Consider the following 118,582-nt stretch of genomic DNA (forward strand, 5'->3'; position numbering starts at 1 on the left):
CTTGTGCTTGTGTCACTGGAATGTGATGAGGCACCAAATGTACATATGGATAATAAAAACATCTTTTTCTGCTCACAGCATAGTCGGGTTGTAGCACCATAAAAGGCATCTGAATCAGCTAAATGACCGGTTAATGGAGAAGGAGGAAGAAGGAATATAAAGCCAATGTGAAACAGAGTATATTTGAAGACAACATGTAAGCTGGGCTTAGCAGTGCTCAAGGCAGAAGTGGGCAGAATCCGTCCCCAGGTGACTGGGGGAGGCAGTCATGAACACCCTTGTAGTGCACGTGGGAAAAGCAGTGCCTCTCACAGCACAAGCGGAAGGAGTATAGCTTCCTTTCTATATGTATATTTTCCTAACACTGTACAGTCTTGCCTTCCCGGGCATTATTTTGCCAGCCTGAACTCCCTCTTTTGCCTGGGCCTTCTGGGGTGCTTGGTGCCTCATCAGAAGATGGCAAAGCCTGACCCTCAGACCACGTGGAGTGGCTAGTGGAACGTGCAATGGTTTCCAGTTATTCCAGTTCCCAAGCCACAGGCATCCAGGCTGAGACACCAGCAGGGTCTATGGGAGGCAGCCCCACACCTGCCCTGGGGCAGCCATCCTGGCAGGACACTTGCTCGGCCACCTGCAGCGAGCAGCCCCTGGACCGCACTGGCCCCTTCTCTAGCAACCTGCTCCCTCTCCCACTTCGCCTCCGCAAGCTCCTCTCCCTCATTGGACACCTCTCGCAGCTGGAGAGGACTCAAGCCGGTTGGACCCGCAGTCATTCATCCTTATTGTGCCCTGCCTTGCTGCTTGCCTCACGTGGTTTCAGCAGTCCAGCGTCGGGCTTGCAGGGTGGGGGGAGTTGAGGTTTATAACACTTTTGTCTGGTGGTACCCTAATGTTGAAAATATTCTACCCTCCCCATCCACACTGGGGGTCAGTAGCTCCAGTTGTTTTGTTAGTCTTTTTTGCACAAGAAGTGTGCCCTGTCTTCTGTAAAAACATAGAAGAAATAGAGACTTCCTCTAGATGTGCAATCCAATATGACCTTGGTAGGTGATATCAGGCTCCTAAGTTATCCTTGACAGGAAGCTTGAATTCTTAAATAGAGCAGATACCATGGGCTGTCTGGACTTCAGTAAAGCATTTGGTGCTGATACACACAAGGAACATGGGATAGGTCCAACACGTAAAACATGAGCAAGCAGAGAGCTACGGATGAGTCATGTCAGAAAAGCCATTCCTGAACTGAAGGCTCCTGCCCAGTCTCTCAAAACCAGTATTTTTAAAGTGTCCTGGGCTGCAAGTTGCAACCAGAATTGGATGAGCACACAACGCTGGAAGGATATATCCCTGCTGAAACGGCCAGGGTGCAGTCACAAGATTGCTACTTCGTGGGAAGGAGGTCAAGTGGTTACTCACACGAGCTTACTTCTTGCGTGGCACTGCTGGTGGTGGTGTCTCAAAGTTCTCATGATGTGTGCGATGGTGGTGGTGGTGGTGGGAGGATACGCATGGAGAGAGAAGTGATGTCTTTTATTAGACCAGCTAACAGACCCAGAAAAAAAAAAAAAAAATCTCTCAGGCCATGCCCCTTCAGCAGGCCCAAAAACCAGCAGTAAAATCCATGCTAACTGCAAGGTAGAAGGAATCACTCTTGGATCAATTTTGCTATGCTAATCAATCCCACCACATGAGAGAAAAAGGTGGTTAACACTTGTGGAGTGTGGGGGGTGTTAACTGGGAGTGAAGTGACAGGCTGTAAGCTCCTGCAGAGGCGGAAAAAGACGGGGGGGGGGGGGGGGGGGGGGTGTGAAGGAAAAAAAAAAGGGTCATTAGCACCTGTGTTATATTTTTAAATACATTATTACATTTCTGGTATTTTGTAATTAACCCAAGTTAATTGCAAGCTCTTGGCTTGCACATTTCCAGCCCAGAGGATAACCAGCTTTTAAAACTAGCTTGCTCCTTTGAAAGGCTCAGCTTGGCACAGCCTGGTAACAGGTTTATCAGATAAGGTACCGCTAGGCTTAATGCGCTCCTTAATTAGGAATGTAAACACCTTCATTTAAAAAAAAAATGAAGGCCTTAGAGAAATTATGGAGAGATTTTATGATTATCGACTCGAAAGAGAAAGTATTCCAACAGAGAAAGACATTTCTTCCTCCTTCCCTAGGAGCGGAGGCAACCTACTTTCTAATCATACCCCTATGCGGCACGTTAAGCACAGAGATCTCCCTCCACCGGGACATATCTGAGATTTGGGAGATCCAGGCTGAACAGAGACATGAGGGACAGTCAGCCTCTGAGGGCACGTGGGCATAAATAGATGTGGTTGTGTACACATGCATGCCTGTAAACACGCTATTTCTATCGGCACGTCTGCGTCGTGGGCTGTGACTTCGGCTGCTCTCAGCCAAGGTGGTGGTTGTTCCTCCTCTCGCCTGTACGCGTGGTGGTTGGCATAAATAGCAGCCCCAGCAGGTCATAACTCGCAGCTACCCACAGATATGGAGGATTTGTTTGCTTGGGCATGTTCCTCCTCCTGGCATTGCACTGGGAGCTGCGTTTTGGCCTCTGCGCCCCAACCCCTTGCTGTCCCTCTGGGGGGACCCATGCCCACGAGGTGGGTGGGTGGTCAGGGCAGACAAGGGGGCTGTTCCTGTGGACCACCCCGCATGCCCCTGCTCGGGGCGCAGGGGTCTGCAAGCCCTGGCTGGTGCCCCCCAGCCGCATCTCCCCTCGGGCACCCCTGGCACAGTGTCCACTCGCTGTGTGTTCCCTGTTCCTGGTGGAGAGCTTCCCCTCCCCACGCTCCTGCTCCCTCCCTGCTCTTCCCAACAATGGTGGCCTGGGCAGCTTGAATGTAGTTTTGAATTTAAATGCAGCCAGCCTTTTTTTTACAAAAATAATAAATCTCCTTCAAACAGAGTTACGTAAAAAGTAGAAGAATAAAAAAACTGGTGTTTGTTGGCAGCATATGTATCCCTTTGTCTGCAACACAGAGGCCTGTTGACAAACAAGAGGCTTTTCTGGGACTCTAGAATCAAGTACCAAAGTATAAATGACCACCACCTAAAACTGACTTCATTACATCTGCCCAACACCGTGAAACTGCTGCGCTGTTGCTTAATGCACTTGGAAAGAAAGTTTGTGGCCGGGAGCCTCCCGATGACCTCCTCCCCCCGCAGCGACCTGCTCTGGGGAGGTTGTCCTCCCCAGAGGTGCCACCGTGCTCTCCTGCGGCCCCCTCCCGCGCACCCCAGCTGCTGGTCGCTCTGCCAGCCAGATGCAGCGGTTCAGATGTTTTCATGTAAACCGTGGAAAAACCAGGACTGTGTGTTGACCTCTCTAACGATTTTCTGGCTTTTAGCTAAGAAATGCAAATGTGCTGCAGAGCTAAGAGCAGACATTATTTATTGATGATCACCATGGGATTTCTATTCCATTTACAATTTCAGTAAGTTCTGTCTATGGTCACTGTAGGATTTCACCTCAGTTTCTTCCTGTAAAGTATTTCTAAATTTTTCCACCTCTGTCCATCAAACATTATCGTATAAAAGAGATGCCAATCTCTGCACAATGCTAAAAATCCTGCGCTTCCCAAGTACTGTGAGATGTGAAGGTACTCGGCAGCTCACAGGATCGGACCCTGAGAAAGGGAAGCAAAGTGTGAGCTCAAATCCTTATCAATCTCGATAATGCAAGCCAAGACTTAGACTGTTCTTATGAGGTTATCTGTCAGCTAGAAAACGTAAAGGAGTAGTTTTTCCCAGTAGAAAGGAAAACATGTTAGAAGAACATCATCATTGCTTCAGTGGTTTGTATTTTCCTAATAAGCTTTTAATTTTCTGCTCCGAAAGGAAAGCAATACGTGTCTTAGGAACTGAGGAGAGCTTCTGAATCTAAAATGAGTTTGTGTTCATACCAGCAACTTTACCTCGCCCCTGGAAGCAAAATGTCAAAACCAAGTTTCCTCTCCCTCAGGTAGGGGCAGGTGGGGAAACTTCTTCGGAAGTGGTGATGCAGAAAGCACAGAGCCGGTGTGGCACTGGGACGACCCAGTAGGCAGCGAATGGCTCTACTGTTGCTCATTCGTTCTCACCTTGGAATTGTTAGGCCGGGGAGCCTAACAAGCTCATTTGCAATTTTTCGTGGTGATGTAAGATCCGTCTTGCAACTATTTCCATGGAAAACTCAGGTGCCCTCCAGCAGCTGGGAGCTGGCAGCGAGGCGAGCTCACCTGGGCAGCGGAGCAGGAGCTCTCTGGGGGCGAAGGGGGTGCAGCGTTGAAGTGCCTCCAGCTCGCTGCTCCCACCGCCGCCACGGCCAAAAACCCAAGCCCTCCTAAAACAAACAAGTAAGCAAAGAAAACCAGAAGGGATAATATGTCAGTTGTAGCGCTCCCCAGCAGACATTAGGAGTGGCTGAAAATAACAGAGGAGTCTTCATGTAAATCACCTCAGAAAAATTTTCAGAGAGGTGGAAAGCAAGCCTCTCCCACTGAGGAAGATCCTTATGGGGACCGGCCAAAAGAGTCAAGATTTTTTCCCCCATTACAAAAATGAGGTTTCTGATTTTTTTTTAATTGTGCGTCAGAACAAATCCCAGATTTTATTTTACTTATTTTTTTTAATTATAGAAAACAAAAGAGATCATGTGACTTAGCCTAAGGGTCAGGGCAGCCTTTTGACTGGGCGAGGTACAAGTCCCTGCTCACATTTTTGCCCTAATGAGTGTTTTCTTGTTTGTATAAAGCAGCACCAACCACAGCAGCCTCCATAGTAGGAGGTCATGAGTGCCTTTTCCCTACAGCATCGCTTCCCTGGCAAAATATCAGCCTTTCTAGCGGGAGCATCACTGAAATGGATGCGTTGAAATGGCAGGTTGCAGGATCAACAAATTACCATATTCCTGCCAAAAAAGCTGTCCCATACTCACTCCCCGCTCACCTCCCTGAGGGGCTTGGGTTGCTGGGGCCACAGGGAGGGAGTTTTGCCTGCGAGCCCCATGCCCTGGGAGGACTTTGGGAGGGGGATGGAGACTGCTGTGCTCCTCCAGCAGCGCTGGTCCAGTGGGGTTGGGTTTTGGAGGCGTCCTGCCGGCAGGTAAGATCAACATCAGCCTGGAGGGAAGCTAGATCGGGGCCCTGCCGGTAGCAAGGGGGCTGGGGGTGCAGCTGGCTCGGCACCAGCCGGCTGTGGGTGCCCCGGGGCTGGGCAGGGAGACCCTGGTGTCCCCTTGGCCCCCACACCTCGTTAGTGCCCCCGTTTCCGCAGGAACGCATGCCAGTAAAGTCTGTTGAAATGAGCCATTCCTTCTTTCTTGCTTTTTCCCTGCATTGTAGCCTCTTTTTTCTTTTCCACAAACCTTTTCAGAAAGCTGATGGTCCGACTACACGAAAGCCAACGTATGTCTTTCTGTGAAGTGAGAAGGCGGGTTCGAGTACGGACTTCCAGGTGTACTCTCCAGATAAACGAGTCTGTAAGAGACAGACAGCTCTTCATTGGGCTTGATTGCCGCCACGTCCTCAGTATGCAGTGCCCCCATTAACAAATGAAATAATCTTTTATGTACCCTCTTGTCAATGCAGCTCCCACTGGAAAAAATTTTGTTTCTGTGCCCAAGCAATGAATTATTTTTTCTGTCGGCATTGCCAGATCACAGAGGCAATTAAAGTTTTATGTGTAGCTTGAGCTGTTCTTGCTTCCTTTTGATGTTTCAGGTAAAAGGAAGAAGAGAGTTATATCATTTTAACACTTTTTACTTCTCTTTCTGAGGTAATTTTTAAGGTGTATTTGCAAGGTCAAAGCAATAAAAAACAGATATGGGAAACAGTGTAGTTCACGTTGTCCTACAAATGTAATATTGTTCTGTGCAACATTTTTTCACAACAATACAAACTGTAACCAAGGCTACAAAATAGTTTTCTTCATCATCTCTCTGTTTCCATTTGCTTATACTTCTCTAAGCTTATTCTCTCCCCGAGCTTGCGCTGCCATCATTGTCGTTCAGTGATGGGCTCAGGGAATCCTCTTTCCGCCTGGAAGAAAAACTCAGACCGCATCTTTTTTCACGAGGCTGGAGCCAGACTGAACTTGGCTGCTGAACTCTGAAACCTGTGAGGCCCTGCAGTGAGGATTATATATGCTTATCGCAGCTAAGAAGGATTTAGCAACATCAGGAGCACACAGAGATTATCTGCTGAGCCCATGCAAAAAACTTCGATAATCTGTGGAAAAGGCGGTTCGCAGGGTTCGTCTCATAAACCCCAGGAACTTGGGGCAAGCGCTGGGTCAGTTGGTAGCACCTGTGGGGTACATGCGACCTGCCCCTGTTGCTAGCAGGGGAGATCCGGGGTGTGGATTCGTGATTGATACCGATTTGCCAGCTGCTGAGGAATTACTTTTGTAACCGCAGACCTGCTAACCAAACTGCTGCTTAGAAAACCCCAGAAGAGAAATACGTACAGAAATATCAAAATGGTAAAGGTGTCCAAAATAGCAGTCGTGCCTTTCGCTCTTGCAAAGTCAAGCTTTGTGTCCTTGAAGTACATCTGCATCAGTGATGAAATTAAAGAAGTACAGAGACACCAAAAAACTGCTTTCCTCTACAACATTAAGAAACGTGTATTTCTGTACTTCATTCCATGTATTTGTTTTCCTCCTTTTTTCAGATTTTTTTTTAAACACAGAAGTCTATGATATGAAATTATCTTTTGGACTGTGTTAATAATGAAGACACAGAATTAAAATAACAGCTAAAATCATCTGTTGCAAACCGTGAACTTTAGCTTAGACCACCAGCTAGGGTAACCCCGCTGTTTGCACATTCCCTGTGTTTACTCCATTTACTCATGGATACTGTATCATGGCAGTGCTACCTTATCATCTAAGTAAATGATCAAATTCAAAGACTAACTACCGGGAATGATGCTTTTTCTCCTTAGGACAGCATGAACTAAGCATTTTCTGCCTGGGGATTAATTAATTAATTAATTAATTAATTTATATCTGCCAGTTCTTGATAAGAAGCCGCAAAGACTAGATGGAAGGACCTTTCGTCTGGGAGGAGAAATATTTGAGTAATAGGGTCCCAGGCGTCTCTTTTCCTATTCCCCCAGGCCAAATTTGTGCCTCGCAGTCTACAGGAGAGAAGGTGAGACAACAAGTCTCTAGTATTTCTTGCTGTGGTTGCCACGGGGAAAATAGTCTTCCTTTTCCTGTCAGCTTATGTGTGTATTCTGAAGAGCTATTAACGAATATGCCCTGAAAGGCAAATATGGCTGTAATTAGGAACCCCCTCTAGTCCTGACGAGGCTTGCTGTGCGTTGCACACCTGATCCACAAAGACACAGGTCTGTGTTTTACACCTCCTCTCCAGAGACACCCACGCGGCCCAAACAAAAACACGAGTCTGGATCTGTGGAGGACTCGGCAGACGAGCTGCCGGAGATCCCAAATTGCTTAGGAATGATTGCCTGGTCCCAGCAAAAACACACCTCCAACTCTTTCCCGCTTGCCATTGCCCGCCATCCCACAGGAACGAGTCATTTCCTTTAGTCACAGCGTGGCGGAATACGAAGGAAAGGTACAGCATCTGTTAATTCATTAAGAACTAATTGCTTTTAATGATTAGGGGCCATAATAACTGGTCACTCTTTTTCCTGCTTCTTGGCAGGCGCAGGCTCACTGTCCAAGCTTTGCACGTCTTTGCAGATGTCGGTGAGAGACAAAAGCGATCTGAGCACTAGAAGATCCCTTGTTGTGTGGATGAGATTAATGTGTGACAGATAATATGGCGTGGGTGTAAATTAACATGCCTCAAAACTGACAGCAGCCCAAGAGCAGCCTGGCATGCCTTGGTAGATACCATCAGGTGGCACCCTGGCTAAGGAGTTACCTGTGGCCCTACTGCCAGAAACCTCCTGCATCTGCCCTACCCCACTGCATTATAAAAATTAAACATTTTGGTTTTCAACTCCAAAGGAGGAAAATAAAATCCAACAGAAAATAACACTGCTAGTGTATGGCAGTGTGCTTGAATAGAGGGGTGAATAATTAAATTTAACCTTTTGGTACTCCAGTTTGGGGCAAAAGTCTCCCCTAGAGTTCTAGCCTGGCTGCATTCAGCACTTCGAAGTGGCTTCTCCCCGTTAAACCAGTATTTCCCATATGCTTGACATATTGCTGTGTATCATGATGGAATGCAGCGGGGAAAAATCTATGTTTACATACAAAACATACCCCCACATGCATATTTATATTGAGAGACAGAAAAATATTTTATGTGTGTGTGTATAACTTGACATTTTCAACATTTTATGTAAATAAATGGCAAATGGATGGAGAAGATTGTATTGTACATTAATCGGCTGCAGTTCTTCATTTCCATTTTTCAAATCTGTCTGTGACTGCATACAAGTACCTCAAACAGCAAACATCTGGGTGGCTTGAAAGCAACCAAAGCATGTTTTTACTGTAAGACATATTCTTACTGTACAGTTATAGACTGAAGTTTTACCAAGTGAAAGTTTTGGTCCTGAGTAACCTCGGAGCAAATTTATAATAAATAAAATGGTTTTGCAGTATCAGTGGTGACACAGCCTTAATAATATTCATATTTAAAGTCTAACAAGCTCTTTTATAATTAGCATTCATTTTAACAGGCATATGCATTAAGTGTATATATCCTTGGAACGTTTCCAAGCAACTGCACTGTCATAGGCAAAGTAGTCATCCAAATCAAATGCTTGACAGTTGATACAATTGCATGGCTATTTCCCATCTCTTGCCTCCAGATTTAGGACAATTTATCTCTGATTCTCTTTTGTTTCTAGGTTTCAAAGTGCAATTTCCTGCAAAAACGAATATACTCATAATTCAGGTTGTCCACCCACCCACCCAGTTACTTGTCCCAGCTAGCCCAGTTGCTGGAAGGAACGTATAAAGCAAGTTCATAGCTTGATGCTGGAGTGATATAATCCTTGCTTAATCTACTTAGTCTTTAAAAATGTTAATGTTAGTGGCTGTCTCAAATACTAGAGCATTGCTTTCATGTAGGTTTTGTGCTCAAATGTGGCACAAACCAGTAATTGTACTCTTTTTGGAGACTAAATGTCTTGCAGTGTCTGAGACCTGGAAAATTTAAAGAGTAGTTTACGTCTGCTAGGACCAAAGTATTGCAACTGTATATCTCAAACGTTTGCAGTTTGAAGCTGTAAAATCCCTAGGGCATATTATGTGCGGTAACAATACCATCAAATATGTTGTATCATGCTAACAAAGCAATTTATGCCTCCTTTTCCTGTCTCATTTTCCCTCTTAGAAAGAAATCCAGTACATGAATTCTTATTCAAAATTATTCATCTGAAGAAACAAAATAAATTAGCACGTATGTTTATAACACAGCTTGCAGCCTCTCTTTTCCCCAGCCATTGTAACAGCATTTCAAATTTCAGTTTGGCTCCTTTCTTGAGTTTAGCTTCTTAAATCTGCAGTTTGCTTGTTGAGAACAAAAAACATCTGATTCCTACAGAAGGCAGCTCTGCACTTTCTCAGTGGACCCACAAGAGCCAGCTAGGAAGGCGCAACCCCGGAGTGCCAACTGCTCACGCTGCTTGCTGTGGGTTTGCTCCCTGGCTCTGCTTTTGGCTGCTCCATCTAGGTCTTTCCTAGACTAATCTGACCTCGCGGAGTCGAGCACTAAGCGGTGTGGACACAAGCCAGGCTACGGATCCCCGTCACTCTTTCGTTCAGCTGTTGAGCCCTCAGTTCCTCCGTGGGGGGATTCCTCAGCGAGCCAAGAAGTGCCGGGGCTCAGAAGGGGTTCCTCATTTTTGACAGATTCTTATGAAAGTTGCAAGACCAGGCTCCCTCCTGCCATCGGTTGCTTCAAAGAGAGGAAGGAGATGTGCAGTAAGGGTGTGTAGTGCGTGTGTGTGTGTGAGTGCACGTGCACATCTCCCCATCTCCTTGTTTAGACCTCCAGGCATCGCTCCCATGCAACCTTTGTTCCACTTACGAGCCCTTCTGTTCTTATTTTGGCAACACATACAAAGATTTGCTCGTGTTCATAAACAATCATCGATTCTGTCTTTTCAGGTAAGATATCAAGAGAGCATGGCTCACCTGGGTGAACGTAAATGGACTCACGTGTTCCCTTTTCTGGTGGTAGGTATTTATGTGCATACAGGTCTCTCCAGCCTGCAAAGATAACTGCATTCTGCTTGGGTCTTTGCAAACATCTCTGAAGTGTCACAGCACAGCTACACACGACTTGGGGACTGAACCTTGATGCAATGATCAGTTTCCATTGGGTAAAGCACCTGGGCATGTGCTGCTTAAACTGATGGTGCTGGGGAGGAGGGGGAAGAAGAAGGACCCAGGGTGGCCCAGAGACAGAAGGCACTGGAAGAGCCAATTAGTCTGGGTATCACATGAAGCACAGCCCTGTCACAGTCAAGGCCCAAGGCAGCGTGTTGTCTCAGGTTGTTATAATTGTCCCTTGCAGTCACATTTATGAAGGCTTGTTAGAGCTGGGAGGGCTGAGGGCGCAAACTCAGGCATTTGCTGTGCAGGGGAGTGTAAGAATTACAGGAATCATGTCCTTCAGTATTTTGAGGAGAAGCTGTGCCAACAAGCACGAACATCAGTGCTCTGAGAAACTCTTAGAAGGACCAGGTTGCTGAAAACTGTATCAGCTTCCATCCCACACAGAGGCACCACCTCTGTTTCTGAGTGTCAGGGGTGTTTCAGGCTCCACTGCTGGCCCTGCCGCCTTCTGAGCCACAGCAGCTGGGCAAGGGGAGGGGGCGAGGTGCAGGGGACGGAAGGCGTTGGAATGACGGTACTTTGGGATGCTCTCTGGTGACAGGTCTCCCTGGTGTACTCCGCCAGCGCCGAATACTCCAACTGCGGCGAGAACGAATACTACAACCAGACCACCGGCATGTGCCACGACTGCCCCAAGTGCGAGCCGGGCGAAGAGCCTTACATGGTAATTCAGCTTCTTCTGCTGGTAGGGGGACACATATCGAGCACCAAGCACGAAAACCAAATGCTTTGTTATGTGGTGGTACTATGTGGATAGGAGAGAAAATGGGGAAGGAGAGAGATGCTCGAGCAGGAGCGCTCACGCATGTGAGTACGTGGTGGGAGCGACGCACCGCAGGTGTGCACGCCGGTAAACCACGTCCCAGGAGCGGCCTGTTAAAGGCAGTATTGTAAACCTTGTAAGGTAGAAGCTTCATACACAGTCTCTGCCGATCCATTCCCATCTCAACAGTTATTTAAAAATCTGACGCTGCCGTTACGGCGTGGTGTGATAAATCGGTTAGTCTGGCGTGCTCGCTGGCCCCCCACACCGAGAATTTAATTTTGTTCTCCCGCTAAGATATTTTGGCACTAGAAGAACTTGGATGCTTATGCAACATTTTAAATTACAGTTCCTAAGTAACCATTTGATTTACAGCAGATAATTGTTGCTTATTAAAAAATAGATTACTGAAATCCTGTTTGGTTTTAATGGGATAAACATCCTTTTGCAAGAATTTCACACAGTTGGTAGTCCTGAACAAGTATGTTTGAATAATAACCAGTTGGTTTTAGTTTTATTTAATCTAAACATAATGTTCAACTGGGACATGTGGGTTCAGGGGTTACAAAACCTTGTCCAAACATTGCCTTTTGTGATGTTCCCTCTGGCCTCTCCCAGCATGAAAGCAAGATTGCTGATATCCCTGCTGTAGCCATCTTTTCCCTGTAATCTTCTTCCCTACTCTTCAATTTTCAGGTCACTTTCTATCTGAATAGCAGCTGAAGTTCACTTCCACGACTTGCTGGAATGTGATATAAACAGCTATGGGGGTCCACTTTCAAGGAGTGCGATGCTCTGGTTCCCCTTTTCCCTCTCCAGGAAACAGGGTGCTGGGTCTTTATATCCCTCCATGGCCTTTTTAGAACAGACACTAAGAGACCAAACAACAAATGTTTTTCTCTTGGTAGGACATCGTGCTTCAAGGCCAGGGGGCTAGGCTATGAACCTTCCGTTTTGCGAGAAGCCGGTGTGCAGCGCAAGCTTTCTTTTCAGTGACTTTGTGTTGTTGCAGACATGTGGATACGGCACCAAAGATGAGGACTACGGCTGCATCCCCTGCCCTTCGGAGAAGTTTTCCAGAGGAGGTTACCAGATATGCAGGCGGCACAAGGACTGCGAGGGTTTTTTTCGAGCCACAGTCATGACACCTGGTGATCAGGAGAATGATGCGGAGTGTGGTCCTTGCCTCCCGGGGTAAGGATTTAACCGCGGACCTTTGCTCTATCCAAGGCACTGCAGAATATTTTTCTAACATGAAAATCTCTGACAGCCTCTCTTCATATCCTAGCTGACTGTGGGTACAATATTGGTGAATTACGCTTTCCATTCTCTGCTAAAACAATACATTTAAATTCTTCAGAAACATCGATGAATTTACTGTATCAGAAGATGTCACTAATCTTACTGAAATGTCACTGAAGAAACAACTAGAAAAACTGAAATTTCTCCTCTTACTAGAAGGGGAAAGGGAACAGCTCAGGGACCCAAGCACAGGTGTGCAGTGCCATTTTAGATGTTCTAAGAAATCCAGCTTGGCCTCCAGCTGCAGCTTCAGAGGGCTACCTTGTAAGCCCTGCATCCTACCAGCAAGCTCCATGAAGATGCCTTGAATACCTTGCAGGGTCCATGCTGACACTATGGCATGTTTAGGGACATAAAATACCTCCTCTTCAGATGTGACCAGCTGGCAAATTTGTCAGTAGTTGACAGCATTAGCTAACATAGCTGTTAGGTGAGATTTACCAAGGCATTTTAGTCTCTCAGGGTCCTTTCTAGGCAACAGAAAGGGGTCTAAGGAGCTACTAACATGATGTGTGTGCTGTTGTTTAGAGTCAAAAGAAGTTACAGGGCTGGCTGAAGGGGCTGAAAATAGATGCTATTTGTTCAGTCCATCTTTTTAATGGTCTCTTATGCTCAGTATAATTCTGATAGTAATGGTGAGAAAGCAGTTGCTACGTTGAATATGTTAGCAATGTTGTCTTGACCATATTACCTTTTAAAGTCTGAAACCCAGGCATACATTTGCTTTCTCAACATTGTTTTTGTAGGGTAAATAAATACTATAAAACACAATCTCACCTTAACAGACCTTTTCAGTTTCTGCCAGCGTGCCCCTTTGGTTTAGAAACGTAATTCCTACTGACATTTGGCTTTTGTGCAGTTTGCAGACGCTGTATAACCCACACTACTTATAGCTCATGAAACCCTGTTAAAGAGGCCCCGCAAGGTTCCAGGTTTATTATATCAGTGAGTCTGTGTGAAATTTTCACAGTTTACAAATAAAAAGAACGACTTGTCTAGCTGCCAGCCAAGCAAACTGATGATGTGATTTGAAAAGAGCTCCCTCTTGACTTCCCTTCATACATCATAGAGTGCAAGAAAGTTAAATAGTGGCCACAATTGCTGTTTTGCAATTTTTGTCAGGACTAATGAGGTCACCCAGGTGGGAGCGGGGTGCTAGCTGAAAATAATCCGCTTGCACAGCTGGTGCTTGGGGTGTAATCTCAAAGCTCCATGTTTGCACAGGTGTAACCTGCAGCAGAAACTGGCCTGCCGGAATCTGGCTGCGTGCCACTCTGTGTGTGCCGCTCGGGTCCTGGGATAGTTTGGCAAGGCCAGCAGCTAAGGAGAAACAGCCTCTGACTCTGAGCCTGAAGAAATTATATTCTCGACATAAATTAAATATAGGCTAAAATAATCTCTGAAGCCGCCTTGACTGCCTGTGCTACTTAGAGGCCCCACAGGTTGCTCCTATGTGATGGCGGGGGAAATGCAGAACCCCTCCATCAGAGCAGAGAGCTGGCGAGCAGCGCTGGCCAACCAGCCACCCTTTCTCATTGCCCCCGGTGGCAGGGGGACCTGGGTGAGTGGCAGCTGGCAAAGCGCTCCCTTGCCCGGGCAGTAAACCTCAAAGAGCCCCTGAGTCAGTGGGAGGGAAGAAGGAAGGTTTCAATTTTCAGAGTACTGTGCTTTCGTAACTCGCCACAGACCTTCCCGAGGTAAATGCCCGTGTGCAACCATCTATATTTAGGGGCATCTCGTCCCTTCGCTATTTTTCACCAGCTAAGTCATGAGGAAAAGAGGAGTGTGTGGCACGCTCTGACCAAAAGGTTTTAGACAAAACACCACTGAACTGGCAGCCTTTTCCCAGGGGCTACAACTGCCTTCCTCTAAAATTTGCCTTAAAATGGGTGCTGGATAGTTATATATTTTTCCTTCTATTTTTTCACTATTATTGATGATCAGTTTTAGAGAAGGAGACCTTTGGTACAATATTGTGGGTCATCCACTGCTTCTTTGTGTCCAGGTTCCCTTCCATGCACAACAGGAATAACACAGTTTGTCGTGCTCACAAGAAGGATGGAAGACTGTGACCAGGGAAGAATTTAAAAGCTTAGCTCTGAAGCTGTGGTCCTCAAAACCAAAGTTCAGCTGCCAGTGAACTCTGGAGGTAACTAGACCTAACCTCCTGGGACACTGCAGGCTTCATCCTTTGCTCCCACCCAGAAGCTTTTCCGACATGGTAAACAGGACAGGTCAAGAATGTGGAAATCAGGTGCAACTCAGACTATTTCCCTCAATGGGATGATCCATTAGGTATTCCTGGAGTGTGACCGAGATCACAACCACCTAGGAGCAGCCACAGCAGATCAGAGCAAGGGCGCCTCTCTCCTGGTTGTCTGTCTTCAGTAGCAGCCGTAAGTGGAAACCCACAGAGCAGTAAGAACAGGCCAAGCGTATATGATGTCTCCGTCATGCTGTCCCAGCACCTATTTTCAGCTCAGAACAACGCCCTGGTCTCCTCACAAGACAGAATTGCAAATGAATCATTTTCTTTTTAAAGGTGGTCAGAGATGCCTCTGCTACTGATACTTCTCCTTCTTATATGTTTGTCCGTGGTGACAGCAAATCCAAGTTCAATTCTCTTCTCTGACATGTTCTACAAGGAGGAATGAGCTCTTTCCCCTGTTTTTGGAATGAAAAGGTTTATCCAGTGAATTTCCAATGAAATAAAATCTCTCTCTACAGCTCTGGATAAAGCAGGGGGTGCCTCCACCTATGCACTCATCACCTCCTGCTGTCCCTGGTCCCAGGTGCTCTGGTCCCTGCGGGAGTGTAGACCTAAACCTGGGGCCAAGTCCCCGAGTGTGACACAACACCACCAAGGTTAGCCTGAGATAAACCGCCGTGGTGTTAAGCAGGAAGACACTTAAGCCTGTTTCTCTAACCTTTACTCTTGGATTTTTCCTGTAACACTTCAAAACCTGAGCCTGGCAGGTGCTAAGGAAAGAGAAAGAAGGAGTCTCATAGCAGAAGAGTAACGCTGTGAAAATTCGTTGTTTCATTACTGGGCCACTTCTCCGTAGTTAGTGACATAAAGGGATCAGATATTTCTAACACTGCCTTTAATATTTGGTGCATTGCAAAGTAGCCAGAAACACACATTTGTTGCCAGTACTTCACAGGGGTGAATCATTAATATTTGCAGCTGCAGAGCTTGCTGCTCACGTGGGTGAACAGTTGCTTGCCATGAGCATCCTCTGCAGTTTTATTTACGCGTCTTCCACCACTCTGCGTTGTGGCAAAAACCAAGAAATATTCCGCCAGCTTGATTTAATTAACTGTCGGAAGGGCTGTTTGTCTTTCCTAAACCACTGTGGCTATTAGATTGTGGATCCTAAATATCCTGTATTTTTCTTTATAGATTTATATGTATCTTTGCCCTGCCACTCTTTTTTTGTGGCTTGGCAGTCATTTCCTGCTTGTTTATTAACTGCTTCAAAATCTAACATTGCACAGGCCCCCATAAGGGAGAAAAGATGAAATTTCACTCATGAGAGAAATTTCATCGTGGCAGAGTGGCAGATGGGGCACAGGAGATATTCAAAGGGAAGAGTGAGGGCAAATCTTTTAAAACGAGTAAGAAAGAGAGGAGGAACCATGTTCAGTTTACCTCCTCTCTGAGGCCCCTCCAGCCCTTGTCCCCGCCTGGCATCTCTGCGTGTTCCATTTCCTGGACCTACATCCCTTATGTGTAGGCTGCACCGTTCATTTATGACCAACTGATTTTGATGGACAGTTTCAGCAGTAATTTCCTAACAATGCATACATTTCCCAGAGAAAAACATACTGCACATGCGTAAACAAGGAGATGAGGGCAGAAAACAGATTCCTCATTGCGTAAAGTGCTTATGATGTTGAGTACCTGTCTACATATAATGGATTATGAATTTATTTATTTCTTCATTAAAATTTGTAGTGATTTGCAAGTGATTTGTAAAGACATATCCGTAACATCAACTGTGCATGATTTGGATATAATTTACTCATTAGGTTGCCTGTGGATCCATTCTTGCATAAACAATTACCTTATTTCAACACTGACTTTATTGGCAGCCCAAAAGTTCAAATCATGAAAATCTTTCCTTCATGCTGTGATTCCACTATCAAGGACTAACTTACCAACTATACAGCAAGGAAGAAAAAAACCACACACCACAAAAAAAACCCCAACCTGTAAAACCAAATCTGGCTTTCCCTGTGAGGGTGGTGTTTTCCTGTATTTTCTGTATTTTGTATTCTCATTTGGCTCAGATTTGAGTCTAACATTAAGGAGATTATTCTTGTAAAAATTAGCCCAACATATCCAACTGATGGTCTTGTCTGAAAGATTATTTCTTAGAAAAATAGCGTTCCCTTATTTTGAAAAATCTTATTTCAGGGCACGCTGTAAACTGCAGCTTGAACTCAGCAGGGGCAATAATGTTGATTTAGGCAATGATACTACTTCTTGTCATGTAGGCTTGATGGTTGATTAATTGCCTTTTAGGAGGAAAGGAAGAAGAGAAACACTGTCTCTATTCAGGCAGTTAAAAAAAAAATAATCTTTGCATCAAATTGCTTATAAAAGTTTTTTTAAATGATTTTATCTCAGTATAATTGGTTGCTCTTGAGCCATGCTCAGTTGTAGCATATTAATTTACACTGCTTTGCCTCATCTTGCCCTTCGTTTCAGTTACTACATGCTGGAAAACAGACCTCGCAACATATATGGGATGGTTTGCTACTCGTGCTTGTTGGCGCCTCCTAACACCAAGGAATGTAAGTGTTTGGCAATTTCTGTGCATTTCATCTGGTTTTGACTTGGAGTCATCTGGAAGCTCAATATGAAGTCTTTCAGTGGTGATTATTACGTTCAAACAATAAGTCTGTCTCCAGCAAGGCAATTTCTGTTTCCAACTAGCCTTGCCAACAAATGGAGCAAATGCTGAACATTTGGGGAGAGAACGGAACCTTTGATTTTACGACCTGCTTTTGTTGTTCAGTTGTGCTCCAGTTTTCATCTGTTAAGATGTCCCATACAGGACTTATTATTGGTTACTTAACCAGTAGGTACAGGAAGTCACAGATCTGTGTATTCTTTTAGTTCCATTTCAGTTCAGCTATGAAGAAAACATGGGACACTGTAGATCCTAGTAAAGGTGCATCCCATCTTTTTATATCATAGAATCACAGAATCATTGAGGTTGGAAAAGAACTTGGAGATCATCAAGTCCAACCGTAAACCTAACACTGCCAGGGTGTGTGTGACACCCCAGCAGTACCTGTTCGTCTGCATGCCGTGTGCGTGCAATGGCTCACCCATCCTCATGCCATGGGGAGAAGGCACAGCCACGCACTAGCACTCTAATGCAGAGGCAGCCCCCCAGAAGGCTGCTTTCTCCTTTAAGGGGTAAAGAAAATGAGAAAAAGGAAAAATGAGGTTGTCTCTGAATGAACAAATTAGTTTGACACCCCCTCAGAGAATCTGGTACAGATCAGGAGAAAAAGCTTAAAAACAACCCAACAAACAAAACAGAAAAAAAGTGGGCAGTCCCCCAGAGAAACCTGGTACATCTAAAACCAACATCCTCCCCATGTTCTATTCTTTTAGAAGTCTTCATCATGAAAAAGACTTGCAATATTTTGCCTGCTTGATTTGAAAGCAGAGGTTGAGACAAAAGTACCCGAGCATTTGTAAGTGTACAGAAATAGCAATTACTGAGTTCAGATGCTGCTGAACTGCGTATCCCTGGTGCTCTGTGTTCCACTTCAAAGGAGGATGGGTCATTAAAAAGCTACCACCTTTGCTGGTCCATTGAAAAGCCGCTCACCCTGCTTGGCTGCAAAAACCCACCCGGTCCTGAGATGTGCACTGCTGCCTGAGACAGCAGGAGTGGGCAAGGGCAGGGTGAGCGTGGTTTTGGTGAGGTCAGGTCTGTATTAGGAGGTGAGGTGAGGGCGCTAGGGAGGACACAAGTGTAAGGTGTGGGAAGAAGGTGGAGAGGTAAGTGAAAACATGAGATTAGGAGTCTCAGTGGGAGATGAGGTTATCATCTGGTAAAAGGATGCGGACACATCTTCTCCCGCATGCATGTGCAGGCTGGCTGCCCCGTTGGTGGGAATGCAGCCATGCCTGCTGCTAGCCGGTAGCCAGAAATGAATCACTGCCTCAGCTCTGGCGGTCTGTCTCAAACACGTGCCGAAATGGGGTTTTTGGTTGTATCAGACATGTTGTAGCTTACTGATTACATCTTACAGCTATTGCTCAATTCGACAAACAAATCTTTGACTCTTATAGGATATCTGGCAGATACTATATATAATGTGCTTAGTTCTGAGAGGAACATATGAATTGCACAACTGATTAACCACATGCAATTTTTAACTTGACAAGCACAAGAATAAATATATATTATCTTTGGGAGGAACTTAGGGAGGTGTATGAACTGATAATTGAGTGGCTACTTAGGTAGGAGAAAACTTTAGTCCTAGAAAGAGTAAACATTGCCATTTTAATCAAGTCTATGAAACCAACCGTATGATTAGAAGTGTTCAAAAAGTGGGAAAACTGCTTAAAATCCAAATCCCTCAAATAACTAAGCTCAGGTAATTTGGTTTATGATGTCTATACCTCTGGACGCTGTTTGGAATGGGAGCTCCCTAATTCAGAGGCAATAATTTATACTCCAGATGGAAAATCAGCCTTGCTGCAGGAACCCCTTGAAAGGCTCGCTGTTGCTGTGGCAGGCAGCATAAAAACCAGTATGAGCAAATAATAAAAAATGAAGTCTCTTTGTCACTCACTTCCCTGTCATCAGATTCTACCAGTCAGAGCAAAGAAAAAGGGACGTGTCAGTGCTGCACAACTACATCGTTTTGTGAGGTTTGCAGATTCCAGACTCATCGAAGTGCTGCACTCTGAGCGCGTAACCTTAATGCAAGCATGCGGTTTCTGTCATACGAAGGTCGATGTCACCTCTTTAGTAGGAATGGTTCCTCTGTGCAGAACAGCTTCAGTTTATTGACTGGCTGTCGTGGTGGAGGACCCAGAATGAGAATTCCAGATAGTCCCAGGAATCTAATAGTATTGAACAGCATCCAGGAGCCTAAAGCGCACACTAAAGGGGTGCCTCTCCCCTAGAGATCCTTTTCTTCAAGCACTCCTGCATACAGCACACTGCTGGAGAAAGGTAACCCAACGGGTTGCAAGGAAACCAGGATGGCAAGTTACTTAAAAATAGCAAGCTGGGGGTGACACGCTCTGGCTTTACACTTCTAGACAGAAAAATGAGGGCAGATAAATCCTATTTCAGGCCTTTGTTAGGTCTGAGGCAGGGTTGGAGGATGGTGGTGCTCTTGTTACCTGGCAAAATACCACGCTGGGGAAATGCCTGGCCTGCATGTTAGAAGGAGAACGAAGCAGTGGGGGGGTGTGCTGCTGCATGGAAACCTGCTCAAAGAATTTGCCTGATGATACATTTTATCTGGCAGAAAAGTATTCGGGTTTGATCAAAGGGTAAACAAATAGCTTTCAACTCCAAGAGCCTGCTGTGCAACTTTCATCTCCTCCACAGTCAATGAACCTTGAAATGGCTGAGGAAACAAGATGAACACCTCGTGTCCCAGCATCTGGAAATAGTAGCATAAAAAGGACTGGAATTAAGAAAGAAATTCCCTGATGGGCCTGTGTGACCTTTTTTTTTATTCTCTCTCAAGGGACTTGAGACATAAATAGCACAAAATAGCATTGAAAAGAGGGGGAGTGGGTGACATTTCACAGAGGTCAGAGATTTAATTGAGGCAAACATATCACCAGGTTACAGTGTTGAAACTCTCTCTCTGGACTGAAGGATGGGAGCAATAGTGTTCTGCAGTCTTGGAGGAATGCTTCAGCAGCAGCTTGTGGGCAGTGGGCACATATGGAGAAGGGGCTGTGCATGTGTGAGCGTAAGGATGAGCGCTGTGTAGCAGGAAAGCTTTTTCTTACTGGAAAAAGGGTAAACATCACCATAAAGGCTGCAATTTTTCGTATCTTGTGCATAGTGAAACACCTATGTAAGGCTTCTGGGCTCTCAGCATGCAGCTCCCCCAAGTCAGCTGTGTAGGAGCCTCGGGACTGGTCTGCTAAGCACACAGGGGCACAATGGGAAAACATCAAAGATGTGAGACCTTCAGCTGTGCGTGAAGCAGAGCATGAGCCATCAGTGACCCTTGCTGACACTAAATAGGGCTATGATACCTCTCTGATAAATAGCAGCACTGCAAAAAGTGGGGGTGGCGGGTTTTCTACGTAAATCGAAGAATGAAGGTAATGAGCACCAAACCACTGTAAGATGTGGCTTCCCACAGTTAATGGTGCTGGATTTTCAGTCGATGCCTCTGGAATTGAAGTCACTTGAGTCCTCTGACTATGTAGGGTGTTTTTGTTGTGTTTTTTTCCTTTTATCCAATGTAAAAGTATATGCAAAAGACTGAAGATTTTGACCCGCATGGGGTTTCTCTGGCAGAGGTACAGTTACTGCTGGGAGACATTTGGTCTTTTACCAGCTGTAGTTCTCTATCAGTTTACGTGTATTAACTCCACTCTTCTCTTCAAACTTTGATACTTACCACTCCAGTTCAAAAATGGTGGAGGAAAACAAAATCAAACCCCACTACAAAAGCTTGGAGAACATTTACTTTGAAGCTGTATTTATACAATTACATTAAATATGCAAATCCTTGTCCACTCACAAATTATTGATCTACATAACTTCAGCGAATGATTGAGGTTTTCTTTTTAATCTACTGTATATATTCATAATTGTGTGTGGGCACAAAATACTGTTATTTCTTCTCATCTTTTTTGCTGGTTGTATGTACGAGAACAGATGCAATAATCAACCTGATGTAAGCTTTTAAGCCTAACACCTACAAATTATGGTTTAGCAAATTTAAAAAAAAAAAAGGGGGGGAAAAAAGAAAGAAAAACAGCAAAGGAAAACAAATGTAGTAATTTTTTAATTACCAGAGAGTGAATGGCATCTAGAAACAGAAAAGATCATTTTTATTGTTGTATCATTAAAACTTGAAAAACAATTAGACAGATGACATGGAACAGTTGACTCATAGGCTGATGGCTTTGCGTGATGAGCTGTAATTGGGGGATCACTCCCATACCCATGTACTGAAGGATGAGAACTCAGCTGCCTTGATTGAAATGCTTAACACAGACAAGCCTAGTGCCCAAAACACTTGTATTAGTGAAAAATTATTCTTTGAGAGGTTTTTATTTTAACTCTCCATTCTTTGTAATATCACTAATTTTCTTTCCTTGCCAGTTTTGTCCTTTTGTAATAGGATCAAGATCAGGACTTTTTCCCCTTCTGTTTCAAATTATGCTTACAAATGAATAGGCTTGTTAGCTGGAGCTAACAAACTTTTCTTTTTATTTTGAGTTTTTTGATCTCTGAACACCCCATTCCTCTTCACATGTGGAATGGGAGAAATATTGATGGCAGTGCTTTATTGTTCATAGGTGGTAGGGCCTAATTCTTATCCCCTTAGAACTTGTCTATATTATGAAAGGAACCTAATCTTAGGACGCAATTGGCCAGCCTCAGCCATTAACCTTCAAGGGGAGGGATCTGAGAAGCAAATGTGGGGTTTGCTGTCTTCGGCTGCTGGGAAAGCTGGGCCCAGGTATCAGTCAGGAGGGCACCTGGTCCCAGTGCAGCTCTCCTGAAAGAAAACTCTGATGACTTTGATGTTTTCACCTGTGCCAGAGCTGCAGCTCCCACGGCAAGCACCAACCGCCCGTGCGAAACACTGCAGATTTCTACAGCGTCGCTCTGCTCAGGAGCTGCAAAACCTGCAGGGCTGCAGCTTTCCACCACCAAGGAGGGGGTGGGATGGGAAAGCGGCTCCTCGCGGGTCTGTTCTCTTCCTTCTGGCGCTTCTGAAGTCCCTGTAATAGGGCTTAAATGACAAGTACCCCCTCCATGTTGCACATAGAAAGAGATGACGACACTGAATTCCTGGAGGTAGGCTGAATTCATGAAGCGTGTGCCTACGACCTTCCAGTACTGTGCAATAATTACAGCTCCCACTGCATCCTACACAAAACTACCACAGATGCAAATAAATTGTCAGCCTCAGGCCACGAGGTCTATTATCAGCCATACTTCCCTGGCCTGACAAAATAAAAGGAGAGAGAAATATAATAATTAAAGACATTACAGAGAGCGCAACAGCATAAAAGATTTCCTTTTATGTGTCTGAAGAGTAGTGGTTACTTACAGTGAGAATGACCAGATTGAAAATAAAAGTCTGGGGGAACTTTGCTATCGCCATTTTTAGAAGGTTCAGTCTCAGGAATGAATTTACTTCATGCTCTTCCTGGTTGTAATAAATACCTACACTAACTGAAGTGTCTACCTGTGGCTCCAGGCAACACTGGAGTAACTTACCTTATAGTATTCTGTATGTCCCCTGGCGCTAAAAGACAGTAAAATAAAGAGCAGTCAGGCAATCATCCGTCATCTAGGATATGGTCTGTTGTTAGTGAATTGCAGTATTTTCAGAGTTGGTTGATGTTTTTTTGCTGAAGTCATATGTAGGTGCCTTAGAGAGTGGCTTGGTTTTAACTGGTGCTTCAGCTTCCGTGACTTTCCAGTTGCACAGGGTTTCCATATGAAGTTTTGTTGCCATAACTGAGTACAGATTTACATTAATTTCAAAATTCTGACCTCTGCTTCCTAAATACCTAGGTCTTTACTTATGACTAGGTTTAGTTATAATCCAGTTTTTGATTACTTTGTCAGCCATAAACTGTCTACTTTTATTGAATTTCAACTCAATATAATTTATTTTTCATCTCATATTCCAGGCTGCTAGTTATACATTTGTGCACGTGCTTTGTCTTACTTCTGTCCTGCAGAACACTCTCAGTGATGGCCCTCGCAGCTCGGCTGGCAGTAACAAGTATGCATTGCGTGTGAGAAGGGGGATGCGTCGGGAGAAAGCAAGCTGAAATCAATGGCGAGAAATAGATACATATATACACAAAGCCATTTTTAGAACAATTCTTATTTCAGGATCACTCTGATAGTCTGTTGTATACACACTTTGGGTATTTTTGTAATATGTCATTAAGCATTAAATAAACGTCAAAAAAAGCTGTTGCTAGCTATGATCAGCAGTCCTTTGCAAGGACCAGTAAGCTGACCCCCACAGCGATATGTCAGGAGTGCACACGGTCTCCTGCTGCACCCGATTTTATTCACTCACAAACACTTGCAGTGGGGCATGTTGGTAAACCCCCTCCCCCCTGTGCCTTCCTCCTCTTGCAAATCTGGTAGTTTTATTCGTCACTTCTTATTGTAAACCTGTCATGAGACACATGAACAACTGTAATAGTCCTGTTAAGTAAAGCAGGAAATTATTTTATTGCCCAGCATTTGTTCACTATGAGGACGAAAGGCTGACTGCATGGCAATTTAAGTTAAAGCTATCTTTTGAGCTAAAAACCCCCAAACATTCAAATGTCAACACAAGTTCAATTGTTCTTTTAAACAATAAGTATGTTTTTTAAAAGAAACTGCCTTTAGACTCCAAGAAAGTTATAACTAAATTACAGTTTTTGAATAAAAACATTTATAAAGCAAAAGCTGACCAAACTTCAATGATCAACTTCTTTCCTGAGATCTTTATCACATTCCTATGATATTACTTACAGGTGTCTAGGAATATAAACCACTCTTTTGCACAGCTATATTACAGTCATCAGTCTTTTTTTGTGCTTAAAATAGAGTTGTTTCCATATGTTGTGCTGTAGCACCTTAGGATGTCTCTGCCTGCACTATATCTATGTCTTTATAGATTGTGTAAGTGTCATCTATACTGGAACCAGAATTAATAATGTGGTTGGGATGCAAAACTGGATGTGCACAGGAACAGTTGGCACTGCAGTCATGGTGTACTGCTGGATGTGGGAAGAGCAGCAGCCATGAGTTCTGGGTTTTTTTACTCACAAAAAACTTGTATGAAGTGAACTTCTGTGGAAGCTGGCATTTTTGGTTCCTCCTGTAGCGCAGGTGCGCGAATTGGCACTTTCTTCTAAGCCACATCTAAAGAAAAATCTTGGCTCATAATGAATATGCCAAATTATTAAATTTGATAATAGGCTTAAAATATGCATAGCAACTAACTCCCACCTAGGCCATCACGTTCTAGCACCAGCCTTGATTTTGCCACGAACAGGCACCACAGAACAAAGAAAGGGGCCCCGTTCCCATGCAACTCAAAGACAATTCCGCACGTAGGCTCCGGAGCTGAAGGTGCTCGCTCTTGTGCACAGGTGATACTCGTGTGTGTGTATGTGTTGTGTGTGTGTCTGGGTGAAGCGTGACGATGATGGTGCGTGAAGAACGGATGTCTCTCCTCCTTACCGCTCCTGTGCTACGTGCCGCTGCGGGATTTCCCGCCTTGGAAGGCTCTCCTTCCTTTCACAGACAGGTGAAAAACATGAGGTTAACAATACCAGACGACTGAAAGATTGATTAGGCAGAAGTACTTCCACGACTACGTATTTCAGATGAAGGAAAAGAGAGAGAAGAGAGATTGATAGAACTTGCTTGTGGAGGAGACGAGCTGAAGCTTGTTCGATAAAATCCACGCAGACAAAGCAGCACGGCTTGCCTGTGTTAACTGAAAGGCAGCATAGGAAAAGCTATTGTTGACTTGTTGCAGCTTGCAAGAACTGCACAGAGTTGCAATTGTCTGAAAATGGATTTGCCAGAGGGAGCGCAAGAATAGGCGTGACCTGGGTAGCTATGGACATGAAAGAAAGTATTGGGCGACGGCACTGGCCAGCTAGTAAATTTCCTCCATCACCCAGCCATGATAAGTAAGTACATAGGTTGAGACCAAGGGCGATTGACTTCAGTTTTGTGCAGAACTGCTGAAAATTTAACAAATTACGTGTCTTTAATGTCTATTACACGAAGGTGACATCTTCATCTACTGATATCTAGATGCTTTACTGCTATATTGCAGTTTCTGGGGCTCATAACTAATTCTTCTTAGAAAGAAGTCTGGCACAGAGAAGCAACGAGAGGCAAGATTTATGTAATCTGCCTGTCATTTACATAATATGAAAAGCATCTGAATTAACAAATTAGTGTATTTGAAACTTTATGAAAACACTTCTTCAGCTGGAAAAAAAAGTGCAATTGTAATAAATGAATCCATTTCCTTCCAACAAATGAGGTATGAAAGAAGTTTTACCATTGTTAAAGAAAATTTCTTTTGAAGACATCTGCAACTCATACTTTGTGGCCACTTGAAGAGTGAACATTTCTCATCCACTACATGCAGCCACTTTTTATGTTAGGTAATACCTTTTTTCCTTTTTAGAAAACATTCCTCTTAATTTGAAGAACATGTGTATTGCTTTGTTCTTAACCATGGAACATTTCTCAGACCGTTCCAGACCGCTTAATTTCCTGTCAAGTTTACCTGGTGGGTTTAACTTCTGGTAATATTTACTAGGTTGAAAGAATGGCACGATTAGTTCTCAGCTACTCTAGTTGCCAAACCAGCTTTTGGAGTCATGTGCTGTGTGCACCTTATGAGGTGACTGGAACAGTCTTTTGCCTTTAGGTCTGCTGAAAATAATTATCACTGGACTTTCTCCACAGACAGCTAATACAAAGCAGGAGCTATTTCATACCCCCTCCAAGCCAGAAGATGTTTTTTGGTGTCTGATGATAGTAGATGTTTGCATAACCTGCTTACCAATGATAAAGATTAAAGATTATTTGAGAATGAAGAGAATGTTTCCTCCAAACCCTAATATTTTTATTCTGTTTTGGAATGCTATGCCAACACCATTCTGCATGAAAGCAGTCCAATCAACAACCTTATTCCCAATAATATTGAGTATTGTTTGGCATTGGCAAAATATGTTAACTTATGAGTTGGTTTACTGCTTTGAAAACTTGGTGTAGGATACCACCTGAAAAACTAATATTAACTTTTAAACTTAACTGTAGAATTTAGACATAGAAACCACTATTGGACAATCTCAAGCCTCTGCCATTATGAAGCGTTCCTTTAAGTTCTTCATTTCATTGTTTTTGTGGATTTACCCTCCTCAGAATGCAGATTTGGGCTGACAGGGGGAATCATAAGAAACGTACTGCCCAGCTACATCTCAGGAAATTCTAATATTCCCTTTTATGATAGTACAGCTCCACAGAACAGAAAGGCATTCAACACTATTCATTGTGACCTTTCCTACGTTTTGCTGTGGGGTCATGAGGGTTTGCATACCGTCAGTGTTTCACAATGATCCTGCTAGCAAAGGATGCTTGTAAGAAGCACTAATTTGATGAATCTGACAGCTGGGACTTGGGGTCTGCAGTTGCAAATAATGGGGCAGGGGTTGTAAACAATTTGAGTCATCATCTGGATCCCGGAAAACTTTGCGCTACCCAGGCCAGATCTGTAATACAGGAATCTACATATAACAGTTGGCCCTGTGTGTGTGTCTGAAGATGCTTGAGTTTCTTCTAAGTTCATAAATGTTCAGGAACTTTGACTTCTTCCCCTTCCTCTAGATGCTATGCAAAAATGGGTTCTGTAACACATCCCTGGGGGTATTCAAAAAACATGTAGATGTGGCACTTCAGGACGTGGTTTAGCAGGCATGGTGGTGTTGGGTTGACGGTTGGACTTGTTGGTCTTAGAGGTTTTTCCAACCTTAATGATTCTATGAGTTTTCAACATGATAGAAATGCAATCAAGCTAAGCAAAGGCTCTGTTTACTTGGGCGAAGCTATTGCTTTGACTGGACAAAGCAATCTGTGGAAGTTTATGGCATTTCTGTTCATATTGCAGGTGCGGGGGCTACCTCTGGCATTTCAGCCATTTTCCCAAGTACCTCTGGCACAAGCACTTTCTCGCCTTACCAGCATGCTCACAAAGGTAAGAATGCATTCACAGATTTCATTTAGCAGCTGTCTGTCTTGCAAATAGCATCAACAAAATGCAACCAAACTGAAAATATCTATTGTGAATTTCATTGCCACTATTTCCAGATTTCTAAAACTGCTATTAAAGATAATTCAGAATTATATTTTATTTCTTGGTTAATCAGCAGTGCTGTTTTAGTCAGATCAGCTTAAAATGGATTTGAACCGTACTCAGTAATGCCAGCAGTGAATTAACTCGTTGCTTGTAGCCATACAGAAATGGCATTATGCCTCAGCAAAGCTCAGCTTAAACTGGTGAAAATAATTTAACACACAAATATGTCCAGGCTTTTATTGAGCTAACATAAACAATTCTCCATTGTGATTATTAGGTTTTAAAAATGTGTGAACCTGAGAAGACACAACAGGATAGATGCAGTTAATGAGATATTGGCAGTGGTGATCTTCCTGGTATTGTCTGGAAACATGATCGTGAGCATCATGTTTCCAGAAAAATTAAAGTTTTCATGCATTCTAGCATATCTGTCATTTTCTGCATCCTTTTGTGGCTTTTCAGTTCTCGTCTTTTGCATCCAAATTCTGCTTCTGAATACCTTTTCACAGAAGTTATTTTAAATTCACCTTCTAGCCATGCTGTGGTTTAAGTCTTGGTTAGAAAAACATCGGTCCTTCCACATATGCATTGTGTTCTCCTTTATACTGGAAAGCTTTTGAGGCAGCTGTAGCCATCAACAGTCATTTTAGCTCTCATCCCTGTTGTTTTTATTTTTTTTAACCTTCAACGCTGTTTCACAGAATACAGTGCTAGGAAAGCTGCTACTCTTGTTTACATATACTTCCTGTATTATTAACAGAGAATACATCTTCCTACACCTTTGCATCTGATGGGTCATGTCATCAAATATTTTTGTGAATACTGTTAACTGGTTATTGCAGCATAAATGTCACAATTTTGAAAAACTTTTTATTAGTTTGTCTTTGAGATAGAACACTAAATTTTTCAGTGCTTAACAAGTAAGCAACTCAGATCAACTAATGCGAAATATAAGCGTAGAGCAGACCACAAACTATTAACTGTTCTCTGATCCTGAGTTGCTCCTTTATGAAAAATTTTTTTTGTTTATTCCAGCAGATCTTTCAGGGCAAGGACATCTGGCTACAGCTCTTATAATTGCAATGTCAACCATCTTCATAATGGCTATTGCCATTGTCCTCATCATCATGTTTTACATTGTGAAAACAAAACCTTCTGCTCAAGGTAATTGTTCAGCACATGAAATTATAACTGCAAATGCTATTTTTAGATAGCTTCTGGGAATAATTAGTGTTATATTTTTATATTCTAGCTTGTTGCAAGAGCCACTCAGTAAAAAATGTCGAAGCTCAGGCTAACACACAAGAAGAGAAGAAAGAAGTGCAAGGTATAAGTTGCTTTAGTTTTGCTTTTTGTGTTCAATACAACATTTGGCTTAAATACGCTTAATGCATTTCTCTTAATTACAATTTCTCCTCTGAATTGTATAAAATCCATGTCAGTTTACTGAAGGATTGTGTATAATAGCTTTAGTACTTCCAGAATGTCACTTAGTCCTCCAATAGCAATTAAAAAGGTAGCAGAGAGATTTATGTTTGCAGTAAGGTTGCCAGCAGAACCAGCTCCTGAGACAAAACACTGGTTTGGATACTCATTGCCAATTCAAATTTCTCTAATTGTTGATCTGCAGATAATGTTGTGATATTCTCTGAGAAAGAAGAGTTTGAAAAACTTACAGCAACTCCAGCCAAGGCTGTTAAAAGGTGGGTAAAAGATAAACATACTTCCAGTTTGTCTGTAGTGGGGGAGGCACATAGTCACCATTCATCCCGGTACAGAGGAATGCATGAAGAACAAAATAGAAGTAATTAGCACCAAGATTTTCAAGTCTGTCAGAGCAAGGAATAACCTGCCAATGGGAAAGTTGCAGCTGTTAGAGTTTCTGGTAGAGCTAAGATGACCACGGCTAGCTTTTCTTAAAAACTTCTCTTGAGCACTATGTGCTCCAGGTCACAGCCCCCTCAGACCCCTGCACTGCTCCTGTGCTTTCAACCTTTTACAGTGAGAACTGGGAATTAGACGGATATGTGGGTAGTTTGCTGCAGCAGGGACAAGACTAGATGCCTCAGTAGGCTTTTCCTCCTCCAGTTTCTAAGAGATGATGACAGATATTTCCAAAGAGAAATCTTCCCATTCCTTCTGTGACCAGCTCATCATTTCCTCTTTTGAGGTCCACTTTTGGGACCTGAGTGATGCTTGTGCATACATGCCTTTAGTTACGTTCCCCTTCACTTTCAGGCAGGAGGAGCAAAAAGTGATGCTCTGGGTCTTAAGGAACCTCAAGTGGTACGGTGTGACAGTTTCCCCACCTCGTGTCTGCCTGGCAGCCAAACCTGCCTGGGTAACACAATTAAGGTGCGCTAAATGCTGTCCTCGATGCAAAACCCCTCTATAAAAGGATTCTTGCAAGATACGCGTGTCACTTGGTGGGCATTGTACATATACCCTGGGCAGGTGAATGCAGTTACATTCACAGGATTGCGGAGGAAAGGCATTTTAAAAAACAAAAAACACTTCTGTTCCATTACTCTAAGATAGCAAAATGGAGATGATTTGAGTCAACCCATGAGAGACTTCATTGAGATAACTGTATCCTTCATTTTACAGTGAAAATGATGCATCTTCTGAGAATGAACGACTTTTAAGTCGTAGTATGGATAGCGATGAAGAAGCTGCAGTTGACAAACAAGGGACCCCAGAGAGATGCTTGTTATCTTTAGTGCATTTGGCCAGAGATAAATCTTCTACAAGCAATAAATCAACTGGGGTAAGGCTATTTTGAGATTTAAAAATTGAGAGGATTTTTCTGTGTGTTTGTTTTTGTTTGGTTTTTTTTAAGTAAACAATATATAAACTATCACCCCTGAAAATGCATTATAGTTCAGATCAGACTAATTTACAAGAGCTTCCCCAGAGAAATTTATTGCAGAATCTCCTTTGCGTAGTGGCATATATATACATCATAGAATTGTAGAATAGTTTGGGTTGTACAGAGGTGAAAAGCAAATTTCCCACAGGACTAGAAACTTTGCTTTTTTGAGTATTGTATTTTATAGTCCAAGGAAAGAAAAAAGAAATAAGAGCAAAACCTCAATATAGCTAATGCTAATATAACTAACCCTGATGTTACATTAACCACAGAAAATCCAAGACAGAAAAATAATGCAACAGCATGACTGGCTTCCTACGGCAGCGTAGCGTCTGAGTGCCTTGACCCAGTAGCATTAGTATTTCCATGCCAGAGACTTTTCAGTAATATCCAGTGTTGTGCTTGGTTTGTGTGTAGAATTTTGAAAAACAGACATGTGGCTTGAAGGTCACTGCTGTGCTCTGAAGGACACTGTAAATCCAGTTTGTTTTGCTGTGGAAGGCCTTCGCTTCTTCCTGCTGAGCCTGTGCTTCTCAGGGCGCTTCATCTCGGTTGGAGTATTTCAAGGCATAGTTAAGGCCACACCTCACCCATACAGATTTTTAGTTTGTATTAACATGAAACTATCCTTAAAAAGAAAGCGACTGCTCAGCTATTTTATATGGTTTTAGTACTTCAAAAATAATTTAAAAATGGCAATACCTAGGACAAAATCACATCATTAATATCAAACATCATATAGCTTTTAAGAATAAAAAGGTTTGAAAATGCATCTTTTCATGTTTTAAATTGTTGTGATGGTTCAGATCAAACTTTCTAAAGTAGCTCGTTTTTCAGCTGAGACCAGACACACAAAGTCTCAACACAAGAGAAATGTTTTTCTAGTTGCAGACAGGTATGACCATCCGAAAAGAACTTACTACTCCAGTGCTCACATTTTAAAATTCATTTTTTTGAGGTCAACTTTATCATACTTCTGTATGCACTGGCTTGAAACTGGATAATACAAGTTGGGTATGCATGAACACAGAACATATAATAACAAGTGGCTTACATTCTAAAGACCGCATATAATAGATATATTCTTCAGGTCGATAGCTCATAAGCACATCTGAAGCATGAACTATTTCTTCCAGACCTTCTGTTCTAACATACTGCTCAGGGACTGAAGTCTGCTGGCAAGGCTCAGGACAAACTTTTCAGTGAAGGCGCAGGCTGCACCAAGATCCTCTGCTCCATACTTAAGATTTCACAATTAAGCCATTTGCCAGAAGTTAGAAAAGAAATAATTTGCTTCAGGCTGGAGATTAAGTAGCATTCATAGTATGGGATAGAGTATCAAGTAGCTGTTGGATGAAGGTAAAGTAAGTTGAACGCTTGCTCTTACCCAAGTCTGCTCCCTCCTCGTTAAAACAAAAACCATTATACAGTGAGCTACAGCATGGAGGATCGTCAGACTCAACCTCACCTGTTTGCTTTCAGCATAAGCTTTACAAGTCCCTCATCTTCTGGCACTGGTAAAAAGAGCATCCTTCATAATTCTTCATGGGTATGGAATTATTTAGCCTCCCTCCTTGCCCTAAGAATGAGAGGAGAATGAAAATAAGCATCCAATTGTTTGCTTAAGAGGAGTCTTAATAAATCCCATTAAAAGAAAATTTCCTGTTTACAAGGTTCTGAAACAGCTAACCCAAGCCTACAATAGCAACACAATGGACTCAGGACATGTAAATTATACCCAGAATAAGCGAACGACAACTGGTGTCTGCATTGCATTGCCCTGCGACAGCACACGCTTGCCGGGTGCCCGCGGGACAGCCTTCGCCCGGATGGAGCAGCTGCTTCATGGTCCCCACAAGTCCTGCAAGCCTATTAATCCAGGGCATTGATGTGTCTTGCCCTTTAGAGCCCAAATAAAATGAGGAAAATCTTTCCCCAAAACAAAAGAGTGAAAGCAGAGCTTTTTTTCTGGCCTGGTTTGTAGTGGAAAGTGGGGAATTTGTGGAGGTAACGCTAGAGTCCTGTCAAAAAGACAGCTTTTCAGAAAGCGCCGTCCTAATGAGAGCTGGCAGAGAGATGGCAATTCCAGTCCCTGAGAACTCATGACATTTTGACATTTGTTTTCACTCCACATTGCATCCGAAACCAAACCTCGAGAATATTTTCACTAAATGAAACTGTATCAAAATGTCCATTTTCAGCTTGGAAAATGTCAGGTTTTCAGTCTGAGTTTCTTTGTCGTAAAAAATGACTGGAGCACCCTGGACCTCAGAATTTCCCTGTCCAAAGCTTCACTGATTTATTTCTTTTATCTATCTGTAAAATGTTTCAGATTCAACCAGGCAAAATCTCATGGAAGAAAATACATTTAATTAGTTATGCACTAAGCAGTTCTACGTCACATGACAGAAAGGAAGATCCCCTCCTCTACAGTCCTCTTAGATTACTGGAAGCAGGCAATTTCAGTCTGAATTTAATTATCTGTGGCCAGTCCTGTCCTGGTTTACCTGGACGTCCCTGCATTAATTGCTTGCGTGTGAGGTATTGAATTCAGTTTCATTGTCAGGAGTTTGCTTCAGCCTGAAAGAGAAATAAAATGCACAAACGCTTGGAGCAGGAAAGTAATTGATCTAAGAAAAGACTGTAAGATGGGAAGAAAGATCTCTAGCAGTGGAAAGGGAAATCAGAAATAGGTTTATGCATCAATTATGAATAATTGCTGTGTCCTTTTCTTCGAGTGTTCAGAAGGGACCCTTGAGGACATTAGGTGATAACCCCTAGCGCCATGAAATGAGGATCTCCCACAGGTTTGCCACTGCTGTTTGCTGATTGTTTACTCCCATGACTGAAAAATTAATGAAGTAAAAATCTTCCCATTTAGATTCAAAGTCGACGGAAAAAGATACTTGACGTGTATGCTAACGTATGCGATGTTGCAGAAGGTGAGTGTACAAAACTTGCTCCTATACTAACAGCACAAAATCAGATCACAAGCGTTTGCTATAAAATAAGAAAGGCTGTGCCTTCCTACAGAAAGGAGAAAGTCCCAATCCGGAGAAGACTGTCTGTGGGCAGGTTTATACTCACGTGCTGGGAAGCCCGGTGGTGCCCGGAGCCCAGAGCTGTGCGGGCAGGGCTGGGGCCGGAGCACGGCACGGCTGTTTTCCAGGCGTGGGCATGGCCGTTCCTTCCTACCGAGGGCTGGGAGGGCACTGCTGGGGCTGGCTGGACACGCACAAGGACCAAGCTGCGTTCCCCATCTAGAGGGAACCTCTTTGATTTGTTTAGTCCCTTGGAAAACAGGTAGAAATTAATACCAAATACGAAAGTGTGATATGGGGAGAGTCAGTATTGTGATTCTCACTATAAAAAGTGGAGTTTCCAAGTAAGTCGGTGTTTTAGGTGTTTTAACCCTCTTTAACACTTGACTACCTGGACTGTTTTGGCAGAAGAGACGGGAATTCATTTCCCTGCAGAACAGAAGACGTGACTGCATTTACGCCCCTCCCCCCCCACCACATGCACTTTGTGTGCATGTGTGCGCGTGTGCTGTGGAGTTTTCTGTGGTTCAGGGACCTCTGACTCCCGCCAAAGCACTGCTGTCAAGTATGGAGCAGGAAAACTACAGAAGCAGAACACTGGTTTCGGAAAAATGCTGTACCTGATTCTTTTCCTCTGTTCTGTGACCATGAATAACATAGAAAGACAGTCCAGGAAAAAATAGCTTTCTCCCTACAGGATGAATGTTAAATCCTCTCTAGAGATTCAGTGATAGTAATGACAATCGAGCACTTACAGGGACTTTAATGCTTGCAAGCATCTGGCATCATTGCTTCACCTCACCCCTCACATTCCTACCAGGGCAACTTTCAATTACAGAGATGTTGCAGCAGCTGCTGGTGACAGACTCGGGGAAGGGTCAGAGCTGTCTCTGGAGCTCAAACACTGTGCCTGACGTGCAGAGGTATATTAATGGGGCTGCTCACTGGGATATGGCTGCAGTGTACTTTTTCTAACACCTAGTAAATTGTTGAAGAAAGGGGTAGCGCCATGGGAATTCATACAATCCATCTAATACTTCTTTCCCAGACAACTTTTTACCCTAATGATTGTACCCTACTGTCACTAGGAAGAATTAATTTAGTAATATACAGTAATAACTTTGGAGCTAGACATGGACTATCACTTAAAGATTTTAGCTGTACTTACTGCTAACGTTATACACTGTAGTATTTTAATAAATGTCTTGAATAGTCAAGACTCGTGCACAGAGCCATCTGACAACAAACACCTCACTTTGCAGGTCTGAGCCCGACAGAGCTGCCATTTGATTGCCTGGAGAAGACCAGCCGAATGCTCAGCTCGACCTACAACACAGAGAAAGCCATCGTGAAAACGTGGCGCCACCTCGCCGAGAGCTTTGGACTGAAGAGAGACGAGATCGGTGGCATGACGGATGGCATGCAGCTATTTGATCGCATCAGCACAGCAGGTTACAGCATCCCAGAACTGCTAACCAAACTGGTACAAATCGAGCGGTTGGATGCTGTCGAATCCTTGTGTGCGGATATTCTGGAGTGGGCGCAAGCAACGCCTGCTCCTGAACCCGCAGGGACATCCTGACATGCCTGCCTGGGATCACATCACCTGCAAGAACCACGATTCCAGCAAGCACCACGTCAAAGACTTTGGACAAAAGACCATTGATGTTTCTTCTACATAACCGCTCCCAGTGACCAACGGGAAGTTCTTCTCTTCCACTTCTAAAAAAAGGGAAGCTACACATCTACGAAAACAAGAGCAGAGATCTCCAAAGAAGCTTGGTGTGAAACATGTCATTGAACAAAACGATCATGTTAAACAGTTCCAGACAGTAAGTGGACACACAAACATCCATTCTGCAGTCTGAGTACGAGCGTATGTGCAGATAACCCTGCTGGTACCCTTCCTGCCTGGCCATCAAGAAAGCCATTGCATTGCCCTCTGAAAATATTCCTGCCTCTCAGGGCTTTGTTCAATGGTGTAATAGTCACAGTCAAAAGCAGTAGCACAGCTACAGTATCAGTTAATATATGAGGCACGTACGCTTCTGTCGGCTCTAATACATTTAATATATAACCAGTTTCATTTTCTGTACTTGCTATGGGTTTGTTGATTCTAGAGGTATGTGCATAAGTGTATATACACAGCCCTCAGATTAACTAACTGTACTATGTGAAAAGAGAGTCATCGTAATTTACAGATTGAAGTGCTTCAAAACGCTGTACATAATGCAGGTAAATGCACTCTTGCTCCAAACTGACATTTCAGAAACTGTAAATTCAAACTGCTGGCTGGCTGAGGACAAGCTGGTTCGCAAGCGGGCACTAAAAGTTGGCAGTCGCTCCTTGTAAGTGGAGAACAATAAGTTCTTCCCTTCTTTGCCATTACAAAATAAGAAGCAATGAGAACAGCTTGTCCACTACCATGACAAATGTATTTTTCCAGTAGTGACATCTATATACCAAATTATATTCCAAGCAGAGGAATTCCAGACAACAGTGGTACACATTTGACACTAAAAGCAAAAAGAGTAGATTTTTTTTTAGAGACTCATGAAATGCAGAGGAAAAAGTGGTTTTTAAATGCTATACTCTTGTAAAAGTAGACCATGAGTACAGAATCCACAGGTGAAAGCCAGCTCCTCTGGAAGGTAAAGCATTATTGCGAGTTTGGGTACAACAGAAATTGACCTTATTTTCTTCCTTTTAACTAATCTCTGGTTTTCACAGTTAAAAGTTCTCTAAAACTTGTTCAGACCACAAATCAGTAGCTGTTACCAAACCTATTTGCTTAATTTATAGCTGAAATGAGTGATGGCAGATTTCAACAAGTGCAACCACTAAATTAAGAGACATGTCAGTTACAAAGCAATACTTTTTAAATTCCAAAATGCATGACTGAACAAAATGCTATAAAAATATTAACTATTACCCTGAAGTTAACAACCAGTGTTCCATCACTTAGTAACCAGATCTTATCTATGATAGTATCATAATTGTGCGGAACATTTAGTATCACCCTTTAATATCTATATTTAGCATCTTTTCAGCACTTGCTTTGTATAGCAGAGGAAGTACATACTGCAGCATAAGACCTGTCCCTCTTGTTATTCTTCTTCCACCATTTCTTTTGTATCACAACACACTCTTCATTGATTTGCATATGCAAATTTGATGAGAATTTTGACTTTTAACGAAGCAGGAAGCTGCATTTATTTGAACATTTAACTATTTATTTAATTCATGTTTAATTTAGGGGTGAAATTCTTGCTGTCTTGAAATCAATGACAAATTCATACAGATCTCAGCAGGCTTCAGTAAGATTTTTAGATCTGCTGGCAACTCAACAATCTTCAGCAAGTTTTTCAAGACCCTCAATTTGCAGTTTACTATAATAAAAAAGGGAAAGGAAAAGAAAAAAGAAAACAGGGAAATTCTACATTTCTTGTGCCAGTGTGTAAATACAGTGTTATTCAGTGGACTGCCTCCTATATTTCATGTGTCATTTAATAGTACACACCATTTATTTGTTTAAAAGAAGATACAGGAATCCTCTTTTTTATTTTATAGGGCCATGAAAAGTTAGGGTCTTGAAATCGATGGTGCCAATGTGAACACAGACTATTTAACATTATTTTATTTAGTATACAGTATTTTTATTGTTACACAAAAGATGTACAGGAATGAAAAAATTTCCTGTAGATCTTGCCAAAGCTTACTTTCTAATAATTTTGTTTAATGCTGTATATATAACTTATTATATTGTAAAGTATGAACATAAAATATGCTAATAAAAGAAAGAGGTCGAACACAGTTGTATTAGCCATTTCTTTGATTCAATCATATATTGCCTTATAAATCTGTAATTAAATGAGTTAGCCAAGGGCTAGCATTCCTGTGGCATGGGAGTGTCTAGGTAACGTAAATGAAGGAGTCTTCGCATTCCCCTAGGATACTGCTTCTCTGCATCACACTTTGGAAACTTTCGAAGCAGAAACCATTCTTCCTTTGTCAATATAGTTTTGGTTCAGCATTTCACCTTGCAGGTACAATGAAAATGCCAAACTCCTAGCAAATCCTTGGAGAAACTGTTTATAAGTTATCATATATGTACTGAGAGCTGGTACAGACTGGGAGACTGGTGAGGAATCTCACAGTAGCAATACTCTTTCATTAACACGTTTGCATTTTTTGTTCCTAAATTAGCAGTACTACACCACGTTACTGGAGATCTTAACTGGAAGCTTTTGCTGCGTGACAGGGTAATTATGTTCATTCAGTCTTAGACTCCACTGGTGAGACAGAGACCACCATCAGAACCGCCAGCTTCTACACAAAACAGAGCACCACATCGCATTTCACCGGGACCTGGGTGACTAAGCTAAGACTTTCAGAGTGCTTCATACAGATCAAACATTTTCTAAATGGAAGAAACACTTCCCTGCTTCCAGAACAGTTTAGGATTTTGTTTATTCAGATTCATTTCTTGGTTTCAGCACGATGAATACGTTCTGGTTCCATCAACAATTAAAGCAGAGAAAGGCTCCAGAAACTGCAATAAAAGCTTTGAGTTTCCCAGATGGCTGGGATGAACTGATGTTCTGAGTTTGACTTTACTGTCTTTTTACTCCCTGCACTAGGTGTGCAGGAGTTCACACAGCATGAAGCACACTCCAGCAGTCGTTGCTGCATCTAAACACGTCGCTGTCTGAAAGGCTTGAGCGTTCTCTGCTTGAACGTGCTTATGGGACAGCCACCCAAAGGAGGACCTTCGGCCTCCTGGGTTTAATGTGACAAAGCACAAACTCAGACCAGAATAAAATACCCATGTCCTTCCATTGTGCACAATAATGAAGCAAAACACAGAAACATTAAAAACAAACCACCCGAGAGCTTCCATGGGATGTCATCTTTGTTTCAGTTTTTCCTTCTTTTCTTTTTCAACTTTTCCTTCTTTTTTTTTTTCAAATTTCGTTCATGTGCAGTGCTTCCAGCACCCGTGCAAATACAGGTGTCTGCAGTGAGATTCATCTTGCGCTAAAGCAGACATCTAAAATAATCAAGATGGGTTACACAGGCTATGTTGTCTCTAGAATAAAGAGAACCTGAAGAGACAAGCTTTGATGTAAACATTTATTCTACAGTTGTCAAAGTTTAGATGAGTTGAATCTTACCAAGTAACCCATGAATTTCAGATGTGTGACTGTATTTCAGCTCAGTAACATCCCTGAAATAGCTGCAGGCAGCAAGTGTAGAATGAAGATGAATGTGAAATTATTACACGTTATGTTAATTGTGCTTTGTTTTGGGGAGTTACTGGATCAGATGAATGCTCAAGGTGTACTTAAGGTTAATTTCTCTGGCATTGTGTAATAATGTTCTTAGTATTTATAGCAAATTTGGCTCATAGAAGGTCCAAGTTATGATTGACTCTGATAAGGAATTTGCAGTAAGTTAAACAGAAGTTTCCAAATTTTCATCTAAGAACATTTAAGACTTTAACCTGTTGCAGTGACTTTACCTCAAATGTAAGCACATTTCTTACCACACAGTCTTCAACCAAACTCACTTGAAAGACCCAGACCCTGAAGAAAACATGACCACCCTCGCCTAGAAGCGGCTCTTTACCTCTGTGGCAAGCAGTTCGTCAGCTACAGACTGCCTACTTCCGAGCAAAATATCAGTCCTGCTTATGGTGTGGAGAAGTCAATTTATACTTTTGCTTTTAGAAAAGATTTTTTTTTTCAACTCCTGACAGAACTTCTTTAGAAAATACTCATTGTCTTGGTCTGAGCTTTTTAACCTAATGCTGGAAGACCAGATTGAACAGGGGAAAAAATAATAGTTGTTTACATTAGCGTATGTGCTCAGGTACAGTGATTTTTTTTTAGCTTGACTAACCCATAAAATGTCTTTCCACAGCTACAGATCTACTTTGATCATCCCTGGAAGTTTGTTGTCTTACTCATCACAACAAATGCCACACAATCTAGGTGTGTCCTAGTGATAAAAAAAAAAAAAATCACAGTTACAGTAGAATATTATATTCTTTTCAAAGGTTGCCTTTTCACAGGAGACTGGAAAGGCTACTGTTCTATCTTGTCCTGATTGCCACAAACAGTCTCAAGATTTTCCTCTGGACAGAGGAAGAATCGTGCCTTCCTTCAGAGCAAAGGAGCATGCCAGCAGCAAGAGGGGCTTCAAGAAGGCAAGGTGGGAAAAGCTGGGAGGGAAAGTGAGAAAGCAGAGACTTGCAGCCCAGCAGGGAATGGGAGACCACTGCTAGGGGCAGGGGCAGGTACAGGACAAGGCTTCAAAAGATGTGATGTAAAGATGAGTGTTTCTGGGAGTTAGAGGAGATGCACAGAATTCACTGCAAGCAGAAAGTTCTTAGAGTTGGAATAAAAATTAAGACCCACCCCCTAAGGAAATGAACAGGTCAAGGAGAAAATTATTGACAAAATCTTTTATTTCCTTTTTGATGTGCATTTTTTTCTTCCTTAAAAGCTAATTGTTCTTCTTTATAGTCTTATAAAACCCAGCTTTCAAGCTGAAAAGACACTTTAAGCCCTTGGAAATACTTGCTGAAAATAAAAGACTTGAGAGCTTCATACAAAGGTCTGGTCAGCTCAAGGTTTTGCCGCAAGGACTTCTACAGCCCATGTCATGGACACTGTAAAAATAGTATTAAGGCTTTTTTCTTTTGTTTTATATCAGCAGGCCCTACTAGAGAGAGCACTCAGCTGTGCGTCTACAGACAAACCTATTCCCAAGTCCGTCTCTGGCCTTTTGGATGACTCTGGAAAGTTCCGCCCAGGAAAGATTCACCCCACCTTAACCTTTCCCACCTAATCCCAGCTTCCTAGCCTGACCAGTATCGTCCCAGTTTTTCCTTAGAGAAGCTTGCCAGACTTTGAAGAATCTCTGTAGTCTTAGGCTGCAGCCAGGGACTGCCCTCTGCATAGTATTTGGGATCTGATGGTCCTGCTCTGATGGCATTTATAAAAAGAAACAACAGAGGTAAGGTGGGCCGAAAAGGATGGGTCTCTGCAGCATGAAGCAACAAGAGCTGACGGCCTCCATATTCTGTAATTTGGGATCATTAATACATTATCCATGAACAAAAAGATAACGTGTGTAAATGCCCAGCAGCATGGGTAGGAGGATGAGCTGAAAAGGCACACTAGTTTAATTTCTCCTCATCGAACTCCAAGCCTCATACAGGTTAGAAGTCCTGCTTTGTTATAAGGAGGGTGTATTTAAGGGAAAAAACCTTACTGTGGCAGGTGAAAATCATGACCCAGAGGTAAAATGATGACTCCTGTACGCAGCAGTCATTCTTCTGCACGCAACCTCTATACTTCTCTGTGATAACAAAAAGCAAAGAGAGCTCATGCCCTTATTATGTATTGGGTAGGCTTCCTAGTGCATATTCCAGTAAATATATTCATGTAAACAGGGTAAGAATGCACTGTCTCAGTCTACATCTAGTTCTAGACACATAATATTGCATATATATTATATTTCCCCCACATCCAAACAAGCTCTTTTGATTATTTATTGTGATATGATTTATACTGCACCTGTTACCTCAGGCATAAATTTATCACTATCAACCACTCTTCAAGAATAGAAAAATGCTGGTTCCTTTTTGCCAGTGTTCTGTGAAACTAGACCGTCTGAATACTTCTATTATGGAAGAATGATAAGAAGCCTTTGCATGCTCTGCTGCAGAAGATGTCAGTGCTAAGCTGTTATACAGGTCACACACAGGCATCTCATTTGTCCATTACCTTTTTTTTTAAAAAAAAAATAACAAAAATTCCTTTTTTTTTGTAGTTGGGGCTGCTTTAAAAACAAGCCTGTAACAAAATTCAAGTTAGTATTGCAAGACAGTTCAGGAATACACAACGATTTCCAATTTATTTTACTACATAGGAGTAAATGAAGAATCAGGAGGTGGTAACGCTGAAGACTGATTAGTAGACAGACAAGTGAAATAGGAAGAAAGCAGAGTTAGGCGTCTGTTTCTGGAATTTGGCCTTGGCGTGCAAGGCTGCTGGAAAAAAAACATCGCAGTCACACTTCAGTGTGGAGGAGGACAAACCGGGAGGTCATCAAACTGCTACATTTTGGGAAGGACCACGGAAGAGAAATTCTGTTTATATGCTTTTCTAATATAAATAGCTCTTGAGTCCACATACTAGAATTCCATTTCTTCTGAAGGACAGAAACCAGTCCGGCAACACCGGTTATCTCCGACCTTCTTCACAGGCATACTGCTTTTCCAAAAGGCTGATGTCTGGGTGGAATATTATGCTCCTGTTTGAAACTCTGCCACATAGTACCTTTTTTTCTTGTAAATTGGATAGATTCTTTTTATTTCTTTTCTCCACAACTAACTGCACCGTGGATGCCATTTTATGGAGCTGAAGAGCACCTTAAAGTAAACTTGTCTACAGGAATGTTATCCTATGCTGAGCTTTCACAGCTACTGCTGTTAGCAGTGTTCTGGCCTCAGAGTTTACAGCATACATCTGCCAGAGCAGCTATTTACCATGAAGTTGCAGTGATCAGAGAGATGTGGTATATTCAGGGAAATACTCCTTGGGATCAGTCTAAATTTCACTAATAGTAATGGGCCCAGAGAGAATTGTTTTTGAAAAAAAACCTACATGTGGCTTCTTGGATCTCTTTTTCTCAGGAAATGGTCTCAGTGGGACTTTCGAGATCAGAATGTCTTGTGAGTTAGGTCTTGTCACATTGTTGTCAAATTTTGACTTGGGACCATTCATTCAGAAAAAAACATGTACAAGCAAGTAACAGTAAGTAGTTTTGTTCAAAGTTCTCTCTTTTAGTGGTGATCAGGTAGTCACCGATATACAAGACACTTGATTTCAAAACTATGTGAAAACCCAAAGTCTAGTAAATAGGAATGATCCTAACCACGGTTGGGAGATGGCATTAAAGGCTTTCATCAGCCCAAAACGCATCTGGTTTTAACAATGGGTAGTGGTGACATTGACACAGGACACTGTAAGAATCAGCATAACACCTAAAAGATGCCTTTGTCCATCACAGCATTTCTCAGGGGGATGTCAGAGGTAGGGTGTCACACCACTGCATAGCACCATTATTTTCATAATAATTTTTGTGAGTTTTAAAAATGTGTGAGAATTATACCATTAAAAGGAGCACAAAGGGTCACTGCTTTGCCACTGCAGTTCCTCTAACCATTTGGAAAGTGGAAGATTACCAATTATTTCATAGCTTAAATTTTCAGACTTTCTGGATTAAATTTAAATATTTTTCCAAAGACAAATGCTTTCTATCAGACCATCAGTCCCTGAAACTTACACAAGTTTTAGGTGAAAAATTCAGTGTATAATTAAAGGATCCAGTGTCATAGCTCCGAATTATGAGCTCTACTTACAGTGCCTTCTAAATCTGGTCTGGTAAGTTAAATCATGTATTTTAGACATTGATGCTGATCGTGAATAAAAGATCTTAAAAAATATGTTGCCTTCAGCATACTTTCACCTTTCAGGCTAATTTATCTATCTGCTACAAGAATTTTTTCCCCATATTATATTAAATTCTGTTATATAACATTAAAAAAAGATGCACGCCAGCCATGTTGAGGAGAACTGGAAGATAACTGTGAAATCCCACTTTAAGAGACAGCCCTTTCATCAGCTGGTGAAAGTCACAAATATGAAGAAACAGAGCACAACTGCGCAGGCTGGGCAATGTTAGCCTACTTTATTTAGATCTGCCACGCTTCTGCAAATCCAACTGTCCCCTGTCCAGGGAATGAGCTTTCTTAGAGAGCTGTCAAATATAGACGTTGCCAGTCAGGTCTGAAATGCTGCCTGGCCCATTTATCAGTAGGAAGCCTTTGATAAATAGCAAGGGTAATTACAAGTCTACAATAGAGGATTTTGTAAAAAAAAAAAAAAAGATTTCTCTTCAAGTTTGGTAGCCTTTTCTGGGATGAAAACTATCCTAACACAAGCAGATGCAATATTCTTGTTGACTTTCCCAACGAGGACTCTCACAGCTGTTCAAAAACCCAGCAACATAAAATGGTGAGTCAATTCCTTATCTTCCTTTAACGTGACAGGTTGTGGCTACCAGCAATGCTCTTCGTTCCATGCCAGGGAGGGTAGCTGGTCGCTTCTAGAGACCAACACACAAGCAAGAGGTGGCAAATTGTAGCTAGTCTGTTGCTACACGTTCTGGCTGATGAGCTGGTTGCTGCCAGAAAGTGTGAGAGTCCCTGACTTTAAGTGCAAGTATTCCTAAGGTCTCTCTCTCTCAAAAAAATGGTTGAAAATTAATATTCTCTTGCCTGTGGCCAAATCTGGCCAGAGGCGGCTGGCATGTTCCAAACAGCGTATCCCTTTTCAGGAATGCAGACAGACGGTGATCACATAACCCATGCTTCCTTGGAGAATCTGGAACTGCGGGAAATAGCTGGAGTTCCCATTTTCAAATCTCTCTTGTTGTAGATGGTCTTCCGAGTGAAGGATAAAGGAGGAGAAATTCATACTCCTGTTACAGTACCCAAATGCTGCAAAGGCAGAAACCCCCAGGAAATTCTAGATTCCATCTGAGCAGGCAAGGCCATATAAAGAGATGCCCAAAGTGTGGCCAACCTGACAGAAACCTATCCTTTGCAAACCAAATCCGAAACCAGACCCAACCCACCAGAGACAGCAGGGTGTGCAACCGACTCCCGCTGTTCCCCTTCCACACAGAGGCTGCCAGGGTCACCCTGGGGAACAGTAACAGGATGGGGACGCTGGAGCAAGGCCATAAATTGTAGTGGTGGGGACAACCGGGGTGGGCTGGCCCGTAAGACTGATGTGCAAGACAGTCCAACAAGCAGGTGCGGGCAAAATTTGATATACCAAACATTTAGAAATAACTGCGATTTTGGTACAATATCTATCCTGGTACCTACTTCTGCCTGTTAATAACAAAGACAAGCCAGGTTATCTGTGCTTCTAACATAGACACCATTATTAGTTAGCTTAGTTACGCTAGATAATCCATTACAAATTGGAACATATCTAAGATCTCCATTTCAGTTTATTATTACCTATCATTTTAGTTCCATTTTTGGTGGACTGACATTTTACTTCTCTTGAAATCTCTGATCCTGAAATTATATTGTTGCAAGACAACCTCTTCACCTGTAGTTATAGCCTGCATGTCCCATAAAACCACGCACGTTTCAAGATGTAATCCAATGCAAACTGAAAATCTGATGGCAAAAAAAACCAATTCCAAATTCATCATTGTTTCACCCTCCTAGATATAAGGAGGCTTTGTAAATATTTCTGCATTGACAAGATTGATTAGTAATAACTTTGGGGAAACACACGGCATGGTTTATATTCGTTAAAGATCTTTGCTGAAAAGTTATATGACAATGTACGAAGGAACTACTGTAAGCTGTCTGTCAACAACTGGCTTCAGAAAAATCACTTCTACCATCATCAGTCTAGCCTCCATATGACTCTACTGGAAGCTAGTTGTGACTTCCATTTTTTACCCAAGAATTATTACCCTAAGTCAAAAATCACATACATATTTTGGAACTTTACTATAGCTTTTTTATTTATAGAAATATCTGTTCTTCACAACACACTTTATATTTGTTTGTGTAATTCATTTATTTCTTTATTTCTGGTACTTTTTATGCTTACTGTAATATGAATGTGAAATCAAGAACACATATTTTCACTTTTTAAATGTCACTTCCTCCATGCTCAGGAGCGGTGCATCCCCCTGAGAAAGAAATCGAGCAAAGGAAGCAGGAGACCTGCATGGTTGAACAAGGAGCTTCTAGTGGAGATCAGGTGGAAGAGAAAGGTCCATGGAATGTGGAAGGAGGGACAGGCCGCTTGGGAAGAATACAGGAATGTGGTCAGAGCATGCAGGGATGCGACGAGGAACGCCAAGGCTCACCTGGAATTGAAGCTGGCAAGGGATGTCAAAAACAACAAGAAGGGCGTCTTCAACTACATCAGCCGCAAAAGGAAGACTAGGGACAATGTGGGGCCGCTGCTGAATGAGGCGGGTGTCCTGGTGACGGAGGATGCGGAGAAGGCAGAGCTACTGAATGCCTTCTTTGCTTTAGTCTTCAGTGCTAAGACTGGCCCTCAGGAATCCCAGGCCCCGGAGGTAAGAGAAGAAGCCTACAGAGAGGACGACTTTCCCTTGGTCAAGGAGGACCACGTGAGGGATCGCTTAAGCGATCTTGACGTCCACAAATCCATGGGCCCCGATGGAATGCACCCACGAGTGCTGAGAGAGCTCGCGGATGTCATTGCTGAGCCACTCTCCATAATCTTTGAGAGGTCCTGGAGGACAGGAGAGGTGCCTGAGGACTGGAGAAAGGCCAATGCCATGCCAATCTTCAAAAAGGGCAAGAAGGAGGACCCAGGGAACTACAGGCCTGTCAGCCTCACCTCCATCCCGGGAAAGGTGATGGAGCAGCTTATCCTGGAGGCCATCATCAAACAAGTGGAAGAAAAGAAGGTTATCAGGAGTAGTCAGCATGGATTCACCAAGGGGAAATCATGCCTGACCAATCTGATAGCTTTCTACGATGACATGACTGGCTGGGTACATGAAGGGAGAACCGTAGATGTTGTCTACCTCGACTTCAGCAAGGCTTTCGACACAGTCTCCCATAACATCCTCCTAGGGAAGCTCAGGAAGTGTGGGCTGGATGAGTGGTCGGTGAGGTGGATAGAGAACTGGCTGAATGGCAGAACTCAGAGGGTTGTCATCAGCGGCGCTGAGTCTAGTTGGAGGCTGGTAACTAGTGGTGTCCCCCAGGGGTCAGTACTGGGCTCAGCCTTGTTCAACTTCTTCATCAACGACCTGGATGAAGAGTTAGAATGTACCCTCAGCAAGTTTGCTGATGACACCAAACCGGGAGGTGTGGTGGATACACCAGCAGGTTGTGCTGCCATTCAGCGTGACCTGGACAGGCTGGAAAGTTGGGCAGAGAGGAACCTGATGAGGTTCAACAAAGGCAAATGCAGGGTCCTGCACCTGGGGAGGAACAACCCCATGCATCAGTACAGGCTTGGGGCGGACCTGCTGGAGAGCAGCTCTGCGGAGAGGGACCTGGGTGTCCTGGTGGACGACAGGTTAACCATGAGCCAGCAGTGTGCCCTGGCTGCCAAGAAGGCCAATGGGATCCTGGGGTGCATTAAGAAGAGTGTGGCCAGCAGGTCGAGGGAGGTTCTCCTTCCCCTCTACTCTGTGCTAGTGAGGCCCCATCTGGAGTACTCTGTCCATTTCTGGGCTCCCCACTTCAAGAAAGATGAGGAGCTACTGGAGAGAGTCCAGTGGAGGGCTATGAGGATGATGAGGGGACTGGAACATCTCTCCTATGAGGAGAGGCTGAGGGAGCTGGGCTTGTTCAGCCTGAAGAAGAGAAGGCTGAGAGGGGACCTTATAAATGCTTACAAATATCTGAAGGGTGGGTGTCAGGAGGATGGGGCCAAGCTCTTTTCAGTGGTGTCCAGTGACAGGACAAGGGGCAATGGGCACAAACTGAGGCACAGGAAGTTCCGTCTGAACATGAGGAAGAACTTCTTCCCTCTGAGGGTGACGGAGCCCTGGAACAGGCTGCCCAGGGAGGTTGTGGAGTCTCCTTCTCTGGAGATATTCAAGACCCCCCTGGACAGGGTCCTGTGCAGCCTGCTGTAGGTGACCCTGCTTCGGCAGGAGGGTTGGACTAGATGACCCACAGAGGTCCCTTCCAACCCCTACTATTCTGTGATTCTGCGATTCTTCCTCACAGCTCAGTTAAAATTTACTTAAGATCAAAACCATTAGTCTTATCCTTCGTACGTCAATCAATTTAATTACATTAATGTTTAACAGGTTAAAATTGTTTTTTTTCATTTTAACGTTTTAGTTACAGTACTAATCATAAATTGAAGATTAAGTTGAATTTTTAAAAAGTATCCTATTTCTTACATGTAAGAACTCTGAACACTGAACTGTGGCAGACAAAAAATATATTCATCACACTCAGAAACGTGGCTACTAAGAGACCAAATGAGGACTGTATTGCCAATTAATACAAAATATAACAGAAACAATAAAATATAATAATTTTACATTAGGGTTGCCAGGCATTTTAAGAAATGTTTTTATTTACATTTTCAGAGACATTACAACCAAGTTACACTAGATGTTCATACAATGCAGGATAAAATACTGAATGTTACATAAATACAGGAAAAGATCAAATAAGCACTAAGATATTCTGAAATCAAAACAACATTTCTCATTCAACCCACCTAGTTATGTTAAACCAAAATCTGATTTTAATCATTAAAACTGTAATTATTTCAAAAGATAATTTGATAAGAGACCTCCCTGTCACTTATCAACCATAAAACAAATAAATGAATCTATAGAACTCTCTGAAGAGTCAAAGGTAACCAAGATTCATATCTGTAAGGTAAGGCTGGTATTTCTGATCTGCTTACTCCAGGGATCCAATTCCTTAGACTGCATGAGTCATGCAGCACTGCAGCATTATTTCACTTCTTTAAAAAGTATTGAAGAAAGCCATTTAGCATATAACGCAAGTTTTCATTTTCCTTTCTATGAATGAGGGAAATATCAACAACATTCCACATGATACAGGGTAACTTCTATAGTATGAGATTCTGTTTAATTTATTTATATGAAACAGTAAAAAAAAAAATCCAAATTTCAAGTAACACAGGTAGTTGGTACAAATGATACAGAACAACAATTAGACTGAAGGATAGTGCTAGTGACTTGTGCTTAGACTGGAGGCAAGAGAATTACTCCTCAACAATCCCAAATTCAACAGAATTGAGTTGAGGTTTATACGGAGGAAAGCATGATCTGGATTTGTAGTCCTATGCAGTTCTTGGATCATTTGGTGAAGAGAAAACAATTCAAACATCTTCTTATTGCTTCTGCAAAAGATTTTATATAATTGTCAACTGAAAATTGAGAGGTTTCATCTAAACATTAAAGAGTCTACAGAAAACTATTTTTTTTAATGAAGAAAAATGGGCATTATAGTGGGAGTTTCATACAATTCTTCTACGTTGCATATAATGTCTCTAAGCAGAAGGTTATCAACGCTTGGTGAGAAAAGTCTTGGCAAAAATCACCAAAAAATATCATTTCACTTGAGTAAGTGGTATTTACATATAGTATAATGAAAGCTCAAGGAAAAGCTATAATAGGGTTTCACTCATGTGAAATAAGATTCCAGAGACAATAAATAAAAACTTTTAAATAATTAGGGTTTCTGAGCAAATTTTACTTCTAGTATATTTCCAATGTAAGTTATGATTTTTATTATTTTACAGGAAAACATTTTTTTCCTCTAGAGTTCAATTTTGTTCCTAATAAAGTCAAATGAAAACCTCAGTTTTGTCAACAACTAAGTCAAATGTAAAAAATGGCTCAGTTTAGATACCTGCTTTTATAAATGAAACAATCCCATTAAGTAATGCACCAGAGGAACTCCACAGCACATTACTACTGATATGATGAAGACCTTTGTTACAACTCATAACCAGTCAGCAACAGGAACATATTTTATAAAGATTAACATTCCCAAAAGGGTTTAAATTGCCAAACACTTTAAATGTTGTTTTTGAAGGAAATGAAAAGTGATGAAACTTGAATGCAGGTCACAGATAAGGCTAAATTTTCAAAGCAGATTACGGCCAAGTACCTGAAAAACTGAAGGGGGGGGGGGGGGAGGGGGAGAAAGAAGTGTTCTCTTCTAAGCATTCTTATGATCTGCATACATAAGGAATATCTCCTCTTTAGGCTACTTTGTCTGGGTTTTTTTTTAGTTTGTACTCTGCAAATTGAACTAGATTTATATGCAAATTGTGAGTCTTGTCTTACACATCTGTGACACAAACAGTTTAAATTTAACTGGTAACAGAGAAAGTGCAGCATTTTCTATGATGGAGCAAACAAACAGCAAAACAGAGATGAGTTATTGAAAAAAGAGAAAGATAAAGGTCTCAAAGTTTGCCAATCTAACAGAATAATGGCAATAAAGGATTACTTTATTCTGGAGAGTTTTTGCAGTATAACACAGAGCTTTTCCAAAATCAGAATATCTAACTTTGAACTTCGAAGCAATACAGAGCAAGTACGGAAGAAGGATTCATTACTGCAGGCTTCCAGGAAAGGCTGTAAGGAACCTGTAAAAGAAAATAATTTTAACACTGTATCACAGAGCTGTTCAGGGAAAAGTAAAACAGCTATTGACACATTCAGAAGGCTATAAATGCCTCACGTTGTGCAACTATTAGAACAGTGAAATAATTCCATTTATGCTGAGCACATGATGCAAAACTAAGGTAAAACTAGGAACGGAAAAAATGCCAGTTCCTAACAGTTCTGACACTAATGACTGTTGTATTAAAACAAGGCCTGTTCCCTTGAGAACAAAGGAAAACAGGAAACAGGACAATTTTAAACTCAAATGAAAGTTCTTATCTTGAACACATTTATTCAATGCTCATTTATCATGGTTCTCTCCTTTTGGTTGTGTGAGAGGAACACTCAGCCGCGCAGAGAGACTCACATGGAAATATTTTAAGCTGCTGCAAATCACACGGACAGGGAGAGTACATGTAGATGCTCATGTGGTACCTGACAGCCTTTCATTATCAAAATACTGTCACTGTACTCTGTTTCAAGAATGGGAAAATACTAATCGAGAGGTAAAAGTAAGAGCTGGACAAAAACATTTAAACATCAACAAAACTCCTTTAAAATAGAGGATGAGTTTTTAAGTCCCACTGTATACCATTTCCCTCTGTCCTCTGTTCCCTTGTTATCTCATTCTTGGTTCTAATATTACAGATTAATTTATAGCAAAACCATACAGAAAATAAGTAACAATTGATTTTTTTGATAAAATCATATAGCATATATCTTTCATATACCATAGGGCACTTACATTAGAAAAACACAGATGTGAGGAAAATATTTTAATGTTTAGAAAATGCTAAAAAGATTTTTATGTGTTAATAAGAAACTGCAATATGCAAATTACAGCATGAACCAATAAACACAGACATTAAAAAATTCTTCACACATACACTGAACACTGTAATTTATAAATAGAATGTCAAGATGCTTTTATGAGTACAAAGAGGACTGGATGTATCTTTTGGTCAGAATTTTCCCTTTCCTTGTCCAAGGACATACAATTTATTAAATATAACAAGTAGCCTTGGAGTGAATTGAAGGTTTTAATTTATTTCAGGAGGCTTACTGATACAAAATCAGAACAAATGCTGCAGAAAACTGTTAGGAATAGGGTTTAAAAAAAAAAAAAATCAACTAGACCTTCCTGTTAGGAAGATCTTTCAAAACCCGTATTTTTTGCAAAACAATGGCATGTCATTTAGGACACCAACAAATTATCCTTGCCACCCCCCAGATGCTGAGCACATCTTATCATGCACTATACTAAACAGAGAAGCCAACGCGATTTGCGGGCCTTTGCTGGTTTACACCACCAGATGAAGAGACTGGGAAACCCAAATGCCTTCAGGACAGATCAGAGAAGCTATGGCTACATGTAACCTTCCCTCTCCTTTCAGTGGAAGTGCTTTTGGCGAATTAACTTAAAATAATGGATCCAACAGGCAGAATCCACAAAATATGTAATGGAATGTGTGGATAGAAACTATACAGATGCAGGATTATAGACTTTGGTAGCAAGGAGCCAACCCTGAAGCAATAAAAAGCAAGATGACAACTGATGTACTATGAAGTTTGGAAAAGGCAGGCAGACGTTTTGCGGTTTGCACAGCTGAAGTGTCCTCTATTCTCTACCCAAAGCAACACAGAACAATAATTATTCCAAAAGACATACATTATCAAGGAAATAAATGGTTATAAATTAATTTATTTATCTGTTCTACTTCCATGCTTCTTGCATTCTTTCTAGCATGTTCAATCCACCTGTGGTTTTATGGCTACTGTCCTCTCCCTTGTAGGACTATTTCCAGTTACAATGTCCTGTCTCAAAACTGTAACAGTAATAAATACAAAACAAGAATGAAAGTGAAGTAGAAATGTAAGCAGTAATCAGTAAAAAATATACTGAAAAAATGATAAGTACATATATATATGTCATTGTCAACTAGCAACTGCAGGTTACACCCACAAAAAAAAAAGTTGTAATAGAAAAGGTAAAAAAATTAGCAGGAATGCTTATGTAACAAGAGGTGCTTGGAATGAAAAGAAGCCTACAAGGAAAACAAAAAAGATCAGAAAAGAAAGCTATGCGTTGGAGGTCAGAAACTCTCTTAATAAAAAGGATAGCATGAAAAGTCAAGATAAGTCAGACCTCATTGAAAAAAAGTTCTCCCAGCCATTTAAGTAAAAATAGAACAAAAAAGAGGTAGTGAGGTCATCTGTGGTCAGCACAAGAAAGATGGGATAGAAGCTAATGGTATTTTAGTCTTCTGGGTGCAAGCTTTGGCTAATATGCTGGTTTTCAGGAGAGAGCTCTATCTTGATAAAAGGGACAAAAAAAAGTCACCCAAACTTGTAATTCCAAAAGAGTCCTTTAGTCAGGGACACCAGAACAGACTTCAGGATTCTGAAATAAACGTTGCCTCAATTTTATGACAAGCAGAGTCGAACAATTGCTGCTACTAAGACAGGAAGGAGCACTTTGTGAAATGAGAACAGCCAATGCAATATATATATGCTGAATTTGGACAAAAAAAAAAGGCAATCTGAACACATCTGCCCTTCAGTAAAACTCTAAAGATATTTTCAGGAACTAAAGGAGACAAAAAACAAAATAAAGTGTACTATAGGTTTATCCATAAGTATATATAGGTCTATAGGAACTGTAGCTATGTTGTGTCAGAGTAGTCAGTTTTGTTTGGTAAATAAATGCTACAGCAGCTGTAATTCAACTAGACTTCAATAGCGCATGATAAAGCAACACATGGGATATTATACTGGAGAAGACGCAAGTTAGTAGAAGGACTGGAAGGTGTGTAGTGTAAGGAATTGTCCAAAAGCAAAGCATAACATTTTGCCTTGAAAAGTGAACCTTATTTTTAAATACTGATTTTTGCAACTGGGCTTATTTAGTGTATTAATTAATGACTGTGGCATGAAAACAGGAGTAGTCTAAATAAATGCTATGCTGGAACTACCCATTTAGAAGGCAACAGGTATAAAATACATGAAAACCAGAAATATCTTACTTGCTAGAATAGCAAAAGCGTAAAGACAACACACTAAGAAACAACAAACATTTTTCTGGGAAAATCACCAATTAGAAACACCAGAGGATGAAAACTTCTGGTGTGCTAGTTGAACTAATTGCTAATCAAAGTAAGTCTATGAGCAATCAACATGGTCTAACCATTAGACGGATTCTAACGAGGCTTGAGAGAGAAAAACACCATTTTACAAATAATCTACATAGCTTTATAAACTGAAGCTATGCACTGTTATGGGTTACTCTGTTAAAGAAACCAGAAAAAGCCTAGTGAACTACCGGAATCACTAAAGGAATTGCAGCTCTTACAGAGGACACCTAAAGGAGCTTTGTCCCAACACTTTTTCTGTCAGAGCTCGCCTGCCTTGTTTTCCCTGCTCCCATATCTCCACTCCTGTAATTACCAGCTGAGAACTAAGCATAGTAATTCAAACACAATGACAAACTCAAATAAAGAAGTCTTTACATAAATAAACCTCACCTGGCATGACCTCTAATTCTGTAATCTCAGATTGCATGTAAGCAGAGAAATAAAGTTGGAAGCCTGACAACGCATAGATATTACTCAAACTGCACAAATTGTACTATCTACTTCAAAAAAAAAGCCTTTCTTTATGAAATTATTTTAATTATGTTACTGCTCTATATTCACCTTGAAAGTTACAGAAAAAATTTGGCTAATAAGTACAGGAGTCTGCTAGTCAAATACAAAATAAAAAATGTGTATTAAAGAATATTTTTTCTAATTAAATCATACTCTTTTAAATTAAACCATTTTACAGAAAGTGATAAAACTGTAAACTGCAAATGCAAGTTTAGTAAACTAAAGCAAATAAGATCCTATTTGAATAAATTTTACTGTTCTAAAGATTTCATAAATCAAATTGACTTGAAAAGGGGTATGTATATCCAAGTACTGATACAAACAATTCCTTTTTCCATGAAATACTTCTAAAAGGTTAGCACTCACATCTCCCTTCAAAACAGTATGCTGCTTATGAAGTACAGTATTACCCTGAATGAACAGTGAAGCTTTACTTACAAAGCAGCTACTTGGCTCTACTTAAGTTTATATTTAAGGGTCTGTTTTATTTCTTACTTTGGAGTGGATGAGACAGGGGTCCAAAATTCAGAATGGCTAAGCATTACACAACTGTTACTAGAAGGAGAAAATAATGACATGGACATTTTTTCTTATTAGAGAGAAGGTCACTGCTACCTCAATAGAAATCAAACGACATTATTCCATTTACGGCATTAATTTTTAAAACCTGTAAACATGTATTCAATCAAAGTATTCCAACTTAGCTTGCAATTAATTAACAAAAATGTGTGCAGACTTTTGGTGTACTTGCTTGCGTTCATCAAGTACACAGGTTAGTCCTAGCATTATCATAGGCTACATTTAACAGAATTAGAGATATTTATCTGTGGTTAAAATATTAAACTAAAACATCTATTAATCAAGTATCATTATTCACTGTTTTCAGAAGAATGAATAAAAAAATTACAAAGGTAAGACAGGATAATAGCGGAAGGATTTCCTTTTAAATAGTTTGTATTTCAATGTTTATCCCGCATAAGCTGTCAATCATTCATTTTGCTACAGTTTCAAACACAGTTCCTCAGGATAATTTCACATCTGCCCTTCACACAGGTGAGAGGGAATCCTACCCTAGTATGCTATTCACAGACTTGACATTTTTACCCTTTCGGTACAGCAGAATAAGCTCATTTGAGAAATTTCAATCCTGCAAACAGTTACAAGTAAAGATACTATGCTGAAAAGTACAGTTAAATTTTAATCTGTTTAAGCATACCGGCATTTTTTCCTCCATACCTTCACTGCTTGTAGTCTTTAAAGCCTTATAATGCAAAGACTCCAGAAAAAAATAAAGGAGTGGGTTTGGGTTTCCTTGACAGATTCTGACCACTGACTTTTTGGAAGTACCTGTAGCACAGTGTGAATTGTGGAATACCTAGGATTAGTTATGGAAACATTCCAACTTAAAAGAAGAGAGGGAGCGTGCATATAGGCAGTCCACACAAAAAGACTGTCTCCATAGTAAGAAGTTGTAATTATTTGCAAACTGAATTTTTTTATCTCCACTGGCTTGATTAACTTCCCTATGAGACGAGTAAATCTGGACACCTTGCTTATCCATGAGCATACTGCTTTCTTACAAAAAAAATTTGAAGTAAGGTTCAGTGAATCTGTAAATAAGCTCATTTTTGCAGTTACTAAAAATCTTAAGTGATGTTAATATGGCTAAGTAATCATATTCAAGCCCTACCAGAATGTGCTTTAACTTACAACAAGCACAAGAGAGTCATTTAGAGATTTTTTTTTTTGTTCAGTTTGCAATCATCTCAGTTTGAGAACAAGGACACACTAATGCAAAATATTTTCTCTGTAGAACAGAAGTAAGCTTGAAGACATAGTAAACACAAGCTCTATTCAAAGCAAAGGCCAGTGCTTTGTAATGTCTAACGAGCAAGTAAACTCTGATTTCCTCGAATGAACATAAGGTTGGGAAAGGGGAACCTACTAATCCACATGACAGAAGTCAGCTATCACTGCAGGAAGAATTTAAGATGTACACTGTCTTTGTGTAAAAGTGCAAAGGGTGAAACTGAGACAGGCAGCTCTCTGCTAATAGCAGATCCCAAATCAAGCATGAATCAGACTACAGTTCAACAATGGTGTTTTTAATAAGTGACTATAAATTCACTACATCCTTTGGAACCCTTTTAACTGATTCACAGGTAAAAAATCCACAGTAAGCTGTGTGAGAAGCAAGAAGACAGGAACAACAGTATTCATCAAGATTGTATACGACAAGTATTCAACTACAGGGTGATTTAATACTAATGATCTGATGTTCTTCAACACCCACAGAACAAATTTTCTTGCTGAAGTCATGCTACTTATTACTAGATTGTTTCCAGAAAACACTTCATGTCTGGCATCCAGGAACTCTCTTGAACAGTGCGTTGCAATTACTGTCCTAGAAACAAGATCTGCTGAGAAAAGAAATTTGTAGTCATAGGGAGAGAACTTTAGGGTATGAAGTTACACCCTGGAAGCCACTGGTGTCATACTGTAACAATCTGGATGATTAAAAGTAACTACTACTTTAATTATTAAACAACAATTTTAATGGCAATTTAAATGGGAAATGGTAAAAGGTTTGATAAGTAATAAATGCATTATAAGCCATTTGACTAAACTGAAACACATCAGTATTTAGCAGTTAACACATTTTGCTCCCAAAATTTCAAAGGTGGTCAGAGCACTGCATTTGTGCAAATCTGTCACCAAGCGCATTCAGAGTTTATCAAGTAGATTTAGTATCTACCTCCAGTAACAATACTATCAGAGAAGGTTTTGTTCTTACTTCTGTTATCAGACAGGCTCATAGCTTAGAAATGGGACTGAAAACCAAACATCGTGGCTTGGTAGCCCGCTTTCCTTACCTAAGGTATGGAAACCTTCAAAAGCCTTGGTACTGAAATCTTTCTTCGCTATCAAATCAGCAGGAACGTATCTCTTCCCATTTTACTCAATGGGAAGCAAGAAAGATGTCTTTATAGACCACTCCTTAGTTTTAAAGACCAAAAGAAGGAATTTTATGGCACTCATCTGAAGCCCCAGATATGAGCAAAACACCACCACCATCAAAAAAAGACTGCAGGACTTGCTCCCTCGAATTGGCTTTTATAAGTTAATCTTCACAGTAAAGGAAACATGGGCATCTTCCAGAAAACAAACACGGATTGAAACCCTGGTAATGGGCATGGAGAGCCAAATAAGAGCTTGAAAAGGATAAACCTGAATTGGTACTCATCCCATCTGACCATGAAACTAAACCAGCACTGATGAGACAGCGACAGTGAAAATACAGCTAAACCGCTGCTTTGGTGCTGTGCTCACCTCTATCAGCTATTGGAAAGTACATTTAAAATAGAAGACTGAACAGGCTGAAATGTATCAATTTATGCGCCATTATGGACATTTTTAGACAAAAATATTAGCAGAATGTAGTAAGAGAAAAGAGAGAAAATATCTCTGTTGAGTTGGCTTTCTACTGTCAGGTTCGTAACAAGCTGCTAACCCTCCCAACTGTGGATTTTAGGAGCAAACTATTACTTCCACTGAAGACAGCAGACTAAACCAACTAGACTTCAACTTAGGCCACTGAGCTCATCCAAAGGAAAAGAATCATTCCAGCATGCAAACAACATTAAATAAAATGTAAATTATTTAAAATTCTATTGTTTACCCTAAAATTACTTACATCTTAATTTCAGCTACTTATCAAGTTTCTAGCATAGGTTAAATGAAGCAAGTATTTGCTAGCAGAAAGAAAATGGTTAGGTAAGGACTCACTCCGTTGCAAAGTTTCTTTCCTGAAATGTAGTTACAGTAAAAGTAGTGGACAGAATCCACAGAAGTACTGGAAGATGACAAAAAGAAAAAAAAAAAAAGACTATTACAGCATGAAAGTAAGCTGAAACTGAAGTTATTTTGACACAAAGCAAACTTGCTTAAATTACTGCATAACATCTCTAGCAGCTCCTGTCACTCGTACGCCCTGAGGAGCTGGCCGAAACTAACCTCAACTTTTTTCACCTCTGACATTTAAAAGTCAGCCTTTTCTCCAACTATAAATGTTTTGGTATATTACAAGAACAGGAACCAGTATAACATTTTACCCTCCTCCTTAGGCCTTAATATTTTTGTAAAAGAGGTGAGGCAAACAAGATTGGCATATACAGATATATTTTCTGTATCCATGATGTACTGTTACAGTTCCAAAAACATTAATGATAGGGTCACAATGGTGAGACTATTTTTGGCTGGCACTATACTTCAGAATTGTAAAACAGCATGAAAACTCACTGATGGCTGGGAAATGCCTGTGCAGTTGGAATACTATCCAAGTCCTGATACCTAAACCATAACATAGTCTGGTGATATATATGCAATTTGAGATACCAATTTGATGAATACACATAACCTGAATCCTTCCAAGAAATAATGTGACTGTATTGTATACTATAACGTGGGCTCTGGAGATTTGCATGCTATGATGATGCATCTAAGTTTCAAGAAACATACACAAATAAGCTTCCCAAGGGTACCAAAAGTCTTCATTATTTCTTCACAGAATTCCTGCGGTGTTAAGATCACTGTGTTTTCTGTGGCCTAGCTGGACAGGTACGTTGGTGTTATCCACTCTCGTACAGAAGACACGTCAACTCAGACAAACTTTTCATGAAGCTGTGGACCTCAGGCATATTTTTTATTTATAGTTTTAAATGAGCTTGAAGCTAGTTTACAAAATCTACTAGATTGGCATCATTCCTGTGGAACATGGTAAGTTTTCACTAACCTGGAATCAAAAAGATTATAAAGAGTAAACCCTGATCCTAGTAGTGATCAAAAATGTTGCAACCTGGAATCTGAAGTAATACTAACAGAAGAACCAAAAAGAGCACCTTGAAGGTTGAAAGCCTGTCTTGTGGTTCTAATGAGGATATTATGACAAACGGTTTTATGACCAAGAACGCAAATGGAGAGACCTCTTGAGACAAAGGGGCTCAAAATAAGCTGATACTCCCCTTTTGTCTTTGGAGTAGGAATGAAATGCCTAAACCCTGATTACTAAGGTTATATTTTCCACTCTTCTGTCATCTCAGTGAACGTTCAGATGTTGCTTCAACAATATCTTGTCATGAAGGCATGGATGGAAAAGTAATGCAAGAGTACAAATTCACTGAAACTGTCTTTAATATTTACAGCTCATACCTTCTTGCTCTCGTTAGACCTGGGGATTCCAAGTCATTTTTCCTGAAATAAAGACTGTCACTAGAAGTTGCGTAGGGGTCATCTGGTGTCGTAACCTATGGTTCTTCCTTTGTACTTCACACAACCGATTTGTGTAGTGCAAAAAATCATCACCTGCTTCTTCCTTCAGACTGGAATACATAAGCTCACTGAAAATACAGAGGAGCTCCAAAATTCTTCATGAGCACAGAGTTTCATTAGCCTTTCAGCTGAAGGGGTACTGATCTTTAAAAGAAGTATCTTCTCTGATTTGAACTCCAACCCTGAAAATTCTCTTCATCAGCCACAGTCTTAAGGGATGTGCCCAAACATCCAAAAGCGTGTGCAGGCACATGGCATACAAGGTGGCATGATACATAGAGATTTTGGCTGTCAGCTGCCTCTCACCATATAGATTTTACTTCTTCCCACTGCTCTGTTAGGAGTCTTTTTATAAATAGGCTATCTGTTTAATATTATTAAAGTTAGCCTTACCTTGACAGAAGCACATGGTAAGTGTCAACACACATTTAGAGAATGTCAGAGAAGTAGATCTTGCCAAACAAATTCTGGTTTACTGTCCTTTTATTATTTTTTTTTAATTTTTAAGTGATCCTTTTTGCTTTAATCTTTGCCAAATAGTAGCCATAAGATGCTGACACAGTGCAAAGAAAGCCCTAGAAAGAACGATGGTGTCTCTAAAGGGCCAAAAAATGATGCTGCAGTTCTATTACAAAAAAATTCCTTGTTAAATGGTATTCTGAGCCTACCAGGCAAAAAAAAAATAGTACAGAACATTTAACACACCATTTGGCTTTCTGGCCACAGTTTCCAGGAGGAAATGATGAATCTCAACTTCATGCATTTTTTTCAGGTTTTGAAATGCCCTGAAGCCATCCTCTGGACTATCTTATGATCTAGCAAGCCTTCTCAGACAAATAAATCACTCTAGAATTAATTATTCCTCCATCTCTGCCTGCTGATCCTTCTCTTCCTTGTGAAAAAAAGATCTAACAGAAGGAGGCAACAATCAGAACAGCAGAAGATATTGCGTATGAATGCATATCCTGAGCTGGCCAGGACTGACAAGCATATAATAATGAAGTCATAGGTAGACAGAGAAAAAAAAGTACTGAAATATGTTACCTTTCAGTCCTCCACCATTTCCCACTGAAATGGTAGTGTCAGGACTCTCCCAGATTCTTGATGTGAAACTCCTTAACAGAAATGGAGATGGAGTGCATGAAAGACTGTGCGCCAGTAAAGATGCACAGCAATAAGACCATGAATTTTAATTTGCCATTAAGGTCTTGTATATAGATAGAAAACAGATGACACCAATGCACTGCATTTGACATCATGTTGTCAGTAACTGAATGTCTTATCAGCACAGTCAACATTGTAAGAACTTGGATCCTGGACCCATTGTACTGGCTATACTATGAAGCCAAAAGGAATGACACTGATCTAAAAGATGAAAACGTGCATACCAAAACCAAATCAGTTAACAGGCTTAAGCAGTATTGCAGACTCTTCTTATAATTTCTATCAAAGCACCGAAATAGCTGTCTTAGACTAGCAGGTACATTCTTCTTATGCAGCTTAAGTAACTTTCCTTAACATATGAGGGAAATCTAGGTTTCACTTCTGAAACAGGAGGAAGAGAATTTCTTACAGGGAACAGAATCTACATGAGGACCTCAAACAAGCCTGGACTGTATGGAACCATTAACATTCATTGCTTACTATAGCAAAAGGTACATGCAGTTACAGGGAAGTGTAGTGCAACATAGTTTTTTCATATCTGATTCACATCTTTCAGCATGGACAACTAAAATTTGAATCACTAAAATACTTCATAAAAAAATTAAAACATAAAAAATTAAGTTATAGAAAAGAATATCCAGAAAAAAAAAAGCACTGTCTTTTTTTCCAACTTGATTTCTAATCACTTCAGCTCTAACGGTAATATTTTTTGAACAAAAATATTAGAATACTCCTACATAGCCAGAAAATTATTGCAGACAGTTGAAAGAATGCCAGAGTTCCATATCTTACAGGAAAAAAAAAAAGTCTAGACTTTGTCCCCTGTTGGTCGGATTCTGTCTTTGTGGGTAACAAGACTATATTTTAGTATATTGGTCAGCTACCTACGACTTCATATATAAGGCTGCACACCAATACAACTTTGAAGTTGAGCATAAATTCCTGTTTTAATCTAACAGGAGCTCTCTGAATACTCCCTGCCTTCTTCTAGTTTGTCTTTTAATGACTTTTTAATAGGAAACTTACAAAGGAATGAAAATATGATTTTCCATCAACAATACTTCTTCTCATTGCTAACAATTTCTTGCAAAACACTAACTATGTACTGGAAAAGAGCAGAACATGCCTATAACTTGAGTATTGGCAATTTATTCTACCAAAGAGAAAAGTCTGCATAAAGCTTCATATCCAGCTGCCAACAAATAAATTCTCAACCAGACGTGAGTTCAATTAAACACTACTCCTCCTTCCCTGATTTCACATATCTATGTATCTTCTCTGAGAAGCAACAAGGTAAAATGTGAGTCTCTCACAATATATCCGTTATTCTTCAAACTGCAGGCATCTAGCGTATCAGAACAACTACTGCTAGGGAATAGAAGATGTACTGTTACTGGCATTACTCAAAGTAATACCAGACACCATCCACCTTGCTTAGGTTACTTTTGCGCATACAACTCTCTCTTTCCCAATCACTTTACTAATCATTGTTATGAGTATTAGGAAGAATACTGTAGTGTGAGACTACACTACCTACATGGTCAGAAAAAGAATCTGCAAGGAAGAACAAAACCTTAGTTCAATATTTCTGCCACTTATCTCGCTACAAAATGTCTCTTCCTCAATGCTGTCCCATCCTAAGTAAAACGCACTTTCTGTTTTTACCACTGCAACACATCATAACAAAATACTTCCAAAACAACAATATACATTTCAAACATAGCAGCAGCCCCTTTCCCTTTTCTGTTCTAAAAGGCAGTGAGTGATTTTTATGTCTAAAAAAAAACAGCCACAGGTTTATTCAACACGGCACTGGAATGCCTCACTCTCTACCTTCACGTTCATCCAGTTGATTACCACCTGATTCTTAGCCTGTATCACTTGAAAAAATGTTGTGACAAATAAGATTAACCCTTTTATAGGCCCACAGCACAGTTCCAGCAAAACATAACCATATCAGCACAGTAAAACTCAGCAAATCATAACCATCTCTTCTAGAAATGCCATTTCCAATTATTAGAAACTGAAAAATGACTGGGGATAAGCTGTTCATTCAAACTAGAAAAAGAATTTAAATAAAGCGTATTTTTCATGTCCACCTGCTGGCAGGTTTTCAGGATACGGCTTCCCCGGCACAGCCTGACTTCAAAGAAAAACACCAGTAAGGTAAAACAGCGGAATAAACTGAAATGTCAAATCAAAAATAGCAACAAAAATTTCACAACATTAAATAAGAAAGCAACCAGGACAAAATATAAAGCATAGGTGCTGAGAGGGAGAAGAAAAGACAACGCAGAAAGACAGACAATTCAGAAACGTATTTTGTCTCTAATGAATTTACACAATACAAATGAATGCTAATACTAGATTAGATTATTTATACAAAAGAATCATGCTATTTTTATGTTGTATTTATGCTTACCTCACCTGTTTTAATAATGATTTTTTTTTTAAATTACCCAAATTTACCAGATTCCATGGTCATCTGAAGTAATCCATCAAGAGCACTGGAAAGCAGACCTCTACTGGATACTTTTAAGTGACTCAATATGACAGGCACACATTGGTATTCCAAAAATAAGGCCTTCCCTTCATCTGTCTTCAAGTCTGTGTGAAGGGAATCAAACGCCTGAGCCAGGTAATCCACTGAAAGATATGACAATACAGGCAACAAAACTTCTATAATCATAGTTCCATTAAGCAACATGTAAACAACTATCCTGAGAGTTACTGTTGCAGATATATACTTCAAAGTTAAATGCCTGAAAACATTAAATTTTATCTTTATTTAAAGGCATCCTCTGACTGTTTTTATTCCTTAACAATTTGTTGTGAGTGGAGAAAAAGACTAACTACAACTCATATGTTGAAGAAAAATATACTTACAAATATAAAGCCTTTCTAATATTTTGCTTAAGCGGACAGAAATTACAAGCTTGCACAGTTTGAGACAATGTTGGTTTCAACATCTGGGAAACCCCTGTTAAAGGAGTCAAGGGCTGATTTGTCTAAATGAGAGCAATCACTTTCATGAGAGCAACGACTCCTATTTATTTCTACAAAAAGCTTAGTTTATGTTTCAGTGCATACATTTTATGTACTCATCCATTGTGGAGTACACTAAATTATATGAAGAATGTAGATTAAGTGAACCAACCAAATTTTCTTATTTTCCTGATGTCAAATCTTTCTCTGTATCTTGGAATAGCACTGATCATCAGGAACGCAGAAAATTAAGTACATGGCAATAATTTATCCGGTAGCAAACGTTTAACTAGAGTGCCATCTGCTGGGTACTGACATTTTGAAGGAAATGGGATATATGTTCAAATCAAACGTGCTACTTAAATCACTAGATCATTAGTGCCATGTGGTCAGAGTGATCAAAATTCATATACAGTGATATTCAACATATGTTTAACAACAGATCATATGTTCCATGTTATAGAAGCCAGCAGTAAAAAGCAACCATGAGAAGCTAAACTGATTTATTCTAATCAACAGTGATCATCTGCTTAGGGTAAGCCTCTGCAATAACTATTTTTTGTATTGCAATTCTTTTTGCATTGTTTTTATCAAACACTTCTAGAAATGTAAGTCTCAATTTAAGAGTAATTATCATGCTTCACTAAAATATCTTGACTGAAATAGTTCCGTTCAACAGCTGAAATACTGTATTTGTTCATTAATGATGTCAGAGTGGTCTTCCAACACATTTAAACCCTGTGTTTACTGTAAATACTCACAATATAAATACCACACAGGTCAGTTAAGCATAAAGACATACTAATCTGCTTAACCATCTAATCCAGAAGACTGACTTCCATGAACGAGAACACTGTTCCTTATCTATGGATTTAAAATCTTTGACATCCCTGATTGGTGTCAATCAGGGTGCCAGAGATAGCAGCAATTTTGTGATGTGGATCTCCACTGTCTAAGAAATAGCCCCAAATTCATAACATATTTCATGGAGGAGACTGAAAAACAAAAAAAATCCAGATGCTAAAGTAGGCATCTGATTCTGACATTCTGGCATGGTTTTGCAGGATTACCTGGAAAATTAACATCTCTGTAACCTGTCTCCATCTCTCTGTGTTACTAGCAGAGTGGATGTGTTACTAGTAAAGACATTTTAAAATACAAACCATACTGAGAAGAAAAGAGAGCAAAAAAAGAATCATGGAATAATTTAGGTTGGAATGTATTCCAATCCTCCTGCACAAAGCAGGATCATCTCTAAAATTAGGTTCGATTGCTCATAATCATAACCCCACTGAACAATTATTTGCTATCAAAATGATCTGTGCTTTTAAAATGTCTTTGAACAAGAAAAAATAAGTGGTTAGCACAACAACAAGCTGGAAAAGCATTATAGATACATTCATTCTTATGCTATCCTTGCAAACCCTATTCTTGCAAAAAATCCTAGTTATGCGGCACCACAGCACTCCTAAGTTGCTGCAGGTAGGCAGTAATCACCTCTTACACCAGCTCTTAATGGTATACAATTAGTGTTTTCTGCCAGACTTCCATAAAACATGATTTGCAACACCTCCTGTTCCCTATTTCCCTTGAAGAGAGAAAAGGCTTCATAACTGAAGGCAGCAGTTAACAAAGCAGCTGAGAGAACAGTTACTCTTTCAGATATATTTTCCACATTTTTTTTCACCCTGTCCAGACACAATCTGATTCTTATTAACTCATAGCGTCTACTTTGAAACTTTTACCTTCTCCCTCTCCCATGAGGCAGGGAAGACCCAGCTTCCTCTATTTCTTTACAACACAAAATTATAAAGGTTTTAAGTAGAGAATTCCATTTCACACTACTGTTATACATCTCTGCTAGTGTGAAAGGTGGGAGGATCCTGGCAACAAAGTGGAAACAGAAAAAACCTCACAATGAAAGGAAAGAGTCACTCACCCTGTGATGCCCCCCTATGCAACCCGCTGATTCTTTTAGGTTAACAAAAGGCAGAAGCATGAGCTGAAAATCATACAGCTGTTTCAGATACAATACTCCCCTAACAGGCACTGAAAGCTGTCTGGGATATATTGTTCATATATCAAGAGGATATTTGAATTTTTTTTTTTCCCCAAGATAAATACAAGCAAGTCTTTATACAGGCAGAAGCTCAACTTGCTAATATCTGGAAATTACACTGCATTCAAGATTCAGAAGTGACCTATCAACTCTGCTGCTTTTGGGCTGATGGACTCTTTGCACAGGTGAACAAAATCACTTCACAGCAATTATTGAAGCCATTCTTGAATTAAAACAATAAAGACAAAAGAGAGAGTCAATAATAGAAGTAAAAAAGAGACATTCTTTTGGATTACTCATCAAATCTGCACATTTATCAATTAAGTACCTTTAAGCATAATTCAGATTACATACTACTGCTGAAGTTCTCAAAGACGACATATAAAATAGAAATACGCAAGAATTTGTTTAAATTACCAAAGTTAATCTGTAAGTTAATTTAAAAATATCTCTATAAATCAGATCGATTGAAGGTTTTTCTTCTTTATGTTCTGACAGAAAAGTGTACACCAATCTCTATGTCAAAAGGATAAGGAAGGAACGCATTAAAAATCTGAGTTTGTGCCTCTTCTCATAGTGTGCTCAACACTCAGAACTCACAAGAAACTGTCCATTTTTGTCATCACTTTAAAGAAAATGTTTTAGTCTTCTTAGATTATATCTGTTTTCAAAGAATGCCTCACTGCGAAGATTTACCACAACATTTTGAAAACCGCGCAAGTGGAGTAACCTGTCATGATTTGAAGCAGTATTTTCAGAGCTGTGTTATCTCCTGATAAACCTTGTTTGCTTTTGCCTTGTTAACAAAGTACATTACTGCACTACATCAACATAAGAATTCTGGAAGATTTTGGATAAAAAGGCCACTTTTCATGCTACACAGGTAGCTTTGAAGTCTAAAACATAAATAGAACATTGTGCCTTTGTAAATTAGCCTGTGAAACAGTGAAATCTGAATGGACAATCATATTAAGAACTGACAGTTTCAATAAGTAGCGTTTTTCAGTGTTGATAATGTTTTACGGATAGCCATTTGCAGTGCCAGATTTGGTAGTAGAAGAGGGGAGCAGTAGACAGGTAAAGGCTGGAGTATGAACTGTATACTAAACTCAGACCAAGGGACAAAGCAATTTCAGGACATACATTGTATCACAATTCAATCTAACAATTAGAATCCACTACACGAGTGGCTTTCTCTATGTGACTACAGATACATCAGAAATATCTATGAACATCAGATTTATCTACGAAGGTAAACGCAGCAAAGTTGTAACTATGTCAGAAAAGAAACACTTGACAGTGCAGATGATCAGCCTTTCAGAGGCCAGGTAAACAACCTACTCGCTTAAAGAGGACAGTGAAAGTCTAGAACTGTGCAAAATCTGCTACTTATTTCAGCTTATAAAGGAGCAATTAGCTGTGCCTTTCTGAGCAGTAAAGATGTTGGCAATCCAACCACTGCTGTAGTGACAGTTTGACAGAACTACCAACGTCTCTCTTCCCCTTCTTCAGAAATGTTGATTTGTCTGGCAAGAAGTTGTCATACTAAAAGGAGCACATACATTCCAACACGAAATGAGTAACAGCAAGATTCATACTTGTTTCCAGTATATTTTGCTTCATAAGGTAGCAAAAATCAAGTAAAAGCGCTTTTCACTAATAAAGCACAGAAGACGCTACAGTATCACTGAAATATTTTTTTGTCCAAGCACATGACTGCAATAAATACACCCATTTTAAAAAATTAGAACTTACCTTGTGTCACTGTTTTAAGCACAATTAAAGTTGACAGAAACCTCAAAGGCATACAGGAACTCTTAAAGAAAGCTGCAGACTTTGATTTACTCTCTGTAGAATGTTCAGAAGAACTATGTGGGTTTCCCTTGCTTACTATGCCTTTGAAAATATCTTCGCCAAGTCTCCTCATTGTTGATGTCATTGTTGCATGCTGTTTCAAAGAATGCATACAGTTAGTGTAAACATTAAAACACATTCAAATCCTGTGTACTATGTAGAGATACATACGTTCACCTAGGAATTAAATATTAAATAGCAAATGGTTTGACTATGTATTGGAATATAATCTGCATAGGAGATACTACTTTGTGTTCCAAAAGCAGCTGAACAACATCATCATGGCACCTTATCAACACATACTTCACAAAGAGACTAGTTAGCGAGGGTCCCTGCTACGCTGACATTATTTAAGTTGCCTCTCGTTCCAGAACAAGCTCAGCTTCAGTCAACTCTACTTCGTAAGGTTGCCTGAAGTTATATCCTGTAAAAGCATTTACAGAATCAAGATCTAAACATGAACCTTAAGAACACAATAGGTTTAAGACCTATTAGACTTTTTATCATAAAGTACACAGAAATATTACTTCAGAATCAAACTTCACATTATGCTTATTTAAGATATAGATTCTTATTAGCGCTAAACCCAACAGCCTACTATCTACTGAATTTAAACTCTAGCTATTTACAAAGTTTCCTACCTTTTGCTTTATCAAAAGCACTATTGACAGCATTAGGTACTATATTGAGCCTTCATAGTATGGCTACTGTCTTTTCCTCTATTTTACTGCTAAATATTTTCTTACAGCATACTAGTCAAAAGGAGTAAGTAATGTCTTGTGGTAAGACACTGAGCAGCAAACAGAAAAAACAAAATTCCTTTGCTGCTTTACCACACACTTTCATCAATTTCTCATGCATAAAGTGAACCTAAAAATACTGACTCTTTTAGTGCAAAAGTTTTGTAAATACACATGTAAAAATGTAATTTCTGAGATGCCTATACATCACAACAGTTATCACATACTTACGCAAACTATGTTTAGATACACAATACAAATTTAAAATTAACTTGAAAAAGAATTTGCCATGTATCCTTGGTAAACACTATGAATTTATGTTTTGCAAAGACAGCAGAGTTTCTTTCATATATACTACCTGAAAACATTCACTTTTCCTATGTATTGAAAACACAAAATCCATTAATATCTTCTGGGAATCTAGTTTCAAAAAAATCATACTGCAAGAGGACTACTTGTATTACCTGAATACCACTGTCTAGATGTCTTATAGACCAGTAAATAAATTTAATCACAGGCATGTGAAGTTTAGGATTCACCAATGGCATACACCGGAGTTGCTCAGCAACTATAGGCAAAAGCTGTAAAAATATACAAAAGTAAAATTACACGCAGTATTTGAACCTACTGTACATGCTAATCTTAAGTGAAAAAAAAACCAAAAAAACCTCCCAACTCTCTCCTGGAGTTTAACAGATTACGTATGCAAATACTCACTGGGCAGATCCAGTATAGGTAACAGAATTATACGCATACACAAATTTTAAATTTTACAGAGGTTTACATGCAAAAGTGGAGATACATCATGTGAGCTCGATCTCAGTAAATCAAATCCCAATGGCTGTAAATCTTTACTATAACGAATAAAAGCAGTAAAAGAAGATTTTCTGAACACCTCACTGATTTCCAGACCTTGGTATCCCCAGAGATAAAATAATAAAACTGTTAAAAGTGCAGCACAGTATCACCTTTTATCAGTCATAAATTGAAACTTTCGTATCTAACGTAGGCATCTAAGTATTTTGTATTAGACATGTTTATCTCCTTAGAAAATAAGGAATTATGTGCAGTATTACACATAAAACAAGACAAATTATCAACCGACAGAAGTGACCTGAAATAAAATGCTAAAACTCTCACAAGTTGAGACTGAACACCACACTTTTCCTTAAAAATGATCTGTATGCTTTATGAATGACAAGTCATCTATTATATCTCACTGCCAGAATTAATACTGACTTATTAACAGTGATTTTGTTTTTACTATTGTATCTAAAGCCTGTATAAAACAGGCTGATCTGTTATATTCTCAAAGTCATTAAAAAAACCCCCATAAATCCAAAAACATATCAACACAAGCAAACAATCTGAACCCCTTTACCTTCATACACCTTTCCTGGGTGCAGGTTTTTTTGGAGGTCTGGGTAACCAGAAGTTTGTGACTGTCTTCCCTTTCTTCTTGTAGCTTTATTTCGCTAAGATGCTGGTCTGAGACCCAATCCATAAGAGAAGTTACGAGCTCATAAACTTGTGAATTCAGTGGTAGCTGTAATACATCCACAAGAGCAGATATTTCAGCTTTCAAGTTAATGATTTTTCTAAGCCACAATAGTAACACACTGAAACATATGAGAGTACATTAGTTCTGAAATTTTATGCAGAATTTAAAGGATGATGAGCATATGCCTGATAAAATCTAGGAGGTAAGTTACCGTATTGGGAGCTTGTGGAAAATGTTATGTTTGAGGAAACGGTGATCTTGAACAGGCCACATGTGCTCTGTTTGGCCTTGTACCTTGGGTTTGAGAAGCCTGTATGTTATTAATATAATCTGTAACTTACAATATCACTGGGAAGGGAAAACTGTGTGTGGATCAAGGAGTGGATGATGGTGATCCTGACCCGGAGACCACCATACATCAAGCAGTCAGAGATCCACACCACAGTTAACCCGAGCAGGTGCAGCCTGTGCTGTGCTGCACTGATCAGTCAGCTGCAGAGTCTGTCCTGTGCTTGGCTGCATGATGAACTCGGCCACCTCTCCGTAACAGGAGCCTGCAGGCAGCTCCCACTTGGTACCAGTGATTATGCCTCCTGCCTGGCCTTGCCTTTGTCTAAAAAGGCAACAAGAACTTTTCCTGTGAACGTCCTTCATGGACAGAGTGGTTTTCTTGCAAGAAAATGATATCAGAGCTTGAATGGCTGAAAAGAAGGAGGTTCTCGCCATGGACAGGACATGGGCTCCATCTAATGCTGCATAAATGCAAGGTTCCCAGCATTTGAAGGGATGTAATATTTACTCACTACCTATATTTCTCCTTTCACTCTGCTTTATTAAAACAGTTATTTCATTAAACCATTTGTTGTCAGGCCTCTTACAGAGATCCAGAAAGAATCCTGCATCATTTCTCTCTCTCTCTCACACCTCGCTCCCCTCCCCACTGCAGAACAGGTACTACTTATGATGGTTTCTGAGAGTGAAAAAAAATGCACATAATTTCTGTTGTACTTAGACAAATGGTTACAAAAGGCCTGGGAAAAGACTTCCACATACAGAATCACTCCACTTTGTAATTCTGGCCAAATGAATTACAGGAGAAAGCAAATCTTTAATGTCCTTTGCATGTGGAAATTCTCATTTCAATGCACAAAATCTCCTTTGCTTTATTTCATACAATCCACTGTTATTAAAATATAACTGGACAGCCAGCATTGTTAAAAAAAGAACAAAGACTTCATGAAATTGTCATTCTGTCCCTGTACTACACTGCAATGAAATACTCTACGAAAGACACCCAGAGGTACCTGAAGACAGGTGGCACAAACAGTTCTCTAATGACTTCAAAAGTTTTCTTGTATCTACCTTCAGATAACTGCTTTCCTCTTCGCTCAGAACTATCACTACCGACACTGTTTATATTTCACTTGCAACCAAAGTACACTAAAACCTATGTAAACAGAGAAATACGTTGGCTATATATAGACAGCACAGTTCTCAGGCATCTGATGTACACCTATTAAGTAGGATGGTGCGAATATCTCTTTCCCATTTCACAGTTTAGGCTCTAGCTGGAGAAAATCATTAACAGTTGGGAGAAGTTGGTAGAGTACAACCAGAGGATTGCTACTAAACGAAACAACATGGAGACAGAAAGCATTTCATTAAGTGATGTACGAAGATATTTTAAGGAAAACAAGGTGATCATTTTGGAACTGCGTATAAACACTGCATTTATTTCTTTGCCTCATTTAAAGACTATTTCTCAGAAAAAAACCAGTAGTACAATCAACTCCTGACAAGATAAAAAAATCTTTATCTGATATCTCTGACTGCTTTATATCTTGTGTTATTCATAAGAACAGTGCCGTACTCTAGCAGTAACCAGAATGAGCTTAAGATTTGCTCTGAAACAGTGTAAGCAGGTTATCATTCTAATTGACAGATGAAAGATGACGTGACAGAAAGAGGAAAACACACCACATAAAAATACATGCATACACTATATACATACACAGTACGAAATCCAACTGACTTATTTTTAGCAACAAGCTTAATTCTTTGCTAACTGACTTTTCTCCCGGTATAATCTGTATCTTTTCTTAGTGCAACTAATTGACTCATAGCACAAATAAAATTGGAAGTTACATTTTCTAATTTCTAGTAGACACACAGAGAATGTTCCACTGTTTAATGTCTTTACAATGAATCTTTCATTTTGCCCAATTCTTACCTTAACATTTTTTGATGTTACCATCACTTTTTCCTGCTTGACAGGTTTACTTTGTTGCACCACTTGACATATATTCTTAGACTTCTGCACCATTAAAAATTCATGCTTCCTCTACAACAAAATGTAACAATGAATTATATTTCATTTGTTACCTATAAAGGAAGCAGGTACACGTAAGAACAAACCTTACTTGTAGATTCTCTAAACGAGCTTGTACTTTTCTTGCTTGGCCTTCTAACTTCTTGTTCAGCTCAGTTACATCACTTAACTGAAAGAATCAGAAAATGTTAAAGTATATCTGGATGAAAGCTTTCTTCTCTGCAGAATGAAACAGTTCCTGACCATGCTACAAAACCAGTTCACTCTGTTAGAAAAGATGAGGGAAACTGTAACCTTCATTTAGATATAAGAAACATGCTCTACACATACAACAATCAACAGCGTGATTTTCACTGAAGCCCTCAGTTTGCACAGAAAGGCAAAGGTTTTATATAGAAGAGAAATAAAGAGACAGATGGGTTGCACCAGAACCATCAACATTCTAGGATTTAGGTCTGATCTTCTCTAAAAGAAAGAATAACACTTTGATGTAGATTTTTATTGTACTCAGACTGTAAGAACTGTAATTGATTAACTGAAAAAACAATGGCGAAACAGTTTAGATAGCAATTTGTGTGTCAGCAGTTTAGGTCAGACTTAACAGTCAAGTGAGATGAAATTCTTATTCTCTGAATTACTATGAATCACTGTCTCAGGTTAAGAACTGAGAAAATACTGCCTTAATTAACATTTGTAAAAATAACTGAAAATACTGAGCAAGCACAAAGTTAGAAATACAGGTTCTTTCTATTTAACAGAATCAGCACAGCAATTCAGCACAGGGTGGATTCTATCATGTTGAAGAATGCTTTCTCTCCATCCACTCTCAGTTTGCTTCAGAGGACACGGATTTGCCCTTCCGAGCAATTAGCTGTTGCTAGTGAGTCAGTGGAGTAAGGCCAACTTTTTTTATGCTGTAAAACATCAGAGAGGCTAAATTTCAAGTACTAGAAAAAAGTGTGGAAAGTACTTTCAGTCGTTCATACAATTCTTATCTTACAGAAATAAAAAAATCAGCAGTTTTGTAAACTTCAGCTGTTCAAATATTTTAAACTGTTAATTGTAGCTTGTAAAATTATTGATAACAGGAAAGAAACTAATTTTACCTGTTTTCTTAAAGAGTCATTCATTTCCTTCAAGGTGTCAAATGACGACTTCAGCCTTCTATTTTCTTTAGTTATTTCCCTCAAAGCTTCCGTCAGCTGTTTAACTTCTGCCTCATGTTGCTATAGAAACATCAAATTTTAAAACATGATTTACAAGAGACTATTTGAGAAACAATTCTAAGCTAAGTTCCATTTTAGTGTTAAAATAATAGAAGAAACTTTCAAAGATCAAGTTTGTAATCCTGCATGGCCAAATTTGCATGTTCAACCAGTAGTGAGAAAAACAACATCCACACTGCATATTAAGAAGAATCTATAAAGAAACTGAGAGCAACGGCCACGGCCAATGGCTCTTATTCTTTCCAGATTCTACACAAAAGAGATTATATCAATACGTACATTTCTCAGACAAGGCAAATGTGGGAAAGGTTTGTGAACTAAAACCAATGACAAAGCTTTTATTTACATCTTATTTTTCCATATAATTGCAAAAAAATACGATTCTGTTTTGCAGCAACTTTTGAGGTTTCGACTGGTTTTTCTGGCTTTCCTCACTCTGAATGATGCAGAGCAAGAAATGAATCCTTTATCTCCTAGGCTAGTGCTCTGGTTTTCACCGCAAGTATATGAACTGCTAACTACAACCTGCATATCCACTGCTATTCTTATTCTTCTGAATCTTATTTTAGATTTAATCTTCTCTGGACACCAATGCATCTGGTAGTAGAAGTTTAAAGGAAGCAAGCCCTAAAGAGATCCTTCTCCATTATGAGTCCCCTCCAACTTCACATATTCTATGATTCTAAGATTTTATATTTCTGCTGAGAAGCACAGTAACTTCCATTCCAGCCACACAGAGAAAAAAAACATCTGTAACATCTTTATTCTCAGCTATTGCTCTTTTTCAGTCAACAGGATGAAAACAGCTGTGGGCAAGACATTCTTGTCTAAAGCACCTATCCACACTTGGCTAAGCCGACATGAAATGACAGATCCTCTTTTCATACCAATAATTATATGTTGACAGTGTCTGCATGTTTAAATGCACCTTATCACATCACTTGGAATGTTTCATTTCCACTTTCTATACACACAGTTAAGAGCTTTATTTGAAGTTCAATAGCTGCTCTAGGAAGAATCAGTAGAGAATTATTAACCTGAAAGGTAAGTAGAACCAATCCAGTTGTTAAGTCGTGGGGTTGTAGGTGGTGCCAGGATGTCTAAGCCAGCCACTTCCATAAGCAAATCAGGCAATGTCATCCATATCATAACCAGCTATGTCATTTCACTCCTGCTGGAGTGAAGGCAAACTCCTGTTTGCCTAGTCTATTCTGAAGTGCTCCAATACTGCAAACACTGCAGTCTTACCAATCTACCTGTCCCTATGCTCAACTACCTCTGTTTAGATCTAGTTTTTCCTAATACTTAATCTAATTTTCCCTTATTCCTACTACTTCTTCTCCTATCGCAGACATGAAAAAAAACCTAATTTCTTCCTCTTTTCTGCAGCCTTTTCTGTAGCTGAAGCTTGACACTTTCACCCTCAATTCATCCTGTATGTTGAACCCATGCATCCGCTCACCATTCCCTATTACTGCAGCTGATATTTCTATTCAAGTGCAATACTGTACACTCACACCTTAGGAATAGTATAATGGCTTTTTTCAAATCTACCATATCTTCAATTTGTCAAGATCAATTTTAATCTTAATGTTCTTTTTCAGTATGCTTGAAATTCCCCCTCACCTGCTATTTTCTTCAAATTTAATAAATGTGCTCTTTCTCACCATCCAGCTTCTTACTGAAAATACTGAATAATACTGGGCTGAAAAGACATTCCAGAATCCACTATATACATACCTTTAACTTCACTGCGAACTACTGTCTCACCAGAGCTTTACACCAACTGCATTACATCTGTTATGCTTTCCCAATACAATTATGAAAATGCCACACAAACCTGTCTAAAAAATTTCCAATTAAGTCCAGACATATATATAACTACCACTCCTCTATCAGCAATGACCATTACCTTGCTGTAGTGGAAACAAGACTGATTTGACAACTGATAATTAACACACGCTAGTAGCTCTTTATTGCACTGTTTCCTGCATTCTGCTTCCTCTGGTTTCTTCATAGCTTGTTTCAGGATTTATTTATTTATTTATTTATTGTGAGAACTAACATTAAGTTGATGGCTGTACAACTCTCCTTTTTGAAAACAAAGGCACCACCACAAATTTTCACAGATATCCACTGATTTTTCTCTAACTGGTGTAACGCTACTAAAGCCGAGAAGATTTGAAACATCTAAATTAACGCCTTAACCTATTCCTTCTCTGTTCAAAAGTTGAGGTCCTGCTCCTCTGACACCCTTTACCTTTTTAATGTCGTCTATCCTCCCTCAACAGCTTATGGGAAAGATTTATCTGCGTAATTGAAAGAAATTTAATTTCTCAGCTTATGTTTTTGACAGTAAGTACACATATTTAAGGACTTCTCTTGGTGATCTTCTGGAATATAACCAAAACTTTTCACCAGACCTAAATTCAACAGCAAATACTCACAAGCACAGCACTGTTGAACACACTTTTCCGTTGCTGAAATCATATCATTTCATTTCCACCCACACCTCCAAAGTTAGGTTGATCATTTCTTTCTCTGAACTTTTTGAGTGTTTTTCTGCTAATTCTCTGTACAGTAGTTATTATGTCATAAGACCTCATTGTGTCTTAAAGCCTTCCCAAGGAAATCTGCTTCAACTACAGCTAATGCAAAGATACTCATTTAGGTTACACACAATTACAGATAGACCACAATTTTTCTCTAATACCGGTCATATCGTTTTTGCTGTTTTAGAAATAAGTTACCTTTCTTTTCTAAACTGTAACAATAAAATGTACCTACACATCAGACAACAAAATACAGCATTCTGAAACAGAAGCCATACAAAAACCCTATTGATATTGTTCCGTACTTTTTCTGTAAGCCTTTCATTTGGGGATTTCAAGCACTTTAAAGAAATAAGCATCATATCCAGCAAATACACAATGACTTAAGATAACTACAAACAAGTTAAATGGCATGTAGAGCAATAAACATCATTAAATACATTACTGTACCTCTTTTATAATTCCAAATTTTGTGTGAACTTCTTCCTCCACACCTCTTATTTTAGCCAAAGCTGCTTCATGTCTAAAAAGCAACGCTTCTCGCTCTGTTAGAAAGTGCTCTCGTTTCCGGAGTTGCAGAGCATACTCCTGCTGTGCTGAACTTTCTCTCTGTATCAAGAAACAAATGTTGAAACAGTTTTAAAATCTATGAAATTATCACAATTTATACCCCATTTGAATTTTCTCTCCCAGAGATATGCTTAGCTTTCTGTAAAATATACAGTGTTGGACAACAGCCTAGTAATTAAAAGTATCCTGATGGACATCTATGTTCAGTTTGCCCATACAGTAACCCAAATGACTTCAACGTGTGGCAGGATGGCTCAGCCTCCCAAAATTCAAAATTCAACTCTATACGGTTGCTCAAGTATAAACCTAGACAGTTAAACTCAGGCTTTTGCTTCCAAAAGTTTTGTATCATGATATTAACTGTAAGACAAAACAGAGCCTGATGCAACTGTCTATCCTGAACACTAGGTTACCATATTGTTTCTTCAATTAGTGGGAAGCATCCCTGAAAAAGTGGCGAGGAAAAGAAGAGATACAAACCTATTTTTGCAAAAGACAGAACCTAGGACGTCCTCCTGTTAGTGGCCTAGGCCTCCTAGGGGATGAACTTTTGGGATTCCCCAGCAGCAGAAAAGTCAATATAAGGCAGAACAGAGGTTTTTCGCAGCAGGCCATGAAGGCAAGCACTCTTGAATGCCTAGAGCCAGGAGAATAGTTTCAGATGCTCTCAGGAGAAGCAACGGTTGCAGGCGTTTCCCTCCAGGCCCACAGTGGGTCACAGGACACTCCTCTCAGATGTAGCAGCACTGTGTTCAAACTCACTCAAACCGAATTTTATCTGATCTATCCACTATGCAAGTCAAAGCACCATTACCAAATCAGTGAATTAATTTTGGGGAATGACGACAGAGTTTTAGTATGTAAGTAATTGTGATCAGTGTAAATAATAGTAACAGGTAATATTTTTAGTATATAAGTAATTAAGTTTTAGTATATAGGTAATAGTGATTCAGTACATAAGTAATTTCTGAATTCTCTGTCAAAAGTGAGAATCTTCACAACCTTACTCAACAAAATTTTTAAGGCAATTCCAGTTCCTACCTGGAGCTTCTGATGTATGACAAATAATTCATCATAAATTTGACTGATGTGAGCCGGTATTATGCCTCGAATATTGCACGCTTGAGCATCAGTTCCACTCACAATCTTCCTTACCAAACCATTAGTAATATTTTGGTCACTATTTTCTCGTGTATTTGCAGCCAAATGGGATAGTAAGGTGCTGCCTATGGAAAGGAAAAACCCATTCTACATTAAAAAATCAGTCCCAGGTAAATAATGACATGACTGTTGTTCCAAAAGAGCAAAAACTTATTTTAGGCATTTAGAGTGACAAGCATAGAGCAAGACGTATCAAAATGAGAAAGTAATCTCCTAAAGAATTATGGAGAATTGTGCAAAGCCGTGTTGCATGACTTGTTCGAATCGATCAGCGATCTTTGAAGATTTATTCGTAAAACTATGTCCTCCACTTCAATATAGGAATCCCATAGATACCTGTATTAAATCTATGCTCAGACTGAATCATAGTGTAATCAAAATCTCCTATTATTTTTATAAGGGCTTCAGGCAAGTGGTTCACTGCTGACTAGACCCTGGCCTGACATGTACATTAACAGAACAAGACCTAAGAAACTACTGGACATGACATGAGAAAGTGCTAGACATGACAGATTATAGCATAGGAAGCTGATGAAAGTTGCAGACAGCACAGTGAGGAATGGCTGGATTTCACAGTCAAATGGCCGAAATTCACAGATAATTGAAGTATTGGGATCTTCTAGGGAAAGACATATTGCATGGCCAGCTGCACCTAGCTACCACATCAGGCCAAGATTACCTAGGTGACAGTATCAGAAATACAAGTTTGGGCACAAGTTCAAGGCCAGGCTGGATGGGGCTTTGAACACCCTGGTCTAGTGGAAGGTGTCCCTGCCCATGGCAGGGTGTTTGGAACTAACTGATCTTTAAGGTCGCTTTCAATAATTCTATATTGTGCTGGTTTTGGCTGGGGTAGACTTAATTTTCTTCACAGCAGCTTGTATGATGCTATGTTTTGGATTTGTGACCAAAACAGTGTTAACACAGGGATGTTTTTGCTGTTCCTGAGCAGTGCTTACACAGCATCAAGGCCTTTTCTGTTTCTCATGCTGCCCCGCCAGCGAGCAGGCTGGGGTCCACAAGAAGTTGGGAGGGGACACAGCCAGCACAGGTGACCCTAGCCAACCAGGGGGATATTCCGCACCGTATGATGTTGTGCTCAGCAATAAAAGCTGGGGAAGAAAGAGGAAGGGGGGACTTTCAGAGTTGTGGCATTTGTTTTCTCAAGTAACCATGACACTTGATGGAACCCTGCTTTGCTGGAGACGGCTGAACACCAGCCTGCCAATAAGCAGCAGTGAATGAATTCCTTATTTTGCCTCACTTGCACACGCAGCTTTTGCTACACCTCTTCAAGTGCATTTATCTCAATTCACGACTTTTCTCACTTTTACGCTTTTGATTCTCTCCCTTTGTACTGCAGGTGGGAGAGTGAGCAAGCAGCTGCATGGGGCTAAGCTGCCTGTTGGGGTTAAAACCACAATGGGACAGACGTGGCAACATTCAGACCAATGAGGAAAAAGTCGTTAGAGATAAGCTGTTTATTTGTCAGGCAACTGGGGAAAAGAAAAGAAGGAGCAGGACAAGAAACCAAACTTGCTGTTCTGCCACGGTGTGTCTGCTTCGGGGTGAGGAATGAGAGCATTACTAGTACAGTGCCACATAAATCGTAACAGAAAAGAAAGGGAGAAAAAAAAAAAACAGAAAAAAGTAGCCATATCTGAAACAAACAGGTGTGATATTTACCAGAGTTCTGTATTTATTTTGCCTTTGACCCCAAAATACTCTACACTACGCATTTTTCCTGGTGCAATTAAATTCTTTTTTGTCTTTTCTGAAAGAATGTATTTTCAGAAAGCTGTTCTTATACTCTCCCCACTCGTTTAACACAACTCTTGGTGAGAGTCTATTACAGCTCTATTGATCTGTTCTGCCTCGAATTTGAGATTTGTTTTAGCCACTTTGAAGTTGGTTGGCTGGCTGGCTGTCTCCACGCTTCCAGATACACTTTCAGAAGAATACATCAATGTTTTCCTACACCCAAAACTCTCCACAAGAGACAGAGCTACACTGATTTGCAAACTTGTCCAATTGTGGCAGCATTTTCAAACATTTGCAGTGAATTAACCCCAGCTGGTCCCTGCTACAATCTTCCAGTCAGAATTTCCTGAGTTAACTGAACAACAGATAACACCCTCTCTCCACCCATTGCCAGATTTCAATGCTTCAACTGACAAAAGACATCTGATTTAACAGAGTTGTAGTACTTCTTTATGCAGCTGGCTATCTAAAATAAAACAAAACAAACAAACCAAAACACACCCTGTTTCTTCATTCATATTATAAAATCACCTGGCAACCATGTTCTTAAAAGGTTGATTTTTCTTTTTAAAAATGTATGTTAGTATTACATCAAGTATGTCTGGACCTCCAAAACTAATTCTAAAGGAGTTACTCATATTTACACAAAAGGTTAAATCCTCAAATTAAAATATATTTTAGCTGATTATTGTATTTCAGCACTGAATAGAAACACTTACTAGAAAGTTTTTTAAATTACATGTTATACTTCACACAGAGTTGCAAATATATTTAAAATTCAGTATTTACTACCTGTTTCCACATATATATCTGTATTTTGAACCGCATCAGTTTCAGAGCAATTAATGGTCTTTTCTTCTATTTCTAGACCACTCGAATCACAAAAAGAATCTTGCGCATCATCAAAACTAAATAAATACAAAAAAGCAATAATTTGAAATTACTCAGTCCCTTTCTAACATACTACATATAAAGCATTGAGAAAAGTTTGTATAAAAATGTAAACAGTGCTCAATCTAAGATTTTTATATCTCACTGATAATAAACAGCAGAGTTAAATCATTTGGATGGAAGGCATTATTACTCACAAGATTTTAACCACAACAATTATTAACGTTGCTGATTTAAAAGTAGTAACAGTAATGAGAATTCTCATGCTGTAAGCACATGTATGCAGCAGGTAAAACCAACACTCTCCTCTCACAATCAATCACCAAATTCCAGGAAAGCTAAAAATACAAACCACCTTTTTTCATTATTCATGTTTGGTGTAAAGTAGCCCTGAAAAGAGATTTCTTGTCTTTTGGAATCAAGTTATCTCTCAATAAACTTAAATCTCTTCATTAGTCTGAGCTATTTGCTTTCCTCTTAGTTTAGTTTACATCACCAGTTCAGTTTATATCATCCCTGTGTCCCATTAGCAATTCCAACATATACAGATTAGAAAGTGAGCGAGACAATATTCCTCATCAAAATCAGCATTCACATTATTTCATACATCAACCACAAACAGTTCTTAATGAGAAAACAAGAATCTTAAAACGACTTCTGGATCTGTGCAATCTGAACATATTGTTTACTTACGGCTCATCTGGATTATGAGAGAGAATAAATGATAAAGAAGAGCTGAAAAGAAAACACCTCCTACCGATCCCAGTCTTTAAAACTTCGTAGGAAATCACTAGAAGATCTTCCGCTTTCAGTAAATTCTGACTCTAAAGAACATTTGGATAAAGAAATAGTTGTATTTTCCAGTGAACTGTCCATGTCACCTGGAATACATAAAATAATTTTATTATGCATTTGAGAAACTGACATTAAGAAATCAACAAAGGCATATTAGAAATGCTTGCTATCGTGCATGTTTAAGAACTAAAAAAAACAGACACAGTCTGACAAATGAAGAATTGTAATGGCTTAAACTATAGCAAGAATTACTGTTTTCAGACTAGATTTGTTTTTCTGAAGTTTTACAGCTTACCTCCTTATATTATTTTTTCTGTAATTGAAGTTTGGTAAATACATTGTTCTACCTTGCTGTCCACATGCACCAGCAACATGTTTCTCAAGAAGCCCAAAGACATTCTAAATATTAAATGTACACATATCTTTAATTTAAAGCCAAATGTACACATTATGAGGTGGACTGCTACCAACTACTGCAAGCAGGACTTAAACACAAACAGGTTGGGAATCATTGTTCTAAAGCATCCTTTGTGCTCTTCATGTGAATGTTAACATTCCCAGGCTGGCTGCCAGATACCACAAACCCCTGATCAAGATGTCTACCTATTTAAAATGAGAAAATACAAACCTATTGAAAACAAATTTAGGAATGATACAATTTGAGTATAGATTTTCCCTGAAAAAGACATGAAAGCACCATTATTTGGTATTACCTTTGTATACTATGGAGCTTCCATTCTTATATTTGGTGTGTAATAGTCCTGAAAGGCAAACCTACAAGAAAGCACGCCACCACTGTCATATAGTCAGAATTTTCAGAGAAAGTGTATGCTGCAGCTTACTTGTTTAACAGTTACAAGGCCTTGTGACAGAACTTACTACAAACTTTGAAAAGGGAAGCGGTTTCTTTTAATTTATAAATGTCAATGGCCCTCATATTAACATAAAGAGGCAAACATATTCCCCACAGTCTAATAATTCATGGTGTTATATGTTAAAATATTTTAAAGACTACAAGACACTAAGAAGACAGGGATGTAAAATAAGGGCATAAAAGTAGGATGAGGTAATCACAGAAACAGCCCCATCTGTCTTTACCTCTAGGCTTTTTATGCCAGTTTCCTGCTCTGCTGTTTCCTACTAACTTCTAACTACATGCTAAGAAAAACAAATGTTAGATGTATTAGGCTACAAGCTAAATCAATTAAAGAAAAGACCAGACTCAAAGCAGCTCTCACAGATCTTAGCTGTGTTTCACTGCGTCTCTATGCTCTAAACGGAGTGATCGACTGCTGTATTTTCTTGTACTTAAATACTGATTTTTAATGAAATAAGAAGCACAAACAAATCTAGCATTTCCTTCCTTGCAAGCATTACACTTTAAAGTCTCAGTAACAGTTTTTTAAAGATAGTTTTTGAAAATTATTTTTCTTTAAAGAACAGTTCTGTAATTCAAAGCAGAATATCCCTCAAGAAAAACCGCACATAGAGCACCACAAAATGCCACCTGAGTTGAAAATCCTTCTGCAGGAACTAAGGGCAGACACCTCCAGATTTTAGCTGCTACAGAACTCAAATCTGTACCTCATATTTGGGACGGTTCCTGATCCTAAAATGGCAGGTCACATCTCCTTGGAAAAAAAGGCTGGTTTCTGCACTCATTTGATGATTCCCAGGACCGACTAGATCTTCCAATCCCACTATGTGTCTAGCCCAAATCCAGCTTTCAATCTCTCCCAATCTTTGGCTGCACACAGGTATTTTTACAACACATTACTTCCCTTGCAGCGTAAGTTTGAACATTTAAGGTTTGTTATCCCCTGGGCACACTGGAAGCATTTAACCCATGAAATACAGATGCTAGAAAGCAACTGCAAAAACTTGTCTCAGTGAAAGACAAACAGGCTTGAGATAAAATAAAGTCTAGCTACCCAGTGAGTACTCCTTCTACAAAGCGTCAAAGACTTTTGAAACACCAGCATGTGAGTGTCTGTGGAGGGTTCTTTGCTCCTGGATTTTTAGGCAGATCAGTTTCCTAACCAACTGTGCAGACCCATAAATGCTTACGGTCAGTGCAAGTAACGGAAACAGAGGAAGCACAATCCAGTTCCTTTGTTCATATCGGTGCAAAGAACTTGGCATTCTCTGGTGTAAAATAGCACTGCTTTACCTCGGCAAGGGAATGACACCCATCATAATTTACTGTCTGGTCACTGTGGCAGTCTCTTACGAACTACGGGTTTGATTCTCTGGTTTAGATCTGAAACAATTTCCTGCTCCCTAAAAACAGAGCTAATCACTAGGCTCTACAAAAAATCACAAACACTCCCAACGCACTGTAAATAAGGCTAGCAACTGCTGCAGCAAAGAAGGTACGAAAGAAATGAGTTCTCCTATTGTAGGTATTTCATACATGGCGAGTATGCTACTCCTAAGAGGATTCACATATTCTCTTGCCCAGCTGTCCGGCACCAGCAGGGTTTAGGCAAAGACTAAGCGCCAAGCCACTCGGACTGTACGCTGGGAAGGCGTGCGACTCGGAACCGCAAATTCCCGGGAAATTCCAAGTTCAGACTCTTGGCACTTGCACCGTAACGCAGAGCAGGGGGGCAGGGGCAGGACTGGGAAGAGCGCACTTCACACATCAGGCTCCCAAAGCCTGTTTAACCCCCGGCTTTGGCTCCCACACCGCACGCGAACGTAACGCCGCAGAGCCTACAACAAGCCCCAAGGGACCCCGGCACAGGACCCCCCCCCCCCCCGGCTCCCCCAGCACCGCAGGGACTGCGCGAGGAGGAACGGCTTTCCTTCTCCTCCCCGCCCGCCTCCCCCCCGGCCCTGCCGTCTCACCCCCGCCGGCCCCCGCCGCTGCAGGCGCTCGACGGAGCGGCCGCGGCCCGGCCTGGGACCCGCCATGGCGCACCGCCCCGCCGCTCGCGCTCGAACCAACCGCCACGGCCCGCAGGCGGCGGGGCGCAGGCGCGGGAGGCGGCGCGCACGCGCCCAGGCTCCCACCGCCCCTGGCGCAGGCGCGTTGGTTCCCCCGCGCCGGCGGGGAACGGCCCCGGCCGGGCCTGGAGGTAGGAGGGGGCGGCCTCCAGCTCACGGTGGCGCCGGGCTCCCTCTCCTCCGGCCGCAGCCTCTGAGGGCCTGCCGGAGCCGTTCCGGGACACTGTTCCACAGCCTGATGCGCTCCTAGGAGTTTTAGGGAAGAAGTACTCCCGCCGTCCTTAAACAAACTTACGAACAAAAAAAAACCAAGCCAAAAACTCCACGCTGGATGTACAGCTTCCATGTCTCTAACTTACAGATCATGACGGCAGGGGGGTTGGAACTAGATGATCTTTAAGGTCCCTTCCAACCCAACCCACTCTGATTCGATGTCGAACTGGTTACCTTGAAAAAACAACTGTGACAGTGCCAGTACTGAGCTGCAGACTAGAAGTTTAGAAAAACCCCACATTTGGTCATGCCTACGCTCTACTGAGACGTAACATTTTGAAAGCTAAAGCGACCCCGCCACACGCAAGCTCCAGTAACGCGGCTGGGCGGCGCGGTCAGAGCAGCCTGCCGTTGCTGTAAGACACAGCCACCACGTGCCCTGAGAAGACGGCAGCAGCAGCGGGTCACACCGCAGCATTTCAGGTAACATCCCGCTGTCACACAGATGGTTTTCACTACACTGAGTACTGTAGACACATTCTACATAAAAAAAAAATTGGTACGCTAGCCAAACACGGAAGAACTATTCTCTAGCTTTCAAGGACTGACGTGCAAGCCAGCGACTTCAGCCAGCGGAGACCGGGGTCTCCCAGCCGGCTGCCGCAGCTTGCCTTCTGCACGCCCCAACAGCAGCTTCCAAAGGCCTTCAGCTTACTGACCAGCAACCGGCACCTACAATTCGCCTATTCAAAACAGACATTTATGAGAGCAGGAATAGACTGTGCAAGCTTTTTTTTTTTTTTTCCCTCAAACAAACCAGAGTGAAGACAAGACATTTATTTTAACAAGACTAAGATTTAATTTTTAAAATTTGACATTTAATACAAATATGTCAGGATAACACAAATACACCTGAAATATGCCAGTGTCTGAGCTTTATTTAACATGCAAAAAAATCAATTAGAACACATAAAAAACCCAACTATAAGCTGTAATTTTACATTTATACATCAGAAGTGTCCATTTTAAGAAGCTGAAATAATTAGTCAATAACACCTAAATAACTGATTTAGTCTGCTAGAACATCTGTGTACTCAAAGCAATAACTCTATATTTGCCCACAGTCTGTAATGACAACTCTTCCATTTACTAGCCCTTTAGGAGAACCAAAGGATTCGATCTTTTTCACGACATCCATGCCGTCTTTCACAAACCCAAATACCACATGCTTGAAGTCCAAGTGTTCTGCTTTTTTAAGTGTTATGAAGAACTGAGAATTATTCGTATCCCTGCCCTTATTTGCCATTGACAACAACCCAGGACCAGTGTGTTTCACTTCAAAATTCTCATCTTCAAATGCTGTTCCATAAATTGACCGTCCACCTGTTCCATCATGGTTAGTTATATCACCTCCCTTAAAAAAAAAAAAAAAAGGGCACAGCATTAACTTGCAAGTCCCAAAACATAAATGAACAGCACAATCACATTCCCTTTCCACAGTAAAGACTGCTTTGGAAAAACTCATTCTTAGTTTTCACAAGCACTGTATTTACTGAGATATAAGGCTTCAGCAGCTTTGTTCACGGCAATGGTAGCAACAGTGGAAAGCTTCCCTTTTTTATTCTGAACATGGCATTTTATCTTCCTGCTCCACAAGGTGACCCCTCCTCTAGGCCTGTCCTTCCCACTGCCTGCTTCCTGCATCCCTTGGCCCTGACATCTGGGACCTGCGTTATCCCACTGAAGGCCTGTCCTTGCTTAGTCCCTGCAGGCACAGAACTCATCACCCAAAAAAGGTTAACGTACCAATGATCAGTAATGTCTTGCTTCTGTGCAACCAGCAGCTTTTGCCACATTACTGCTTGTTTATGACAGCAGCTACTGCTAGCGAGCAGTGTCTTTTGTCTTTCTGCAAGGCACCAAGCTTCTGGCTCCTGACCATTTGACTATACACATAAAGGTGACAGTATAGGTCATCATATCTTGAAGGAAAGCTTTAATTCTCATTGAAAAGCTTCTCACTGTACCTGGAGAAAGTTTAGGCAAAGCAGAGCCAACTTAGAATATACTAATTTCGAGTGATGATAGCTCACTTTTGGTGCAATTAACTGTTTGAAGAAAGTCTGCTCCTTATAGTATGTTGTCCTGGTTGCAGCTGGGACAGAGTAAGTGCTCTTTCTGGTAGCTGGAGCAATGCAGTGTTTTGGATTTCGGATAAAAATAACGCTGATAACAAACTGATGTTTTTAGTTGTTGCCAGGCAGCCAAGGACTTTTCAGCTTCTCATGCTGGCCTGGCCTGCCAGGTGCACAGGAAGCCAGGAGGAGACACAGCAGGCATAGCTGACCCAAACTGGCAAAGGGGATATTCCATGCCATGATGGCATGCTCAGTGTATCAGCTGCGGGAGTTGGTGGGGGGCTGTGATCGCTGCTCAGGGACAGGTTGGTATCATTCATTGGGTGGTGAGCAATTGACTGTGCATCACTTGTTTTGTATATTATTAATACTGCTATTATGATAATCTATTTGCTTTCCTCAAACTGTCTTTATCTCAACCCATTTTCCACATTCTCTTCCCCATCCCACTGCTGGTGTGAGCAAGCAGCTGTGTGGTGCTTAGCTGCCAGCTGGGGTTAAACCATGACAGATATGAAACACCCTGCAACAAGCTTAAACCTTAACTGAGCAACACTGCCTTCCTCATCAGAAAGGCACAAAGTTTTAAAGGGCATACTTCAGACAGGTGACACCTAATCAAGAGCCAGGATTTTTTTTTTTAATAGCCATGACAAGCCATTCATATATTACTGTCTACTCCTCAGTTTGTAGATCATGCCTTGTCCTCACAGATGTGGTGACATACAGGAGCGTTAGTAGAGTGTGTAAAGAAGTTGGTTCGTCCTGTCTGTAACAAGTCACTAAAACTCCTTGAATTAGTGATGAGAATTTTAGAGAAGGAAAAGTCTGAGCTATGATGAATCTCCTAAGCTTTCAGCATTTATGAAGAACTTGCTAGTGCTACTGAATGCACACGGAGATTTAAAACCAACATTGTCTACATGGGGGTTCAGATGCACCGCAGGCTGATACTCTTGGTGAAAAATTTGAGAATTTTAAGGAACAGGCTATTGCACGACAGTGAGATCTAGAAGACTTCTTTTAGATGGACACTCAAGCATCTAAAATACTTGGAACATCATTTTAAAAGTGCACATTATCTGAAATACAAAGTGTACTTTAAAAATGTAAGAGAAGCCTGGAAAGTAAGTGTTCTTAGCAGATGATCATACAGAAGCTCTTCTCTGCAGACAGAGAAGACTGAATGGTAGTTTTGGGAACCTCTACTTTCCTTGGTGTTCCTGCTCCACAACAGGCCCCTTATCCACTGTGAGAGGAGATCTCTATCTCCATTTGTTCTTCCACGCCAACACGGCAGCACTAGGTAACACTACAGCATCAGGCAGCTGGCAGACACAGGTAAAAAGCATTTGGCTTAGGGCAGCATGTGCTGCTCACACCATTTCTCATGTCCTTGTAGGGAAAGGGCAGTGAGAATATCTTGCACACTGGACTTATGCTCCCAGCAAGAACATGCTATCCTGTGTAAGTGATTTTTTGAAGTGGCATTGCTAGTCAAGATACATCTCATTCTCTCGGTGAAGAGTCTGTTACACTTACCTGACACACAAAGTCAGTGACTATTCTGTGAAAACTCGAGTTCTTGAATCCAAATCCTTTCTCTCCTGTGCACAAGGCCCTGAAATTTTCAGCAGTTCGAGGGACGATATTTGAAAAAAGCTCCATGGTTATGTGTCCTAAAGGTTCATCGTCAGCAGAAACTTCAAAATACACAACAGGGTTGGTGTCCTTTGACAGTCCTGCTGCCAGAGATAAGTGTCCCTTCTGTAGTTCTGACAAGCTTCGCTGGCACTCTTCAAACCTCCTCTTGAAAGAATTAGCCATTTCCTGGCTTTTAAATCTGACTGCAAGTTGTTCTACTTTTACTTCACCATCTGAAAATAAATCAGCGAACAGGTTTCTTTAGCTGTATTTGGATAGTCAGAAACGAATAGCTTTTGTCTTATATAATCTCCAAGGAAAAAAACAAGCCATAGAAACTACAGACCACCTAGAAAAAGCAAAAACCACCCCCCAAAAAAACCCAAAACATAATGTGGCAACGTTCGCTTGTAGCCCAGAAGGCCAGCTGTACCCTGGGCTGCATCAAAAGCAGCGTGGCCAGCAGGGCAAGGGAGAGGATTCTGCCCCTCTGCTCTGCTCTGGTCAGATCCTACCTGGAGTCCTGCATCCAGCTCTGGAGCCTCAGCACAGGAGAGACATGGACCTGTTGAAGCAGGTCCAGAGGAGGGCCACAAAAATGATCAGAGGGCTGGAGCACCTCTCCTGTGAGGAAAGGCTGAGAGAGTTGGAGCTGTTCAGCCTGGAGAAGAGAAGGCTGTGGCCTTTCAATACCTGAAGAGGGCTACAGGAAAGAGGGACTTTTTACAAGGGCATGGAGTGACAGGACAGGGGTAATGGCTTCAAGCTGAAAAAGCAGAGATTTAGATTAGATATAAGAAAGCAATTCTTTACTATGAGGGTGGTGAGGCACTGGCACAGGCTGCCTAGAGAAGCTGTGGAGGCCCCATCCCTAGAAACATTCAACGTCAGGTTGGATGGGGCTCTGAGCAACCTGGTCTTGTAGAAGGGGTCCCTGCCCATGGCAGAGGTGTTGGAACTAGATGATCTTTAAAAGGTCCCTTTCAACCCAAACCACTCTACAACTCTATGAAAAACTCACCAGCATAATCTGTGGCTGTCCAAATTAAAGCATTGTTTGACGTATCAGAGGGCACTAAGTTCATTTCTTTGGTGATGACATGGTTTGCACAGACTTTAAGAACTTGGTCCCTTCTCATTAGGACTCTATAGTATTTCTTCTGTGTGTGGAAGAGGATCTTTATCTCTCCAACGCCACGCTCCTTCCACTGAGTAGCATCTCTGTCCCATCTGTAAAGTTTTGCCCTCTCTTTGAAGAGAATTTCTTCATCTTCCTCTCCAGATTTTACCTCCACCTAAAAAACAGCACAGTAGAGTACCTGTGATTTCTCAGACAGCTGCTGTCACCAACAATATTAAATAGCATTACATACACTTATGATGATTCTAACATATTACAATGGAAAATTATTCAATATGTTCTTTTCTCGAACACCGCATTCATCACACAACAAAATGAGTAAAGCATCAAGCCTTTTCAGAATTTGAGCCCAACAAATTCCACTGTTTGTGATTAATTATAGCACCGCAATACTACTTCACCATGCTGCATATAGTTTTTGGCAAGTGTTTGTTGACTTTTGCTTTGGGGACGTTTTGTTTGGTTGGTTTTTGGTGGGTTGTTTGTGTGGTTCTTCTGTTGTTTTTGTGGTTGTTTTTTTTTTTTCCTTTAAAAAAAACACTGTCAAGTGCTCTGGCAAGTTTCCCAGGAATGATGTGCACACCAAGAAGTGACCATACAGCACTATTACCATTCCAGGTGTTACCTTTTGTAAAAGAACTTCATATTTGCATTTGAACAAAATAAACACCAAGTATAAAAAAAACTGAGGCCTGACAGCCATATCTCCTCCCCACTTTATGTTTGCATATTACTGGCCTCTAACCTCCTCCATTAAACACATCTTCTGAAGATAAGGAACACTTGAGAGAACTGGAGAAATACATGACAAACAACTATTTGTGGACAGACAAATGAGACTGAAGAAGACGGGCAGCAAGTAAGTGAAGAAAGGAAACCATATAAGTCATAATATGACACACAGATGAGCAAAGGCATACCAAATCCTGAAGGTGAAGGCATGTTGCAAACTACATCAGATTTGCTGTTCAAATTAAAGGATGCTGCATACTGTTTATTTGTGTTCTATTTGTCTCGCTTAATTATACTAATCTATAATTACATTATATTATTTATAGGAAAGCCAGACAATATGACTATAGCATCAGAAAAGTTTAAAATGGTTATTAGGCATGCTATGGCGAAATACCAAATCAAGACATGAACTGTGTGAAGCCTCACTCGGTAAGTTACAAGGCTACCTCCAAAGCTGAAGGTTCTCCTACTTTTTAAAAAACAATTTCTTTGTGAGGTGAGGTTAATTGTACTACATCTTTATTGACTGCTTAGTGATTATCTTGCCTAGCCTAAAGTAAAAATATTAAGCTGGCATGGTAGATGCAGTTCTGCATCAACACTCAGTCAAGGTATAATGAAATAAACACTGAAGATTTTAACTGATGCACTAGAGACTTCCCCAATCCTAAGCGCTGTACTAGGTTTTAAAACAGCAGGTGTTTCTGCATAGGACAGTCCTGGGTTCGGCAAGGACAGGGTTAATTTTCACCAGAAGCCAGGAGGGAACACAGCCGGGAGGGCTGACCCAACCTGGCCAAACAGGGTATGGTATGGAATACCATGTGCCGTCATGCTGGGTTCCGGGTGGGGGGGAGCTGGGCAGTGGGGGGGAGCTGGGCAGCAGGAAGTAGCAGCAGGCAGTGAGAGTTGCTCTCTGCATTCTGCTGTTTTGTTTTGTGTATTCTCCTTATCTGTACTGTTGTTGTTCCTGTTCCCTTTGTTTGCTGTTCTGTTCAACTGCCCTTATCCCGACCCAACAGTTTCTGCCTGTTTCTTTCCATTCTCCTCTGCACCCCGGCGGGGGGAGGGGCGGCCGCGTGGCGCTTTTGTTGCCGGCTACAGCTCAACTATAACAAGGCAGTGCAAGAAATACAGACCAAAGCACACAACAGAGACAGAAAAGTGAGATAAGCAAAGCATTTTTCAAAAACTTGCTGTGTAGATAGTTGGTTTTATTTTCCAGAAGTCACCTTACCTCTGGTAAGGACACAATTGGCTCAAAGTGGATATCATCGCTATGTACCACCTCCTCATCACTACCACCTTCATCCTCATCTGCTTTACGGGCTGTCTCTCCAAACACAGCTGCTCCTGTATTCGCCCATTTGAAGTTTTTATCTAAAATGAAGAGTTACATTTTAAACTTTGTGTAGTTTTTTCTTCTTGACAAAAACTTGAAAAACACTGTTGTTAACTGATCAATCAGGAGAAATCTGGTGCACAACTGGTATACTGTATGAAGAAAAAGTCCATGAGTGTGTCTCAGAGTCTAGGTGAACTCACCTTTTGAGCCAAAAGCAAAGTCTCCAGAATTTTTGGAAGCCAGGTCCGCAAATGACAAGCCTGCAGTATTGCCGAAACCAAACGAGATGATTCTGTTTTCTATCAAGAGGAGAAAGTCAAAGGTTTTTCTCTGCCTTTCTTAAAGAAAATCTATTTAATGTTATGTAGTCACAAGAATAAACTTGAAGTAGTCTCTACAGTATTTTTACCTTCCAATAAATTTAAAGTTTGTCTGACACCTGTCATAATGACAATCATTTATTACGGTTTAAAAAAAAAAGAGCTCAAGACTGTGCGAGATAGTTTCAGTACGCTACTTCTGTGCAGATCCACAGAGCTCTAATAAATATTCACGTGGTTTTTAACAGTAAACTAATGAGAGAAATTACATCATATATAAATTATGCAACAGACTAGCATTGCTCTGTAAAAGTGCCATTTGAACACACCAGAACTTGATGTATGTAGTTTTAATTCCCAGTCACATTTTTACTAGATTGGTACTCATGCTTCCATTTCACTATTGGCACTACTTCTGTCCAAGGCAGTGGCTACATTAAACTGATCTACAGAAGAGCATACTTACGTTCCTACAAAAAAACAGAACATACCCTAACCTTACCTTGTGCTGACTCCGAACAGTCCGAATCACTTTTTTTAGCTGACAAGTCTACAGGCTTGTCATCAGCTCCTGATAAAGTCTGCGACACACGCACAGTTTCCGTGGTGGAATCTGGTTCTTCACTGTTGGTAGCTGACTGGACAAATACTGTCACCTCACCAGTTGATGGAGTAGCTACTTCTTCCTTACTGGTATAGACTAAGCCAGTTGAGCTTGTAACCTCGTTCTCCTGAGATTAATGAAAAAGTAGATTAACAAGCAAATAAGCTAGAAGAGCCTAGTATTCAAACCACCTCCTCAGGAGACTAAAAACAATCATTTCAGAAAAAAAGAACACCAAGAAAAATTGCTCTTTTAAGTTTTCCGAAGTTTTTCATTACACTTAACACATAAGGACATTAACTTGACAAGAGACTGAACTATCTTTGTAGTAATAAGCTTTCAAAAAAACACTATTACTTTCCAAAATCAGTTAGTCCTTACATATACACACATTAGGAGCTATTTTACCAGCTAAAGCAGTTTATACTTTATGAGAAGAGCTGTACCTTCTTTCTCTTCCCAGGGAACTTCAGATCTAAGCTTCTGGTTCAGTGTTGGCAAAAACTCGAGGCACAGTCACAAAATAGTCAAATAGTTTTCCCCCACTGGATGTTTTAGTTCTCACAAGGTGAAAACTACATAAAGTCTCACACATATATGAAGTAATTGTACAGGACAAAGTCTAGTCAAGATTTAGCTCTTACTTTTGTTTCTTGAATGTTAACTTCTGTCTGAGAGTCTTCTGGGCTGTCATCCTCAGTATCACTGCCGACACCGCAAACAGATGTAGAAGGAGCCTGCAGAGTGTCTGCTTTAGCCTTCTCCTCAGCAGTTGGTTGCTTTTCCCAAGTAGTAGCACATTCTCTTTCATTTTCACTTTTGCCTGTGATGCCTACTGCAAAGAATAAAAATTAGTGGAAAACAGCTGCGAAGGCAGCTAAAGACTCAAGTAATTTTTGGCAGCTACATTGTAAAATAACCTCATGATAGCCAGAGCAACCTGAAAACACACTTGAGGAGTTTTTCAAATTGCATTATTGTTTACACAGTGGAAGTGAAGACTAACTTAACTTCACTCCACTCAGGGTGGTCAGAGCTGGAAATTCATGCTTGGTTTTCTATTGCTATCAGGGAATTTCCATGCAATGATGAAAAGTATAATCTTGCAGCTACTACTACTACTACTATCTTCCTTCAACATTTGCTCTTATTTCAGATGGCTCAATATATACCACCTCATTTTAGAGCACGTCCCCAAAAAAACCCCAAACTTCACTTTTATAGAAGCACCTACCCAGATTTTCAGTTACACAACACTGAAGTCTGAGGCGCAGCCAAAGCAGACAAACATAAGCAGCAAATTCAAGCTTCTATGACTGCATTTTTAGTATCAAGACCAAATTATCTTGTTTTTCAATTGAACAATATTAACTCATATGCTTAACTTCAACTGACTGTCTGCAGAAGCAGACGTAGATAACTTTTGTCTTGTACACTATCAAGCCAAGCTGAATTCTTCATAGTCAGCAGAAGGGGCTCAAGGTAGGAAGACACTTCAATATTCTTGTTTAGAGGCGTCCCGAAACGGACATTTCCTATTCCTGGTACCACTTTACTGCTAACTAACAGTTCAACATACTGAGCTTAAAGCTGTATTCGGAGATGCATCTTTTCTGCTCCCAGAATCAGTGCTTCTAAAAAACTATCTCAGGAAACGCAGAACTAATCTTGGTGCCCATGTGTCCTTCATATTTAGAGCTTAAAACTTGTGCTGTAAGACATACCTTTTACAGGATCTTGCAATTTCTTTTTATCTTCTGAATCGCTGGGATACAATCTTCCGTTAAGTTTCTCAACAGCCGTTTCATAGTCTTCATCTTCAATACAGGAAACAAGTGTAAGTTCTCAGGCATCCTCTAAGTACAGGGGAGTCTGCTAAGCTCTTCCAACTCACAAGCCTAGCAAGCATGTATCATTTTTGCTTATGTTTTAAGAATTCCACAGGTCAGCAAGTAAGCTTTCACTTCCTATTTTGCATGCATGTGCTCCAGTGTGCTACTAACACTTCCTCAGCCTAGGTTGTCACAGATGCATGGCACAGGTTTTGTTTTCAGAAAACACGTTTCTTATTGACTGATTTGATGAAGACGACCACTAAACAGAACTGGGAAGGAAGACTGAAGATCTTTTATATAAAAACTAGCAAGCTCATATATGGGTGGGAGAGGGCTTGTGTTCTCCAGTTTTCTGTTGGATATAGTGCTTCAGAACTTGCATTTCACACATTTGCTGCTGAATAAAGAGTAATTTAGTTGCATGCACTAAGATTTGATATCATATATGTCTAGTTTTAGTATTAGGAATTTGCTTTAGAAGAACAATAAGCCATTAATCCAGCATTCTGGGAACCTGAGCATGTCCCTTTTTGATAAAGGCTGCCTCGTAGTTGTCTCTAAGAAGAGTTACAGAAGTAAGCCTCTTGCTCAGTTGAGACTAGGCTCAAATATCTGATTGTTTAGTCTTACCTAACCATTGGTAATATGAGTGTCAACACCTTCAAGACACCAATACAAATTCCTTTTAGTCCTTCCTGGGCCTCCATTGTACTATTTTGTCTCAAAGACCTGAGTGTACAGCTTCGGCCATAAGGAAGATGACAAGATTATTTCCCATCGGTCCAAACAAAAATATTTGAGTGTCTGATGGTTCTGACAGTATTCAGGTTGGTGCCGTGACCACTACCCTACGGAACCCGTTCCAGCAGCCGACCACCCTCTCTGTGAAGAGCCTTTTCCTAATGTCTAATCTAAACTTCCCTCGACAGCTTCATTCCATTTCCTCGGGTCCTCTGCTGACCCCCTTAGGGAAGCTGTAGCCTGCAATGAAGTCACCCCTCACTCAGCCTTCTCTTGTCCAAGCTGAACAAACCAAGTGACCTCAACCACTCCTCCCAAGTCTCCCTCAAGGCCCTTCACCATCTTGGTCACCCTCCTCTGGACACACTCTGATAGTTTGATGTCCTTCTTGTATTGAGGCACCCAAAACCGCACACACTGCCTAAGGTGGGCCCACACCAGTGCAGTCTATTACACGCTTCCTCCACAAAAAATTAACACAAAGATCAACTGTGGCACTCCTTACCATCATCCTCGTCACTCACATATCCAGGCTTATTCTTGTAACAGAAGAATGTTGAAGGTAGCTTGAGAAAGCCAGCTAGAGCTCTCTGTTCAGGGGTAGGCGTTAACTCGTAAACTATTACAACCTCATCAGATGGACGATCATCTTCTGACACTGTTGTCTTCTCAGCTTTTCACAGAAATTGAACAAACCATTAAAACTGAGTAATTTCAGAATAGGGAATAACATTAACCCCACACTGCCATTATTACAGAAATGAATTAATTCTAAGTGAGTTAGAAATATGTGCGGAGCCTTCATATTTTCTGTTCATCCACAGGAAACAAAAATCAAAGTTACACGATGCTAGGACAGAGCATCCTGTTAAAACTGAAGAAACTATAGCCTGCATGCCCAGCTACATCCTGTTGTATTGCCTTTGTAATTCAAGTATCAGAACAGAAACAAGCCTGCATCTTTACATTGTTACAAGGATTGTTTAAGTAAGTCCTCATGCCAAACAAAATGCAACTACGGAGAAGAGGGATATGGGTGTTATCTAGAGGTAGAGGCAAACTTCAGCCCTGAAAAAAAAAGTGAAGCTGTCTACAGCAACATGCTCTATTGCATTACTTAAAAGTGCTTTAAGTTCTAGAAAATATTAAACAGCAACTGAATAGAACTTATTTCAGATTAGCTAATCAAAACTCTGATTTCCCATAGGTAATCTCATTTTACCATAATAGCTATGGCTGAAACTTTTACTCTTACAAAAGCAAAATAATTTTTAGTTTCATCTTGTTGTTCATATCATGACAGCAGGATATGGATGTTTTCCTGTATTTTCTCAGAATATTATGCAAAAACACATTAACCCTAGCTGATTTAACAGTTAGGACTACATCTAGTACCGTACTATCAAGATATGTCGGTATCCTGCATATTAGCACGTGTTTTATTCACTCAGATTAGTTAAGCAAGTGTCACAACTGAACAGAGTAAGTTTGCACCAAGTTTACCACAGACATTTAAGCGTGGAGTATTTAGTCTTACAGCCATTAAAGGTTACAGCACAAACCAGCTTTCCTTAGGATGAGAGAATTTTCAAGAACATATCTTCAACAACAACAAACATTTCTTCCAAAGTCAGTCAGGTAGATGGTAAGAGCGTGAGCTTCCTTTAACCCGAGCAGTATAAAGCTAGCTAAAAGACCCTGGCAACAGAGGATCTAGTCCTTCATATTCGATAGACAGCATTCTCAAAGAATTATTATGCAGTCTCTCTCAGTAGCCTTTATACAAAGTAGCTGAATAAGAGAAAGACACTAAAAAGTCACTTCCGATTAATCCATCGGTAACGTCCTCCATGAAGCTGATCTATCAATCAATCTATCAAACGCTGGCTGAAGATTCTAGCGTTCCAAACATCCACTCAAAGTGAGAAAAGAGTTCAACAACAAGGATTAAGATTACAACATGTACTTGCCCTCAGAATATTAAGACTGAGCAAGATGTCCACTTGTTCAGTTATGTCAGTTTCTACTCAACCTCCCCACAAGAAAGTTAACTTTTCTTATTCAAAAATGCTGCAAACAGCTTAAATGTATCTTCACAGGCAGCCTTGAAAACAGAGCCATGCATACAGACAAAATATTCTTAAAAGACTGTTGGTTTTGTGATAATAGCGTTTTCTAGTCAGGGCAAAAAACCCACACAAAACATTGTTAGTATACGGGAGGAACAAAATAAGGAACAATACCATGCACAACAGTTCTTTTCACTGGTGTATTACATTTGTCCTTTTGTTTCGACTGACATTAAGACCAGGTAGGCCTAAATATCTAGCTAGTCACAATATTGATATTTTTTTTCTCCTGCATACATCAGTGAATATCTTCTGGATATGAAAAAAGCACCAGAGGTTAAACATTAATGCATGTAACCCACACAGTAACCTGCAATTGACATAACTCTGACTCTGACTTGCAAAGCACTTATAAAAAGCTCATGGCCCCACCGGAGAAAAACTTCAATACTTTTGCCTGGAGGTGCAGAACTACTACGAGGTTAAATCTCTTCTCAGTGCTGCTCTAGCACAACTCAGAAGCCGCTCTCCAAAAGACATTCCCCATGAGAAAGCCTCAGATTATATTTGCATCGCGTAGGCTTGAAAATCTGATTTAGAAAGTACTTCCCAAAGTCACTTGCTACTAAGTCAGAGCTCAACACAAAGCCACCAAAAACTACACTGAAGACAATTATCAACTATACATAAATCACTATGTATATAATCATACCCTAGTTATCAGATTGGAAGAACAGTCCAGAGCACCAGGAAGGAGTATTTTGCTTGTTTGTTTCAAATACGCACACACCCCCCCCACTATAAAAGCAGGATCAATTTGAGGTAGCAGAAGTTCTTGCAGGTATGCATTGGTGCAGAATGCTTAATCACTTCACATTATGATCACTGAATGATGACAATAGAACTGAATTGTTAATAAACTCCACGCACAGGGACGTCTAAAAACACAGAACAGCTGACTTTAGATCACATATATAGAACAGGAGGAGTTCAGTGTTTAAACAGGAACAGCTTCTCTAGAAAGACAATTTCGGGAAAAGAGTGTTTGGAATGACATTTTGACATTTGTAAACAACATGAGACAGTAACAGAACACTGTCTTGTGCAAACTAGAATAAAACTCTGCTTTTTAAAATTAAAATGCTGTTGAATTGAGTATGCTTACAGCAAGCATACTTGCAAGAAGCACCGTTAGTAACATCTTATAATGCCATATAATCCAACTACAAGCTGTAACAGTTTTGATTACAGGTTCTGAATGTAAACTAATTGTTTACTCAGCAAAAGTTTTCTAACCACCTAAAGTAGACTTCATATTATAGATGAAGTATATACACCTAAGCAGTAGCTAAGGAGTTTGCTTTCTCATTTCTGTGCGCTCCTTGTTTTCAGAAATGCAGTAGTTAACGTATCGATAATCAGGAAACTGAATTAAACATTTCCATCAGAGAAGCTAAACACATTCTAGTGTTCTACTGGATAACCTGCCTGAGATCTTCAAGCATATTTCACTGAAGTGGAAGACCTCAGCTACTAAGACATCTAGTCTCTAAAAATAACAAGAGAATTTAACTTCTTTAGAAAAGGGAAATTTTAGAGATCCAGTGTGCACGTTCAGTAAAACCGTGACAGAGAAGTGCAACGCTGACACCCTCAGAAAACAAGGCAAACAGAAGCCAAAAGCTTAAATAGGGCCATCCACTGTGCCAGCTCGTATTAACGTACTAAGGGCTACAGACATTCTTCAACAGGACAAATACAGTAGTCAGACACACAATTTGAAGTACTCTTCAGCATGCATGCTAGTTATAAGGATTACTGAGTCAACTGCTTTGCTGCAGTTGAGTTACTGTCCATGCCTGCTAAAGTGTTTTTATCACACATTCAGTGCAGTGTGTAAATACCTTCATTATCAGCTTGCAAGGAAGATGTGCTTGTCCAAAACGCCACTGGATTAGATTTAAAAAGGCTAAAATTAAATCCTAAAAAAATAAATTGTTTTGATATAAGTGTTTACCTGGAATTTTAAAAGGGTAAAACAGACTTATCTATGTTCTGGAAGCATTCCATAGTTGTATTTCACAGTAGGAAATTTCATCTGTTCATTCTACACAAGCTTATCTGAACCACGGGAATAAACTGCAGCCATCATCTTCTGCCACATCACTTTATTATACTTTACTTAATGAACAGACAGTATGCCTTCATTAATTCTGAATTACTAGTATGTAAATTCAACTATGATCTGATTAAGCAGTATTGCACTGATGGGAAGCAGCACATGAAGCCTTTGAAGGAGAAGTACTCTAACATTCAAATGTTCACAAATCCCATTCTTCTCACAAGACACTTCAGCACATTACAGTGGTCATGTTGCAGCCACAACTTCTGCAAGCACATCTTCTTCAGACAGTATCAGAAACTGTAACTGAGGCTGTAATCACGTCATCTCTTTTCAGGCTAAGGAATGAGGCTAACATCTACTGTCATTGAAGCTACACAGCTGAAATTGCAGAGGCCAATAACAAAGACTCTAAACAACGGTACAGAGAGTAGTTTTAGCATACCCACCCATTCACTCATGGGGATAATTCAAATTTTAGCTGAAGCATACATTTGCTGTTCTTGCACTTTACCACTCAGAGCAAAGGCCCAGGTACATGTACTGCCAATCCAACTACCTGTTTAAGTCTCAAAAAGCGAATCCACAGCTCCTCCTTTAAGCACTTCAGCCTGAGCTTCAGCTACAGCATTTCAGAGTTACAGCTCCTACTTGAAGTCCCCTTTCTCACTAACCAACAAACCTCCATCCTGCATCACACGTTTTCATTTCTATATTAACATAATTATGACTTCAAATTCACTCGTTTAGTTGAAACTCTTGAGAGCTTCTGAACATGCGACTACCCACATTAGAACTGAAAGAAACTACCTATTACCGAGACAACAGAGAGTAATGAATAGCACAGAGATGACCGCTTAGTAAGTTGCATAGGTGAATAAATTACGAGTTCAATTGACACTTACCTTTGTCTAGAATTCTAAATGAGAAGTTAGAGGGTCCATCTTGTGTTGAAGTAGGCAAGTTGTCCACCTTGCTGTCTAGAGGCTTCCGAGCAGCACTAGAGCTTTTCGGCTGTTCAGAGGCTTCCGGTTCTTTCTGCACTCTGTTCTGAGATGCTGGAATAGGGTCTTCACTCTTCCTTGGAGGATTAAAGCTGAAGCCAAAGAGAGATCCAGTAGCTGAAGTATTTCCAAAAGTGAATGTCTTTGACTTTCCATTACTGAAAATGCTCTTGACAGATTCGGATCCAAACACAAACTTTGGAGGAGAAACCACTGTTTTTGTTGGTGTTTCAGAAGCGCTTGACACCTCTGCAACCTCTACAGTTACATCAGAAGCATCATCACCACGGCTGAGGTCAGTTCTTTCTCTGGTAGTTTCTTCTAGCACAGCTACAGCGTTTTTACCACACGGAGATTCCTTCGGCGTATTGGCACGAGAAGAAAGAGGTGTTATCAGTGTATCTCTCTCTTGGGCATGCTTTGCTTCATCAAAAATTTGCTTAAATGAGTCTGCAACATCTTGCAGCTTGAATCGCACGGCCAGAAGTTCTACTTTCCTTTCCCCATCTGCAAAGTCACAGGCAGTCCACACCCACGCTCTATCAGATCCTTTCATTTGTTGCATATTCATATCTGGTGTTATTCTATGATTGGCGCAGAGTTTTAGCACCTGGTCCCTTCTCATTACTATACGCACTTGTTTGTTGTCGTAGTTCTGTAATATCTTGATATCCCCGATACCTCTCTCTTTCCACTGATTGGCATCTTTGTCATATCTGTAGAGCTTAGCTCTGTGACTGAAAACGACTTGCTCGTTCTCCTCACCACTGGTCACTTCCACAAGGTCAGGCAGAGGTACCACAGGTTCAAAGTACTGCCCATCTCTCTCCTCTTCTTGGGTAACATCAGAATCTTCATCTGTGCCTACCGATGTTCTGCTCTGGTTCTGTTTGGCAGGAGATTTGGATGGGCTCAAGGCAGATTTAAAGCTGAAACTAAAACCTGTGGTAGACTCTCCAAATCTAAAGAGATTTTTCCTTACAGGGCTACTTGCAAGAGGCGATGCATATACCGAACTACTTACGCTATCATCCAAAGCTTCTTCACGCAAGTCATAGTTATCCCATTCCAGAGTAGGCCCCGTACTTTCAGCATGAGGTTTTATAACCAGATCAGAAGCACTGCTGGCACAAACAGAGTTTACGTTTTCCTCTTCTGACAGTTTAGTTTTGTCATCTGTCAGAAATGTTTTGAGATCTTTTAAGCCACACTTCATTTCTTCTGCTTTCTGTATAAGTTGAGCTGTCCTACCTGTATCAACAAGTTTGTGGGGTGTCTGCAGTGCTATATCTAGTAGTAGCCTCTGACACTCTTCAAACTTCTGTTTGAACTCCTCAGCCTGCTCCGGTGTCTTAAATTTTGCTGCCAGATGTTCCAACTTTGCATCACCGTCAGAGAAGTCACTGGCCATCCACATCCACGCTTTGTCTGAGCCAGACAGCTGTTTCAAGTTCATTGTTGTTGTTATCCAGTGATTTGCACACACCTTCAGTACCTGCTCACGCCGCATTAATATTCTTACTTTGCCATTAACCTCGTTTTTAAGAATCTTCAGGTTGCCCACCCCACGTTCTTTCCATTGGCTTGTTTCTGGATCAAACCTGAACAGCTTTACTCTTTGGGAGTATAACGCTTTCTCATCTTCCTCTCCTGTAAATGGTTCTACTTTTTCAGGCATCTGAACGATAGGTTCAAAATGGATATCATCACTTTCCTCGGTCTTATACACATCATCATCCTTCTCACCCAGGTCAGCAGACGTGTTTGCTTTCTGATCCACTTTAGAATCCTGCGAAGAAAACAGCTTTTCACCAGCACCTGAAAAGCCTTTGAAGTTAGGATCTTTTTTGCCAAACTGAAAGCCTTCTGCGGGAGTTTTTTTTGCAAGCTCAGCAAAAGTGTAAGTGCTGCTATTTTGCCCAAAAACAAAGTCACCTATCTCCTTGTTCGCTGTTTCTTGCAACTGGAATATAACTCCACTATCTGAAGGCAGCTCCTTTTTGTCTTTTTCATCAATGGTTTTTAAGAAGCCAGTTGCACACTCTTTGGATGACTCTTCTTTCTTTGTGGCATTTTTACTAGAGTCCTGTATCCCAAATTTAAACCCGTCTGCAGGAACTGGCATTGAAAAGTTAAATCCTTCCTTCGCAGGCTTAGCTTCAGTATCAGAAGGTATCTGAAATGTAAACGGTGTCTTGCCTTGCTCATCATGACCAAACTTAAAGCCCTTTCCTAAGAAATCACACTTGAAGCCTGTTCCCAGCTGTCCTCCGCCAGGTTCCGATAACTTACTTTTCAAGCCAAAAGTAGGAGTCGATGAAGCATCACCAGCAGGCTTACCAGATGGATTTGGTGTTTGGCAGGCTATGCAGGCTGGTGAAGAACCTTCATTCCTTACAAGACAAGTACTGCAATCCCACTGCCCTTCCTTTTTAGCAAAAAGCCCTTCAAATCCATTTTTCTGCAGCTTACTTGCATCAGCAACAGAACCAAACCTGGGAGCAGGCGATGCCTGAACAGTAGGTGGAGGCACATTTGGTTGAGCTTGAGAGTTAGGATTCTGACAAGAACGACAGTTCATATCTTTTGCTTCATTTTGGACTCGGCACATAGAGCATTCCCACTGACCTTCTTTTTTAGAAAAAGCAGTTCCCAAGTCATTTTGCACAGTCTTTGGAGCAATTGCTTGCCCAAATTTAAAGGAAATTTGTTGAGCGGATACCACTGCATTAGTTTCGTATGGATTCTGGCAGGCAATGCACTTGAAGGCAGTAGGTTCGTTTCTTACCAAACAGATACTGCAGTCCCATTGGCCCTCCTTTTTAGCAAAAGCAGATCCAAATTTGTCCTGCACAGCGTTACCACTGGCTTTGAAACTTGCAGCAGAGTCAGTTAATGGGGTGCCCTCTGTTTCCCACATATCTGGCTTTGGACTTTGACATGATACACAATTTTTTGCAGTTGCTTCATTTGGAACTAAACATACTTTACAATGCCATTGATCCTTCTTTGAGAGATGCTGCCCAAACCCGCCAGAAGAATAGGTTTGCGAGACTTCCTTTCCAAATGAAAAAGTGGTAGGGCCAGACGCAGTTGATGTAGCTGTAAGGCTGCCTTTGCTGTCAGATTCACTGCTTATCCCGTCTCTCGGGAAATGAAAGCCAAAGTTTAGGGTCCCAGAAAGGGATCTGCTAGGCTCCTTGATGTCCTGATTTGTTTCTCTTGCAGTCCCACTACTCTGAGTCACAGATGTGTCAATATTTGATCCCGAGGTTTTTAAAATATTCTGCGACTCCTCAAACTTACTTTTGAAAAGCATTGCTTCCTCGAGTGTTTTAAATCTAATTGCAAGCTGTTCTGGTTTTGGCAACTCATCTGCGTAATCTAAAGCATGCCATACAAATGACTTATCTGATGCAGCATTTGGAGTCAACTTCATATCAGTATTTATGTAGTGATTTGCACAGATTTTCAGCACTTGGTCTCGCCTCATTAAGAGACGAAATTTGCCAGATACTTTATGTTTCAGTATTTTCACATTTCCAACACCCCTTTCTTTCCATTCTTTAGATTCTGCATCAAAACGGAAGAGCTTTGCTCTGTTGCAGAAGAATTCTTCTTCATCTTCCTCACCTGTCTTTACTTCAATCTTGTCAGGAAGTGGCACCACAGGATCAAAATGAGGACCATCATCATCCTCATCTCCACCATGGGTGCTTCCTCCCTCTGTTTCATGACTTCTATTGGCTAAATCCGAATTTGAAGTCACAAATACAGGTTTGCTTGGTTCTTGGGCCCTAAACATATCACTCTTCTCAAAGCTCAGGTTTTTGTGTGCATTTTGTGCCTTGCTTTCTCTAAAAGAGATGCTTGGAATATGTTTATTGCCATAATTGAAGATGTTTCTTTGACTATTTGTGTGATCATTAAGTGGCTTTTGTTCGATGTATCTATCATCCTGTAAAGGTTTATCAGATGTCAGAAGACCCAAGAGGCTTTCGCTGCTATTAAAGGCTCCATTAGGAGGCTGTGTTGCAACCTGAAGAGAAGAAAAGGTGAAGTCTCCATCATTAGACTTGAAGTTAGTGTTGAATTTAAAAGTTGTTGGCTGACTCGACTGTGCTGGTGTTGGCAGAGAGGCCTTTGATCCTTCTGCTGTTCCTGGCTGTCCAAATTTAGATTTCGGAAAGTCTATCACTTTTGATTCTGCAGGCTTGAAAGTCGGTGGCATGACTGAAGGCTTTGTGAAATAGCCTGGTTCAGGCAATGGTGGGTTTGTGCTTGCCTGTGGAAGGCTGTAATTGTAGTACTCATCACCCCCACGAGGAGAAATTAGTCCAGTAGCAGGAGAATCAAAACGCAGAGGTGTGCCATATATCTCTTGGGAAAACATACAAGCAGAAGTGTTTTGCAGAGGTGGTGTATGCATTGGCTGTTGATACGCGTATATATGCTGCTGAGGTGTAAGTCGGTTCATGCCATAGACAGGAGCCTAAAGAAAAAAACAGAAAACAATTGCTTTGCTTATTATGGTAACATAGAGGACAAAGTCTTACTGTGCTGAAGCCTCTATAACATGTACTCTTAAAAGCAGGGCATAGTTTCAGACAAGTTTCACTTTAAACTAAGACAAAATTAGTTTAAACTGATTAGTTTAAATCTTGGAGGGCATCTAAAAGCAAGCATTGAAAAAGGGGCACAAGATGAGGAGGTTGGTTCCTGAAAAAAGCCTTGAAAAGCCTATTCTCTTTTGCCATTTACTTCAGGGAAAAAACACCCAGAAATTAAGTGCTATCACACATACCCTGTAAGGGACTTCTGCTAACGTATCACAGACATATTTTGCTGGCTTTTCCTCCCAAACGCCATATCCCAAAAATTAGGCAGAAAGATAAATTATCAGTTTATCCCTAGCAGTCCCAGTTTACCAAATACTATATAAGGACCTGCAATTACATCCAACCACACACAGAATCAAAAGCAGCCATTTTCAGTAGATCACTGGAAGCAGCTTAAGCTGATAGATTTGTCCTCACCTTCGTTGGTGTTACATTGGTTGCGGCAGTTCTGAGAAGATACTGAGAGTTATAGGCAGGTGACTGGCTGTAGTAAACAGACGGGCCAGTAGTGGCAACTAAAAAGGAACAGCAGGAAAACAACTTATACTTGATTTCTTGTTGTTGTTTTGAATGGACTCTCCCCAGCAATCAGTTTTTAATAGTGAATCATTAAAACATTGCTGAAATTTCTTCAAAAGTCTTACTTGGTTTCGTTAAGTGTTTAGATTCAGCAGCAACTTGCCTGTTAATGGTGCTTCATGAAGATTTTGTGCTCTCTGGTAACCCTCTGACATTGTATCTGTTCCATAGCTTTCAGCAGGCCACCGATGAGATGATGTATTTGACTTGGAATTATTAAGTTTCATTTCTTGCATTTCATTCTGTCAAGACAAGAGTTGCAACCAAGTGCATAAGTATACATTACACAGGTATCTGTAGGACAAAACATAAGGAATGGTCCTTACCCTCTTGCTATTTAAAAGCACGTTCAAGCTCAGAAAACACAAATAAAGTCACGAGGTACCTGTCAGAATCATCCAAGATCTGCCCATGCATTACAAAGTAATAAGATTATGTTCTAAAGCCAGGTAAAAAAAAAAAAAGCCAAGGGGATGAGAAACAAACTGATGAAAGCAGAACTCTTTCTGCATACAGTCGTTGGCAGGGTTGCCTCTACACCCCTGCCCAAGTCCCAGCCAAGAGTTATTAAGCAAAAAGATTTACTCTTGAACTCATTTTAGGCAGATGTTTACAGAAGATAATGTCACTGATTTTAGTAGTAGTCTAAGAACTGTAACTTAGCCCTTGCTGTTATCATTAAGTCCTCACCATAACTAAAAGGCTAACTGTTCTTCACTGAATATGGTGACAAAATTGTTTACCTTTAAAGCTTCCACTTGCTGACAGATCATTTGAAGTATGGATCTGTGATCTTCTGCCCACTGAGGAGGAGTTTTAGGAGAAAACTAGGAAAAAAAGTAAATTGAACCTTGTGAATTTTTATTCAAACAGAACAATTCCCTGAAATAATAATAGCTGGCTAATATACCTTGTAGCTCTTAGTTGGTGAAAAAGAGAACTTAGGTGGTGATGGAGTGGAATGTTTCATCTCTGAATCTACAGCTCGTGACAGACCATTTCTGAAGGCAGGACTTCCCTCTTCACCATTCTCGCCAAGTTCCTGGATCACCGTATCTAGCATTTCCCTCACAGTTTCAATAGACACCGGCAGCTAGAAAGTTATTTGCAACATGAGTCATGACTGCAATTCTCCCTCAGAGCAAGACAGACCACACTCAGAATTCTGGCTGAACAATTCACAAGGCTTCCATTACATGAATTCTGTTTTTTCAACAAAGCTCTACATCTGTTAAGATTAATGTAAGACAACTATTGACACAAACATTAATTCTATTTTTTCAAACTATCAACCTCTATAAAAAGACAGTGGCAAAAGCTATCTGTTTACATTAAAGCTTTCTTCCACAGAGTAGTCAGAATATTGCATGATCTGGCAGGTTACAGAAGTTACCCAGAGTTTATCAACCCACTGGCGTTAACCAGGCTATTTGTCTTCATCAAAGAAATAAGCTGAACTTGCCTAAATGCAACGCCTGGTCTAAAAAAGCTAACATGAATGCAAACACTTTCATTTTGAAACAGTAATCAAAGCCTTGAAACAAGTTTTTCAAGCAAGAATTACTCACTTTCTCAGTTACTGTCATATCCGAGGAGCTTTCCTCAATGATCTTCATTAGATACTGCTTGCTTTTAAGAAGGTAACTTTTGCGTTCTTCTTGTTCTTCTGGCAGCATGGCATCATTTTCAATCTCTTCTGCCTTTCTTTGGAAGATCTAAAGAACAGGACGCAGATCAGTCACGATCAGTCAGCAGGCGACTGAATAAAGCAAAGTATTTCAGGGTAATGCAATTTATAAACTTACCACAGCAAGATTCCAGTATGAAACCACATTCTTAATCGCTTCAAATGCTAGTAAAGCATCATCAGTTTTGCCATCAACTGCATCCAACGTTGCAAATGCTATATGTGCCGCCTCTTCATACGCTGCAACCTGAAAGACCTACAAAGAAAGTGAAAGACAATGCATACCTAACAACAGAATGACACATCCATTATTATTTTTCTTCCTATAATACAGGGAAAATACTTTTGGAAGAAAGTTGGTACTAAGGGTGTTCGGTGCCTTCCAATCGTATACACAGTTTTAAAGGTAAGAATAAAGCTAAAAGGAGAGACTTTCCCCCCTTCATAGGACACTGATACTACCAAATCCCATCATTAACAGTTTTACAGTAATAACAACGCAAGTTGTACAACGCAGAGAAAAATCCCACAACTGTGTAAGTTTCTGACACAGACCCTTCTCTCACTTCAGTCCTGGCTTAAACAATCTATACCTGAATGTCTGCCCTATGGAAGTGTTTGAAGAGAGGATCCGTAGGTTCAGGAATACTCCTCCTCTTTTTGATAGTTTCCAGCATAGGCAAAACTTTCTTCCAGTAGTAGACACTTCGTCCAATGTATTCCTTCTGGTCGTAGAAGGAGTTAAGGCTAATGCCCTGGGGAAGAAAAGGGAACCAAAGCACGTTATTTCAACAAATGTAAGTCAAAATGCTATTCGTACATATCCTTCTCGTGCTTTCTTGGAAAGTTCCAAGAGTGCTTCTCTGACACTTGAGATTCAACCCCGCAAGGGATTTATCTCAAGAGGTATGTAAAGCAACACACATGTAGAAAATAACACTACAGTTTAAGACCATACTTTATAGGGTGACTAGAGCAACTAATCTGCCCGACAAAATAGACAACAGTTCTCAACAACACATTCTCATCTGAATTTTAGGGTTTTTTCCCCTCTGCCTGTTTATAGTTTGGAAAATAGGATAGCAAAAAAACTCGGATTCTACATATTTGAAAATAATCTCAGCTTACAGTTTTTTGCAGGCTTTTTGCCCAGTGTATAATTAAGGCAGGTTGGAGGCCATGCTTCTCCAGCGTTCGCAGAGTACTTATTCCATGCTGTGTGGTAAGCCTCAGTTTTGCTGCTGTTCCTGGCCTGAATATCAGAAGAAACATTCCTTGATTAGTATTCTCTGTTATTCATCTGTTACACATGTTATTTGCTTGATGAATAAAGCCCACAGTTTTAGTCCTAACCTGCCTCTAGTTTAGAAATGCATTGTTAGAAACGAAAAGTCCATTTTCAGACATCTTTCAAGTGTACCAAGTCCCTACTACAACAAAGCTTCAACGTCCAAAATATGTCAAAGAAGAAATTTAATTTTACAAGAATCTACTGAGACCAATCCAAGCTGTTGTAGCAGAAGCTGCCTAAAGGCTCGGTCAAACATTTCCAAACTGAAAAAGCCTTACGTTGTTTTCCTCTGAAGAAGAGTACGAACAGCATCCCACCAAGATCTTTGCTTTTCAGTATAGAGCTGTTTGCACACTGGCAATGGTAAGAATTGGGGCTGATGTGCACCGTAGTGAGAATTAAACTTCTCTTGCAATTGTAAGTTGCTAGTGAATATCACTCCAAGTAGAAATACCTAGTTTTGGAAAAAAAAAAAAAAACAACAAAAAAACCCAACATAATCAACATCAATAAACTTGAGTTGTATCGTACATTTAAGGACTTGGAAAGCTTACTTACTTCCAGGTCCAACAGGCAAATGGATTCAGGGGCATCTGTCTCAAGTCTCGACGTTTCTTGGGGCAAGTGAAAAATCTGTTTTAACCATTTGCGCATTGGGGGTAAGACCGACAGAGAGTTCCACTGCAAGCCAAGCCACACAAGGTGCTGGAGACTGCCATTGTGCATTCGAACAGCACCTATGCAAAAACAAAGTTGGATGTAGATGTCAGCTTCCTACAAGGCAGCAAAAATTGTATCTGATCAAAGCTGGGTTTCACATTTCATTCTCTCAGAGCAGCCAAAGATACTTTGCAGAACAATAAGCAATAAGATTCCAACTTCCACTTACGGAAGACTGCAAACTTCAAATTAGCCAAACATATCAAGCATACAGTTCATCCGAGTGCTCAAGCCAGCAACCCCTTAAACTTCTGAGACTGTGACTCTCAGATTTCCTTTCACTTCCATCCTCGCCATGTTCAATGCTACAGGTGACTATTTTTAGCAAACCTATTGAACTTCTCCAAAATCTTTAAGGAATTACTCACAAAGCGTTTCTCTACTTTGCAATAAAGTCTAAGTCTTGCCTAGGACATTAGAGCAACTCTGGGCAGCTATTTCAGGGATTTGTCTTTTGTTGCAGTGTGAAGTATTTGTCCAAGAGCTTCCGGTACTGAAAGTTGTGCTGTGTTTCAGAAGGTAACATGTCTTACCCATATCGTATTTATGAAGTTCCACTTGCACTGGTGCTTGTGTGCTGACATTTCCAATATCATCCATGCCAATAAAAGATCTCTCTCTAGAAGCTCCACTCTCAAACAGGCTATCAAACAATGTAAATGAACCGCTCTGGTTTGCAAAACATTCCACAGTCTCTTTAAAGAAGTCTTGCTTGCCGTGGCTTAAGTTCAACAGCATATGACCTAGAAAACAAAAACACCACTTCGCATAAAGAAAGCGGTGAACATAAAGCAAGTAACAGTTGATACACTGGACTGTTCTTGCTACCCAAGGCTGGGTGGGAAATGGGATTTCCCCTTATGAAACCTACAGATTCTTAAGTTATGTTCTCCCTGTAATTAGGGCAGCGTTTCAGCACATAGGCTTTCCAACCTTCCAGTGACAACCATCCCTAGGCATTCAGAAATCCAGTTCTTCAGGAAAACAAAGCCATCTTCTTCTTTCTTGTTATTACTATTCTAAGGGCATTGGTACTGTCCTTCAAATAAGGAGCTGTAATACAAGTGGAAGTCTGTCTTATCAAAGTCCATTCTGAAACAACTGAACCTGATGTCTAGTGGGTTGGTTTGTTTTCATCTGGGCTCTGCAAGAATTTGTAGACTGAAGAACTGTCTATACTTAGAGCAGCAAAAAGAGCAAAGCTGATGAACAAGTAAAAGGACAGAAGGAGAGGGAAACAACAGTATTTTCTTTTCCTCCTGGGGCTAACAATACTTGCAAAATAGCAAGAGCAAGCAGAAGCCATTTCCAGGACATTAAGAGACCACAAAAGTTAAATTCTATCTTAGTGTGCTGGAGAGGCAAAAAGGATAAAAAAAGACACACGTGAAAAGAACATACTCTACTAGCATGCTAAAGCGGAGAAAAAAAACACTCTCGGTCTCAGCATCAAACCACTCTTCTGTTTTAGATGTGTAGTCAGAACCTAGAAAGTTTTATTGCATATTCAATTGTTAACATTACATTTCAAGATAACAAATATGTTCTTTAACAAACCACTTGGCTCTTAAAGGAACTACCCATAACACTGAAATGGAACAGCGTAGCTGTTTTTATTACCAGACTGGCTTTTTCGATCACAGGCCAACGTTTCTAGCACATCTTGTCCAGCTTGATCCCCCTTTATTAGTTTTGTCTTTGGTTTAGGAACCTAGCGAATAAAGGAGAGAATTGTTACAGCTCTTTCACAGTAAGAGCAGATAATTTAGTCTTACGAATTAGGAAACAAGCTTCTTTTTAGCATTAGAAAACTATTTAAATATTCATTCTGAAGGTACTATGTCACATATCCCAGGGAGCGGAGGAACTCCCCCAAAACACACAGAACTGAGGTGGACAAGTATAGCTATTGCAAGCAACAATAACTGTGCATCAGGGCAAGCAATACACGGAATTTAAGTAGTGCCATAAAAAGGACAATCAATTTTACTTCATAAGGCGAAGAATTAAACTTGATTTTTCAGTTCTGCTCTCTACCCAACAAGTATCTGGGAACAATACAGTTCATACACTTCCCTCCCTATAGCAATAAGCCTAATCCTTAACACAAGTGTTCAGCTGTATTACAGAAAAAGGAATACGCTGTGGGAAATAAACTCACTAGCCTTCAAGAATCAGGTTACTCTGATAAGCGAAACAGGTGAAGACACACTTTTACCCTATTCATGTCGTCTGAAACCTTTTCAAGAATTGTGAGAGAGTAGGGTTTGGTGAGTTAGGAGGGAGTCTTTCCTTAGGCAGACAAACGCCAGTTCATCTCAGGAATACAGGACTTCAACATACGTACAGCAAGAACATTTCAAGAACTGCATCCACTAACGTCATAAACTGAAAAATTACTTACCTGGAAACTTATCAGATAACACAGTGCTGCTAGTTCACACACAACTCTCCACTGTGCCTCACTCTGTTGGGCCATTTTCAGCAGCAAAGTTCCAGCATGCATGTATAGCTGTCCTTTCATTTCCACAAACGTACGAGACAACTCGTCAGCCCCATTCACGTATGGTTTCACTGACTGAAGCACACGATCAAACCTAAGGTGTAGAGAAAACTCGTTCTAAACACAGTCCTGGCAAACGCTATAGCAGATGGTTTTGGTTGATGCCATTTAACTGTGAATCAAGTAACTTCAGGAGTCAATGGTTAGTACTGTCTGTTGCTTAAACTTGAGCTGCACTACAAAGTTCAATAATGGTCTCAAACTCCCAAAACTCTCAATTTCTTAAAGTAAAACATGTTAAATATTACCTAGATATTCAGTCTTTTGCAGCACATCTTTGCACAGCTGCTTTCAGAACTATTCTCCCAAACCAAGTGGATAAACTTGTTCACTACTGCAGACTGAGACATGTGCAGGAGGCAGTAGTCACTCTGCTCTTCCCTTTCCTTCATTTATCAGAAAGGCCCAAACTACAGCTAGACGGGCTCTTCAAAAACAGAGGGGTGCTGTAGCAACCTGAGTAGCTGTAGGCCAGTACACAACCCCACTCAGGAGAGGCTTTCCAGCAAACAGTTCCAACACTCTTTCAACTACCTGACAAAACTATAACGGCTGTTAGCATTGCCATGGTATGGAAGCGCTTCAGATGTAATCACCTTGAAAGGCTCCAATAAAACAGCAGCAGAAAACCCAAGATTGTTTTGGTCAATGTTGTGGAGGAGAAAAAGAAAATAACACGTACTTGGGCATTAAGTATTCCTCATCCATTGTTTGTATTGCCTCAAATACTCATTCAAGATTAACAGACTGAAGAATATTGTTGTACAAAAGACAATAAAACAGCCATTGTGTAAGTGAGGAACCAAGCTAAGTCAATAAAAGCCAGTAAGAAAGGGAAGACAGCAGAAAGGAACATAGATCACAATGAATATATTGACTGTAAACATTGTTTTGTACTACTCTCGGTGTGCCACAGATACGATGCCTTGAAGTCAGCTGGCTTAGCTGGTCCTGTAACACCATCAGTTTTCCCTGAAGGACTGTTCTTACTGCAGGTGGCTTCCTCCCTACACATTATACCATACACCTAAAGTTCCTCATTATTCCAGTACTACTTGTGTTAGTTTAGAACAAAATGACCAGGACAAAGCTGAAACACAAGAGACTGTTTTGGGTTTATGTTTTTTGTTGGGTTGGTTTGTTTGTTTGTTTTCGTTTGTTGTTTTGTTTTTTTTAATTGTCTCTGAAATCCAAAGTAGTCAATTACTGAAGTACGGAACAACACCCTCTTACTGAAGGGAAAGAAGGTACAAAGCTAACTGACCCAGGATATCAATGAGTCTTGCCCATGGCTGCGTGCTGACCATTCAAACAAGGCTTGCATTTCTGTCAAAAGACAGCTTGGGGTTCAAACCGCGTAAAAATCATTCTTGGTGGCTAGTACAGAGAATCTCCTCTCCCATCCACAAACAAGTTAAGCAGTGAAATAGAAGCTCAGGAGATGTCCCGTGACCCAGAAAAAAAAAAAAAAAGTACAATTCTTGGAGAATTATATAGTAGTGGTTTTGCTTGGTTTCGTTTTTTTTAAATACAGGAAAGTTAAAACAGTACCTTTCAAGTGCCTCTCTGCATTCCTGAACATCTCTAGAAGAAAGTGTCATTTTGACAAAGCTGGAATAGGCCAGCAGATGATCTTTCTTGATAGCTCTCCAGTTATTTTTATCAGACTCCACGTCTTGTAAAGATTCCAGATATTCCTAAAGAAGAAAGTTCATCACAGGATAAAGAACAGTCATCCTTCCATGAGGGCAAGGGCAGTACTTCTCCAAAACATATTAGTGGCATTTACTGCATAATCCAGTTTCACAGGTGAGACTTTAACATATTCTGCAGCTGCAAAGTTCCAGGGAACTCTCTGCCTGCGCAATTTTATCCCTAACGGCACTGCTGTATCTAACTCAGCTGTGGAAGTTAGAAACTCAATAGCTCTAGAACGCTTAAGTTTAGCCAGAAAATTCCAATTAAAAAAACCCCAAGAAGTATTTTGCAATTCCACCGGTTTCAGTAGACTTGCATTTGAAGGAGTTAAATCACTTGACAAACAGCCGTCAGAGTAACGACACTAAGAGAAACAGATCAGTTCAAAAGATACGGAAGACTAGCACAGGATCAAAATACGATTAAACACCTCAAATGTCTCTACAACACAGGAACACCATTCCAAGCTTGACTGCAAAGGTATTTTCTTCTCTGCCTCCTGACAATGGAGCACAGCATCTCTTAATCTATTGTTTGAACGGTAGAGCGCAACTAGTCTGATGTTTATGTAGACATCATCTGGTCTTGCATAAAGTTCGGCTTGAATCAAGTCAAAAAGCTGATTCCATCCATCTTCACCTTTACAATCCAATAACTGCTCCTGGTAAACATGAAGGCAACATGTTAATATTTAATTTCCCATGGGTGTTTTCAGCAGCTACAGCACCAGGCAGCTTCTTTCCTCCACTACATAGACGACATTTCTCAAACTACACTACTTACTAGCTTTCAGATATTACATACAATTTGATTAAATACTCAAATATTTAAAAATTGAGATCACTATCATAGAAAACATCCTCAGAAGAATTTGCCTCTTCTCAATGTTAAGTAACGCTTGTCAAACCATTTGGTTCAATGACAGCATACCCTGCCATAGACTACCTTGCTTAAAAGGAACAGACATCTTAAGACTTTAAGGTGCTTGCTGCCTAGCTACACAAAATTAATATACCTCTGCAAGAGTGGGATTGCATGACTGAAAGCATTTACACAGTATTTGAGAATTACAGTACTTCTCACTTTCTGCAGAGCTGATCATAATACAGATTTAAAACCAGAAAAGCAGCATAGAGCAAGCAAGCTCGAGTTCACAGGCCTGCTACCTTCCTGCCAGTCACACAACAGAAAGATCAGGTAGTGCCTATCTAGTCCTAACTTCTCGGATATGATAACTAACACGGTTTCTCAGCATTTTTTGAAGAGGATTAACCCTGAAACACTAAAAAGGGTATGAAAGTCTGTAGCTGCAGCTTTCTTGAAAGCCAGACAAAAATTGTCAGACTGCAAAGAAAGTAACTTCTTATAGATTTAATATTAAAGATTCTAAAATAATTTAGCTAGGAAGAGTTTCGCATGAGGTGATGTAAAAAGCACTCCAGTCAGATGCTGAAAGTTTCTTTAAGCCACAGAACAGAGGTAATTTGGAATGTACCTTCAGCCGAAAAACAGCAGGACTCCCAGGGAAAAGCTTAGCAGCTCTCTCAACCCAGTATTTTGCTCTTCCATCAGTGATGTTGTTCTTGCATAGTAACTCTGCAATCTTCAGTACAAGATCTTTCTGTGTTGGGTTCAACTCCACAGAACGCTAGTTTTCCCCACGCACAGACGGGAGGAAAAAAAAAAAAGTAACTTCATCTTACAATCCACATACAACAGGAAAGAGTTGTCCCCCCACAATCAGACCCAGCAGTTCACATTAATTACATCTACCAATACAGAATATATTATGAAAAGCCCTTCTAAATGCCACCACTAATTTAGAGCACCCAGATTTGACTCCTGGAATTCAGAAGAGCCTAAGAAATAATGCAAAAGCCAGCCCCTCTGCATCTACCACTGCCTACTGCTATACACAGGCAGGAGGAGTATAAGGACCTCTAGAGTAGCCAGATGTGAACACTTCAAAAAACCAAAAAAATAGCTAAGACACACAGTTTAAGCAGCACTTCATGGAGTTGTGTTGGCAGCCAGACTTCGGAGCACATCTCCCCTCCCAAAACCAGAACAAAGACATTCTGATTGGGAATTTGACATTTCTATGTTTGCCGAATCAAAATTAGATTTGCCCCTCCCTTCCACTCCTGCCCCCTCCAAAACCAGCCAAAACACCCACTAGGCCTACAGTCTTCTAGTAGCAACTAGATTCCTGTTGTCATCAAAGGCCACATTAAGGAATTCTACACCAGTCACACGTCTTTAGTCCAAAACACATCGTATGACATGGGAAGCATTTAACAGCAGGTAGCACAAAGATCAAGTCCAGAACAAAAAACAAAGAATCAGCTTAAAAATATACTACTGAAGCAAGTGACACCTAGCAAAGAATCACCAACCACCTCCGCAGTGCTTCATATACCTTCCGTGATCAAATGTGCATAAATAAACCCACAGAAAATAATGTGCTCATGGAGAAACTGTATTGAGAATGTCCAGCACACGTGGATTTTAAAAGCCCATTCTCAAAGCAGTAAAGCAGGACATTAGGGGTCAGTGCAGTACTTGCCTTGTAACACCCAAAAGCTTTTTCTACGTTATCCTCAGCTTCGTAAATTTGTCCAAGAAATCTGTGTGCTTTGGGATCTCTCTCTTGCACACTGAGGTATGTAGATACATACCTATGGAGGAGAAAAAAAAAAGTCAGCTTTTTGACCAATATTTTTCAATAATACTCCCTCCTCCAACGTGTAAGAACTGAATCTGCCATACAGGAAGTACAGAGGCATTTTGTTCTAGATACTTTGCCTCAACCTTCAAGATAAAAGCAACATTTTTTTACATGCACAGATGCTACTTACTTGCAGCAAGTACTTCTGTTATTGAAAAAAAACAACCCAGTAGTTTGCAGAAATGGTAAGAACTACATAATTCCATGAGGAAAAAAAAGCCTTTTCAACCAGATAAGTTTTTCAGTACCACATAACTAATCTTCTGCTAAGTTGCTGTTTTAGAAAGATTTAAATGGCACTTAATACCCACTGCATGATATCGATTTTGGTTTCTCTGGTCTACTTCCTATTTGTTTAGCTTTTCTCTTGCACTTCAGAGAACAGAAAAACAGACAGACAGCAACATATTACCTTTTAGCAAGTTCATATTCTTTTACTTCAAAATACAGCTTAGCAAAGAGGAATCCTTTCATCGACTTCTGAAGGAGAAAAAATCATGAGGACATACTTTAGACATTTGGTACTTTTCAAATCATTCAATAGGGTGACCCTTCTTTTCAGCGACGCTGAATACTTTTAAATGACTGAATCTGGCAACTAGTTATCAGCTCAAATCCACTCCTCACCTTTAAGGGTTTGTTTCTGAAAGACGAAGGATTAAAAATGAAAAGAGTAAGAGCTTAGCTTTCCTATGATTGGCAAAGGCTACTGGGCAAAATAGAGATTACAGGTTAAGGCAGCAACAAGCCCTTATACATGTGACATTTCATAAACACTTCTGAAGAAAGGAAGTGGAAGAATGGGGTCAGCTACATTTAATATCTCTTGCTGCCATGTAGCAAAGAAAAAAAAACGGTACAGACCAAGAGAGATCTGTCATCTGGCCCTGCTGTAGTATACTGTCGTCAGATACTACTGTTTAATACACTTGAGGACAAAGCAATTTTTACCCAAGTCATTCTCAGTTTGCGTACAAAATGTATTACTGTAATAGTTTATTTCTGATGTTGTCAGCCTAAGGTAACTTGAACATACACACTCTACAGGCCAAAGCTGAAATGTCTTCAAAGGTATTTGTTTGGGGGGTGGATAGCACAAAGAAGCAAAGACAAAACAAAAAGAAACACAGAGAGCAAGCAGAGGGCAAGACAGCAGAAGCATGGACAGGAGGAAAAGACTGAAAGGAATGAGCTAAAGAACTAAGTCACAAGCAAAAACCGCAAGGCAGAAGTAAACCAGACAAATTTAAAGCCTGAGCTCCTAGTATCAGTTCAAAAGCAGTTTTGCCTATCAACCAAAAAATTCTGGAACTAGTTACACCTATGATTCCAAATGATTGTGTACATTTTGCATACCCTTGAATTATTAGTCTCCCTCCCTCTCCCACCCCCGCTATTCATGCAAAAAATGAAGAAGTGGTTTAGAATGAAAGCAGCCCACCTAAGAGTCTTCAAGTTGTCAGTCTGTATTTTTGAAGTATGTTATAAAAAGCAAACACTGAAACATGTCAGAGTGGCATCTCCCTTTAAACATGGATAAGAAGAAACCTCAAAAGAAACGCTCTGCAGCCTTATAAGCACACCCCCCATACCCCCAAATCAGCACATCAAGAAAACCAGTAACTATTTCCACCATTGACTGTGCTACACAATTAGTTGTAAGCATTACTTTTAAAAAACCAAATAAATATGCACCAGTTGGCCTTAAGCACAACAGAAGGAGAAGACATTTTTTTGTTGTTGAATTCAATAGGAATGTCAAAACAATGAAAGAGCATCTCCGATTCTGACAGTGATGTACTTGACATTGCTCGTTCTAAACAGCACCCAAGTCAATTAAACAAAGTCACAGGACAATTTTGTCGCTGTTGGGAAAGGTACAAGTGGTGATGATGATGACGGACACAGGCTCTTCATGAATGCCCTCCTGCATAATGGTGAACATGGACGCATTCACGCTACACAACACGCTGCTGAATATTCTACCTCGGCAATAAAAGTCAATTCAGAGCAGCAGAACAGGATCTTTCAGGATTAAATAGCTCCCACCAATTGCATCAGGCTGCTCACTGCGACCTGTATACCATTTTCCAGATACCGTGGAAAGGTAACCAATCAGACAGAGTTCATCATCCTTCTGTCCACTTACTAAAACACAGTAGGAAAATTACTTCATCCCAGTTCTTCCTCTCTTAATACTGCTATTTCACAAAAGGGTCACACAGACAACAACATTAATCACGCAGCACATCAACGAGAACCCAGAGTGCCTCACATGATCCCTATTTGAATTCGCCGTTCTTCTTTATAAAAAAAAAAGAAAAGAATTTCAGGAAACGTCGGAACGATACTCTTCTAAAACCGGACAACGCTGTGCTCGTACTCGGAGCGTCGGCGGGCTCTGTACAGCCACGCTAGGGCTCCCCGGGCGCAACAGGCAGGTGCACGGCTCTGGCAAACCACCGGCTCCCGGCTGGCGAAAGCGCCTCCGGCAAGCGAAACCCCACAGCAGCTCCCCCCACCTCGCCCGGCGGAAAGAAACGCCGAGCAGCCGCGGACTCCCACCACCCCCCCCTCCTCCTCTCACCGCCGGGGACGAGGACGGCCGAGGCCCAGCCCCGCAGCGCCCGAGGTGGCGCGGGGAGCAGCCGGGCACCCCCGGCCCCGGGCCCTTCCCGCGGGGCTCCGCAGCAGCAGCCAGGCCGCCCCGCAGACGCCCGGGGAGGGCCGCCGCGCCCCGCGCAAGCCGCCCCTCAGGCCCGGCGCCACGCGAGGCGGGGGCGGGAGGGGGCCCCGCCACGGGCCGCGCCGAGCCCGCCCGCCCGGCCGCAGCCGCGACGCCCCCCAGGTACCGGCGCGGGAAGGGAAGGCGGCGGAGGGTCCGCGGGCGGTCCCCGCCAGGGCCCGCCGCCGGCAGCGCTCACCTCTCTGGGGGAAGGCGCGGCGGCCTGCACGGAGGCGACGAACCGCTCCACTTCGGGCTTCGTGCGCCTCATCATGGCGCCGCGCCGGGGGCCGCGCCCGGACTCCATCCCTGCCTGCCCGCCCGCCCGCCGGCGGAACGCCTTCCCCGCCGGCCCTGGCGCGGCGCCTTCGCAGGGGAATGAGGAAGCGAGGGAGCGACGCGGCCGCCGCCCTCGCCGCGCGCTACGTAGGTTCGCGCGGCTCCGGCGACTGCGCGAGTGGGCCGCTCCGCGCCCGGACGCTTCCCACTGCCGACGGCCACAGGGGAAGGCGGGGCCTCGGCGGGCACCGCGCGTGCGCCCCAGGGAGGGCGGGTGAGACTAGCGGCGCCGGGCCGCTGCGGGGGTGGAAGGGGGGTAGCGCCTTGCCGGCCGGTCCCGGTCGGCAGTGGAGGCCTCTCTCCTTCCCCGCCTGGGACGGCCGGGCCGGTGAGGTGACGGCAGATCCCCCACTCTCCTCTCCTCTCGCCCCGCCGCGAGGCCGCTGGCCGGAGCCAGCCCCAGCCCCGGGTGAGGGCCACAGGGCTCCGGGCAAGGGGGCCGAGGCCGGGGCCAGTGCGCGGCGTAACGGCTGCCGTGTCGTTGTACCCCGCTAAACTGTGCGCTGGTGATTGCTGCTGGTAGTTCCGAGGCCGGCTTCCATCCCGGTGTGGGCCTTACG

The 118,582-nt window shown here is 40.9% G+C and overlaps 3 protein-coding genes across 8 annotated transcripts; 1 reads left to right on the forward strand and 2 right to left on the reverse strand.

Annotated features, from left to right (window-relative positions):
- The first annotated feature begins 10,100 nt into the window (after nt 1–10,100).
- EDAR (ectodysplasin A receptor) lies at nt 10,101–35,279 on the forward strand. Of its 2 annotated transcripts, none has more exons than XM_009931682.2 (11): nt 10,101–10,163; nt 10,867–10,989; nt 12,101–12,282; nt 17,105–17,190; nt 27,292–27,378; nt 28,516–28,644; nt 28,733–28,807; nt 29,111–29,183; nt 30,088–30,247; nt 33,231–33,291; nt 34,653–35,279. In XM_009931682.2, exons 1-11 carry the CDS (start codon nt 10,113–10,115, stop codon nt 34,970–34,972), a joined length of 1,347 nt encoding a protein of 448 aa, XP_009929984.1. In that variant the 5' UTR covers nt 10,101–10,112; the 3' UTR covers nt 34,973–35,279. The 2 variants fall into 2 exon arrangements, with proteins under 2 accessions (XP_009929984.1, XP_009929991.1); XM_009931689.2 differs by having other exon boundaries at nt 10,113–10,163; nt 28,519–28,644.
- Nucleotides 35,280–47,415: 12,136 nt separating this feature from the next.
- Nucleotides 47,416–83,138, reverse strand: CCDC138 (coiled-coil domain containing 138). Of its 3 annotated transcripts, none has more exons than XM_075425623.1 (15): nt 83,064–83,138; nt 80,927–80,987; nt 80,176–80,299; nt 79,320–79,435; nt 76,647–76,831; nt 75,486–75,644; nt 72,364–72,483; nt 71,349–71,426; nt 71,159–71,269; nt 68,809–68,973; nt 67,892–68,008; nt 66,589–66,781; nt 62,259–62,396; nt 49,496–49,634; nt 47,416–48,377 (listed from the first exon to the last, which is right to left on the reverse strand). In XM_075425623.1, the coding sequence occupies exons 1-15, from the start codon at nt 83,127–83,129 to the stop codon at nt 48,206–48,208; spliced, it is 1,944 nt and encodes a 647-aa protein (XP_075281738.1). In that variant the 5' UTR covers nt 83,130–83,138; the 3' UTR covers nt 47,416–48,205. The 3 variants fall into 3 exon arrangements, with proteins under 3 accessions (XP_075281738.1, XP_075281727.1, XP_075281748.1); XM_075425612.1 differs by having other exon boundaries at nt 62,259–62,435; XM_075425633.1 differs by lacking the exon at nt 80,927–80,987 and having other exon boundaries at nt 62,259–62,435.
- Nucleotides 83,139–84,210: 1,072 nt separating this feature from the next.
- LOC104326933 (E3 SUMO-protein ligase RanBP2) lies at nt 84,211–118,159 on the reverse strand. 3 transcript variants are annotated; one of them, XM_075425656.1, is made up of 30 exons: nt 117,883–118,159; nt 115,371–115,438; nt 114,797–114,908; nt 113,726–113,878; nt 112,661–112,891; nt 112,084–112,229; nt 110,374–110,566; nt 109,590–109,680; nt 108,503–108,712; nt 107,808–107,986; nt 107,528–107,703; nt 107,087–107,210; nt 106,552–106,713; nt 106,077–106,214; nt 105,840–105,986; nt 105,182–105,364; nt 105,015–105,098; nt 104,375–104,513; nt 104,110–104,207; nt 98,975–103,565; nt 97,852–97,929; nt 94,384–94,551; nt 93,027–93,119; nt 91,947–92,134; nt 91,201–91,429; nt 90,579–90,677; nt 90,271–90,413; nt 88,179–88,452; nt 87,056–87,390; nt 84,211–84,789 (listed from the first exon to the last, which is right to left on the reverse strand). In XM_075425656.1, the coding sequence occupies exons 1-30, from the start codon at nt 117,988–117,990 to the stop codon at nt 84,484–84,486; spliced, it is 9,246 nt and encodes a 3,081-aa protein (XP_075281771.1). In that variant the 5' UTR covers nt 117,991–118,159; the 3' UTR covers nt 84,211–84,483. The 3 variants fall into 3 exon arrangements, with proteins under 3 accessions (XP_075281771.1, XP_075281761.1, XP_075281780.1); XM_075425646.1 differs by having other exon boundaries at nt 91,947–92,137; XM_075425665.1 differs by lacking the exon at nt 97,852–97,929 and having other exon boundaries at nt 91,947–92,137.
- Nucleotides 118,160–118,582: the final 423 nt, after the last annotated feature.

Source organism: Opisthocomus hoazin, chromosome 1 (genome assembly GCF_030867145.1).
Source record: "Opisthocomus hoazin isolate bOpiHoa1 chromosome 1, bOpiHoa1.hap1, whole genome shotgun sequence".
Taxonomy (NCBI): domain Eukaryota; kingdom Metazoa; phylum Chordata; class Aves; order Opisthocomiformes; family Opisthocomidae; genus Opisthocomus; species Opisthocomus hoazin.

Excerpts from the sequence above, each read along its gene's own strand:
- EDAR (XM_009931682.2), top strand. The coding sequence starts at position 10,113 with ATGGCTCACCTGGGTGAACGTAAATGGACTCACGTGTTCCCTTTTCTG. Across the intron at positions 28,808-29,110 it reads AGAGAAGAAAGAAGTGCAAG|ATAATGTTGTGATATTCTCT; the intron begins GTATAAGTTGCT and ends GTTGATCTGCAG. Across the intron at positions 30,248-33,230 it reads CAAGCAATAAATCAACTGGG|ATTCAAAGTCGACGGAAAAA; the intron begins GTAAGGCTATTT and ends CTTCCCATTTAG.
- CCDC138 (XM_075425612.1), bottom strand. The coding sequence starts at position 83,129 with ATGGCGGGTCCCAGGCCGGGCCGCGGCCGCTCCGTCGAGCGCCTGCAG. Across the intron at positions 79,436-80,175 it reads AGTTTTAAAGACTGGGATCG|TTTTGATGATGCGCAAGATT; the intron begins GTAGGAGGTGTT and ends GTATTTATTTAG. Across the intron at positions 71,270-71,348 it reads CTCGTTTAGAGAATCTACAA|AGGAAGCATGAATTTTTAAT; the intron begins GTAAGGTTTGTT and ends ATTTTGTTGTAG.
- LOC104326933 (XM_075425646.1), bottom strand. The coding sequence starts at position 117,990 with ATGGAGTCCGGGCGCGGCCCCCGGCGCGGCGCCATGATGAGGCGCACG. Across the intron at positions 105,099-105,181 it reads CACCAACTAAGAGCTACAAG|TTTTCTCCTAAAACTCCTCC; the intron begins GTATATTAGCCA and ends TTTTTTTCCTAG. Across the intron at positions 92,138-93,026 it reads ATTGCAAGATCCTGTAAAAG|TAGGCATCACAGGCAAAAGT; the intron begins GTATGTCTTACA and ends TATTCTTTGCAG.